We start from the raw sequence: 109,112 nt of genomic DNA, 5'->3' as shown, positions 1-109,112 counted from the left end.
TAACCCTAACCCTAACCCTAACCCTAACCCTAACCCTAACCCTAACCCTAACCCTAACCCTAACCCTAACCCTAACCCTAACCCTAACCCTAACCCTAACCCTAACCCTAACCCTAACCCTAACCCTAACCCTAACCCTAACCCTAACCCAGCAACACACCGGTTTTTCCTCTCTTTAGGTTTTGCCGCGCGTATATGTGTAGTTTAAGTAGCCCATAACCACCTCTTGCTCGCTGCCGTTGTGGGCACGACTAAGCACCTTCAAGGTTGAGACGCGTTGAAAATACAATTCAATTTAATTCAATTCTAGCCTTCTAGTCGCCTTCGCGGATCCTGGCACAGTCGTTACAGTCTTCAGTATCCCCTGTCAGTACGCCTGATTTTTTATGCAACCTTTCTAGATTTTTAAACTATGCACTTCCTTCCTGCGCCGCTCTGCTGCTCAGCCAAGACTGACCCTAATATAAAACCGTGGCACAGAACATCACGTTGTAGCAGAGCGTTGCATAGGTGTCCGTGCGGTCAAGTTTATATATATAGCATATTGGCTTTCCATTATCTTAGTAACAACCTCATCTTTCTCGTGTCACCTCTAATGCTCGTCACTCTACCTTCCCATTGTCCTCCAATGCATCCACTTGTTCGAAATTCTTGCTCTTCATTTGCTGATTATGAAGCCACCTCTCCTGGTTTTTGTCAGTCTCTCAATCCTATGCAATGCTCTGGCTGCAAAGAAATGCTACTATCCAAATGGCCGTGAGACGGACGATGCGGCCTGTGGCCCAAATGCTGAACATAGCGCATGTTGCTGGACCAATACTTTTGCATATGCATGTTTATCCAACGGGCTTTGCCTGACACCCTCTGGTAGAATCACTCGCGGATCTTGCACCGATCGAGACTGGAAGTCAAGAGCATGCGCAAGTTACTGCACACGTCAGTCCAACTTGCTCTTGATCAGCTTCTTGTGGTGGTTAGCTGGTACACTAACTGGAAAATTAGACGCTCGTGATACTGGCCTGGAGCTCATCTCGTGCTCCAATGTAACAAACCGCGATAATTCAAACTGTTGCCGAGGACTGCCTTACTGCTGTGATCAGGGAGTTGGACGTTTTGAGGCTGAATCTCTTCCGATCTTCACTTGGGCCACCTTCGACAGCTGACTCAGAACCTATAGTGTCGTTACCCCGCGTGATCAGGCAACTATCCTTTCTCCGGTCAAGACGACAGCAACAGCAGTAACGACAGGAGAAAAGCCCGTAGGCATAGACGACAAAGCTGGGTCGTTAGAAACGGGGCAACTACAGCTGGACAACAAAGAGGGAATGACAATGCGACCAATGGGAGAACATCCACTCTGTCTACCTCAGAACAGGTGGGAGTTGGAGTTGGCGTTGGGGTTGGATCTTAATTGCTGCTGTTGCATACCTTTGGTGGAAGTTAAACTGCACTCAAAAACTGCTCAAGAAAACCATAACAAATGATACAGGGCTAAACGACACTCTGACTCCAAGCTTAGCGACAACTGCTGCGTCTATGGCTGGCATGTCAACATTATTCACTCCATATTGCTATCCGCAAGAACCTGGATACAAGTACTTCCCTGCGCAGGAGGCCGAAACAATTCAACCCAAATATGAACTTCAGGGACTAAAAGGAGACAAGTACGAGCTGCAGGGCCAAGAGAGGTTCGGTCATGGAGAAACCTTTCGAGCTGCAGAGCTGTCGCCTCAACTTCATTTTACGTCTGAGACTCCAAGGAGAAGACAAGATTGATACAAACATAGCACAAAGAGTAATGAAGCAGGAACATGGCGCTTAGACTAAGCATGGGCTTAATCTGGGTCATAGAGATGTTACCAAAGACTTAGCTTCCAAACTCCGATAGATACAAATACCAGAAATTTTACACAGCTTTTAACCTCGTAAGAATCGTCGCCATGCAACAAGATGATCACCAGGGTGTGCGCTGTATTTGGTATGGGCAACCCTAACCCGACAATTCCCAGGCTTCAACAGCCGACGGAAAACGGCATCCACTTTCTGACCCCGAAGTCAACGCCCCGATAATGGTGAGCGGCGATGTTAAAATGACTCCGACGCATTAGTCCTGAATTTGGCCTAGCGTGTATAACATCGTTCCCAGGTTTGCGGGGAAAACTCGCCTTCTGGTACATTCCCCGCATTTCAAGTAACCGCAACGCACAGGACTCCCTCTAATGATGCAGCATGCCTTCGGCAAATACCTCAAAATGACTGGAGTTATGACGGTCCGCCCCGTTACGCGCGGAGGCTAACGTTCTGCCACACTCCGAAGTTATCACTAGGACTGCCGGCATGGATGGAGGCATGAGTCCTGAACGGCATCGGCCAACCTGCTAGGTTGTGCGGGACGGAGAGAGACTTAGAGGTTCTTTGGGCCGAAGTGGCGGCGTCAACAAATACAATGTGGGGACGACAGCCCCAAACAATACATCAGTATATATGTTGGATCGCCTTCTTGAAGTAGTTTTCAACGCTTGCCTTGTTGAATCCTCAAGCTTCATCCCCCGATTGTCATCCTGTCATCTGCTTTAACTCCTGAGTCTATCTCTTGTGATCACTCATTGCAGACAGACCACACATCTTAGGAAATTCTCGCTTCATCCAACCCTCATCATGTCTGCCACCAAGACTGGTATCAAAGTAATCATCGTTGGTGCCGGATTTGCTGGCCTCACAGCAGCGATTGAGTGCCATCGCCAAGGTCATGACGTCGAGATCTACGAAAATTTTCCAGAGCTCAAGACGCTTGGCGACATCATCTCCTTCGGCGCCAATGCTGGCCGCATTTTTCACCGATGGAACAACGGTGAGGTGGTGAAGCGGATGAAAGCCCTCTGCATCGACTTGTCAGATTATGGCTTCCGCATTCACAAATGGGACACCGGCGAGGTCGTCTACCACCAGCCCCCTCATCAAGACAAGCCAGATGCTCCCGTGTTGAATGGACACCGGGGAGAGTTGCATGAGATTGTGTTTCACTATGCGAAGGATGAGCTGGGAATTCCGATTCATTTGGGTCATCGCGTTGAGGAGTACTTCGAAGATGAGAGCAAAGCAGGCATCATCCTGAAAAATGGCGAGAGAGTCTATGCTGATGTCGTCATTGGTGCTGATGGTGTCCGGTCTAAAGCCAGGGAACGGGTTCTTGGCTATGTCGACAAGCCCAAGAGCAGCGGTTATGCCGTTTGGCGTGCTTGGTTCTCAAACACAGACATGATCAAAGACCCCCGCACTCGCGAGTTCTGCGCCAACGGCGACACTTTCAATGGCTGGATCGGTCCCGACTGCCATTTCCTCTTCAGCACGCTAAAAGGGGGCAAAGATTGTTGTTGGGTGCTGACTCACCCGGACGAACATGACATTGATGAGTCATGGTCATTCCCTGGGAAGCTGGAAGATGTTTACAAGGTTCTCGAGGGCTGGGATCCTGTTTGCAAAGCCATCGTCGAGAAGACGCCCAGCTTGGTGGATTGGAAGTTGGTGTACCGTGACCCACTGCCAACTTGGGTCAGCAGGCACGCGAGGATCCTTCTCATTGGCGATGCGGCGCACCCCTTCTTGCCGACCAGCGCTCAAGGGGCCACTCAAGCCATGGAGGACGGCGTGACGATCGCGGTTTGCCTCAAGCGCGCCGGTAAGGCCAACGTCCAAGCTGCTGTCCGCGTTTACCAGGAAATCCGGTATGACCGTGTGCGGGCCGTTCAGAAGACAGGAGAGTCAACCCGTGACAAGTGGCATAAGACAGACTGGGATAAGGTCAAGGCAGATCCCAAGAGCATCGAGTTCCCTCGGGAAGACTGGATCCACGGACACGATGCTGAGAAGCATGCCGAAAAGGTGTTTGATGAGGTCTTTAAGAAGGTGACACAACCGGAGTTGTTTGATAATGTCAGGTTGCTCCCTGTTGGGCCCATTGCAGTTACGGTATAGGAAAGCAGAGAAGACAATGGCCTGTGATGATAGTGGACATGGGTTCCTAAATCTTCATTGCTGTTCATAGTACTTTGCTAGTGAGAGAGAACTGCATGTTCGAAACAATCAAATTAATTTGCAACAATTAGGATATTCAGTGAGTCGCATACAGCGATTGTGGCCATTATATGCAACGAATATGAGTAATATTTGTCCAAGCTGTTCTCCAATTACAGCTCTGATCTTGGTAAGATACGTTTATTTCTGTATCGGTCATGATATCAAGTTGGCGATGATACCAATGGATAAGACTGCAACCAAGAGATGAGGATTTGATGGAGGATGCAATGTGTGAGTAAAGTATGCAGCTGTTGAATTGAATAGAGTTGCATTTTGACCCGTCTCACCCTTGAAAGTGCTTGGTCGTGCCCACGATGGCGGCGTCGGGCAAGAGTTCATTATGGGCTGCTTAGACTACACTATATATTATGCGGGAAAAAATCTAAAAGTAAAATAACAGTATGTTGCTGTGAGGGGATATCATGAAGGAGAATGGGGAATGGGGTTAGGTGCGGAGAATACCAGAAATGTGAATATCCAAACCAACTGATAGTTCTGGATCTGATCATGAGTCACTAGAGGGTGAAGGTTTTGGGGGTGTAGCACCAAGCGAGGAAGGAGTCGGGGGGCGTAGGGGAATAGTTCGCCCCGTCTGTTCATCTTGGGCGGAGCCGTAAAGCTCGAGTTGTGTGAGTGCCAAAAGGCTTGGGGTCCAGTCGTTGGCTGGTAACAAAAGCATGCACTCAGCATGCCAAGTGGATACCAGCGAGCTGAGCGGTGCTGCTTTGCCTAGCATGGATAGTATTACCCGCAAGCCTGGCCCCACCGGCCCGGGTGGTGCTAAACAGCAGGTCCCGCAGTGGAGGCGGAACAAGCTCGCAATCCATAGCCCCTGAACCGTGAATGGCGATCATAACTCGACTTCCAGTTGATTGTGCGTCTCCATCCGAATCCACAAATAGAGAGACAGATAGGATCCTGGTACCTGATAAATATCATTAGAGAGCAGTATATGCGTTGTGCTTTGTCAACGTCCACAACATGCTGCTCCTCATTGCAAGGCAAAATTAACCACCTACATTTTGGAACTATGTCAATATGGAAACATGGCTTCGAGAATTTTAAAAGAAATGGATAAGGGCAATGGTTTTCCTGGACTAAACCATTCATGAAGAGCTACTGCAGGAAAGCTGCAAGACCGTCCCTGGGTGGATACTCACAATGGGCATGAGAAAACATGGATCCAATCCGCAATGAAGTTCCATATGCTAATTCCACGTGGAAGACAAGGGGACCGCATGAGGCTCATGCATTTCAGGTTTTTAAACCTGGAAAGATGACCGAAGGTTTGCAGCCGGTGCATGCAGGCACGAGTTTTCTGCAACATTGTCTTTGCGATCCACAGCAACTTTCGGAACACGAGGTGCAAACTTGGAGATTCTGAGCTCGCACTAGAAATCTTTGTTTGGCTGAACAAATACGTAGCACATCAACAGTGATGATAAGCATGCTGCCGTTTGCCACTACCTTCAGTTCTACGTTATACCTATCTCTCCACAATGCTTTGCAGCATCCTGTGAACTACACTACGCTAGGTTACAACAGGGCTCACTGAGTGCTGGGATCTGACTTTGATGGGTCCTCTGGATCCATTGCTCCCCTGTTCCTCCAACCACATCCGTGATCCCTGTCTATCCCCTATGCCCCTAACCTCCTTGGCAATGACACGCGCAGAGGGCGGGTTTGTTCTCGCTTACAAACCCTCTGGTGAGTCCCGACTGTCCGAACACCGATAATCTCTCATCGTGACCCAGTGGCAGGTAATCCCTCAGACCCTGCATATTTAAAGTGGTTGAGATCGACGCTTGACAGTTAGCTCTCAAGCCAGAGACCTCCTCGAACTCCTCTCCAAGTTGAAGCACTCACGAACCAATTGCCAAAGTCAGCACATCGCGGCAAGACACCCACTCAAGTAATTCGACGAGCTTCCTGGTTTCGCCCCCCATTACCTTTCCTCATCAGACATGGCTGTTGGCAACATAAAAGCGCAAAAAGGCACGATTGCTATCGAGGAGGCGGTGATTAACCCAACCGGACTCTCTTGGCTGGCAGATTCAGCAGCTCTCTTTGGGCAGGAGGCCAGCACCGAAAGCCATACCACACTCACTGAGCGCCTTCTCGACATCCACCATGACCGGCTCAAGCAAATGGATACCCATGGAGTCGAGTACATGCTGCTATCTCTGACCTCTCCTGGCCCACAAGGGGAACCAAATCCTGCGAAGGCGCGCGCACTAGCAACAGAAGCAAATGACTGGCTGGCTGCGCAAGTTGCTCTTAACCCTCAGAGGTTCGGCGCTCTGGCAAGCGTGTCGATGCATAATGTGGAAGACGCTGTTGCCGAGGCTGTTCGGGCAGTCAAGGAGTTGGGCATGTTTGGCGTTGTGCTGAACGACTATCAAGTGGTCAATGAGGGAGGTGATGTGGAGGGCAAAAAGTATTACGACACGCCCGAATTTCGTCCGTTCTGGAAGGCAGTTGAGGAGCTCGGGGTCCCAGTCTACATGCATCCGCGGTTCCCTCCAGCAAAAGATCTCCAGCCCGGTACTCGGTACGGTGACAGGAAGCAGATTCTCGGTGGCGCTGTGCAATTCCATCTCGATCTCAGCCTGCACATCTATGCGCTCTGCTCCAGTGGCGTTTTTGACGAGTTCCCTGGCCTTCAGGTTGTTGTGGGAAATCTAGGTGAAGGGTTAGTTTGCCAGGTTGACTGAACCTCTAAATCATGAGATTGTTCAGTTTGCTAACTCCCTGTGTCGTCGGTGAACAGCATTCCATTCAGCCTCTGGAGAGCAGATCACTGGTACAATAAGCCAGGAAAGTTGAAGACTCGACCATCCAAGCATGACTTTACCTACTATTTCACGAAGAATATTTGGATTACAACTGCAGGTAACTTTAATACGCCTGGTCTCAAGTTCTGTGTCGATCAAGTTGGCCCAGAGCGCTGTCTCTTTGCTATTGGTAAGTTGCCGTCTTCGCTGTTGCCAATTTACTGCTAACACAATGCTCACTGTTTCTAGATTATCCCTTTGACTCCATAGCTGAAGCACAATACTGGTGGCTTACCGTCGACCTTCCAGAAGACCAAAAGCAGCTCATTGCGAGAGAAAATGCCATAAAGTTGTTCAAGTTACCTCTTGAACTGTGAAGGGGAGGATTGTTTGGAGTCAGAGACTGGGAGCGAGGTGTGTGATGACTTCTTTTCTTGGATGTGTTCACTAAGATTGTCAGCATTATATATGGGTCACAATTTGTTTGCTTATACCCTTTGTTGCTGGCACGGAGGGCAATTAGGCATAACACTCCAGTTTCTGTAAATGAAAAATTTCTCTCTTGCAATTAATGCGATAGAATTGAATTGAATTGAATTGCATTTCCGACCCGTATCACCCATGAGGATGCTCGGTCGTGCCCACGACGCCGGTGGGCAAAAGGTACATATGCACTCGCTAGTCTAAGCTATATACACGCGGGAAAATACCCGAGAAAGAAAAACCGGTGCGTATCCGTGGGATAGATGAGTGGTGTTGGAAAGGGAGAGATGTAGGAAAAGAAAAAAAAAGTAAAAGGAAAATGGGTTAGGAGGGATGAGTGTGAAATATGTGGATGTCCGAACTAGCCCGTTCCGATCTGATTCTTCGTTGTTAGGGGTATGCATCGATCGAGATTGTGAGTTCATGTAACGGGTTACTTGGTCTGGTGCAGACAGGGATCGACAATGGGTCAAATAGGTTAGATGATGGCCACTGACGATGTTGGGTGCACAGCGAAGTCAATTGCTACATGTAATAATCTTTCTTGGTTTTCAGTGTCCTTGTGTTGGGGAGAGGAAAGCCCAAGAGAAATCCTCCGTCGTGCCCAAGTAGCTACCCTTATAAAATCCCTTTGCCTTTGTGAGTACCTCGCTGTCTCCTGCAATCTTCAGGGTATCTCCTCAATGTGGCAGGGTTATCTAACTCATTCTTGCCACCCCCTCATATTTTCCGAGCTCTACCAATCAGATATGCCTTTGCCCTTCTCAGTTCTTGTGTCACTGGCGTTCTATATGTCGACTGTCAAGGATATTTATTCTCCTTGAACTGCCGTGTCCATGTGACAGGTCATGCGTGAAGGAGAGTAGGGAGGGCGTTGAGGAGGGATGGCTTGTCCCGTTTGATGGTCCCCGGCTGAGCCGGAAGGTTTGAGTCGTGATTTTCTATTCTCGAACAGTTGATATGAGTTTCAAAATGTTCTGCAATCTAGGCGGCCAGCAAGAGGATTGTCAAGGGAGGAGAGTGGGCACTGGAGGAAGGGGCCTTCGGATACCGTCTCGCTGCAAGACCAGGGGTCTGAATCTTTGGATACCTGGAGCGTCTCAGACCACCATGGAGTGCTCTTTGTGTGTGAGCCAGGGGGGACAGCGAAACGGCCAACTACTCCTTCTAAGGCGTCATAGACTACCCAAGCATAATCCTCCAGGTCTTGTAAGGTGATGATTTGCCTCGGTTGGGCAGAAAGACCTCTAGGAGAGCGGAGGCTTCGTCAAGCAGGCTTCTTGGTAGCAATTTTCGGGGAGGGAGGGGTATCGTGCGGGCTCTGTCCAATGGCACCAGCCGGGTTCTGTGATCTGAAGTCCAGTGGGCAAACTCGGCGAAGGCTGTCTCCGGCCCCAGGGCTAGATCTAGTACTCCGCCAGCCCGATGTGTAGGGCCGAGAGGGTTTAGGACGTGAATTAATGTGATGGGTCTTGCTGACATAAGAGATGATATTCCGTATCAGGTGTGCTGGCCTATTGATGAAGTGATTGGTAATAGCCGAGCACGCGCATACAAGCTTGTTCGTGGATCAATTTGGGTTAACAAAAGTGCATTTATCCCCGGGCCAAGCTTTTCGCACCGGCTATTTAGTTGACCATTCAAGCTAGGTTGTGCTGTGAAATACAGCAAGTGTTTGGGAGAATCATACGACGATTAAACTAGTTGCAATCAGCCCGGAGAGTCATCTGAGCCTAATGTTTTATAAAACCATGGCGTTACAAGTCTGGAGTTGGACTTTTGGACAATCAGGCACATTGACCGACCCCTATAGAGTTGTTACCGGGACAATGATGTTTTCCTTCATTCGTGCTTTGACCCTATTGACCTTCATATCAAATCTTTTGCTCTCCTCAGCAAGGGAGCTTAAGGCTGGAAAAATCTTCCTCAATGGCCGAGATGTTGAACCGGAGTATGACTATATCGTTGTTGGGGGAGGGACTGCCGGTCTCACAGTAGCAGACCGGTTAAGTGAAGATGATAAAACAACCGTACTTGTGATCGAGTATGGTGAACTGCGTATGTGACTCATCAAGGTTTCCATTAGTTGTTCTTGCATTGAAGAGAAGAAGCTAACAGAGCGGATTTGGCAGTGAACTCCTCTGCCATCACAACAGTACGAGGAGGATTCAGTGCAATGTCCGACCCACGGTTGATGTTCGACATAACCTCAGTTCCGCAGCGGAATCTAAATAATCGTACTATTGCTGTTCTCGCGGGTAAAGTGGTTGGAGGAAGCTCTGCGGTTAATGCCATGATGACGATCCGAGGTACTGCTGAGGATTATGATCGTTGGGGCTCTTTCTTTGGAAAAAATTCACATTGGACCTGGGAAGACCTGCTTCCTTACTTCAAGAAGGCGCTTCATTTTGTTCCGCCGGATCCGGACGTTGCCCAGTCCTCCAACATCACCTACGACATAACCTTCTGGGGAAATACTTCTGGTGTCTACGCAGGATGGCCCTCCTATCAATACCCAGCCACAAGTGCGCAAGTCGAAGCTTGGAAAGGAATCCCAGGAGTTCCCTTCGCCAAAGATAGCGGCTCCGGGGAGACGGGGGTGTACTGGTATCCAACTTTCATGGATCCAACCAAAGTAGAACGTTCATATTCTAGAACTGGGCATTGGGACGGAAAGAACCGGAGCAATTACCATCTGGCAACAGGATCCAGGGTAACTAAAATCCTCTTCAATGGGACGGTGGCGACAGGAGTTAGTTTCATCGAAGCAGGTACCGACCGGTCTACCACTAACTCAACACAATTAAAAAAAGTCATTGCCAAGAAAGAAGTCATCTTAGCAGCCGGAGCCATACACAGTCCGCAACTACTCCAGCTTAGCGGCATAGGTCCTAGAGAACTTCTATCAGCTGCGAATATTACTACGGTTGTTGATCTGAAGGGAGTGGGTGCAAACTTTCAGGATCATCCGGCAAGTAACCCTTGTCAAAGAGGAATCAAGATCGTTGTAACTGAGGAGCCTCGTCTAACCTAGCAATGATAGATGCTTCAGCCGTCATACACATGTGGGTAGTTTGTATACAGCAACATATGGGTAAGACTGACTCCACGACCAGATCGCAATTTCTCCGTTCGTCCGTCAGGTGATGACTTGTATTCCAACCGAAGCTTTTCATCCTGGGCGTCAACTGTTTGGGCTTCCAATAGGACTGGGCCTTATTCCATTGCGACTGGAAACGTGGCAGCGTGGCTATCATTCCCGGTCATCTCGGATCGTTGGGAACTGATCGCTTCAGAATTGGAGTCTCAAAACCATTCTGAATATCTTCCTCTTGGAACACACCCTACCGTCGCAGCTGGATACCGAGCGCAGATGCTTTCTTATGCGTCAGCTCTTCGGGGAAATCGCACGGCTTTTTACAATCATGTGCTCTCTGGCTCCTCAACATCAGGCATTGTTGTCGACCTACATCCACTCAGCCGAGGAACGGTAACCATCGATCTTACGGATCCCTATAACCGACCCCCAATGGTCGATTATCGTGCACTCAGTAATCCTCTTGATGCAAAGATCATGGCGGACATCCTCAGATTCACAAGGAGATATTACCTCAACAACACCCTGACTGCAGCCTACAGTCCTCAAGAGAGCCGACCCGGACTGCGAGTCAACACTGACGAAGAATTTATCAGCTTCATTAAGGATGCAATGTCTCCCACTGAGTTTCACCCAGCCGGGACATGTGCAATGCTTCCGAGAGAGCTAGGTGGTGTTGTTGATGAAGAGCTTAGGGTTTATGGGGTTACCGGGTTAAGGGTAGTGGATGCCAGCATCATGCCTACTCTCCCAGGGGCCAACACGTGCCAAACTGTTTATGCCATTGCAGAGAAGGTAAGAGCTTCTCTAGATCAAGTATCACAGCATGTTAAAGGCTTCTAACTTATTTGCAGGCTGCCGATTTGATTCGGTTTGGCCCCCAAAGGTTAGCGCAGAACCGAGAGCTGTAGTATCCTGGAAGAGACCAAGCGACTTTTCGAGATGTAGAACAGCCGCTCATAAGAGGATTTGATTCGTGGCCGCGGGCTTTTCAAGATTCATGATCAAACAAGTTGTCTAGGATACCGAAACTCTTGCTGCTATTGCCGAGGAAATATTCGGGGGAAAAATGGTGCAGTGTGTTGCTCCTTACCGTCCCGTTTATGAAGAAGGTGTAGGCGACTTATTTGGTAGTAATGGATTGGAGAAAGTACCAAAGCTCTTACGTTATCAAGTAAATATGCAACCAATCCCAAGATACAATACACTTTAGCTCATGCTCTTACACGCTTTCACAACGGGCCTAGATCTTCACGGTGTAAGCTCTAAATCACCGAACCAGGTTTCAACGGTACATCATCAACAACCATGAACCACCCAACTATTGATAACATGTCCAAGGTCTCGTCGCCTCGGCGGCATGTTATCAATACACTGTTACGTGGCTATTCCAGTCTTTCGGCACCAGTACTTATCCAGCCACTGTCGGATGCATTTTCTCACGCGGTTCTACCTGCCCGGCTCGGTATGCCTCGTCGTGACAAAGCTCAGTTTGCTCAACATGCCGATGAAGTATTCCGAATCTTTCGAGAGTTTCATATGACTCCACTGAACATCTACGAGGACACTGCCCGGAACACTGTCATCATCCATGCTGAGATGAAGGGAAAACTGAAACAGAGTGGACGTCCAGACACCGAACACCACCACGAGTGTATGTTGATCATCAAGTTGTCGGAAGATGGGAAGAAGATCGTGGAGATGCAGGAGTTTTGCGACTCAGAACTTGCCCGTCACATGGTGAAGCGGTTTGGTGCCAAGGTTTCGTCCACCAAAAGGACTGGCGCTTGGTTCCGATCCTCAATCCTCATCAGTCTTGTGGCGGTTAGTGTACTGGTGGGAGTAAGAAAGTTCTTGCTATTAAAACATTCAGCTTGACAGAAACTTGAAGAGTCCAATTGGAATGGTATGATTGTTGAGGGATCAGAAACATGCAAGATCACATCCGATAGACACTTTATCACCTGCTAGCGATCGCAGAAGACATACAGCGTGAATCAATGTTGAAATCCTAATTTTAATTACACTCAGAAAAAGTTAAGGTTAATTGTAGTGTCAGTGGCCGTTCTTATGATGACAAAATGAGCTCCAACCCATCTACAAGGGAATCAAAGGTGGCGAAGAGCTTCCCACATGGCGGCCGAGCCTGCAATCAAAGGCATTGCCAACCTCAAAAGATTCAGTCTTGCCCACCTCTTCGCAAACTCCTCTGCCTTCACCTCCTCTTTCTGGTCCCCTTGCTTGTGGTATGCTGCGAGCTCCATGATTTTTCTATTCAGGGGCTGCATATTCAAGGCTGAGTGTATGACAGTAACAAGGTGGCAGCCAGCAGCCAGAGCAAAGACTTTCCAGTCAGCAGCACCAAGGAGACCGCCACTTTGAGAGCCCGAAGCACGGCTAACTAGCCAGCTGACGTAGCCGTACCCGGCAATGCCAAGGGTGCTAATTGGCCGGAAGAAGATGTTGCCGACGCGAAAGTAAACAGTCCATTGACGAGCAAGACGGCGAACTGCCTTCGGGTGCTCAGGGTCGGATGGAGGGGGCAGGTCTAAAATGAGGGCGGGAATGCCCATGTAAGACTGGGTGATAGCGTTTCCTATTCAATGCGAAGTACGCACTGTTAGTTAAGGCACTGCAAGCATCAAAAGTGAGCAGTTGAAGCTCCGAAAAAACATTACCTAGCAGAATGAATGAGCAGGCAACCGTCGAGCCGAGAATTGTCTGGGCTGAAACTGCTGGCATCGTGTCCAGATCAGTGACTTTGCACGGGTGGCTGCACGGGTAGATAGGTATGGATATCAGATCCTGAAAGGATAACGTCTTTGGAAAGACCTTAATCAGTAGCTTGAGCAATGATCCAGGGCAGTGGATGCGAGATGAAATGCTTGTGATGGCTCTGTGAAGGCGAGATGAATGATGGTGTCAACAGCGCAAGGTTGGTGTTGGCATTACAGCAAGAACTGAAGTGTCGGTGTTGCATGTGTGTTATGCAGACCCTTCCATCCACTCCTTCCAGTTGTCCGACCTCAGAGTGCGGATATCCCCACCTAGCATTGCGGTTAGCGGGTTACTACAATCTTGCCTTACAGTAACTACAGTTCCTTTCGAAGAAGACGGTCGGAGTTATCTAGTGAGGGAAAGAAGCGCCCTGCTACCTGAGGATATATATATTCTAACGTTCGACAGGCCTCACCCCTTAAGGTATTGGATCGTCCCCACGACGCCAGCGGGCAAGATTTGCCTAAATTGACTAAATACAGGTAACATCAGGAAAAATCCGCAAAGGGTAAAATTGACGTGGGTTAGATGGAATTTTAGTGTATTGTGTACAGGGGAATATTCTCAAAACCGACCGGTTCCAGGCATGTGCCTGGTTGGGACCTATTCTAGTTCTCCAGGCTCGGGGTCTGGATGATCGGCACGTTAGGCTTGGGCACGGCCCCGCAGGGGGGAGAGAGGAGTTCGTGGTATCGGGATAGGGTGTCCTGTGGCAGCGTCCCAGGCCTGCCCCCAGAGTTCGACCTTGCAGGCCCTGGACTTGAACAGTTGGAAGACCAGAAGGCCCCGGGGTCTAGCTTGCCAGCAAGTGGGTTATTGAAGGTGAAGTGGCAGGGAAAAAAAAGTGGCCTCTGGACACCACACCGCTGCAGGGGCACTCTTTAATGAGCTTCAGGAGGTGGTTGAACCGCACGTGGTACTCCAGGAAGTCGCCGTGGCCCCAGGTCTCTGCCAGCCACCGGGAAAGGCACTCTTGGGAGAGTCTCTCGAGGAAAGTTTGGCCAAGTGCTTGCTCCATCGAGTCAAGGAGGGTCTGCGGCCTGCCACCATCCGTGCATGTCCAAGGGGGCATGTGACGTTTCGTGGGAAAGGAGGGAGGTAGGCCAAGCCACTCCCTGAAGCCCGCGCGTTTGGGCTCCCACTGGGGCCTAGCCCTATATCTGAAGATATAGTACTGAGGAAGAAACCAACCAGACGCCATGCGTGCACCTGCGACATGGCCAGTTTTTACCTCCAGTCCTTAGGAATTCCTAGTGGAAGAAAGAGTTTGAATTTGAATTTGAATTGCATTTCCGACCCGTATCACCCATGAGGATGCTCGGTCGTGCCCATGACACCGGCGGGCAAAAGGTACATATGCACTCGCTAGTCTAAGCTACATACATGGGGAAAAAACCAAGAGGAAAAACCGGTGCGTATCTGTGCGATAGATGAGATGCGGAACAAAGATCGGTGCAGCCTTAGCATTGAAGCATCCTCCTTCTAGCTACCTTAGACAGCTCATGGTCTGTATTTCAGTCTTGTCAAAGAGGTGATGCAGATCCGCAATAGGATGTTAACATGCTTGAATAAACCTGTGGCAATTTACTTTTTACTCGAAAAAAAAAACGACTTGCATTATTTGTGGTTAAACATTAGCGCCCCTTGATTACAGTGTGAGTAAGATCCCGTCGTGTGCCCTAATTGGACATGTCTTGACATAGCTACTATAAGTACTGCCAGGTCAAACGACGTCTGGGCATTACTTACGTATCCTCCAGTCGAACCTTTCGTTCCTTTAAATCTCGGCGATTAGCGGACTCCCAGATCCGCAGGGCCTCAAGTCGGCGGGCTTGACTACGGGGGGTGAAGGCCATCTGAAACGGATCGGGCTTGACGATAAGCAGAGAGTTACACTTATTGTCTGGAACGGGGAAGACCTCGCCCGTCAAAGGATGAGCCTTGCATTCCAAGTGAAAAGCCCAGGCGAGAGCACCGCAGGCAACCACCATCTCGTCCTGGGTAAGAGACATGCCCAGACACTGACGCTGTCCCCAACCAAATGTAGTCATTCCTCTGATGGTGGGAAACTGTGTCAGGGGCTCCCGATAAGTTGGCCAGCCCGGCTCGAGCCAGCGCTCGGGCCGGAAAGACTCCGGATCAGGGAACTTTATAGGGTTGCGGAGGAACGCACTGAGGAAAGCGTTAGCCAATCTGCACAATAAAATGAAGGGTACATGTCTCAGCAAATGAGGGACTCACTAGTCAAGGGGCAAGATACGAGTACCCTTGGTAATGACGCACCCGTCCCACTCTTGGTCTACCTCAGCCTCGTGAGCAACTCCTGAATGATCAAGCGTCAGCATCGAGATACCATCGAGAAGAGATGTATAGTTTGGGAAGAACATACCTGTGGGAACGTTGGGTCTCCATCGCATCGTTTCCTTGATGCACGCCCGCAAGATAGGCAGACGTGGGATATCTTCCAGGGTGGGGAGGGAACCCTGACAGACTGTATCGACCTCCCTCTGAACAGCACGCTGCCACTCGGGAAAGTTTACCATGGCAACAAGCCAGTAGTTGAGCGGGCCGGCCACGGTAAAGATGCCAACGAGGGCCAGCATGCCCAAGACGCAAGCAGCCTCATAGTCACAACTCAAGGTCATCTTGCGATCAAGCTTGGCAGCGGCTGTCATCTCGAAATAATCGCATGTCCAGCATTGGCGGAGCTCCCCTTTCTTCCACTTTTCCTTAGAGTCCTTTAATCTTTCCAACCACCAAGCAATCTGCTCGTCGTGACGCTTGCGTTCGGCCTGTTTCCATGGATTGATGATATATGGAAGTTTCCACAGCTGCGGGATCACATTCGTGATGGGGCCAGCAGGGGACATCTGGCGAAGCAGAGCCCAGGCACTTCTGATGAGTGTTTCACTTTGATTGGGATCGTCCCATGTGAGCGCGCACATGACCTTGGAGGCCATGTCTTCAAGACTCCATTGGAAGGCATCCGGATTGCGCATAAGTCGAGCAATCCAACGCTTGCTTTCATGGTACAAGATGCCCCTGTAATGGGTTGAGTTGCCGTCAGAGAGAAAAAAGTGCGTTAATTTCCGCTGCCGAGACCAAAAATCTGCCAATCAGGTCTAGTCAGTCTCTAATTCATGGTTATGGGAGTGTTCACATGCGCAAACATACCGTTGTGCCCCATGAGAGGTAGGTATTCCATGGAACCGTTAGCGCTTTTGGAATCCACGATCGAAGGAACGGCAGGGCGATCCGAATTTGTTTTCGCTCTCTTGACTAACAGCTCATAAGCGATCTTTTCATCGGTAATAACAAAAAACCGAGTGTCTAGCAAGTCCACACGATAATATCCTCGGGCAGCATATCGATCTCCCCATTCCTTCAACTTGAACCACGTATGCTGGAGAGGCAGGTCGTGGACGCGGCCAAGACCCGGTAAAAGAGTTGGGCCGGGGCCTCGTTTGCGGTCGTTTCTCCGACGGAACTCAACAATAAACCAGAATAGGGTGCTGATGAGGAAGCAAATTAGGACCTGAAGTGCCAAGTCGACCAAGCGCATGGTGAATATTATAAGTGTGGCATGTGCTGGAGCTTGAAGGTTGCTAGCACGGGGGGAGAGAGAAGTGATAGCTCTTCGTGGTCGCAGAAATCTTGTAATCAGACTCGGGATCGCAGGGTATGTGGGTGGCGGATGACTTGAACACATGTCAGTATGTTTAACTGCGTCACATGTTCCAGAGGCGTGTGAAGTATCCCGGAATTTAGCAGTAGGACTAAGGTTCTAGCTCAATGGCCATATGTACCTGGGGTGGTTTGGTGCAGAGGCTCACAGTATCCAACAAGATGTTTAGTAACGAAGTAGAGCTGTACAAGCGGGATGGATATGGATTATCAGGACGCTGGTAACGCTGAGGATATTTATCAAGCTGGCGATACTCAAGACGAAGACACTGTAGTGATGAAGACGCTGGTCACGCTATGTTGACAACGCTGGTCACGCTATGTTGACAACGCTGATCATGAAATAAACGTAGGTTATGTCATGGCGACGAGGAGGGTCGAGGGCGGAATAAAAGATTCGGTGCCTCCGATATTTAATTCCTCAGTCCGCCAGGAAGGATTCGTCAGAGGAAAGTTAAGTATGCCGAGCACGCCTTCCCGTGGAAGTCTTCAGGAGAACAACATCCTGACGAACTGTGCGAGAGTCACGGAGCGTCATACCCATAACTCATGAGTGACGAAAGCAGATTGCAACTTGAGAACCTTACGTCCATCGTGGAAGCTTCATTCAGGATGTCTGGTATCCTGGATCTCAAGCATGATATATTGAGAAAGAAACCAAGGCCCGACGCTACGGAACCAAAGACGCAGTTTATTTCCGAAAAGCAAGCAAGATATGCATCCAATGAAGCTAGCATTTAGCCGAGTTCACGATGATGGAAGAGCGGTTGCGAACGAGCGCGTGCGTGACCGACATTGCGTGCCATGGAGTGGATTGGATTGGATTATATATTTTTACTGGCTTCACCCCTGCGGACGCTGGGTCGTGCTCACGACGACAGCGAGAAATAGCTACACTACTATATATAATATATACACTGGGAAAACCCCGGAAGGGGAAAACCTGTACAGGAAAAGGCAGCGACCAGTGCGTGCCATCGAGTTGAAGCTGATGTCCTTTGAATGTACAGTGGGACCTCGCGTCCGGTCTTGGCACATATGCTGCAGATTCATGTACTGTATCCCTCCACCGTTTGTGTAGCAACTTGTCAGGTGCCTTGCATCGTAGGAGCTGCTTGCACTAGAAAGATGCTGGGGTCAGCGAAATGCATTAGAAGGCCGCTCTTAGTTGGGACTATGGGGAAGCGTTGGTGCATTGATAAGCGAAACCTTTATAACAAATCTTGTCAATGCATGTCTTGAGAGGTCGGGGAGCGCCCAAGTCCAGCAAACATTATTTTCATAGGCACATCGGTAGCAGCCCAAGTCTATCAAAAAAAACCCCCCGTGCTGCCGCAGTCTGCATTCGCAGTGTTCCTTGCTGGATAACCTCGATGACAAGAGGATTGTGTGCCATCGTCCTTCCATAGTTGCGTTGACCTCAAGTCTTGAATCAGCTGTATTGCATTCTCAGCGGCTCTTTACTCACTAACCAATCTCCTCGAGAGTATTTGGAAACAACGTTCTCAAGCGTAATGTCATCCTTCCGTTCAGTGCCTCCCCAGGTCAAACTCTGGGGGCAAGCCTGGGACGCTGCCACAGCGCACCCTATCCCGTTACCACGCCTCCCTCGCTCTCCCACCCGCGAGCCCAACATGCCGATCATCCAGACCGGAGTAGGTCCCAGCCAGGCACATACCTGGGGTTGGCCGGTTTCAAGAACCTTCCTCTGCACATAATACACTACACACCCTCTAACCCACGCCGGTTTTACCCTATGCAGCTTTTCCCGTCGTTACGTGTATTTAGCCCAACTTAGGTAACTCTTGCCCGCCGGCGTCGTGGGCATGACCGAGCACCCCCAGTGGTGAAACCGGTCGAAAAAAATAGAATAAATAAATAAGTAAATGCCATCCTTACATCTCGGATCCCACATCCTCTAGTCCGCGGATAACTGGACTGCATTGCGGGCCTCGGCTGATTGCAGGCGTCTTCTACAAGATGGGAATCCAAACAAGCCAGCCAACTCTTACCCATGGTACATGTTGCAAGCAATAGCACTAGCCGCTAGCGGCAGCCATATATTACCCGATGACATTGCTGAACAGTAAAGGCGGTTATCACCTTCCAAGTTTCCATCCTCCAATACATCTCTTAAGAGACTCTGACTTTCTCCTCGCTGCTTCTCTTACATTCCTTTCCACATGACGCATCTAAATTGTCGGGGATGCCATGAGCTGTGCCGTCTCTCGGTCATGATCTGTCACTGTCGAACTTACTCCGACCTCTCAACTTTTTGAATCCGTTTCAGACGTAGGGAAGGACCAAGCCAGCAGTCATCAGAGATGTGGATGTCGTTTTCAAGTCCTATGCATACTCTCCTCGGACTTCTGACACCTCTTAACCCAAAGCATCAAACTTCCAGATCCCAACATACTGATATTCTCAGAAAGCTCCATCATTGACTTTGCATTATACCGCAACATTGTTTCTTTACGGCTGTTATCAAATCCTCAAAATGACTCGTTCTTACGATGGCACGCCCAAGCCAGTTGGTTCTTATCCCGATAATGGGATCAACGTCCTGATTGTCGGAACTGGTCTTGCCGGCCTCACTGCCGCCTTGGAATGCGTCAGAAAAGGGTGCCGGGTACAAGTCCTTGAGAGATATGATGACATCAATACAGCAGGTGGGTTTGAATTATCCTCACCTGCGGTACTTACCATGGACTTTGCATCCACTGGCTAACACATAGAGCCAAGGTGATATGTACTTCATGGGTCTTTCGGCGACAAAGTTTTTTAAACATTGGCCTGAAATGGCTGAGCAGTACAAGAAGATCTCGATGGCCAACATGTGGATCGAGACATACACCCACGATGGCAAACTGATGGTCCCCCCCCAGCTTGCCCGTGACCGTCTACGTGATGAAGACGTTGACCCAAGCATGCCTCCTGGAGTTTTCCAACTCCGGCCCCTGGTTTACAGGATGTATGTGGACCAGATCAAGAAGCTAGGAGTGCCGATTCATTTCGGCAATCGTGTTGTGGACTATTACGAGAATGAGTCTAAGGGTGTTGGCGGGGTCATCACCGACAAGGGCAAAAAGTTCGAGGCCGATATTGTCATAGCCGCCGATGGTATTGGCTCCAAAAGTCAGCGGCTTCTCGGTGGTCAGGTCAGAGCTGTGTCCACAGAACGCGCAATGTGGCGAGCTGCGTTTCCTGTGAGCTACCTGAACAAGAACCCCGAGGTTAAGGAATTCTTCAGGATGCATGAGACTGAAGATGGCCGTCGTGAACCAATCATTCGGACATGGCTTGGGTAAAAGAACCATAACATTCCCTAAGCCTTGGCGACTGCTGATCTGTTTTACGCACTCAGTCCGGGTACCTACGCTCTCACTTTGACGCGTCACGACGTCATGATTTGGGTGGTCAACTGTCAGGTGGGGACATGCTTTTCAGCTTCAAATGGCGCATAATGAAGCTAACAATGAAGTAGTCGAACGAGAATTCACAGGAAGAATGGTCAAACAAGGCGAACTCCGAAGAGGTTGTTGAGATCATCAACCGGCATGTGGGCGAAGTGAAGTGGGCTCCGATCTTCAAGGAGCTAATCAGGCTGACACCTGCTGATTGCATCATCAACTTCAAGCTCTTCTGGCGGGACCCCCAGCCAAAATGGGCCTCTCCGGGAGGGCGCGTTGTCAATATTGGCGACGCGGCCCATACCTTTCTTCCTGCTTCAAGCAATGGGGCAACGCAAGCCATCGAAGATGCCGTCTCGCTGGCCAGCTGCCTTCAGATAGCCGGTCGAGACAACATTCGTGAGGCCGTGCATGCTCATGTCCGCATGCGCTTTATCCGCACAGCTTGTGCCCAGCGCCTTGGCTTCTACAATGCTCATCGCTTGCAAGAGACCCAGTGGGGGAAAGTCAAGAATGAACCCAAGCTGGCACAGCCTAAACTTCCTCGGTGGGTGTGGGAACATGATCCCGAGGAATACACATATCGGGTCTATGATCGCATCGTCCAAAGCATGCGTCAGGGTGTGCCGCTTGAGGAGGACGACAGCATTCCCCCGAACTATCCTCCGGGCTACAAGTACAAACCTTGGTCATTGGCAGATGCGGTGCCCACCATGGGCCGCGGTGAGAACATTGATCTTGGAGGGGGGAACTGGGACTAAGTCGAGCTAAGAACTTTCCGCGGCACAAAGATATGGTGTGGTGAATGCTGACAAGCTGGCTAGCGACTCAGCGAATGAGCGTGATCAGACGAGCAGCGTGAGCTGTAGCTACTGTAGGTAGATTATTATGAAGATAATCAGTTCCTTTAAAGCCTGGTCCATCAGTATTTGCCCTTATTGTTCATGATAGTCCATGCTCATAGAGTCTTGGTCAACAACTTGATTGGCGGTGAAATGCGGTTGAAAGTTTGCCGTGACTATTCGTCAATAGTTGCTGTAGACAAGATGTGATATGCAAGAGTCGAAGGTGAAATGCTGCCGAGCACATCCCGTTACTAGCAAGACAAGGCCCTTATCCGCTGTGCACCTGTTCACCCAGTCCTTGGACTATCAGCACCGCGGAGAACTAGAGCACGGGACAGCATTTGGATTTTTAGAGATTGCGGATAGCATGATAGCTTGTCTAGTGCTATAGAGATATGTCCCTCGAGCTCTTGGGGGGGGGTTCCGGAACAAACGTTCCTGGAAAGCCGAATAATTTGCGCGTTTTTTTGGCGTATGAGCGGTACCACCCCGCAAGGTCGCACTATCATTCTGGTCCTTGGCATGACCGGTGAGTCTTGGTAGCGATACCTTCATGGTTAAGCATACACTCTGCTGGTGTCAGCTCACCGTTGCGGGGGTAAGGCTGCCAATAACGGTAACACTGCCAACCCGTCCATCAGTCCTTTCCGCTATCTGTGCTTATGAACCGGTCAAGCGCACTTTTCAAGCGTCCAGGGGTAGGGAGCCCTGGGTGGCCTGACTCTTCTCCTTGGCTTTGTGCTATCACCAAATTCTCCGTTCTCAGCCGTATGGACCCTGGCGGCTTCATCTCCTTTCACACATGGTCTTTTTGCACCAAACCACTCCTGTCTATGTCATTCCCTTTACTCAGCACCGACCACAAGTGGCTATCACTGCTGTGCCCCGAGAACCAGGCTCGTTGGCCGTTCTAATGAGACCTTCATGTTGGAACGTGGCCACATGTTCTCCGCTTGTAACCGGAATGTTGTTTACCGCGCAGTTAGCTTCGAATCATGGCGACATCTCACCATCAGCCTTTTAGCCCTTCCCAACATGTCAGTAGATTGTGATTCGTGGTTCCTAATTTTCATAATATAAAATGGGCAGTCGTGGAAGGTCACTCCCAATGAAAGCAGGCTCTCTCCCGTGCGCTCAGTAGCCTCAACCAACAAGACTCAATCACCGGCATCAGCGTCCTAAGTTTTATCATCAATAAGCTCTGACATGTTTCAACAACTCGCAGATATGGCTTCTACGTCGGGGACCGGTGTTAATGTCCGGCGATACTTCTGTGGCATAACTATGAGAAACACAGTTATGCGCTTTCCTATCATCACACTTCCGGTAACCGTTTCTTCAGAGCTCCACTGAATATGTCTGCGTCCTACCACTGACATGAAGAGGAACTACACAGCCTCCTAGGGTGATGTGTCCGATCTGTCTTGAGCGGGGCCTTGAAGTCTGGGTCACTCCTGGCCTTGAGTGTCCGGTCTGTCGGAACCCAGCCCCATCGGAGAGTGACAGCCTTCATTATGGAAGCGATGAAGAAGGCAAGTGAGAACTCACCAAAGTTCTGGCTTTCCTTGCAATTTGCCACGCTTGCAGACGACAGCCAAGCGGCAATGGCTTGCATTCGCTTCATGTCCGATTATATCCTGTTTCTCGCTACTAGAAGTCTCAAAGTCTTAGATAACCAATTTTTGAGAGACTGCGGAGCTACGAGGATCGGCCTATTGTCAAGACAACGCAGAACGAGACATAGTATGCTGCTAAGTTGAAGCGAGATGTTTGAAGGCGCTGTACCATACTCGTTTCTGGAGTCTCTTCGAGAGTTGTCAAACTCTGGATGTAAAGCATGCAGGCAGTTTCCTCTGCTGTTGACACAAGATCGCTTAGGCTGAGATAATGATTCTTAAGGGGAGAGGCCATGGAGTTGGTTAGACACTCGCTCGATAACCAAAATTGCCCTCTGGACAATAGAAACATTCACAGTTCTTCAATTCATCCAAACTGATTGGTTACAGAGTCAGAGCTTCATGTGATGGCTTTTGAAATACGCTGAACCTTATCAAATTACACCGTGAACTCTCTAGTTTGCAAGTATTTGATATTACAAACGGACAAAGAAACGCACTAGCGCTTTTATGCGTCTCATAACTTATACATAATTTAGGTCGGTAAGCGAACTGTCATTTCCTCAAACCTTACCGGAACGCTTCCAAGATGCTATCCATGCTTTCTCATTATTGCGACACTTTCTCATATTGCGAATGGAGTAATTGTATACTTGCTCTTCATGAGTCAAAGATAGAGACAAATGGTGTTAGACCGGTAATCTGCTAGTCGCCGTTCAGTGGAAGGACTGCCTTGTCCTCCAAATATCGCCATTGACACTCCCATGCGCTTATTTGAAAATTGAAAGAAGGTCAAAAGAAGTTTGCAATAGCCACAAATCGGCAATGAGCCTGTGCTCCAACATTATGTTACATATTCGCGGCAATCTAGAGGATTACTTTCCGATAAGCTAGGTCAATTATCTCTGGAGTCTGTCACATATTAGAAGAGTTTAATAACGCAACATTCCGAACACACTTGGTACTTGATCCAGTCGGGAATTGTCACTCCCCTGACCTCAGCCTGCTGATGATACCAACTTGTTGCTGCAAACGAAGGAGGTTACGGATTAGTTAAAGTTCACCTGGTCAATACGTTGGAAGACATCGCATTAAGCTTTTCTTTTTTCTTTTACATTCTCACGCTGAGAACTGGCAGGCGTTTGTATTCAACTCAAACACTCCAAATTGCAACATTAGCAGTCTTGTTGGTCACTTTATCTTATCACTGAGACAAGGAGCTGTTGCCCAATTTGCATCGGCAGCCATGATGAGGTTCCAATGTTCGCAACATGTCATCGAGCGTTTTGTTCCACCGGTGAATCCTGGCGTTCTACAAACACCACATATGCACTGGATTGTGGGAGGAAATTCCTTCAACGCAACGATGCTACCAGTGACGTATGATCCGGCCCAGCGGTCAACGTGCCTAGCGTGTTTCCTTCAGCGAAGACTTCTCAAACTACTAGACAGCGTCAATGTTTTACCGGGCAAAGAATGGCAGCTACAAGCGCGTGCCACAGATGGTGAATCTGAGTTTACGAACGAAGGGTGGCATCACAGTCTACTACATTCTTTCATACGATGGGAAGGCTAGGATCACAGCGTTCAAGCCTATGTGTGTCTCCTTATTTTGGCTTTTGGCTCTCAATTCCAGGAGCTATGCCAAATTCGTTGACGGGGCTTCCGTATGTTGACGGGATATCCCATTCTGCGCAGTGTCGAGGGTACTTAATGGCATGTTTGCCACCATTGCTACCAAAACCTTGAGCAAAACCCATTCGGCGGCCCCCCTTGCACCGGAGAGGATAGAGTAACATTTTCCGTCAAAGCCCTATTCAGGTGGTATCCGGACCACAATCACATGCCTAAGGGAAGCGTGCTTTCTTGTCTCGGCATGTGGTGCTGACACGGCACAGATGCTGGCATGGAGTAAATCTCGACAGCCTAGATCAAAAGAGTCGCTTATCCAAGTAGTGGAAACTTCGAAATCACGGGGCTGCATGCAGCAAGTTACCCCGTCCGGCTTCTTCAGATGATGTACGAAGTGATGTGGGATATGCGTGAATTCAACGATCCGTCACTGTGACCTGAAGAGGGGCAGCCTTTCGTCTACTCGAAGGGTGATCTGTAAGTGACATGGAGCATAACTTTGTCATGGGTCTCGCTAATTGTACAACAGCACCGGATTCGGTCAGCATGGCGATTATGGCTGAAAATGTCCTTCAGAGGGCTATGGATGCTCGTTGTATGGGTGACAGATGCTCTGCGCTCAAGACACAGTCGGTCTAAGAGGCCACATCATGCCAAAAACAACAAACCATCGAGGAAAAAACGGAAGGTTGTAAGCCCACAACTCCCGCCCTCAAGCCTTACAACAGCTTTCTAACTGTCATGAAAGGGCTCGATGCACTCTCCGGTGGAGTTCCGGTGACATGGAAGTAATCATATGCAAGATTGTTGCGAGAGGTTGTAACAGAAAGCCAAAGAATCCCTGGTTCGAATGAGTTCTTCCCATGAGATGTGAGAGGAAAGTTGGGAGAACAATCAGAACGTTGTTGAAGTCGAGTCAAAATGTTAGGTTACTAAGATTGCTAAGACTTTGCTATGGTGCTGGATGATGTTCATTTCTGTTCTGCCCATCCTAGGCTTTGTAGGTCATAGGATGTCTGTGGAATGCTTGCTTTTTCAGAGTGCAAACGTTTCCCTGGAGATGTGGGGAGAAGAGGAAGGGGGCATAGATAGCAAACAGCTACAAATTTCCTTGATCATGGTTGGTTGGTAACAAGCAGGTGTAACCTAAAAAGTGCTCCTGGCCTCTCATCACAAAGATGCTCAGTCTCATTGGTGTTTGTTAACCCGACGTGATAGACTCTATGGCTCTTGTTTTGCAGGTAGCAGTTAGCGACATGATCCAATACTGAGCACTATGGATGACCAACGCCTCAAGTTTGAAGACATTTCGGAATGTCATCGGAGCTTTGTCGGAGACTAGGCACGAAGCCAAGGTCTCTGTCTCGGATCCTCGTTCCCTGTTTCAGGTCTCCTCTCGTGATTGTTGGGATATCTCTAAGCCGTTTCCAGTATGGAAAAGACGAGAAATGGATGATTAAATTCTATTTCCGACCGTTTTACCACTAGAGGTGCTAAGTCGTCTCCACGACACCAGTGGGCAAAGGCTATCTAACTTATATCAATCATAGGTAACGCCGGAGGAAAACCCGCGTGGGAGAAAAACCGACGTGAAATATTGAACGGCTGTCAAGTCACACGGATGGAGGGAGGAAGAGTAATTCCGGGGGTCGTGCCCGGCCCTTGGGTTCACAGGGGAGGTTCTGGGAGTAAAGGATGAAGGTAGGAAGAGGGAGAGCCGTCACTGGGCGGGTTCGCAGGCCGCCCCCAGGGCTCGGCCCGGGAGATTTTGGACTTGAAGAGTTGGAAGGAGAATCAGAATACTATAGGGTCCATTCTTCCTGCGAGTTGTTCGTCGAGGGAGACCCGAGGATAGGAGAAGTGTCCCCTGGAAACTCCCGCCCACAGGGACACTTTTGATACCCTCCGGAGAGCCCTTGAAGCGCATATAGTATTCTAAGTCACTGTGGCCTGAAGCTTCAGCCAGCCAGCGCGAAAGGCACTAGCGGGAGAACCTCTCAAGGAATGGTTTGGCACCATGCCCAGCCCAGCGGGCCGGGGGAGTTAGTGCACCACCAACTACGCAAATCCGGGGGGGGGGTGGGGAAGGGTGACCGGTACAGGCTCCGGCCCTAGGCCATTCTGGTCGGGACCTAAGATCCCCTCGGATCTTAGATCCAAACCAGTCGCCCCACCCTCGGACGAAGCAACGGTTGTCACCCTGTCAAAGCCAGGTCGAAACCCTCACTCCTATAAGGGATGGAGACCAATCACTCTTCTGTCAGTCTGGCAAAGAAATAGAGAAGCTTATAGCCAGGAGAATGACGGCGGCTGCAGTCCTTTCAGTTGTGGTTCCCTCGGATACCGCGGAGCTATCTCGTCAAGATCGGCTCTGGACATCGTGCAAGCTCTCATCAACGACGCTGAGACGAAGGCACGCCAAGGCTACCATAACCTCTTCGTCACTTTAGACGTGGACTCAGCTTATCCGTCGGTCCAACCCCACCTGCTTAAAGAGGTGCTCCCAGACTAAGGATGGCCCCTCAACATCTGCAAGGAGGCGATGGTCTTCTGCGTAGGACGTCGTCTCTCCTTCGGATGGGTACAGTCCGTGTTCCGTTCGAACACAGGCCTCCCACAAGGATCCCCTTAGTCGCCAATCCTGTTCATCCTCTACTCTTTGTCCATAATCACTCTTTCACAACAAGGATCGTCGTTCATGACATAGCAACATGGTGGCTGTCGAACAAGCTTCAGTCCAGCCTGTGGGATGGCCCCTCAGCTAAACCCTTCCTCTCTCTCTTCGACAGAAAGTGTCTGGCTAGATGGGTCGCGGGGGCATCAGGACACGGGGACTTCCTGGAGTACTATCTCAGGTTCAACAACCCCCAAGAGCTATTAAAACCTGCCCTTGTGGTTCGATAGCCTCCAGAGGTCATTTCCTGAGATGTCCCTCGCGTCCTTCAATAATAACCCTATTGCACGGCGTCTGGACCCCCGAGCCTTTTGGCACTCACATCAACTTTTTGAGAACAGGAGAGTACAACTCGAGCTTCACGGCTCCGCGCGAGATGAACAGACGGGCAAACTCTTCCTAACCTACGCCGCCCTTTCTCCTCTCTTCGGTTGATACAACACCCCTAAAACCGTCACCCCCCCAACGACTCACAATCAGATTCAGAACTGTCTAGCTTGGATACTCACATCCCCGGAATTTTCTCCACTTAGCCCATTCCCCATTCTCATTTATGATATCCTCTCACAGCAACACACCGTTTTTTTTTCCCTTTTTGGGTTTTCTTGCGTGTATATAGTGTAGTTCAGGCAGCCCATAATTACATCTTGCCCGCCGCCGTCGTGGGCACGACCAAGCACTTTTAAAGGGGGGACAGGTCGAAAATACAATTCAATATATTGACTTAGTTTTGGGAACCAGACTATCTCTGTCAGTATCGACACTGGGTCAAGTGACACATGGGTGGTTCAAAAGCCATATATGTGTGTCTCATACTGGGTTGAGTACTTTGGAGCCGTAAGTTGAACTTAATCCTGTCACTTTCAACTCTTTGTAATAGGTTCACAACTTACTTCTCTCCATACACCAAACTGTGGTCTTAGACCTGGGTTTCAAGGCCCCTCATCGGGAGGTGTTCAAGATATCTCACTATTTGTCCGGTCCTGTGTTGACAAAACCGTCATAAGCGGCTACTATGGTCTCGAGGACGTCACCATCGCTGGAATCACAACACACAAGCAAAGTGTGGCAATCGTCAACTGTACATACTAGCGTGGAGATGACGGGATATCAAGCCTTTTGGGTTTAGGTTATCCCTACTAACTAGCTTGAATGGGCCAACACAGAACCAGCCTGCCTAGGGTCCCGTGTTCACAACCTTGTGGAAGAGCGGTGCGATCCGCCCACTGTTTAGCATTGTGCTTTCTTGGAATGAAGGTAAAAGGGGAGGTCCCGCTCAAGAGGCAAACTTGGCGCTGGGGGACTCTCTTTGGTCGAAACAGACGAAACCACCTGGGCTAAAGCACCCATTTAAGCCATGTCTGCCATCGCAGAGTGGGGCCTTGACACGGAAGAGCTTGGGATGTACATTGTGACTCCTGAGGCGTCTGTGTTAGAGAAGCCAGGGGCAGAGATGGTCCGGACAACAAGATATCAGTCTTTGTGGACGTGGGAGCGACTTTCAGTGTCCTCCTACGAGGTGAACCTCGTTCTTTGTTTGTTTATATGCTATGGCCAGTGGTGATTGACGTAATAATAAGTGTGGTTGATCAACTTTTTGCCTCCTTTTATCCGATGGCTCAGTATGTACGCACCACAGGGCTATATTTCGCTCCTTGTAATGCCACAACACCTCGGTTTGGTCTTAGGCTAAGCGGTCAAGCATTTTACTTCGCACCACAGGACTTGCTGCGGCAGACGGTTCGAGACCATACGGGCACACTTTGTCGGATCGGTGTCACTGATGCTTTTTCTCCCTTGTTCGTGTTGGGAGTACCTTTGTTGTCGAACGTTCTAGCTGTTTTTGATGTTGGCAACCTTGGGATGCGTCTTGCTGTGAGGAGTACTAATATTTGAAGAGCATAAAGTTCAAAAAGTAACGAAATGGCTTAAGTACAATAGAGGCAAACATGCTTACTTCTCACATCAATCTCTGGTACTCGACAGCTATTGGCAGCTGGCGAAAGTGCCACATCAGAGGCGATTTGGTTCCTCCCTTGCATTCGGACATGCAAATGTCAGAAGCCTTGGCGCCAGTCTGTCTACCTAAGCCAGGGAGAGGAATCTCTGAGAGGAAGCGGCTGACAGCGACAGAAGCGAAATATGGCGGCTTTTTTTTCGATGACTTGAGACCCGTTTTCTATGACGTTGTAACGGGTGACTTGGTCTGGTGCAGGCAGGGATCGACGATGGGTCAAATGGGTTAGATGATAGCCACTGACGATGTGGATTGTACAACGAAGTCAATTGATACGTGTAATAATCTTTCTTGACCCTCAGTGTCCTTGTGTTAGGAGAGAAAAACCAAGAGAAGTCCTTCATCGTGTCCGGACAGCTTCCTTTATGGAATCTTTTGCCCTTGTAAGTGCCTCGGCCTTCTAGGCTTTTCAAAGACCCCATCCTCGTGCCTCGGCCATCTGGCTCATTCGGTCGTGTGGCTCCATATATCTTTCTGGATCAACCACGTATTTGTGTCGTTCACAATCATTCTATCACTGCTGTCCCTTGTGTTGGCGGTTGGGATACCTCTTTCCTTGGACTGCTGTTTGTATGACAGACGTACCACCGGTGTATCTATCGTGAGAGTCAATATAAGACACAACATGTCTGTGTATTGTATAATTTGTGGTCTTGAGACCAACGGTGTATCTGGAATACCGTGGACATCTCATGTCGGATGTCGTAAGTCCTCGTCTTGTGGATGTCACATGCCATTGTTGATCTTTCAGCAATTGCTTGCAAGCAAAAATCTGATCCTATACAGTTCGGGTTACATCTGATAAGCCGTATCAAGTGATGTTATCTCCCACTTTTACCGGTTACCGCTTTGGAGACTTGGTGTCTATCGACATTCCCATTGCCAGTTCAATGACAGTGGTCAATCCTGACAAGCCAATTCACGCTGCAGTTTGGCTCATGCGGAACATCTTCGACAGACCGCCGGGAATCGTCGGTCTCTTTGAACCCGGAATCGTTAAATATGCTTGGGGATATCCTTTTCACGCTTCATTCTGGGCCATATTTGTGAAGACATGTTCATCCGAGATTCCCCCGGTTCAAACTTCTCTTCAAACTCTGTCGTTGCTTTCCTATCCAAGGAGGCGCCATACACTGGGGTCATATTTATGACGGAATAGTACAGTACGCTGATTCCTAAGAAAAACTCGTGCCGAGAAATGTTCCATCGTTCTTAGTATAATGCTCGGATCTCTTACCATAATGGCCCTTCCGAATGAGGATTCCCTGAGAACCCGGACCTCAGCTCTGTCGTTGAAATATTGATGCTGTTGATGATACTCCATATGTTAGCACCACAGCGTTGGTCCATCATGCGAATGACCGTAAATCCGGTACAAAAGATGTATTCTCTCTCCTTTCTTCTGCCATTTTTACGGACAATCGCCAAATTACTACCTTTGCCGGATCTGAGAACGCTGGGACCGGCATCCTGTGCTTTTATAAAGCTGTCTGTTGCAAAAGAGATACGGAAGTTTCCATCCTATACTCCATTCAGTGCCCTTGGACCCCAAGCTCAGCCCTGCGACCCAAGCAGCCGCGAGGGCGGCGGCGACAGCATCGGTGGTGGGGCTGGTCAAGCGCTTATCCAACACGAGGCTCCGGGGCTTTCCCCCCTCGGCCGGCCCCAAGATCTTCGACGCGGTCGTCACCCCTTCCCTTCTGTATGGCATAGTCCAACTCGATACCGGCCCAACTAGGGCCGCGGTTGACGGCCGCTTAGTCCCATCTAGATTTACGCCGGTGTGGTCGTCTCTCACCAAGGTCGCGAACGCGGCACTCAGAGTGATCCTTCCGGTGTGGCGGACGATCCCGACCGCGCGGCTCTGGTGGCTAGCTGGCCTCTACCAAGAGTACCTGCTGGACAGAGAGCGAGCAAGGTGGAGAGCTCGCGTAGAGATGCTGCCGGCCAACAACTCTCTGTGGATCAGGCTTGCCCGACCACCTTACCGGGGCTGGTCTCTCCTGCACCAAGCGGCCCGCGGGCTCAGGGTTAAGCCCTTATGGGAGCCAAAGCACCTAGGGATCAGGGCGCGGCTCGGCCTCCCCCCTGTCCCTCCCAAGAAACGAGGGCCTTCCCCCGGACATGTGTAGCTGGTGGCGTACTAACATACCCCCCTCGGCCTGCTGGGCTGGGCACAGTGCTAACCCATTCCTTGAGAGGTTCTTCCGTCAATACCTCTCGCGTTGGTTGGCGGAAGCCTCGGGCCACGGCGACTTCTTAGAATATCACACGCGCTTCAACCATATGCCAGAGGCTGTCAAAAAGTGCCCCTGCGCGGCGGTGGTTTCCAGGGGACGCTTTTCCTCCTACCCTCTTGTTTCCCTTGACACCCACTCGCGGGAAGGATGGACCCTAGGGCTTTCTGGTCCTCCTTCCAACTCTTAAATATAGAGTCTCCGGAGCCGAACCCTGGGGGCAGCCTGTGAGCCCTGCCCAGTGACGGCTCTCCCTCTCTCCACACTTATCCTCTTCCCCAAACCCCCCTTCGAACCCCAGGGCCGGAAACAGCCCCCTGAACTACTCTCCCCGCCCTCAACCATGTGACATAGCAGCCCCTAAATACTTCACGTTGGTTTTTCTCCCACGCGGGCTTTTCCTCCAGCGTCACCTGTAATTAATATATTTTAGATAGCTCTTGCCCGCCGGCGCCGTGGGCACGACTTAGCACCTCCCCCTCGGTGGTGAAACGGTCGAAAAATCAAATCAAATCAAATCAGTGCCCTTGAACTAGTCGATAATGCGCATGAACTGAAGCCAATACGACGGACACTTTCCCATCTCCCTTTCGGCATTTTGGCCCACGATCGCCATGTTACTCCCGTCGGCGGATGTGAGAGCATTGCGGTGACCTCACGTACTTTGGACAATTGCCTCTTACAGAACAGTTGTGGAAGTCTCGGTTTCGCAAAGGCCTTGTGATGGAGCACATTTTTGAGACTTGGGACAAGATGGTCCCAGGCTCACGAATTTGGAAACAGCACAGTCTACTTGGAGAGAAAGAAAACCCTTCAGTACCAAAACTAAAGAGTAGGTAACGAATATGGAAATCACTAAGGGTATAGAATGTCTGGCACCTTTTATGGAGAAAGTTACTTGCCCAGGTACTCCAACTTACCACCATGAAATTGTATTGGAATTGGATTGCATTTCGGACCCGTATCGCCCATGAGGACACTCAATCGTGCCTGCAACGCCGGCGGGCAAAAGGTATATATGCACTGACTACTTTAACCTATGTACGTGCGGGGGAAACCCAAGAATATAGCATAAAGTGGCTAGCCACTAAAAGTACGACCATACCCATTGAGAATATCTTCAGCAGTGGGTGTCAATGCTGGAAGAATGGCAAGTGCGCTTCGACTGTGAAATAAAGGCCATTTCCGTCTCAATAATTGATTTCTTTGGCAGAAGGTATGTCTCTAGGTTGCACCCGTAACAGGCAGACGGCACGTATCTAAATTTGGGATACTGCTACCCTGATACCGAGATGCTGTTAGTCACACCCAACGGACCAAACTATCTATTCCAGAAATCCCTGATGCTCGTCTTGAGATGTCTGAACATCATTTCAGCAACCACCAATCCGGTTGGCGACCGCTCTCAGAGGTATTCTTCGCAACACCGGAAGGCCAGGGCCTGGATTAGAAGGCTCGTCAGCAGCGTACGAGTTTCCCAAGCTGGCCAAATGGAAGCAATGGAGAAGTACGACCTCGATATCTCTCGAGGCGAAGGAGAACGTATAAAAAAAGTTTGACACATTGCTCACTTTGCTCACCAAGAGCGACTTTCGTTGTGGATATGAGGTACAGAACCAGCCAGATCTGAGAACCACTCCGTTTTCGACTTTTATCAACCACGGAGAAAAAGGCATTGAACTAATAGCAAACTGTTGCTGACGGTGCATCTTAGAGCAAAGGTTACAATAAGCCACGGATAGGCGGCGGTCATTCCCCGAGATGTCAAGATCAGCAAACGTTTTTGGATGCCTAACAACGCTATTGTTATAGGGGCATAGGTTGCTCTGGTGAGTCGACGAGGGCCCGTTATAGTCGGCACTCCTACTAATACACCAATGTGTGAGTGCAATCTTGAAACGGCTTTGAGCAGTTGGGTGCTATCTATACCCGGTAGGCTCGTCACCACAAGAAGCCATGTCTTTAATTGGGTGGCGAGGGGGATAGACGGCTGTTCATAATCTGAGGTTTACACTGTGTGCCAAAGTCCGATATACACCTGGTGTCGGCTTGAGTGTTTGTGCTGAACCAGATATTTATTATTGTAGATGGCGACTTTTAATTTGGGCGAACAGTTGCATTTCACCATAGTACGATTAAAATTCGAGCTTCGTCTCTACTGTTCTTCGAAATCTAGTATTAGATGATGTTGCGGAGATCTTGGCCAGCTAGGAACCGCCTCAAGTTGTACACGATCAGCTCCTCGCTATCTTGCGGCCTTCCGCCAGCGGCATGAGGGGACAGAATCAGGTTTGGAGCCTTGTACAACTTGTCACCTTCCGGTAGAGGCTCCGTCTCGAACACATCGAGAGCGGCGCCGCCAATCTCACCCTTCTCAAGTGCTTCGAACAGCGCGTCTTCATCCACTGACGTCCCACGTCCCACATTGACCACCCAGGCATGCTTAGGCAACAAGGCCAAGCGCTCTTTGTTCAATGCATGTCTTGTCGAGGGATCACCCGGCAAAATCATGACCAATGCGTCTGTCTCTGGCAGCAAGTCGGGTAACTTATCCTCGGTAAATACCTCGACCCCAGCCCTGACACCTGCCCGTCTCGCGACGCCACGCACTCGAGCCCCCAGTGCAGTCAGCAGCGGAGTCAGGCACTTGGCGATATTTCCGAAACCCCAAACCAACACATTCGCATCTCGCAGCGTCCGGAAGGTCCCTTTCTCGCGGTCGGGCTGTGGGCCGCCCAGATGACCAGGCCACTTGCCCTGCAGCTGGTAATCGCGCATTTCGTAGAAGCGACGGGCGGCGTTGAGAAGCAGGCCGAGAGTATGCTCGGCGACGGTGCGATCGTGTAGGCCAGAGCCTGTCGTGACGGTAATGCGGGAGCGGTCGAAGCCGGCGTTCAGGACATCGTTGGGACCTGCGGCCAGGGACTGGATCCAGCGCAGGTTGGGCATGTTTTGCGCGGCAAACTTCAAATTCGCAGGAGAGTTGGCCCAGGTAACGAGGATTTCAGCGTCAAGAAGCTCATCGGGGATGGTCGGTGCTCTGGCGTCATACAGATGCAAAGTCACAGTGGGAAAGCCTGCGATGGCTGAGGGATCGAGCTTCAGCGTGTTCGGGTAGAGAAGCTTCATGTTGACAATGAGGTTGTGATGCCGGTTGTTATAGAGGTGGCGGAAACGGTCTGGAAACGACGAGACTATTGAAGGAATGTTTTGGGCTCCCGATTGCTGTATATGTGTCTGCTGCTCGAATTTGCAAGGCTCAGACGCTAGGGCTCAGTATGCCATGAAAGGAGGGCGAATGTCTCGGCGTGGACGATTGGCGGAGAAAGAAAGCTGTGCCATAAGTGGGGCACAGAATCTCTATGGAAGAACTGTTGGTACTGCGCCGGAAAGTTGGGAAAGCGCTCCCCGTTGCCAGGTCAGCACTCGGTGAGCCATTCTTGCTGCCGCAAAAGGTGCGTAATGGGCAGTTCGAAAATGCAGTGACAGCCTAGCTAGCTGTTGACGTGCTACAGTCGGGCGAAGGGTCGCGATGTACCACATCCATCAAATCCATACCAGTTGGTGCTAGGGTTAAGCAGAGGGGCAACTCCCTACCATGGTGCAAAGTGCAGACAAGGGACACTTGTACCGTCATGATGATCATAACATGGCGAATATTATCGAGGGAAACTGATTAAAATAACCAATTACGCTTACTGCTAACCTGTTCTGTTACGCTGTTCATCCGATCTCATATCTCAAATTGAAAACCGACACCCAAAATCTCCATCTTCGATGTCAACACGATTCGCCCCATGTTCATCCAGGGTCTTGGGTGTGTCGTGGGCCAGATTAAGTGGGGTATCATACCAAGGTACGTACCCTCCACGTGCCGATGTCGCGTTGCTTGCTCCTGTTTGCCAATGCCCCTTGCTCATTTTTTTGTGATAATTGACCGCGACACAAACACCTCGACCGCGCTGAGCAATTTTGCATACCATACCATAACCTACATTGACAAAGATTTTTTTTTTATATTTTCCATATTTTCTAACGTCTGCAGCCGGCCTCCCCCATTCAGCGCTCGCAGTCGGCCCCTCTTCTGCTGCCTCTCCTCAACAACCTCCCGCTTTTGACTGTCTCCTGTGGCCGCCATCGTCTCCCATGACAATGACCACAGCAACCCTCACCAGCATCCCCCTTTCATCCCTCCCCAAGGTCTCCCAGGGAAAAGTTCGGTAGGTATCTGGCAGCCGCAGCGAGCCATTTCCCGTTGGCTCGTACACAGTGCGGCTTGGTGTGCCGATTGGCAATCACTCATTCCCCTTCGGCACGGTTTTAACAACATGAGCTCGGACAAATGCTAATTTCATTTGTCCAGAGACCTTTTCTCTCTCCCAGACGGTGAGAAGCCGAGACTTCTCTTTGTCACATCAGGCATGCTGCACCTAAATATTACCTGTAATTCTCAATTGGACGCGTAGCTAACTTACCGTGTGTAGACCGCATCAGCGCCTATGACGTCATTCTCAAGGTGCGAAACTGCACGACTTTTGTCCAGTTCTTTGGTGACATTCTCTGATAAAGACATTGATAGAATGGCATTCCGACCAAGGGGATTATCTTGACTCTATTGTCGGCGAAGTGGTTCGAGATTCTCTCGTCTCGTGTGCCAGGCCTCAAGCACCACTTCCTGCACCTTGGCCCCCCTTCTGAGTCCGGTGTTGTCTCCCCCGAGGAGGCGCAGATGCTCCGTGGCCGGTCCATGACCGTTCGGTACGATTCAACATCTGCAGTTGCAGCGAGCGCTGGCTTTGCGAAACATGTACTGACTGATGTTTTGCAGTCGCCTCAAGGTCTTTCCTATCGAGGCCATCGGCAAGTCTCACTCTTCATTCGCCCCATGCTAATTCACTCCACCAATAATGGGCGCTAACACTTTGCTTATCCTCTAGTCCGTGGCTACGTGACCGGGAGCGCCTGGGCGGAGTACTCGAAGACGCAGACCATTCACGGTCTCCCTGCCCCCGTCGGCCTCAAGCGCTGCGAAAAGCTGCCGCAGCCCATCTACACACCCTCCACCAAGGCCGAGCTTGGTGAAAAGGACATCAACATCTCACCGGAGCAGGCCTGCAAGATCATTGGCGAGAAGTATGCTTCTCGCATCGAGCAGTTGGCCCTGGCTTGCTACAAGGCTGGTGCCGCGTATGCGGAGGAAAGAGGCATCATTATCGTATGTTGCATCGTGGAGATAGTAGCTTTGTGTGTTCTGCTAACTTCTGTCCCTAAGGCCGACACCAAGTTCGAGTTCGGTCTGGATGAGGAGACCGATGAGATTTACCTTGTCGATGAGGTTCTCACGTACGTGTTTCACAAGCTCACACAGTAGACAGTTCACATGGAGCTGACAAAGATTTAGTCCTGACTCCTCTCGCTTCTGGAGCAAGGAGGATTATGAAGGTATGTCAGCCACACACAAATACCAAGCACACCAAACAATGCTAACAGCAAACAGTTGGGCGGGAGCAGGATTCATGTATGTCACCCTGTACTTGGACCCCCATCAACATGTATTAACACTCAAACTAGTTGACAAGCAGGTCCTCCGGAATTGGTTGACGGATAATGGCCTGGTAAGACTCCTTACAGCCATAATTTTTACCCGTTACTAACACTTGGCCCCAGAAAGGCAAACCCGATGTTGAGATGCCTTCGGAAGTTGTCGAGAAGACCAAGGGCCGCTATACCGAAGTCTTCGAGAGACTCACCGGTACAAGCCTTGAAGATGCGTTGAAGGCTTTGGGTAACTGATTAGGGGTGGAGGGAATGTCAAGTAGATGCAGACAATATGAGAACATGGAATTGAGAGCAAAAATCTATCATTCTTTTGTGCAAAGAAATCCTAGTTCCCACTTTCAGTCTCCATAAAACCCTTTTCGCCCCCATCGGCTAAATGCGCCACAAAAATCCCATGTATCTATACCGTCATTCATCACATCCCAGGAATTGTTGTCATCATTCATAGAGTAGATCATATCATGAAATATCAACCCACAGTTTGATCTTTTTGGGGATCTATCTTGTGTGGTCAGGTCAATTAAGCAAGGCCAGCCAGCTTCACTGCGTTGGGGTGATTGGCGAAGAGAGCTTGATTGGCGTTGAACAGCAGGGCAACAATCTTGCGGACATTGTCGCGAGCCTCATCGGAGAGCTGGTCCTCAGGCGGGTTGAGGACAGACTCGAGAACAGGCACCAACTTAGGAGCCAGCTGCTGGATGGTGGGTTCCTGCGCCTCGACTGTCAAAGGCAATTAGTCTTATCGTCATTACTAGCGTGCTAGATCAAGGAAACTTACGGAGTTTGAAAAGACAGGCGTAGACAGGGGTGTTCTCTTCATAATCCTCCTTAAGAGGAAGGAGGCTGACAAGAACAGGAAGAATTTCGCCTAGGGGAAGAACAGTTGGCTGAGCCATGATCATGCGGGAGATGCAGCCGGCGGCATTGTCCTTAATGCGAGCACCTTCTAGCTGGAGCATGGGCTCAAGCTTCCCAAGGATGGTGCTGAAGTGGGGAAGGTAGGTGTTGCTGTCAGTTGAGTTGAAGATAAGCTGACCAGTGGCATAAGCAGCGTTGCTCCTGGTCTCCAGGTCGGTGTCAGACAAACGCTTAAGCAGGATCTTGAGCAGCTTCTCGGTGTACGGAGTCACGGCAGCCTTCATGTTGGCCGTGCACTCAGCGATGACACCAACGGCAGTAGAGCGCTCGATGTTCTCTGACTCGGAAGAGGCGAACTTGAGGAGCGGTTTCTCGAATATCTTCCACAGCTCTGAGAAGCCAGGACCGAGGGCCACAGCAAGGCCGATGATAACGTCAAGGGCAGTATCAATGACGAGCCAATCGTACTCCGACGTACCCTCAACGGTCTGCTCCTCTTCCTCATCGCCCAGATCCTGCTGGCAAGGGTGAGCGCGGGTGATCATAGTTGTGACAGCAGTGATCGACTCCTTCAGCATATCACTCTGAGCGAGGATTGCCGGGCCGCAGGCTTTAAGGGTGGCTGCAATGTTGCGGTTGATCTCAGTGACGACAGAACTTGCATCAGTTAGCATATGGCTTTCGAAGACGGATGAATGTAAAAGAAATAAAACAGATAAGAGACCAATCAGAAAGTGATAATTGCGTGTCCTCAGCATCCGCGAAGTTGCGTCTGAGTGAGCTGGGTAATAGCGCATGATGCTCATCATGTTGGACGTGGGTTGAAGTGGAACATTGAAAGCGGACGAACTTACCGATCGGTTTCTTCATGCCACAGGGACAGCGTCGCCTTAGAGACAATCTCGCCGAGCTTGACAAGAGTGACAGTTGGGGTCTGCTTCAGGGGGAGACCAGGCTCCCAGCTGGTGCCGGTCTCCTGCTCCATGAGCTGCCAAACACGCGCGTACGAGCGCCATAGGGTCGCAATGGCAGCCTTGCGGCAGCCCTCGTAGCTGTGATCAACGAGGTTGGAGACGCTCTCGACCGCCTTTTCGAGATAGCGCGCGATATCGTCCGGACCGCAGGCGTAGGTGATGATGTCACCCAGGATTTCGATAGCAACCTCCTTTTCAAGTGCCTCAGCAGAAATACCGAAATCCTCGTAGTCGTCGTCATCGCTATCGTCATCCATCCAGTCTTCCTCATCAGCAACAGCATTCTTGATTTTCAGCTTCTTGCCACCGGTAATAACCTCCTCCTCGGTGCCGACGATGCCCTTCTCATCTTCGCTGAGGGTGAGCTTGATCTCCTCCTCCTCGAGCTCAAGGCTCTGGAAGAGACCGGTGAAGACACCCTCGAGGAAAGGGGCAAACTCCTTCTCGTAGACCTTGGCAAGAGAGCTCCAGAGAATGAAGCTGCTCTCCCTCAGCCTAGTGTTATCCAGGTGAAGAGCCTCCTCGCTGGAGCGCATGAGGTCCACAACGTAGGGCTGGAAAGCTTGAGGACCAACTGCGGCAGCGATGCGGCCAATGGAATCGCACACGCCACTACGCAGCGCCAGATCCTCCTCGGTCTCCTTTACTGCAAGGTAGGGACCTAAAGCACGCATGGTCTCTTCGAAGTACGGCTTGAAGTCCTCGCCAAGGGCCTCAGCAATGGCACCGATGGCGCCAGAAGCGGCAACCTTGACCTTGTAGTCCTCATGGCTGATCAGCGAGCCAATATTGCTCACAAGCTCATGGGAATACTTCTTCAGGAACTCGGAGTCAAAGCCATCAGACATGGCGTCGAGAGCACCACAAACAGACCGTATGATCTCAATGTTCTTCTTAGCTAGTTTCGGGTCAACGGTCGGCTCAGTAGCAGCCTGGAGATTTTTCACGAGGGCAGCCATCACGGGCTCGTTGTACTCGGAAATCTCCTCGGCAAGATCCTCGGACAGGCGAGCAATGCCAATGAGGGCGGTGTGACGGACACCAATGTCAGCGTCATTGAGAAGATTGAGGGCCACGGGCATGATACCCTTGATCTGGGAGGAGATGAACTCCGGAGCACCCTCGCAGACGGTACCAAGGGCAAGAATGCCAGCCTTCCGGTAGCCTGCCTCGCTGGAGGTAGCAAACTTGGGGAGGGCGTCAAGAAGAGGGACAATGACCTGACGAGGGGGAAGATCGGTGGCCAGCTGGTCGAGCAGGGCCAGGGCTGCCCGAGCAGGGCTCATGTCATCCTCGTCCTCAACGTCACCAATCTCGGTGAGGATAAGCAAGCTCTTGAGAGTAAGTTCCTTGCCCATGTCTTTCATGCCCTGTATCTTTATGCGCCTGTACCTGACAGTTTGTGCAAGGAAGGAAAGCGCCTGGCTCCTGACGTCATCCTCAGCCTGGGTATTTGCAGCTAGGTCAATCATGAACTGAACAAGGTCCTTCAGGTATTTGCCGAGAAGGGCAGACTCATAGGCGAGGAATTGTTGGAAAACCTCAAAGGCTTGGTTCGTCTTCTCATCGTCGCCACCCTGAACGGCGTCCTTAAGGACTTCGACCATCGAAGGGATGAGTGATTGAAGCGCCTTAACCTGCTCCTCCTCCTCCAGCGGCTCAAAGAGCATGAGCATAGAGCCAATTGACATCATGGAGTTGATACGAACGTCAGCGCTCTGTGGATCGCGCAGGGTGTGGCTAAATAGCTCAAGGAGTTGGGCAATATGATCGCCGAAAGCGACGGGGTTCTCCTCCAGGATACTGTAGATAATGTATGAGCCAACCTCACGCTGAGCAACCTCGTTGCTTGTGGCCAGGTTGAAGAGAGCTGGGATCAGGTCGGCCCATTCCCCTTCCTCGAGGTCAATGGTAGCGATTGAAGCCAGCAAGCGCGCATTTGCATGTCGGGTGCGAAGGGTCTGCTCATTCATCGTGGCCTGAACGAGATGCTGACGCACAGCATTCTTCTGCTCCTTGGGGATCCTCTCCCAGTGCTTAACGGCCAAGCGAGCGGCCTGCACAGCGGCCTGATGCCTTACATTGAGATCTTCATGGGTTGCGACGATCTCGATGAGGAGAAGCAGAGATTCAGGGTGGGAGTAGTAGTTCTTCTGCAACTCCGACGTGACAGCCTTGAGGTTTTTGGTGTTGGCTAACGCAGCACATCGAGTTAGCCATTGTGAGGACGTGAAAGAGTACTGCATGCGACTGCTGAGTGGACGCAAAGGTGTGGGACGGATTTGACTCACGAACTTGCGACTCCTGAAGGAGCGCGGCCAACCTCTGCTTATCCATCTTCTTTCTAATTGGTATCTTCACAATAGAGGGGGTATCAAATATAAGAAATGAAGACGAGGAGAGGAAGAGGTACGGGGAAGCTGTAGAGCAGAATAAAAAACTGTTGTTCGGGGTCCGAGACACGGGTAACAAAGAGGGGACCCGACAGCCAAATTTTTTTCGACCAAAATTGTGGATGTGGAACTGATAAGATGTCGCGTTGCGTGCGTTCCTACGGTGACATGTGGTGTGGGGCAACGAAGAGGGGCAGCCCAGAGTTCCTAGTTTGCTCACCGCCTGCCATTAGAGGATTCTCTCCCACCGCCCAGAGCAGCGGCTGATGGGTGGAAGGGGTCAAGCAAACAACAGAACAGAGACATCACGACGACTCGTCTAGAATTTTAATTAGACAGAATCAGGATCAAATTACCTTGATACTGTATATATTTCATATACTGAAGATAGAAGTGATGGCGTGGGAAAACTACAAGCGCAATATTGCTAAACTGATTCTGTAAGGGTTACCTGGTACCGATTACTTGCATAAGCATCTCTGTCCTGACGAACAAGGGGTATCAGGAGAATGAAAGCCAAGAGTCTCTAGCGAAGAACGACCTTTGGTAGTATGAAAAAGGACGGATCTTCTGTGCATAAGGTAGATAGATTCCGCGCGAGAGAAGCGGAGGAAGAACTCCTCAATTAGCAATGCAAACGGGCGTGCAAAAACCGGCGACCCCAGTACTTTCTGAATCTGTGTGAACACTCCTGTTTCTCATATCCATAAGCCTTGAACCATATCCGAATCCATCTCTGGAAGGCTAGCTGGATCACCGTAATCTCGGCGTCGACCAAAGGTGTGCTGCCTAAACGTTTCCTACAATATATTTTTAGTAGTCTGGGATTCTCTTAAGCACTCTGTCGGCCTTTTCAAGCTTTGATGATTGAAGAATCGAGACAAAGGTCGATCCGTCGGCGACCATTTGGCTAAGTAGAGCCTTCCAGCAGTGTGTTCTTCAGTTCCATCGTGGAAGACCATCTGTCAGCTGTCTTTTTTGGTGACTGGGGCGAGCGTCCCCCTTGAGAAAAGATCCAAAGATGTCTACCGTGCAATATATACATGCATTCAGAATCTAAGTCAACTGTGACGAATCCACAACCTCCTGAGATGGGTCCGACGATAGTGGCAAATTGTTAAAACGTGAGGGACTGGGGGTCCTTACATAATAGTTACTGTGGCTTACTGTGGCCAGCAGTTGCTGGTTGACAACTGTTTCCATTGTTGACTGAGCAGTCGTCGTCATGCCTCAGGGGAATGGGCCATTCTATATACATGTTTACATTCGAAGTCGTTGGTATACCTGCTTTGTTTACCATTGCTTGAGCCTTCATGATTGTTTTTCTTGCAGTTATCGCAGTGAGGGAATTGCGACACTTGCGCTCCTCCTTCTGATTGGTACTCCTCCTGACTGCACTCGGGGTCTTCCCACTGGTCTTCTGCTACGCCGTCTATGGGGCAGCTACGAAGCCCCACTACAAACCGTAACATTAACCTTGCCCCCAATGGGTGAGGCATTGCCAACTTCACAACAAAGGTTTGCTATCTATCGACAGATAGTAAAGTGGAATGAGACGTCTAAAGAAACTTGGTACGCCCAAACGACTAACACCTATTCTACTCTTCGCTGTACGCAAGGTACCACATCCTTATGTCTTTGTTTATCGATCAAATATGGCCAGAATAGGCTCTAAGCATCAGCAATTGTTTTAAAGGCACACAAACCGGCGCTGCAAGTGCTGGCAAAAAATGGCAAAACTATCGTGGACGAGCTGGGAATCGAACCCAGTACCTCTCGCATACATTCGAGCATGCTAAGCGAGCGCTCTACCAAATGAGCTACACGCCCTTGAAATATTCGCTGTCACTAGCTGGAACTCCACACCTTTAGCAGGTGCCGGAGGGCCCCAACGGTCCATGATATCGTCGCCCTGCCTTTTCCCAGAGACTAGTACACCGGAAAGTTTTCGACCAAAAATGAAACAGCGTAATCTGGATTGGAACATAGGCTTCGCTTTACTCTTCAACATAGCCTGCCGCGATCGCTTGGATGACAGGTACCTTGTGTGTCTGGAATTTTGGCTGCTTGGGTGATGTTTTGAACAGACAGCGAGTGGGCTGATGATTTTCCGTCCGACTCAATGCACTGGAAGCACGTTAGTTCTTGCTAGACTCTATGACAGACAAACATAGCATCAAGAATTTTCATCGAAACGCGAGACTTGTTGCCCCACAACTCTCACAAGATTAAGGATACCTCGGCGTCGTAAACTACAAGAGCAGCTCGTGATGATATGCCCTACCCGGGAGTTGCCCGGGAGAGCTCAAAACCTGTTGACACAGCCTCGTGTTGAGATTTCTAAGACACAACCCGCAAGCGATGATTGATTGGCCGGCGGTCGATCTCCTCGACCCATATACCCGCAACCCCATAAAGCACGTCAGAGTTCCTAACACGACAGCGCAACTTGAAACCATGGCATCACAACGCCAGGGCCTTCGTGTCGACTGCATTTGAAACTTACCATTCGATGGCCCCAACTACCAGCTTGCCAGCACGTGGGACGATGGCTAGTTTCAGACAGGGCCGAAAAACAACGCTTCTGCCGGGTACTTGTCCCAGCTCAGAAATCCGCCCCAGAAACCAAAGAAGCTTGAATGGCTCAAGGTTGACGCCTTTCTAATTTTTACCATAACCCCTGGAGACGTCCCCCTGTATTATGACGACGTCGACATGTGGATTGCAGAGTTCCTATTGACATTCAACAGGGGATGGTGACAACCCTGATGGCTTAAGACGCAATGCCAGGTCGTCGTATAAGTCATTGAACTGCAGTGGTTCCTCGCTTCTCCTACGGCCGCCCTATGCCTCCATCTTGCCACACCCTCTGGTAATCTTCAGTTTTGTTTCGAGTGCCCTGGAGGCCCTACTTCTTTGTCTATTGTTTTATCTCGATCCACACAAAGTGTGGAGTCTTCCGATGTTTATTCAGTTGTGCCCAGTTTCCGGCAGGTCCGGTGGTCAATGCCCTGCCGCATCAGCTGCTAGCCACAGCAGATCGAGCAGCATCATAGGCCCTCGTGGCTGCTCTTTCTTCGGCTACTGTCAACTGGAAGATATCCATACGGCCTTCGGTGTATGTGTCCAGTCCTCTTCCCCCATGTGAGTCAACGTAGCTGACGCTGCCGACCACTTTAGATCCCCGGTGGTGTTGATACGGAAGAATGACTGCGGGGGTATGGAAACACATCTGATCCCTCTAAAAAGCGTTCTGCTGATTACGAATCAGAGAACGCAAGTCCATTAACGAGATCCTCTACCGCGACTTCCCACCCGAGCGAGCTCACCTCCGCGAAAAATGTCGATCACTTGAACGCCGACGACCATGATCTCCTCTTTCTGGCACTTGGAGCACCCGCACGCCAGGTTACGATTAGGGCAGAGGAAATTGGCCCACGTACTGGTTGGAAGGATGGCTACCTCAGCGCTGAGCATGGCTTTTGTCCTGCGATTACGAAGAGGCCCCTGCAGCTCTCGCATATTCCCCCGGTCGTATTTGGTCTTACCTCTGCGAGCGCATGCCGGGTATTGTTGCCAGGGGTACGGTCAGGAAAACCATGCAGCGCTGCCTCTTGTGGAGGGTACGGAGGACGTCATTCCCGACCAGGCACTCTGGGCCGCCGTTGTTGCCTTGGGCATGCTCTGCCATATTTATTCGTACGAAGATAAAACGACGATCACGAGGGCGTCACAGTCAACAACACGAAGTATCGGCCGGATTGTGAGATGGGCGACGATCTAGGGGAGGAATCGGCGGGCATTCCTCGTTGCATCGCTCTCCCATACTTGCAGATTTCGAGGCGTCTTGGCCGTGCCATTCCTTTCTTGAGCTTTTGTGATCAATCCTCCCTCGACATGAAGATCAAGGGTTCCAACTCTACCTACCCGTACGTTGGCCAGTTCGACAATATGAGATGCGTTGGCCCATATTCGGTGAGAGAACGGAGATGGCCTTCCAGAAGGGTTGTGCAGAGACTTCAGCCTCTTTTCAGTACGGCCCTGACGCTATCGCTGCTTGCCAGGAATGCGGGATGAACAAGGATGTTGAAGGCCTCTTGCGGGAGCTGATCCGACTGAAGGATATCCTTGAGCGCATGCCCACGGCCTTTGCAAGCATCAATACGAACCTTAGCAGCGGCGAAAAATACGTTGCTGGTCACCAATGGATCTGGTGGGGCAAGTTTTCGGCACCGCTTAGCCGGCGTTGCCCAGCCGCGTCCGGCTTGCAGTTCCCTCCATTCCTCCTTATGGATGCCTTACTTCAGCGTAAGCGCTACGACTCGTTTCTCGGGAGGGAAGGTCTTCATCTGCATGCCTGGCTGCCGACAAATCTTCGGGCCTTATCGCTGCAGTTGAGAATTACCACAGCATTCCCGACTTCAATAAGCAGACAGGAGACTCCAGGCTCCTGGGCGTTTGGGAAGGAAACTTGGAAACGTACACGGGTGAAAGGGTTCTTGGGCGCTCATCGTTACAAGGTCTTTGGAATTCTCGGGATTGCCAGCAAGACTGGCCGTACCGAGACGAATGGTCTGTCAGGAGCCCCTGATAAGAATGCCAGGCCGTGGGAGGTGACTCACAAGCAGTTCTCCGAAGCGATAAAGGAACGACTTGAACCATACCGTGGTGAAATGACGATCGAGCCACACGAGATTCGAGGAACGTTTGAGGAATGCCGGTACCGCTCACGGATCCTTAGCCGCTCCTTGTCGACAAAAATCCCAACAGGTCTATCGCCATGGTCACGCTCGACCTAACCAACACAGGCATTACATAGCAGCCTGGCGATCGACTTGCCGTCATGCCTCTGAACAGTTGGGGAGAGTGTGCAAAGGTCACTGCCGCCCTGGGTCTTGCTGACTATTTGGACACTCCTGTGGCCCTGAACAAGCAATGGAAGCGATTCGTCCGACATTTGAGTGCTGTGCGCCAACCCTCCACAACTCCCCAGCTCACGGTCAGAGATATCCTCCGACGGGGGTATCTTGCTCCTATCACGAAGGAACTCGCTCTCAAAATCCACGACATGCTCTGAGCCTCTTCAAAAACGGTCCTCCAGGTCCCAGCCACGACGGAGTGGCCAGTTCGTGGCACACTTGGTGATCTTTTGCAAGCAGCTGTTGCAGAGACCGATTCCCGCGTCTGGAACCGCGCCTTTGATCTCATTGGTGATCTTTCTTGGCTTACAGAGCTCATCTCCGTGGAGATACCCGGGACATACTCCATATCGAACTACTCGTAGGAACTGTTGCCCTCAACCGTTGACTTGACTATCTCCCGCGCAAAGTGTAAGCTGCGCTCAACCTTTGCCGGTGATGCAGATGTGACCTGCGCGGGTGTTGGCAGCGGGCAGCTACATCACCGCCCGTCGACACCAATACCATGGCCACACACGAGAACATGGCTGCCGTTCGCGCCATGTCAAACTTCATTTGATACAAACATGCGGTCCATCCGTCGGCTGAGCAAGCTGCCGTCGATGCAGCTCTCGTTCGTGCAGCTGCAGGAGAAGTTTGCCGCGGCAAGTCATCCGGGTGCTGATCGAAGGCCGCCTACGCCGCCCTCCAGCTCGGGTTCGCGAGAAGAATAGCGACAAGGCCTACCACGACAGATGCCTTGTGCGCACCGACGCTGGAAAGGGTGTCAAAACTTTCAAGGTCTAATTCTGTCGCTGGGAATTCTTCAGGCACACCATCCCATGGTACGAAAGCTTGTCTCAGTTCACGTTCCCCGCCCACTCCTCCACCCGGACTCCCCATTTCAATCGATCCCACAACCGCCATGAACGCTATGATGAGCAAGCTCAATGTTCGCTCCCGCTTCTACACGTCGCCTCCATCCTCCACAAGAGGAAGCTCCGTCCCGACGTTAGCGGCAGCGGCAGCGTTACACTCATGGATGGATTCAAGTTTGAGCACTTCCAGCGGCAGTGGCGGCCGATCAGCGGTGGAAGTCTTGGATGGGTGAGCGTGAAGCATGTGCCTGTACTTGCGCCACACTCGGGTAGTAGTACTGTTGGTGATGAACGCGGGGGCAAAGCACAGGCACATAGAACGGTATTGAGTACGGGGCCGTTGAAGGCATTTAAGTTGGGGATGGGCGTTAATATAGTGTCGGGGAATGTGAACAAGGGGATCCTCTCCCTGAGCGACGTTAAGGGAGGGGTCAAGAGGTGAGCAAGATTGCGCCAACGTATTGAGAGGGGTTTGTATGATAAAATTTTGATTTTAGCCTATTTCGTTTTGGGCGGTTGCCGTTTTTGAACAAGTTTGCTTCTTGGGGAAGATCTTTAGTTGTCGCGTTCTAGGATGCATGTGATAAGCATAATTCAAAAAGTCTTCGATACCTATTTTACAAGCACTCCACAACAACAGCATTGACATGAAGCCACATCAATTTGTCTATCTCAGGAATACCTCTGGATGTCGAATTTCTTTATCTTCAACCAGTCTTATCTCCAGCTTTTCCGCAGATTATCTTCAGTCCATGTTGCATCGTTGTGCAATCTCCCACATCACAATCACAACAATCAAACGCCCCGAGACGTGGGGACTAGCGCCTAGACTAAGACTTCTTGCGAAGGCTCCCGTGTAATTGGGGACTGCCACCGCGGAACGGTGAGGCCCTGCATGCATCCAGCATAATGACTTGTATTTGCGGCATGGATCGTGGCACGGCATATGCAGCTCGGATCCTTCAGGGGCATCGTGCTGTTGGTGTAGGACACCAATATTGATCCTAAACTGCAGGTAAACGGACACTGAGATGGAAGGATGCGGCCATAGGCCGCGGCATCGAAGACCTGGCCCAAAATGGCATCGGGAGTTGCCCAAGATATTGGCCTTCATGTTACTTCCCTACGGATATATCTTTCCTTCAACCTCCATGGATTTATGATAACTCTCTTCCCATGTGATTTCCCATTGATATCCTGCATGTCCAGGGCTGTCAATACCTTGGCCGTCTGGATAGAAGAGGTGTTTGGCCTCGGCTCAGGAGACAATATTGTGGGATACACTGGCATTAACGACATCAGGTATCCCACCGTGATTCTGGCTTTGCTAAAGCTGGGCTACAAGATAAACACACAATCCCATGGGCTGATGAATGAAGCCACATCTAGGGATCAACACTGGGTGCAGAGCTTCTTGATCTCTCCAAGGAACTCCCGGGAGGAGACAAGCATTCTGCTGAACTCCGCACGATGCAACAAGTTTATGTTCAGCCCAGAGTACAAGGACCTTGCCTAAGATCTCACCGCCAACCTGCCACTCCTTAAGGTTGCCCAGGTTCTGGATGGACAATCCTTTCCTCTCAAAACACAAAGCATGTGTCACCAATTAGAGTTACTGAACTAGATGATAACAAAACAGTCGTTATCCTCCACTCCAGCGGTACAACTGGCGTCCCGAAACCCATTCACATAAAGGCTGGTGTGTTCCGAGCTTGCTCCGAAATGATATCCCTCCCAACCCCTCCTGGACGCCGACACTACCATGATGGTTTTCGAAATTGGCCTTATCCTGGTCACGGTGCCCTTCTTCCATGTCTTTGGACTGCTGTTTCTCTTAAGGACAATCTACTACCGAAAGCCACTGGCTCTTTACCTCCCATGGAAGCCCCCTACCGCTAAGGGGTTACTACAGACCATACTGGGGGTGAAACCAAGCTGTGTTGCATGTGCTCCTTCTATTTTGGAGGATGTGTGCGATCTGCGTAATGGCCTTGACGTTCTTTTTGAAGTCCAAAGCATCATCTATGGGGGAGAACCCCTTGCAAAGTCATGCGGAAACAAGATAAGGCGACGACGTTCATTAATGCCACAGGGAGCACCGAGGCCCTCAACATTTCCACCCTGCTATTGACTGACTCGCAAGATTGGAGTATTTAAAGTGGAGTCCTCATGCTGGCATTGTCATGGAGCCTTGAATGGAATCACTCCGTGGCAGAGCTTGTGATCCAAAAGATTCAAGGATCGACTTACCGGCATGTGTTTCAGAACTTTCCTGACCTTGATTAGTGGCAGTCCAAAGACCTCTATCAGTAACCTCCCACAAAACCCAGGCTTTAGAGGCATTTGGGACGGATTGATAACCTCATTATGCTCAGCAATGGCGAGAAGTCCAAACCGGTACCCCTTGAGAAAGTCGTGGAGGGACACTTCTGGGTCAAAGGAGCTCTAATGGCGGGAGCTGGGCGGTTTCAGGCAAGATTAATCCTAGAATCACAACCGCAGAATGCCTAACTCGACTTTGGGAGGTTCATCGACCGCATTTGGACATATATCGAGGACACTAACCAACTGCTGCCCCTCTCACAGCAAGGTCTGGCGGTCCATGGTTGCTGTCGCCAACCCAGACAAGCCTTTCAAGCGCTCCCCTAAGGGTAGAATTATGAGACAGGTGATATATCAGCTATATCATGAGGAGATCTCAAGTTTGTAGCACAAGCTCAATCTTTCTGCCAACACTTCTGTCGGAAACACAAACAGATGGCTCAACCCCCAAGATGCCAAGAAGCACAAGAGGAACTTGACGGGGTTCATATCATTGTCCGCAAGGCTCTCTACAAGGTGCTTGGACCAGAAGAAGAAAAACTCGGAGATTTCACCAACGTCTTGAAATATGGACCAGACTCGCTTCAAGTTCTGCAGCTGTTAAAGTTGCTCAATAGGTCAGGACTCACATGCACTACGATTAAGAACTTTGTGGAAGTAATCAGCTCAAAGGAAGACAGTTCCAAGATGTCACCGTCTCCTCTGTCTCATGAGGAAAGAATGTCCGCCATGTTCCATCGATATTCTCATTTTGAAGCCAAGCCCTTGAACTGTGTGCTGGTGATAGGCTCTGCGGGAGGTCTGGGGACACATCTCCTGCACCAATTGATGCTGGATACCGATGCTAACGGTAATCATTGTATCAACCGGTCTGTTGATGCACCTCATCGGTAGATGTAGAGCTTCTTGGGTTATGGCCGGAACCATGTCAATTTACACGCATCCCAAGGTGCGGTTTCTCACAGGGGATATCTCCCAGTCCCAGTTTAGCCTCACGCCGCTTGAGTTTGCCGACATCATGCTGCATGTAAACACGATTATTCTCAATGCCTGGCTGGTCAATGTCAACAGTGGGTTGGAAAACTTCAAAAGAGTGATGTTGGGAATAAAGTGGTGCGCTGATTTGCTGTAGCGTTGCCCTGCCGACCGAGGATTGTCTTTATCTCGTTTATTGCAAGCATCCTGAACTACCCTGTTGTGCGTGGTGGCGAGGGTCAGGAGAGGGTTGAGGCTCCAGAGGAGTTTGATCTGAACAACAGTCTGCCGGCACTACAAGGATAAGGGGAGTCAAAGCATGTCGCGAGTTGCATCTTGGAGAAGGGGTTAGGAATGCAGGATTGATGTTGCTACTTCGAGGTTGTGGAAGCTGGCAGGGACGGCTGAAGGGAAGACTGGAACTAACAGGGGTCATTTCCACGAGCTGACTCAATCAATACATTATTATCCTGATATTGTGTACCCCGAAGACGACAGCACCTCGCCTGGCTCCATCGTCTCCTGCTTCCTGGCCCCTTCTGATCTTCTCTCCTTTGTGACCGTTACATTCACCTGTCCTACATGTAGTAGAACTGCCACATTCTGGTCTCTCTCATCTCGCAGGCACCGGATACATGAATCTCTGCTTAACATTATCTACAATCCAGTGACCTTACCAGCCCCCACCACCACTAATACCTCCTTATCCTCCGTCTGCTCCACCTCCTCCCCATCCTCCAACACCGCCCTCATTTCTGCACCCGAAGGGCGCTGCATCATCTACCCGCCCATAGCTGGCGCTCCCAGATCCATCGACCCCTCTCATCCCGTGAACTGAGCGCAAAGAACCGGTACCGAAACAGGTGAGGGAGATCCAACAACGTTTCTTCCGCTCTGTAGTGATTGATGCTGAAGATGATGCGTTTGACTGTTTGGTCTTACTGAATAAAGCGCGCAGTCGACCTTCACGTTTTGGAGGAGGGGCGGAGTCGGCCATTGTGAATTGTCCTGTTTTGTTTGGGTTGGGACAAGTTGAAATTCTCTTATTTGCTGATGTCATTAACTAGACAAAGGCGTGTGAGAAGGAACTGATAAAAAAGCTCAAGGATCGTTTTTTCATGATGAAAGGTTGAGCTGCCGTCATATACCCAATGCTCAATTGGGATCTCTAGGTCTTCTAAACACGACGTCCTATTCAGGTTCGACCATGAAAGCATCCAAGGCGGACAGGTTAAAGTTAGCAAGGCTTCAGTCCAGATCTGCCTGACGTGATTGTTTGGCTCGCCCTACATCGCTGTGAAGCATAGGGTTTTCTGATAGCAAAGATTCAGGATCCAATGATGAGCAGCCGTTTAAATGCAACCCCGAGTGAACTCTTTGCACAGCCACATCTATAGGCGATAATGACCGAGAGAGCCGATTAGTTGCTTACTTTTCTGAGGTATCCCAAAGAAACACATAGCTTACGAAGTCCATTACGTCCTAGTGAATTACTCAGAGATGCTGATAGTGTCTACTTCTTGAGGGAAAGTGCTTGTTTCCACTAGGGAGCCTGCTGGCACATCCAGAATTATGTGAACAGACTCAAAGTCGGAGTCTTCATATTGAGAGCTGGCTTGGGTCAGACTATGAATGCAACGGTGGAAGTCTGGTGATGTGTGTTCGACAAATGCGCGATAGTCTTCTTGAATAGGAATTTTCTCTTTGTGAGCTTCAAGCATCTTCCCGATATAGGTGGGAAGGCTATAGAGGTACAAAGCTGAGTTTACTGGTGAAAATGCAGACTTGACGAGCATAAGAGGTGACTAATCACAAGACAAACTAAGATAAAGGACCTAGATTATTGAAGGGATTTACCTCCCATCAACTGGGACTCTAAAGGAATTTGGTTGAATAAGTTTGAATTCAATCTGGCTTTGTGATGAAGTCGAGCCTTCACGGTGTGACGCGGTCTGCGAGAACACTCGCTGCGTGGGTGCGGTCGGACCGCAAAGAGATCCGTACGCAGGAGAATAAAGATAACGTTATGTAGTCTTGACACCCTGAGGGGGCTACATTGGAACATCTCTGAAGCTAATGGAGAGGGTGATTATCAGGCTTCACACGTTTCAATGTTCAATTGAGGATTGATCGTCACAAAATTCCCATGACCACCAATGCGCAACTTCTGAGATATCAGTTGAGTCATCCGTCAAAGAGTGATCATGCAACCGCTGGATCCCTCAGTGATGGGTACCAACAATGCCAGAGTTCCCGGACGTCATCAACATTGAAGGTGGCCCTTACACCAACTTGATGCCTTAGTTCCCTATTTTCCAGTGATAATTATACCAAACTGCTTTGGCAGGTACGCAAAGAAGGCAGCAGCTACGGAGTCGAGCCACGAACCCGGGTGTGCGGAGCGCCGGACAAGCAACGCTGCAACGGAAGTGGGGTGGAAGTGACGCTGGCAGTCATGATATCATAGCTCGTTTTAATCCCTGGCCCGTCTCTGGGAAGCTCGATTACACACGATGACAGGGCTCAAGTTTGTAAAAGCACTTGATCAACAACTTAATCCAAGTCGATTTCCAACCGAGTTTTCCAGGGTCATCGCTTGGATATCGAACTCAAAGCTCTATCTTGCTCCAAGTCCCAACAAAACTTCAACGCAGAACTTATCGCCAAAATGAGACTTTTAACCTCCCTCCCCCGAGTAACCTCATGCTTACGTCCGTTCCCCAAACAACAAATTCGCTCCTATCCCACAACAGGAGGCGACGCCGGCCCCGAATTTTCCAAACCCGGCCGAGGGATGGCAGGCGACCTTACCATGGGACGCGTAACCCGGGAGTTCAACAAGGATGGGACGGATCCGACACCTAGGCGATGGGCGTACGTCTTATTTCCCTCCTTCTATCCCTTGATCCCTTCCTCGCCGTCACCATAAGACCGTTGATATTGACATAAACTGACGGTGACGATATCAGACTATACAGCATGGGTGCGGTTGGACTGGGAGGTGCGTACTTGATGATGAGGCCAAGGAGGTTGCCTAAGCGGGAGGTTATCCGGCAGATGAGGGAACACTAGACTAGCAACTTGATCCATCGGTATCATTGTTTTGACAAGGCTTCAATTTCATGGCTGTCTGAGGAGCGCATCGTGATATAGTCGAGACAAGGGATGGAGACAAGATTGCTCAGAGAAGGAGAATGTAGTAGATTAGAGTGGTTACAACTTGTATCGTTTATGTCCTGTGAAATTTTTTTTGAATCCTCGTTTTTAAAACCGTTCCCTAAGCCACGCAGACCAGAAAATACTATTAGACAAATCATTCGTTCGAAAGCAAACCAACCCAACCGGACCCAGATTCCTTTTGCGTTCCCTTGTAAGTCGCGCTCCCAAAGAATACAACAAAATGGGAAATTTTATAAACCTAAACAACCGATCCAGCCGTGCTGTTGTGCCGTCATCCCAGCGTTTCCAGCAACCAAGGAAACCGCAAAGATGCAGGACAAGATTACCCTTCCAGCGGCGGAAGTGGCACACCCTTCATAGAATCCCTCTCCCCCTTCACTTTGGCACACAACTCCTCCACTCCGCACTTCAACCGACAATGCGTCCCATCCGAGCAACGATGAGCCACCTGTTTAGGCAATGTTTCAATCAACTCGACCACGTTGTTCACACTGAGCGTCTCAAACGGCAGCAAGGAGGGCCAGATATCGACACCCTGGAGGACACCCAGGTATTCTGACATGCCGCGGGGGCAACGGCTCTGCAGGAGGGGTTCCGAGGCAGCAGGAGAATTGGGACTGTTCGGTGAAGAGCAAACGACACAGTTGGTGTTTTGGCAGCGCTTCATGTGGCGCTCGCGACGGAGGTCCTCGGCTACACGGAGGACGAGGAGGCGCAGGGAGCGGAGGGTCGTGTTTACTTGGGTGAGGAGGCCCTCTGCAGGCGAAATGTTAGCATATGGTCGACCTAAGTGTAAGTAGGAAAACAGGAGACATACCCCATACAGTCTCAGGTAACCTCCCCAATACCTCCTCCTTCGCCCAGGTATCCACAAAATCCGGCGGGAGATCCTTCACATAAAAGGCAGATATCCTCTCAAAGTTGGGCGACCGAAACAGGTATGCAGCGAGCAGGGCATACCCCATATCCCTTGTCTTCTCCTTCTTGTCGATGGGGAAGCAATTCGGGTTGCACCAGGCATTAATCCACGGCAGAAGGGCATGCGCACAGTCATACTTGTCTACTTGGAGAGCAATGGCAACGATGTCCCTCGCAGTAAGGGTAACGGTCATGATGCGCGATGTGTCGGTGTGAATGACACTCAGAATAAAGTCCATGGCGTCGACGTCATCTTCATCGAGGGTCACGGTTGCCGGCTCGTCCTTGTTGGGCTCAGACCGCAGACGCTGGCCCTCGGAGAAATTGGGGCCGAGCATTGTGCAGAAGACTCGCGACGCTTGAGCAAGCTTGGAGGAGCTGGTGAGGAAGTGGCGGGTTGTGGACTTAGAGGGGTCGCGGACGACAAGGATGAGGTCACCATCGGAATCTAAGGAGATGAGCTCTGCTTGTGGTTGGGGCTCAGGCTCCTGTGGTTGTTGTTGTTGCTGTTGCTCTGGCTTCTCTTGTTGCTCTTGTTGCCGAAGCTTGTCCGGGTGTTCTTGAGGAGTGAGGAGCTCGAAGGCCGCCTCTGTTGGCGGCCTGTCGAAGGGATGTTGTGTCGGCATCGAAAGGTAGGACAGCATTATGTTTGTGGGAGGGAAGGAGATTGAGAGAGAATTGATGATGTCAACGAGAACAATTGACAAAGCGATGTTGAGCGTTAACTTGTATGTGTAGTAAAGCTCAGGGGTAAGGAGGGTCAGAGGACGAGAGCCGCGTGATGTCACTAGAGTGAGTTTGGAGAATGGTGACGGGGAACCGAGAGGTCTGACGATGTCTGGGGCAGCGCCTTATAAGTGTGGACAATAGACAAGGACTTTTTGATTGGACAAATGAGTCAAGATGCAGGAGAAAACAAAACAGCAAGAAAACGAGAAACTGGCGTGCTCGAGCCTTGCGGTCTAGAATTGTACCATGTACATAGTCCAGATACGTATCTATCGCCAACACCAACCATAAGATGCCAGCCCAGCCCAAAATACGGGCCGTCGCCATCCTCGGCAGCTGGACCTAGACCCTTCTGACGCACGGCCAGAATGGCGTGTGCCGCCGGGGGTAATGCCGGCAGCGGTGAGGCGGCGCTGGCAGCACTGGAGCCGGACCGAGCGGGGCCTCGTGTCACGGGACACCAGACAGGCACCGGACAGGATGGATCCGCTGCCCCGCCGTTGCTGGTTGTTCTCCTTGTATTATTTTTGGCTGGTTTTGGCTGCATTTTTCTGCCCTTGTGATAGGTTTTGAGCCCTGTTCCTGGTGATAGATGGCCCGCTGGCTTCTCAGGGACAAACATGTAGCGGGCCGGTCAGGGATGGAAGACACTAGCACAGCATTGTGATGGAGTCTTAGGCCTTGTTCTCGATGCACCGCCGCCGTTGTTCTTGGTGTTGTTAGGAATTGCGGGGACGAAGGCGTGACACACGCAATTTTTTTCGTCGTCACCCTCCTGCAGGCTCTGGAACGTCCCGACTGGCTGTATCTCTTCACCCTGGCTAGTTGTCGTGGATCTTGGCTGATCTTGACATGCCGATTCAGATGCTGAGCCGTCACTCAGCAGTCGTGGCCCGGAAGAGCGGTGCACATGTGGTGCTGCCGTGGCTCTCAGTGGCTCGCGTCAGTGGCTCTTGGCTGTTTTCAGTGACATCCTTGCTGGCCCAATGGTCACCCGTTGCCTTGCCATCCTCTGACTGGCTGCCCAGCGGGGCAGCTTGGAGCCTAGCAGAGCACATGTGGGCCCATGCCCCCCAGAACTGGGGAGAACTTCTCCAGATTTTCCCCAGCGCCAGCGTCTTGGCAGCAGCAGTGGGGCCGTTGCGAAACTGGGCAGGTGCAGATGCGACCCAGATGACCTGGACTGGGCGTGCCCTGTTCTTGCCTCTGCCAAAACTCGGAGAAGTTTGTGGAAACGTAAGTGCGATGTTTGCTCATGACGTCCTGCAAAAAAAGTTGCAGATTGTTAAAGCTTGGAGTTTCGAGCGTTCACGGCCCCGGCCGACAGGAGACCAGCTGGCGGCTGTTACATGCCATTGCATGCGGTGACCATCGAGAGGCCCATCGTCGATGACGGAATAAAAAAATTTTCATTCGGGTTTCGCAAAAGGAAATCGATGACTGTTGAGAATCGAGACGACAGGGCTTTTTGCAGGACTTTTGCGACCAGGCGGCCACCAGGGGTCAGACCATCAGGGTGCCTGCTTGGTACCTGCCCTCAGCACTGCAGGTGTTTGATTGGACCCGAAGTTGACGCCGTTTGCAGCACATTTAACACTGAGCAAAATCTTGTAGATGATGCGGAAACTTTTCCATTGTTGAGCTTTGCTGCAAGACACAGAAGTCTGCTTTCAGTGTTGTCGCGGCCAATTGCAGTGTTCAGGCCATAATCACGACAATGTGCGACAGGTGTCAGGTTGACGGAAAGCATTCTGTTTGAAGACTCCAACAACCCAGATTCTCTCTCCGACAATATTCAATGCCGTGACAGTTGAGCAAAAACATGCCAACAGCCAGGAGTTTCCTTTGTTTATTCTCGATCCCGTTACATCACTTCATCGTTGCTAGCGACTTCCTGAGCTCCAGCCCTCTTTTAGCAAACTGCGAGCAATCCACAGCAGGAGCATCGCAAGTCGCCACTGCCACTTGATGAGTCGTGGACCTGGAGTTGAGCTCCATTCATTGGCTCTCTTAGCGTCGGGCAGGCCTGCATTACATCTCCTGTGCAATTGAGTGCCAAATTTTTCTCCAAGCCCCAGTTGTAAGCTCTGCAAAGTTCTGGGTCGATTCTCGCGTCATTTCAGTAGGGTCAAGCTTCTGCCTCAGCCGGTGCCCCATTCATCGAGTCCCGCCCGGCAACAGCTGACAGCTTCGCAACCAAGCTTTGCTCGGTGCCGATCCTCAGTGCGGAGCCCACCGCTGCTTGGCCCAGCCCGACCCCCGAGATCCCGCCGCCTAGCTCTCGGCAGTGGCCCGGCCGTGCAGCCAGGCGCAGAACCGTGCGCAGCATGGCGCTCTCCGGGGGCCCGAAGCTTACCACGGGTCCGACCCTGTTTGGGTTGCCCATGAAGCAAGCTTCCTTGCTCACTGTACGCTTTGGTGGCTTCAGGCTGGCAGTCGAGAATTGCACGCTGAAGGAGTCATTGCTAACGTGATGTCGGCAGCTGACGTTCCAGAACTCGGCGCTCATCCTGGTGTGTCATACTATTTCCCCGAATCCCGGTCCGCTGATCACTCCCCCAGTAGCACATGAGCTAATCACGACAGATCCTCCACTACTCCCGGGTGATGAGACCCCCGGGTGATCATCGCTACTTTGCTTCGACTGCTGTATTGTTGAATGAAGTGCTCAAGTTGGCTATTTCGTTGACATTTGCCATCTACGATGCTTCAAGGAGTTTGGCGCCCCAGACGCCTGCTACCGTGCTGTTTGAGCAGCTGTTTCATTCTGTCTTTTCCGGAGACAGCTGGAAGCTGGCCATACCCGCGGTGCTGTACACGTTCGAGAATACCCTGCAATATGTGGCGCTCGGGAATCTGGAGGTTGTGCACTTTCAGGTACTGTCCCAGTTGAAGGTATGTTTTTTTTCTCTTAGGGCCATGCACTAGGCTAACTCTTCTAGATCCTCACCACAGCACTCTTCATGGTCCTTCTCCTTGGCCGCTCCTTGGGCATCCGCCGCTGGCTCTCCCTTATCTTCCTCACACTCGGCATCTCCATCGTCACGCTCTCCTCCTCATCCAATTCCCGCAATCTCTCTTTCGAAATCTTTGACCTCAGCGACCACTTCTTCCCCCGCTCAGTGCACGAGCTGGGCCAAATTGCAGATGACACCGTCGTTCCAGCTCCAGGGGACCTCAGTAGCCCTCTCACTAGGCGCTCAGCCACATACGAAGGAATCCTCGAGGATCAGGAGCTCGTTCCCCGCATGAACTACTCCCTCGGTGTGACTGCCGTGCTGGTCGCTGCCATCGTGTCGGGTCTAACGGGAGTTTACTTTGAGAAATTGCTTAAAGAGCCGACGAAGACAGTCTCCATCTGGACCCGGAACGTTCAGTTGGCTTTTTACAGTCTCTTTCCTGCGTTGATTGTTGGGGTGATCATCACGGATGGGAAGGAGATTTCCAAGCATGGGTTCTTCGATGGGTACAATTGGGTTGTGTGGACGGCGATTGTGCTGCAGGCTGTGGGAGGGTTGCTGACATCGTTATGCATCAATTATGCTGACAATATCGCAAAGAATTTCGCCACGAGTATCAGTATTGTTATTGGATTTATCGCCAGCGTTGGGGTGTTTGGGGTGAGGGTTACATCAGGGGTAGATTTCCTTTCTCTATGATCTTTTCACTTTGTCTTTGAAGAAGTGGATACCTCGGCTAACTTGAACAGTTCCTCTTTGGCACAGCACTCGTCATCACCTCAACGTATGCCTATGCCCTGCCTGAACGAAAACGATCCCGACCTCCGCCCATCCACATCGCTACGTACGAGAAGACTACCATCGTTGAGGGGGGTGGCACTCCTCGCATACGCTACTACCCTTACCAGCTCGATTTTCAGCCTGAGTGGGATAAATTGAGCGTTGAGGCGCCGGTTGACTCGGCGCTGAGCGCTGTTAGTAGCTCCATGGGAATGGCGATGGCTTCCTCGACGTCGAGGCCAGCTTCTCCTTTGACGTTTTTAGGAAGGAGTCCGACTGTCAGGAGGGGGATGGAACATCACAAAGGGAGAAGTGAGCCATGTGAGAGCCATTATGGCCTTCATTCTCACGCATACGAGGTCTAACGAGGCATCGCAATCCGCAACTCGATGATTCCCCTTTCTGTATTACCCGTGTTCTCACCTATTCTCTATCCGCTGTTCGGCATTCAGCATGGGCTTGGGTTATGGGTAGGCTTTTGTGCCGTTGAAATTTAGGCAGGGAGGACAAACTGTTGGATTATACCGGGTCCATGTCTTGTACCTGAGCAAAGTGCTGGTGCCGAACCGAACCTCTTACTCTGGGTAGACTGAGTGCATATCATGTCGGCAGAGGCAGTTGACTCGGACTAGCCCGTTTGCTACTTATGCTACTGGCATCTATAGAAAAGAAGCGATGAATTTAATGTGTTTTACCTCTGTCCGACTTACTTGCCTGGATACGTGTGTGTGATGGGCAGTGTAATGGTACAATGGTAGTAATGCAAGAACATATATCTCATCGTTTGCTGCATACATGTTCGAGGGGTTGCTAGCGAGAGTTGCCAATTGAGTTGTAAACGATGATGAGGGAATTGCCTCTGAGTTCATGCTGTATCCGGCTGCTTGTCTGGAAGCTGAGAGCTGATGCTCCTCATAGTCGGGCTGCAAGTGATATTGACCGGTCTGGTAATGGATCCTGGTATCCTCGTACCCTCAGGCTGACAGCTCTTGATAACCCCGAATGCAAGTAGGATTGGATAGATCTGTTTATGGATCTTGCTCGGACTAGTGCCATAGTAAGAGATGAATTTTGGTCCTCTTACATGGTAAACAGGGACACCAGGATCCGATCCCGAGATTATAGCATGAAGTCGTACATTGTTGACATGCAGGGCAAGACAGCAGGTGTCTCGACTCGTCTTATCAACTGCCGGTTTATGATGGATGATCTGCCACGCCTACACTGAACCTGCGCTTCCTCGTTGAGAAGCTGCAAAGGGACACAAAATTGACGTCGAGAGGGTGGTCAGCAGCGTTGGACTTTAAGTTTCGCTCTGATAGCTTGTTCAGACCTTTTCCCACAGATGTAAACAGTTGGTACCGAGCCTACCCCCGGACTCGTGACTATGAAACCAAAAACCAAAGCATAAAGCTTTAAAACGTTGACGGTTACAATATCGGCCTCAGTTGCCGTCAAGTATTACAATGACCACGTACGCGCCGTTCCCACGATTGTAGGTACGCAACTTAGATCATGATATAGTGTGGTTGCATAACATGCGCTTGTGAAACGATGCTTCGTTTGGTCGAAACGACGATTTTGGTCTCGGGAAACTGGATAGAGTGTGTGTACAGTGATAATAATTGATGCTTACGGACAGGAGGTGCTAGTTTACGAAATGCGCACACTACATAGCCTGGTGCTCTGCTGCGACCGGTCTGCGGGAGAGTTGTCTGTATGTCGGCAGGTAACGAAGAAGACATGGGTTCATCACAGAGCAAAGTCGTGTTGATCTGGGCTAGGACAACGTCAAACTGGTTGAGAAGGGGCTTGTAGACTCGACCTACCGCAGACCGGAGCCGGTAGCCTAACAATAGGCTCTCATCTAACAGGCGAGGCGATTATCTCGCACTACCTAGAGCCCCTCATTAAATTCAAGCCAAACGCAAACCATCTCCAGACACGTCTCACTGGCGTGGTTACATTCGGAGATATTTAACTGTCCATCCGTCTTGAAAATCGGGGTAACATCGTGGGGTGCCGAGCTTGCCATTGCTAGAGGGAATGGAAGGTCGAGCGATTGGCCGATATCTGTTCCCTGGAGAATTGCAGGCCTTTGCTCACAAGTGAGCGGTTGTCAATGAACAAAGAGACGGAAAGCTTCGTCAATGATGCCCTGAAATGCGACACATAGAAATCACGTTTGCATCTTCGCGGCTTCAAGTTGATGACTTGGGGACTGAGGAATTTGCGATGCAAGTCATCCCGTGAATGTGGAAGCGTGCCCAGAGAGCGGGGTCGCTGGCGCAGGGACCGTGCACCCCAAGTGGCCGCAGCGGACGGGCTGCAGCTAATGTAGGCTCGAATTGACGGCTTTGGTTGCCAGTGAGGGAAGGTTACTTGAGCGTTTCGGTCTTGGGATGCATGCAGGACACAGATCGAGGGGTTGATGAGAGGTCTGATCGCAATGATAGGGGAGGGTGTGGTTATCAAAATCGTCTCTCCCTCGTTGAGGCTACATTTATGTCGATTTTCGAGGTCCTTAACCAAGTGATACAGCCGGTCCCTGGATTCAACAAAGTACTCCGGAAAGGATCTACTTTGATCCGGACCCGGCCTTACTGTATCGGGCGTAAAAGACCCGGGAAAAAAACTGTGTATTCGGCTCCACCGAACCAAGAAGCAAACGAAAGGCTCCGCATCCCGCGGCTGAGTCTAGCAGCGGCAGCAGCCACTGATGATCCTGCAGATGCAGGCCGCTTCTTTGCACAGAGCCGACATTTGACATGAGCCCTTGCATGTTCTTCACCAGAGTTAACGGCAAAAAAAGGAACTTTGAGGATCCAGCAGTTCGGATGAAGAGGACGATCGCAACACAGTCAGTTCCCCAGTGATGGCGATCGCCGTGGCTGAGCCAGAGACGATCTCAACAGCCTCGGAGGATCCGAGAAAACTCGCCTGTCTCGGCTCTCCGCAGCGGGTAGCCTTGGCAATGTGTGGGCAAAAAAAGAGACACGGGAGATGATCGCAGTAGCCATCACGTGTTGACTTCCCACTTCGTTCAATTCCGGGTCGACGATGATCTCTGTTTGGATTGCGATCTGGCGACGATAAACGTGATGGAACGGGCAGCAGAAACGGTTTTGTTTCATTTTGCCCACACCGTTCGTCCTTTTTTATAGTTCCGGCAGACCGACGATGAACAATTGGAACTCGACATTAACAACGAAAGAAAATTTCCGCCTCACGGGCCGCGTGATGGCTTGCTTTTACTTGCATGGCGTGCAGGCAATGCAAACACGACAGGGCTGATATTCCTAGCTGCTTGTTCGCAGAAGTTCAGGGACCCAGTTGCGCTGCGATCTCCAGCATCGCAGGCCAAAGCAGTGGTTGATTGAATCAGCGAAGGATAGCCGGACGGACGCCATTCGCTGGAGTGAGGCTGGTGCTGATCCGGGGCCTAAGGAGCAAAGACACCTTCAGGTATACCTGTACGTACAAGTATACAACCGTATGTAGCATCTGACGGCCGTAATGCACAGCGCTAGGTGTCTATTTCCGCTCTGGGCGGGCGCAATGTGACGCTGGATGACGAGACAGCGCTCCGACAGAAAAGTTGCGTTGATCGAGTGGTCGAGTGAGAACGGTGAGATTATCTGTCCAAAGTTCAGGTCCAATCGCAGCGGGGTGTCCCACTGGTCCCCTGAAAACGAGCCAGCGGAGGGCCCGGCCAGGGCCAGGCACCAGGGTCACTTATTGCCGATACAGGCTCTGCAGGAGCCCAGGTTTTCCCCGTCGTGGTGCGTGGCCCGTAGCCAGCCCCGGACTTTTTCATTTTGGACTCTTGTCTTCGGCCCTGGCGTCCCGTTTCCAAAGATAACCGGGACAACCAAAAGCAAAAAGCAAGAAAAAAGCTGGGAAGGTGAAAGGCGTAGTTGAAGCCATATCAGCTCGACAATTCCCAACATCCCGCGTCCTTGAGTGCTAGGCTGGGCAACGCGTTCCAGGCCGCTCCCTGCTCGGGAAATGATCAATATCTCCGCCGTTGCCCTGCGACTGGGAATACTCGCCGACATTCTGTCTTAAGGGCGTCGCTATTTGACAACGGCGTCGGCTGTTGCGATCCAGGCTCGAGGTCGCCGATTGGGAGTGAGTTTGAGTTGCGACCGCTCCACTGCACATTGCGATTGACAAGTCCTAAGAATTGAGGTGCGCGTGGTTCTTGACAATACTGGATGTGTTGACCCTTTTGATCTCTACATTACGCGCCTTACTGCATGCTGAATTCCACCAACACTCGCAAACGATAGTCGACCAAAACGACCAGTTAACTGGCGATCCAAACTCTATTCGATCCGACCGAGCCGCCCCCATGGGCCAGCCATCCAAGTTCCCCTTCTCGCTTCCCGGCCGGAAGCACAAGACGGCCGGCTTGACCTCCCCGCCGCCCATCTCTGCGCCGTTGACCAAAGTCCAGAAGATCCTCGGTACCGCTGCGATCAACATTGATTCGCCCACGCTGCTCAATCCAAACCGCGCGCCGTGGGACGCGCAGCCAAGTCCTGGTCTTGGGGTTGTTGAATTGGGAGGAGAAGATCAGAGCCAGAGGCATGGACATAGGGGAAGATGGGATGATACGTCTGCTGCATCGATTGACCGGCCGGAGACGTCGAACTCGCGACATCATGCCATAGAGTCACCCGGATTAACAAGACGTCAATCGAGTTCTACAATTACCTCACATCATGAGAATCGCTCTGCTTCCGCAGCTGCCAGCGGGCTGCCATCTAAGGCGCAGGCGCTGCTTGATATTGACGGGACCTATACCAATAACGTCCCTCCCCCATTAAACAACGATTCGCACGACAGGGATATGCGCAAGGCGCGCAAAAAGCCCTCGAAATTAGACCTCTCTGCCCTCCTACCTGGACACAAATCCTCCAAAAACCGCGACCGTGACCGCGATCATCGCGCTGACTCCAGCCGAGGCCATTATCCCGACAACGATGCCACTGACTCACGATCCTCTACGCCCCCGCCCATCCTACAACGCGCAGATCGCAAAATCCGCAAGATCCTCACCAAAGAATCCCTCCGCGACCGCGATCGCGACAAACAAACCACCCCCGTCCCGACTTCAGCTCCCCCCGCCGGTCCTAACAGGCAATACTCTGCTAATAACGAGCTACACAACCTGTACGATCACTACGAGCAACGGACGTTTGCTGACGCAATGGATCGGCAGTTACAGGGTTTGTCTGCGGAGTATAGTATTGGTAGTCTGGATAGTGTGCCGGAATGGCGGTCTACGACTGAGACAACTGCTACGACGGCTACGACAGCAACGTCGGCGTCGACTTCAAGCCTGCCACCGACAACAGCTAACAATGCTTCTTCTGGAAAGGCTTTCTTGTCACCCTTCCCTCAGCCAGTGAATGTGAATGTTGCTGCGTCTGCTAGAGCCAAGATGCAGCAGCCAGTCATACCGTCAAGCCCCATCATGCCCGACTGCGCGAGCGTCTCCAGCCGGCACACGCGGACGTCACGCGCATCTAAACGCACGGAAAGGAGTCTGAACGAGATTGATTTGTTGCAGAACAGTGTGCTTGCGCTGTCGTCTGACTCAGAAGATGACTTTGGTGGGACTTCCCCAAGGGATTCATTCTCCAACACAGGAGACTGCATCGGTCCCAAAACTGGGGCAGGGCTCCCTGTGACGGGGATAGAGGCTGGCTTTGCCAGACCAGCAAAGAGGACCAGCTTCTTGACCAGCACGCAGTATCTACCTTCAAGTCATCCAAGCGAAGTGAGTGCTACTCCGACAGGGCCAAAGATTTTACCTCGCTCGAGCTCGCTGGCGGCAAAGAAGTTGATGGCGAAGCAGTTGGCTGGGTTAGTGGTGACGGATAATTCACGACTATCAGTTGGAACTGCATCTACAGACAAGACAGAAAGAATAGTGGTCCCAGAGAAGGACAGGAAACCGAAGAAAATTCCGAGTGAATCGGACTTTAACCAGTTCAACTTCCCTACGCCACCAACAACAGGAAGTATGAATTTGCCTACTAGGGGGAGGAGGTCCGTTTCTGTCTCGAGGGCGTTGGATCACCATGTTTCGCAGCTGCTGAGCCCTGGCATGGTGGTGGATATGTACCTACAGAGTCCGTACTCTCCTCCTCCCGAGACTGACGGGCCGCGGAGTGCAACGAGCTTGGGGATTCGTCGCGGCAGTGAGAGCAGCAGTATCAATGATGAGGGAGCTATTTCATCAAATGGAAGGTTTATGGCCGTTACGAGGCAAGAAGAAATGTTATTGTCGGCTCTGCGTATGAAAAGGGCGAGGATGAGGGAGGATATTATTGCTGAGTTGGAGGAGGACGCTGCTGCTGCGGCCTCCGAAAAGCATGACTCTGTCTCTTCGAACGGGAATGGGAATGGAAATGGAGGACAGTTGAGAAGACAGATTACGAACGAGAGCATCGCCACCAGTATGATGTCAAGGCAAAGTTCGTGGAGCACCATGCGCGCTGCTGAGACTGTACTCTCTGCTAGGCCGAGGCAAGGCAGCACAGGACGGATCGTCCTTGAAAGGAGAGACACGTCAGGATCGAGGTCAGGTGCTTCGTCCATTGTTGAGGGTGATGAGCCTACCCTGGGAGAACATGAACGGCGGGGTAGCAAATCGTCTACAACATCTTCCCGCAGGAACCAGTCCATCAGCTCTACTCGTCCGGCTCGCGATGGAAGTTTAAGCCGTCTTGGCTCTGATCAGACGAGCACACGAGGTCAGCAGAAGGGATATATCTCTGGCAGAATTCCAGAAGAGCCTGTTGAAGAAGAAGTTGGCGTACCGAGGCCAGATTCGCCTATCTCGCCATCGCCGGCGGATTTCCCTGTTCCTAACATGACGGGTTCTAGAGGCACGGGGAATGGCATGAAGGGAAATAAACAGGTTAGGTTGAGCGCGGTGGGATATTAATGAGTTCCTAATGAAACGGGGCGGTAGGTTAGGATAGAAGATTTTTGTTAAATCTCAGTCATTATGAAGATCACGGTGTTGGATAGGTGTATGGATGATGATACGTTCAAGTTTTGGATGGATCGATGGATACTCCTTTCAGTTTAGTTAGACGCGGTATAAGCACGGAAGGGGTTTGGATCTGGATGGAGATGGGGATTGGTAATCGAGGATGATGACTTGGATCTAATGATGGACCTACACTGAAGGACTACCGGAGGGCTCAGCGGATGGTATTTCGGTTCTGGACTGGCACTGGTGGCCTCTTTGCTGGCTTTGCCTGCGAGTATTTAAATTTGTAATTGCTGAGTCTTATGAGGAGCATAAAATGCTAAAATACCGATCTATGAAGATGTCTTCGGGTTCGCACTCTGAGCCAACAAGAGTGTTCGATACAAAAGATCGTATCAGCCCAACTGGGTCAGTAGGGCCTCTCTAAAGACATGGCTTAGATCAGACCACGGGTCCTCGGGTTTATTTCACCCGAGCTCCTGCGGTGACTCAACCCACAGCTGCAGCTCAACATGCTGCCAAATTGTCAAGACTTCCAAAACGGAAAACGGCGACCAGACATGGAACTTGGCGAGGGAAGAAGCCAGGCAGTCAGCCAGAACGCCACTCCGCCCCCTGGATTGCACCCAGGGTTGTGAACATCATGCATGAAAACGTCTCAAAAAGGAACAAACAGAACGAAACCCTCAGTTACTGCGCTAGCATACCAGAAACTTCCAACTTATCAGAGAAGGCCAAACCAAGCGACGCCAAGGCCTAACCCAAGAAGCAGCTCCCAACTCACTCCCTTCCCACTAGCACTATCCTTTCCGTAGTACCCCTCTGGTACAATAAACTGCCGATCCCTTCCAGGAAGCTTATACAAAACATAAATCTCGCCCGTGGAGTCAGACGCAAACCATAGCCTGCCGTTACTATCCCATGCCATGCCGACTGGCCGGAAGCAGTTCTCTGGACACTTGGATAGGTCAAGGTTAAAAATAGGCCTGATATCACTTATGACCTCCCCGCTATTGGCCGGCAAGACGGGCTCCCCCGTAGTGGTATCAAACAGCACGCGAACAATCTCGTAGCCGTAACCCTTGCCGCCCTCGACTACATGGTGTCAGCATCAAACTGAGATTTGATAGCGAAGGAAATGAAAACTTACAGCTCCCACGGAAAGACACATACGCCGCGGATCCGTCCCCTTCAAACTTGATATCCATTGGCGAGTTATGCGCCGGGAAGGTTAGCCGTGGCGGCTCGTATTTTTCAGCACACGTCTCGTCCGTGAGCTCCTCAGTCTCCCGCTCGGCAAACTGCATCCCAATGTCGAGCCCCTCATTCTCAGGAATCTCATCCTTATACCACACTGCAAAGCAGTTCGGATAGCCGAAGTTCTTTCCCGTCCCTGTACCGTTGAGGTAGCCCAAGAAATTGAGCTCATCTCCCGGATTGTACTCGTGCACTGCCACCCCGTTTCTCGTGACGCGATCCACACTGTTCTCTACCGCCCAAATGCCCCCTGTGAGGGGATGCTCGCCGACACCAACACTATTTCTCAATCCCCAGCCTAGGACAGTTCCGTCCTTGACAAAGTCGTACGTCGCATCTGTCCCGCGGTCCTTAAGCTCGTCTAGATCGAACGCTTTGATCTGGTTGAAGCCATTCTCGACCTTCTCGGCGAGCGCAATATTATCTTCGGGCCCGCCCCGAGACACAATCAGTATGTTGGGCCGCGAGCGCGACATGAGCAGCGTGCGAGTGACCAAATCACTGTTGCTCATATTGGCGATGATGATGCGCGAGCGGCCGGTTACGCGGCCTCTGCGGGCGTCATAGGGCCAGGAGAGGACGCTGTCAGGTGTTGAGGCGTAGATTGTGTCGCCTGAGGCGGAGAGGGCCAGGCCGTGGTTAAGCTGGGCCGGTCTAATTAACAGCTGTATACATGTCGTGATGGGGATTTCGAAGATGAGAGACCTACACGCGGCAATTCGACAAGCATATGCGAGTGATTCGGCATGAGACACGTCCCCCCAAGGTCTGTAAACTGATGTCTGCTGATACCCTTGCCGGACTCGACAACCAGCAAAGCGCCGGTGCTGTCAAAAGCGAGACTGCGCGGCTTCGTCAGGCCGGCAGCGACGACTTGGCCCTGCCATCCCGGGCCCGTGATGGGCGGGTACCAGGTGTTGGGGATCAGAATGGTAGGGCAAGAGGTTTCAGCGGCTACGGAGGCCAGTGCTGGAAGGAGGGAGAGTGCTAGGCGTGTCTTCATCTTTGAGGTGTGGTAACGGTGTCACCGCGAGAGATAGCCTGGCTCTGAGCTAAGCTCTTACCGAGTACTGAGGGGAAGACTCGGTGATATTTGAAGATATAAGATCCCAAATCAGATTATCAAATTCACAAGCCCGGACCCGAGAAGATGTGGCCTGCAGAGCGAACACACTTCCTGGTTACGGCCCGTTTTCCAGAGTGACATCCTCAGTAATATCTACGGTAACCGCGATGTTGAGTTGCTACTCAGCCATGCGAGGTGAATCTCGACACCAACTACCGAGCTTATCCTAATCTGCCTCGCCGCCTGCAGCTATGGTGTACATGATCGCATTTACTACTTGTTAGCATGCAACATGGCAAGCGTGTTATTGATAAAAAACGCACAGCGTAGACGCTAACATGAGAAACATTTTCTTGTCCTTAATAAAGTCCCAACCGGATGCCCATTTACACTCTCGTATCGCCCTCGTTCATCATGACCATCATGACGGCACCATTGATTAGTGCATGCATCATCCCGCTTCCCCGCACAACCAGCTCACCATTCTTTCTCAATGAACCAATCATCCGTTTTTCGAGCAAGCACGATTTGGGTCACCCTTCTTCTCGGAGTTCAGGATGGGTGGCAGCGAGCAGCCACTGGATGCATACCCCGCCATCCTTGACTGCCGGCATACTACGCTACTTACATACAGAAAAGCAACAGGCAACCAGAGTCTCTCGGGTTACTAGATGGATTCTCCCGTATGACTGGATGTCCCGCGTCCCGGCTTTATATGTGCCGAAATGCAGATAGGTGCATGAATGCATCGCGGGGGCGGGGTAGGTATAAGGATTCTTGGGTAGGGGTGAGTGACTGTGACATCAAGTTGCCAGTGGGAGCCAAGACTGCCTGATGCTTGGTCAGCATGAGGTGAGTGAGTTTAGAGCGGGATGGTGATGTCAAATAGCTCATTCAGCTAAGTTGATGGTTGTGGTGCAGCTTACATAGGTACTTTGTTTCCAGCCACCTACCTGAGCGGAAACTTAAGCTTGTTCGCAATCTTTGGGAAGTCGGTTCGGGAAGTCGACATTTCATCAATTACGTTGTTTTGCTCAAAAACTGCCAAGTCTTGTTCCGTTTCTAGGCAACAATAGGGAATCGGAGTCAAATTTCGGATCTCCTCTGACTTGGACTCGGACCTCCAGGAGGAACTCAGACAGTCTTTAAAATACTGTTATTAAGACATAATGCGCCGGCAACGTCTCTCATTCTTGCTTTTCTTCCTTATACAACGGTCTATCTCTTTTCCTCAAGCAGGCATCACCGTTCCAGAAGCCCCTCTCCCCTGGATAACAGTCAACCCCGCCGGTGCAGCCTCAACCGTTTCCCCCAAGGTCATCACGACAGAAGGACACCGCACAACACTCAATGCGCCGCCAGCAAGTCTACTCTCTACATCGGCATGGACCCTTTCTCTCGGCTCAAGCATCACCATATATACTGGCCTTTCCCCAGTAGCCGGATCGACGAGTCATGACGAGGATGGTGCGGCCTTTCTGGCGTGTTCATCAAATGTCGGATTGTACGAACCGTTTTGCTTGCCTAGGGCAGGGAGTGTGCTTTATCCAGGACGAACATACTACAGTGCGTCCCCGGTTTGACCCCTGGGAATAACCTATGCTAATGTGCAAAGTAACTTGGTCACCCTCCTACTTCCAGCCTCCCTCTCTACAGGTCTCCCTTTCAGCCCTCTACACCCCTTCTGGATCAAATTTCAGCACTAAAACAGGCTTCACAACTCCCCTGTTTCGCGCTGACACGGGCTTCTACGCTTGGTCCATTCCTCCAGACTTCTTCACTCTGCATCACCCAGACTTACCCTCCAATGTGCCCCTGAATGTGACCTTCCTCCTCACCTATGAAGACACCACTACCTCTGACATCTCCACCGACCATCATGTACGTGTCGGTCCGTCGGTGTGGCTTTTGCCTGTGCCGGACACTGCCGTGCCCAAAAAGAGCGGGGTGAATCCGCTGGTAATTGCCCTCCCATTGTCCATTGTTGTAGTCACCATGTTGGGTTTGGGTATGTGTCTACTTTGTTACAGGAGGAATGGTACAGTACCTATCATTGGAGCGGTAATAAGGAGTTATACGGGAGGGGGCTATGGAGTTAAGCAAAGCCGAGCAGAGAGAACGGGAGAGACGTGGCAGCAGCAGGGTCTGTGGATGGCTTCTGGCACTGGAGGAAAGGATGAGGAAAAGAATAAGAGTGAGACCAGTGCCGGAGTTGAGTTGACTGAGCGGGAGAGTTGGGGATCGTCGAAGAAGGAGAGGAATGTGTTTAGGGAGGAGATTGCTAGGCAGGAGAGAGAAAGACCATAGTGCAGCAGATGATGATTGATCGCGTTTGGACTGTTTATCAGAAAGGAGGGTTAGTGCTATGGTTCAATTAACGCAGTCGGACTGATCTCTAAATATCTAACTGCGGGAAATTAAGCTATCGATTACACTCTACAGAGTTCGAGGAGCTGTGAACAAGCACTTTGTCGAGGTACATCACTAACACCAACTTCGACCAGAATTAGCGAGCAGGGAACAAACCCCTAAGGCGAAGTCGAACTTCCCCTCTATTTGCGTCACTGCTTCTACGATAGGGTTCTAACCCTGCAACCACATGGTTCTTCTCTACTACCTCCCTATATAGTCAAGCAGGCAGTACAGAGTTAGATCGAGTAAGGACATTATCAAGCATGTTCCCCCTTCGGCCTTAACTCACTCGCCAGCCCTTTAATAGCCCTTTTCGCTCCCTCACTGAGCACAATCCCAAAATACTTCTCCAGCGCCCCGATTCTATCATCCTCCGTCTTGAAAGTCTCAACAATCTCCGACTTATCTCCTACACGTCTCTTCAAGTAATCCCTATGCAAAATCACCCATCCCACAGGTTCTGTCTTCTCCTCATTCAATATTGTTTTGATACACATCACATTCTGAACAAAAAAGCTCTGTGGAGTGGTCATCGTCTTTAGGTTCATAACTTCAAAGTCACCAGGAAAGAACTCAATCTCTACGAAGCAGTACATATCCCTCCACAGGGCATCGGCATGCTCCTGCACTGAGTAGACCCACACCCGCTGGTCGGGATCGCTGTGCTCTATGAGAGAGCGGTACATGAGTTTGCCACGGGCCGGGGCAATAGTGGTGAAATTGTATCCATGCTCGAGAGGAATTGGTTTTGTGGGCCCATTGGAGCCGAAGCCAACGTCGACAACATAACGTTGGTTGTTGATCTTGACCAGGTTTGTCATGTGGTCCCTAGTATAAGTGTCGGTTAACATTCTTCGGCATCCTTAAACGTGCAGACATACCAGCCCTTATACGTCCCATCCGGCCTCGCCACTCTCCCTCCTACACTGATAAGCTTGAACCCAAGGCTCCGCAGAACGGTGGCGAAGAAAGCGTTCACCTCCATGCAGTAGCCGCCGCAGCCCTTGTTGACAATTTTGTCAAACAGATCCTCGAGATCGAGGGAAAGGAGTCGCGATTGTGAGTAATGAAGAGACAGACTCTCGAAAGGAACACGGGCCATGTGAAGGAGTTGCAGCTGTGTAAGGAGTTGCAGAGGGTTATCGGCGGCTAGCTGGTAAACATTGTCGGGGTGGCGGAAGCCGATGTGCTCGAGGTATTTGGAAATTTGGGCTGAGGTATATATTGACATACTGGTGAATGCGTCAATTCTAATACTGCCTTGAATGGTCGTCTGGGAATTGTTGGATGAGCTTGGAGTATTTGTAAGTATTACAAGGACCATTTCTGTAGCTTCCGCTTGTACAGGAATGGAACCTTCAAGCCCTTGCATTCTCGTAGCTCCGTCGGAAAACGGAGACCGTAAGTAAAATCCCAAGACGGTCGCGGCTAAACTGGCGTGTCTCCACAACAATCATGAGTAAGCGACAGCTTATTATGAAGTATTGATCAAACTCAGCCCGTCTTACCTTACAATTGATTGTAGGAAGGAATGTAATAAGTAGCGCTTACAACATAGACAAGTGAATTTTCGCTATCAGGCCCATCTACACCGTCATGTCCTGTCTTGAAATGACACCGGTCAACTTTTTGCTCAACCAGGTTACTAATTTATGCCATCGTCTGGAAGCAAAACGCTTGGGTAGCGGCAATTCCCATACCGTGTTTTCAGGCCACTTGACACATCCTTTCTGTCGCGTCTAGAACTTTTAGTCCTCACTTTCGTCGCCAAAATTTCGCCAAAGCTCGCTTTGAACTTGTATACTCTGATGGTACCTCTGAGTATTTATCATCGCCAGTATTCACTTCAAAGGAATGGCGTACTGGTTTTCATTCTGGCGCAGTAGGAATATGAGGCGTCGAGTCGTGGAAACGTACAGCGTGATTGACAGATTGAATTAAACACCGATATATCTGGCGAGAGATGAGAAGCAGGTGTAAAAGCATTGTTAGTTACTACTTGTTCTGAGGAAACGGTCACTTTAGCTGATATATAGATCAAGGAATACATGTAACTTTGTTTAATCAAGCAAACACTATGAGTCCATGCGGGATAATGGACTGAAGATTACTCCTTAGATATTTCTTCCCCTAAGACCATTGGTCTTTGACATACTTATATAGTTGTTATTGGAGTGTGTAATATCAACTCAATGTGCACACATCGGGAAAGGATCAAAGGTATTTGGCTGTGCATACCTGTCAAATCTTCTAGCACAACCCCTTTCAACTTCAAAATCCATGTTCGCGGTTATCCCAGTGTCCACCGGACCCATCAACATGAAGGCTGTCTCCACACGGAATGGAGTTCCTTTAAGCTGCTTTGTAATCAATTAACTGTAAGTGCAGCCCGATTCTTCCAACTCCCTCAGTCATTATCAACTATCATCCCTAACCTCATTCCATCCCTGAAATTCTCTTGTAACACCAACTGGTCAAACAATGGCAGGAATCGCACTTATTGGAGCAGGTATTTTTGCTCGGCAGCGTAAGTGACTCATCTTGCAGAGTCTATGCAGCGCGATCCAAGTTCCCTCTATGTTTCACCGGAAGCATCTTGACTAACATGGACCCACTGGACCAGAGCACCTGCCTGCTATCGAGTCCTGTGCCGGTCTTGCCCTCAAGGCTGTCTATTCCCGGTCGCAGCGCTCCGCTGAGGCTCTCGCTGCTGCATCCAAGGACGCTAGCTCCGTTGCCATCTACTTCGATGTTCCCGCGGTCAAAGGAAAGTCTCTTGACGATCTGCTACAGCGGGAAGACATCGTTGCTGTTGACATTGTCTTGCCGATTCCTCACCAACCGAGTGTGATCAGAAAGGCGCTCGCGACAGGAAAGCATGTCCTCTCCGAAAAGCCGATCGCCGGAAACGTTGTTGATGGTCAGGAGCTGTTCGAATGGTACTTGGGATTGGGTGAAAGGAAGCCGGTTTGGGGTGTAGCAGAGAACTTCCGCTTCCTGGAATCGCTAGCGTATGCGGCTCAAAAGGTCAAGGAAATTGGTGGGTTGTTGAGGACCTTCCGCCTGGAAAAGTACGGCTTTGTCGGGGAGGATAATAAGTACTTCAATACCGAGTGTATGTGCATCGACCGTCGAATAGCCCCAGGGTAGTTTGCCCGCTTTCCCAGACCATTTCCGGGACAGGTCAGGGAGGACCTCCACTGACATGTTTGTCAGGGCGCAGAGTTCCACAATATCAAGGCGGCTTTTTGCTCGACGGCGGAGTGCACTTCGTCGCCGCACTTCGCTTCTTGTTGGGAGCCGCCGGGCATGAACTTGACAAAGTCGCTGCCTTCACTTCCCTCCTGGAACCGAGACTGCTTCCCGCAGACACCGTCCACGCTGTCGCATTCACGAAGGGAGGAAAGAGCGGTACGATTAATATTACATTCGGTACTGAGTTCAAGGACGTGCTGGAAGTAGAAGTTGTCACAACCAACGGTGCCGTGACTTGGACTCCAAACGCTGTGACGACCGTGAACAGGAAAGGAGACTGTTTGGCAGATAAGGCTGTGAAGACAAAGGAGTTCCCCTATTGCTCGGGTGTCCTAGCCGAAGTGGCATCGTTTGCTCAGGCTCTCGAGTCCGGCAGGCTGGATCTTCGGCAGATGCCTGCCGAAGGGCTAAAAGACCTTGAGGTGGTACAGCGGATGTTGGAATCGGGGGAAGATCATGGGGTTTTGAAGACAGTTGGTTTGTAAATCGACACCTGCTCGATTGTATTAATGTTCCTTAGAGACAATCATGCCACGCATGCAATATTTGCTTGGCTCACATACCCAGAACAGGCTATGTGGCCTAGTTACATGAATATACTTACTTACCTACTTGATCGATCTAACATTTGTCGTTACTTGGGAGGTTGGCCTGGACAGTTCGTCTCGATTCTGCCCCTGAAACCAACGGCTGGCAGTTAGGGGTCCCGTTTGTTGCCTTGGCAACAAACAGCAAACAAGCATCACCCGAGAGCAACAACACAAGATTCGCGCCCATAGCACAAAGAAGGAGGAGGTTGCTTATGTAGACACGGAATGGCAGGCTCAACAATAGTTTTTGGCCTCTCGGGCAAGAAGCACGGACTCTACCTGATCGATAAACATTGAATTCTCTGTGGACACATCCATTGGGGAAGCTGCTCCACAGCTCTGTCACGCTCTTTGTTCATCTACTCCTCTCCTTGATCATGTTGAGTCATTGAAACCTCTGATGTGTGCTTGAACAAAGCGGCATTAGCAGGATGGCGCAACTGGAGTGCATTACGCCTGGAAAAAATCCTGCTGTGGCCCGGTAGGTCGTCGGTTAGAGTGTGGCTCCCTCCGCTTCGCACTCCCCTGGTCTTTGACCAGCTCAACACCGACTTCCCCGCTTGGACCAGCTCATCCAGCGGGCACAAACTACGCACGACCTTTTCCCAGGGAAGAAAAGGGCTCCCTGTGTGGGACCCTCGCCAACAAGGCCGAAGAGGCTGGATACACAATCGAACCCGAGACGGTTACCTATGCGCACTTGGTTGAGAACGTTCCCGGATACATCCTGGCCTACGACGGTAACCGCCATCCAACCGACCCCGCTATGGACAACGAGGTCATCTCTGTCACCAAACGGAAAGGAGGTGAGCGTTCATGTAGTCAAAGACTCGCCTGGCACCTACCTGGTTATCCTACACCACAAGGTCTCTCCCTTCAGGCTATTCGACTCGGACTCAGCGATCCTCCTCAAAAGGAAGGTGCGCATCTACACATGCAAGCGATACTTCGGCTTCTACTACAAGGATAAGTGTCGCTCTAGCTCCCGCTGCACAGTGTACGGCGCTTCCCTCCACAGCCACAAGAAACACCTCGCAAATCCCGCAATGCCTGCATTGTCTGGGCCAATATAAACCCGGGCACAACAACAGCCACGCGAGGCCAAAGGTCTGGCAGGGGAGAATACTCAAACTCACCGAGGACTAACGCAAGGTGGTCAGGAAAGCAGGCAGCGCCGCATACTGGGCAACTAAGAATGCGGCGTCCGACCGCTAAGCAAATCCCTCACACTCTCCCCCAAACCCTCCTTCCAACCCCTTGACTACGCCCAACCCAGCTAGGCTGGAAGCTGAGGACACGGTTATCCCGGACGCACCACCGGTACATCCCACGACCCCCGAGGCTTCGGCTCACCCCCCGGAGGACACCGCGCTACCTGTCACATGGACACGGCAGTCCAAGGAAAGGGATGTCCCCGACTGCCAACACAAGGGACACCAGAGACAGGATGATTGTGAGCGGCACAAATACGTGGTTGATCGCGGAAGATGTCTAGAGCCGAATGACCGAAGAGACTGAGTCATATGGCTGAGACATGATGAAGATTCTATAAAGGAAGCTGCCCGGTCATGATAGACTTCCCTTAATTCCTCCTCTCCCTGACACAAGGGCACTGAGGACCAAGAAAGATTATTACACGTAGTAATTCGCTGTGCACCCCACATCGTCAGTGGCCATCCTCTAACCCACTTGACCTATTGTCGATCCCTGCCTGCACCATACCAAGTCACCCGTTACACTACCGGATCCCCGGCCGACGGCCCCAATCCGGGTCACGACAGCACCCCCGACAGACAACACCCTCAATGTTCTTTACCCTCCGGTCAGCGCCTCCTAAGGTAGAGGCACGGGATTCCTGCGGCTCCGCGCTCCCACGACCGAGGCACATCCAGCCCAACCCGGCAGGCCCACCCCCGCCCAGAGGAGCGCCTTGTCGGACCTAGTTGGACCGATTTAAAGTTGCATAGTGGTATATACCGACCATGGTATGCACCATTAGAATCATATCAGCTAATGCTCAACGCTCCAACGCCAACCTAGACGGTGTTCTTCAAAGGGCGGTCCAACACCGTTACTAGGTGGTATGCATCCAAGAGCCGCCGGTCCTTTTTGGCAAGGTCAGACGGCACCCCGGCTTCACCTTATACGCCATCGACAACTCAACCATGGCTGCAATCTACATTGACTGCCAGTTGACAGCATCGGCCACAAGCGCTCCTAAGCCCGCTCGGTCCCAGTGACCAAGAACGGCCTAACGATTACCAATGTTTACTTACACCCGACTTTCAACTTAGCTATCGACACTTGGCACCAGCTTTGCTCCCACGGGGACTAACCGTGGTAGTCGGGGACTCAAATACCCACCACCCCGACTGGGACCCAAGGGCCCGAGCCAACCCAAGGGGAGACATGGTTAAACCGTGAATCGCCTCTCAGGGCTTGCACATACTGAATCTCCCAGGCTCTACACACAGAGCCGGCAGGGTCATCGGCCTCGTTCTGGCCTGATGGCACACCTGGATAGAGAGAACTAGAAGACTCAAGAAAGTGGGTTATCGCTACAAATCCGAACTCGTTTGGAATACTATAGAGTGACAGATTTGCAAAAGATATCTGTACCCCTGAAAGCGTAGAGTTGAATCCAAATATATCCAGCAAGCAGCAGACATTCAATTGGATCCAGATAAGCCACTTATCACGGTTGATGAAAATTGAAGTGCTATGCAAGACAGCTGGAAAAAGGAAAAGGATGAACTATGGGATTGTATATACATCTCTAATTTCTGTCATGGAGGGGAAGCGAAGAGGTGGCCGTTCAGTCTTGCCATAAGAGAAACATAGCGCGGCGCCTTGATATCATGTGAATTTAAGATCATTTGATGTAGTTCAACAACCTTGTATAATATTGATAGGCTAGATAACTATAAGATCTCATGATTGATCCACTTCTATAGGTGCGCAATTCGTACTACTTTCCCTTGCGCATTTACTCGAAACATTAAAATGAGGTCCTCCACGCCAAAAATAATCTCTACTTCCCCCAAGCAATCGTCCCCGCCCTTGGATTCTCCTGCCACAACGTCCCATACCTACTCCTCACAATAACCCCCCTCTTCGTCGCAATCCAGCTATGATCGCTCCCGCTGTTCCACATTGCAGCCCGTAAATCCTTCCCCTCGCCCGCCATTACCATCAAGGTAACCGTCTTTGCCCCAATTAACCCCGCAATCCCATGCGCCTTGAGATAGATACTCAAGAAATCCTCCGACTTCACATTTTTGAACGTCCCCGCCGGGATTTTGACGGCAGTCTTCTTGAACGCTTCAGTGACCGCCATGGCAGCTTTGACGCCTTGTGCCCCTGACACAATGACTTTTCTCACGGCCAACAAGGTCTGGAAAATGTCCCGGATGGAAGTGATTTTGGCAGGGAGCTCGCCGAGCGCAGTACAAGTCTTGAATTGCTGTAAGGCGGCGGCTATGACGGTTATGTTAGTGATGGCGTCAACGATGGCCCAGTCTGGGCTGAGGTAGGCTAAGACGTAGATATCCTCAGAGGTGGCGTTGGCGATATGGATGCTGTGCTTGTTGCCCATGTTAGGGTATTGTCAAGGGGGGCTGGTTTCTTGAACAAGTGTCAAAGATATCTTGAGGCCTGTACCGAAATGCCTGATCTTTTTTCGGCAGCTTCCTGGCTTTTATTCCAGAATTTGAATCTCAGCGCGTCTTAGATGTGTTAAACCATGGACGAATGACACGCAGTATTGTTTGCAAGGCTGAAAGCATGCTCATATCATGCCACAATCAAAGGAGCCTGTCCAACCCGGCGTTGCAAAGTGTTCAACGCCCAATCAACGTATGACGTGGCTGCCCAGCAGCCATACAGATCTCTGCCAAGACCTGCCTAAAAAGTTAGAGATCTAGACGCTCTGGAGGAGAAAAGGGCTGCTCTATTCGTTGAGTGTTAAGAAAATCTTGTGGTTGAAGCCTTGCTCGCATATTGTATTACAGAGTCGAGGGATTGTATCCAGGGGAGCTGGAGTTCGTGGTGCTTTGTGACTGAAATTTGAGTGGGAGACGCGAAACCACGCTGTATTGCTGTTACGCGGCCTTGTGAAAACCTTGACGCGCAATTGCTCTGTTTAGGAGTCGGATAGCCCTGTATTTTGTCCCTAATAGCACTGAAAGCAACTCTCCTCTCTCTCATACAATAATCTGATCCTATTTTTGATGATGGGCTCTCTACCGTTTCCAGTAACATACGCTGAGTGCGAGATGGTAATACTCCACCCTACTTGCGAACTTGCCGAATCAAGATCTGAGGTCAGATGAAGTAATAGATCTTCTTGCAAGAATGAGTAAGTCCAGGCATGTTGGCACCATTACCCTTATTATCCTTATAACCCCTAAAGTCACGGTAGCCATTGGATCCGGAACTAGAATACCGCTGCCGTTAGTGAACTGATATCCTTTCATTGCATTGCTCCTAAGTCGAACACATACCCAACGTGTGAATAATCCCGGAATGCCTGCGCATTTGGAATGATACCCCACTTGAAGGTGACGCCTGTGGGAAATCTACAAGACTGCTCACCTCCCTCCCATCTGTGGAAGTCCCCTTCGGTGTAAGAGGTTTTCATGATGCAGACATCGTTGTAGTCGGGGGAGTAGTTGAGGCGGCTACAGTCGGCGTCGTTGGGGCAGTACTGAGGAAGATTTAGGACATGTTGGTTGTAGACAACATCAGAGTCATGTTGCTTACGAAAACAGCTGATACCCAAGTCCATTTGCGGGTTGGGTCGGCGCCGCCCATAATAGGGTTGCAGTTCATTAGATGAATGCCTTCGCCAGATTGACGGGGCAAGAGTTCGAGTTCGGTGGTGTTGAGGGATGGGATGCGCCCAGGGGCAGAGACAGGGACCAGCTCTGCGATGGGGGCAGCGAAGGTAATGCCATGGAGCAAGGTGATGGCCGCGAGGGTGACGACGTTGAGGATTGACTTTAACATTATAGTTGGAAGATGACGCGAGAACGTGATGTGTTCCTCCGAGTAGCTCCTGGGTAGTGATGGTGATGTTGGGGGACGAGAAAATGGATCGGAGGACTCATTTATACCTGGACATTGACGTCGGCCTCTGAGTGAGGGCGGGCCTCCTGCCATTCGACACGCCCTGGAGTTGATAATCTTCCCCACAAACAAGTCACATCGATGGCTATCCTGCTACGTGCGGCATTTACAGACGCATGCGGTGAGATCGCTTGTTGTTGAGGCAGCAGGACGCCAGAAAAACTATTGGACTTGCCGGATACGGAGATTCCTTGTTGGGATCAACTATAGTTCCCAACACTCAGTGCTGAGTAACATAGCTGAGTAAGCGTAGAGCTGAAACTCTAATATACCCCACTAAGTGTGGTCAGGAGCCCACTTGAACAACGGACGCCTATCCACTGGCTACTGGAACCCAGCTTTCCCTCGTCTTAGAACCAACAAGGTTGCTCTTTTCCCTTTGAATAAAAAACCTGCATGGCAGTACATGTTAGATATAGTTTGAGACATATCTTATTCATGTCTAGTGAAACATAAGCGATAAGGTTGCTGCCAGACGCAGGGCGCTTACGCGATGATTTAGCCGGAAGTAACCCTAACGACCATATTCCTTGCTCAAATGCGCGAGAAATATCGGATATGATGTCTATGACGCTTACGAGAACCTTGATATTCCCTTGGATCGGAGGTGAGATGACACTGTTCTCGAGTTGTCGAACCGTTGACGGGAGACATCGGGGTTAGGGTTGGGTGCCACACGGACACGGCAGGCCAAGGAAAAAGAGATATCCTGACTGCCAACACAAGGGACACCACAGATGGAATGATTGTGAGCAGCACAAACCAATGGTTGACCCCAGGAGATATTTGGAGTTGAATGACCGAAAGAATGAACCAGATGGCTAGGAGGATTGTATAAAGGATGCTTGCCGGACACGATGAACTTCTCTTGGTTTCCCTTTCCTTGACACAAGGCCATTGAGGAGCAAAGATTATTACATGTATCAATTGACTTCGTTGCGCGCCCATATCGTCAGTGGCTATCATCTAACCCAATTGACCCGTTGTCGATCCCTGCCTGCACCAGACCAAGTCCCCCATCACAAGAAGAAATGTTCCCTGGAAACTACAGCCCCGCAGGGACACTCTTGACAGCCCCCGGAGGGCGGTTGAAGCGCACATGGTAGTCTAAGAAGTCTCCGTATGTAACGGGTGACTTATTTTGGTGCAAGCAGGGTCAAATGGATTGGATGGTCACTGACGATGTGGAGTGCACAACGAAGTCAATTGCTACGTGTAATAATCTTTCTTGGTCCTCAATGTCCTTGTGTTGGGGAGAAAAAAAACCAAGAAAATCCTTCGTGTCTAAGTAGCTCCCTTTATAAAATCCCTTTGCCCCTGTGAGTATCTCGCGGTCTCCTGGGATCTTCAGGGGTTTTCCTTATCGTGGCAAAGTTATCTAACTCATTCTGGCACCTCCTTGTATATCCTGGGCTCTATCGATTAAATATGCCTTTGCCCTTCTCAGCTCTTGTTTCACCGGTGCTCCATATGTTGGCTGTCAAGGATATATCTTCTCCCTGGACTGCCGTGTCCATGTGACACTGCATGAAAATATCAACTGCTGTAAGGGACAGCAAGTTGTAGTAAGAGTCAGAGAAGTTGTGGGAGGACGAAAGATCAAGGACAAAATGACGGTAAAGACGTGCATGTGCGATATGTGATGCTGGCTGTCGCCGATAATGGAGGACACAGTAATCACTACATGCGCGGACGAGCACCTCACTCCATCTACCAAGTCGAGGAGCACGGTAGTTGACGCGCGTTGGCTCTCCACTCACCGAGGTGACCTCACGGGACAGCCGGGGAATGTCGTGTCGTCCAAGCCGTAGCATACTCCCGTGAGTCTCGCAGCATGTTCTGGTTGGTGATTGGAGCGATGGCAACGGTAACCATTCGGGAGCAAACGGCGCGCAGCGATCTAACAACACAAACATCACTGCCGCCCGCGGATCTCCGCAGTGTCGGTAAGCTTCAATAAAACAGTCCGGCTTCATCAGGGAGCCAGGCACTAGAACGAAAAGGATATTATTATATAGTCACGTCTAGAGTCTTGTAAGAAACAGCGTGCTAAGTCAATGCATCCAAATACCATCTTTGCAACCGTAACATGTTTCACGCACCACATATTCTCTATTCCTTCTTTTGCTTACTCTCCTGTCTTACAAGTTCCCAAATGTCCCCCTAGGCCTTTACCCCCAACTTCTTAAGCAAGCCTCCAATCCTCAACATCAACCTCCTCTTCAACGCAGCTATCCCAACAACAGGCCCCTCATCGGCAGCCACAAACCGCCGCACCAGAATGTTGAACACGCCACCAAAGGCGAGGGCAATGGCGGTTGAAGTAAAGATTATGACGTTGTATGGCATGGAGAAGTCTGGTGTGGGCAGGGAACAGAGGAGTGTCGTGGTTCTTAGAGAGTAACGCGGTTGGAGGTTGGAGTCGGGAGAGGGAGCAGAGGGATCTGAGGAGTCATCAGGCAAAACGGTAATAATTGCTGCGGGGACATCAAAGCCCCGGTTCGCGTCTGGAGGGTACTCAGTATACCGTAGGATGGTCTTATCAAATGTGTAGGTGAGCTGAACCGTAGACAGAGGAGGAACGGTGAGATGGAGTTCCAGATGAGACGGCCTTGCGCGGTCGAGAGCAGGGCGGTAGTTAATCTTCTTTATGAGATCGACACTCTCCTTGACCTTAATATCTTTTGGGGGGGAAGTGGTCGAATTATTTGGAATAAGCCTCGCCGTCAACGTATGTAGATAAATCCGCATAAACCAAGGAAGTGTCTCGAAGTAGATGAACGAGACATGTTCTGCCTTCGAAGGGTTGTGCAGCAGTGCCTGCACGCCACCGCGTTCTTGGCCGTAGCCGGTGAAGCTTCTTTCTGCGTAAAGAGGTGGCGGAGTCGGGGGCACGACCAAATCCAACTCGTCTGCGTCGGGTAACTCTGGAGGAGGCAGGACGAGGTTGAACTCTTCTTCTGGAGAAAGATGGTAGCACCGAATGTTTTCCCTCTCGTTTTCTTGTTCGGCCGCTACGCCAGCAAAAAATACCTTGCGAGAAGAGGGAACGTGGAGACAGATGGGCGGAATGGAGGGATTGGATAAAGGACAGGCGCCTTTCAGGGGACGGCCGAAGACCTGGGTGAGGGACCAGTCCCGGTTGCGAGTGTGATCGAGGGGAAAGCAGGTGTCGTGAGAGTGGTATGGTTTGCTTGTGTCGCAAGGGAGGAAGTGAGATGGGAGAGGACGGGGAATGGGATTCTCTGCAATGGTATGTTAGCTGTACTAGCCTGGACAGTGAGGGGAGAAAAACTTTACCTCTAGGCCTCTTCGCGCGATCCACATCTAGTACCATATCAATGGTCTGCTCGATCTGCAACACACACTCGTCCTCTCCAACACAAATCGGCCTGACATCAATCGCCATACTTTGCCAGCTCGCATCAAATAGTTTATGCCCATCCAACAGAGACGCAATCCCCGCCTTCCCCTTGCACGGCAACAGTTTCAAAAACGGCGTCAAGTTCTCTGTGCATACCACCTCGTGCGGTAGCACGCCATGTAGCAGGTGCATCTTTCCCGGGTCAACATCGTTATGATTCCCCTCCGGTCGGAAACTCATCACCGGTCTCGTCGTGCGGGTCGAGTCGATAAAATTCAACGACGCACAAAACAGCCCCGACAAAGCATTCGTCAACACAACCCACTTCCTCTCCGCCTCAGCCTCACTATCCGCCACGAGCCACGCCCACAATTCCACCCCTGTCCCTCCTTCGCGAGCGCCATTCCAAGGGCGCGAGCCCCACGACTCAGCGTCCCATCGGCCGAGGTTAAAGCGCAGATGCAGTTCCCGGGTGTTGGCATAGGAGAGGATTTGCCCGAGGGAGCGGGGGAAGAGTCGGAAGTTGCGGGAGGTAAACTCGCTGAATGTAGTGTTGGAGCGGAAGGAGAAGGAAGCGAGAAGGGCGGCGCGAGGGAGGGGACGGAGATGCAGTTGTTCTTGGTAGTCAGTTTCAGCGTGGATGTAGTCCTGGGGGGCTTGAGAGTCGGAGTCGGGGGTTGTGAGGGAGAGGGAGAGGGGGAGGGAGAGGAAGGAGAAGAAGAACAAAAAGAGAGTGCTAAGTGGTTGACGCATTTTGTGTGTTGGACCGCGCCCGGTCCATTGGCGCGTTGAATCGTCGCGGTCCGTAGAGTTGACGTTGGTTGACCCAGAGCTAGAGTTGGGCGAAAGATGGCCGGCACAGTGACAGGGGCTCGATAAGATAGGCCGACAAGGGTTTTGATAAGATAATGGGCGCCAAGTGGATCTGCGGGTCGCCATTGCACGCGTTCCACTCAGCCTTGAGCGTTCCAGACTTCGAGCTCCATTGCGATCTTCGTCCTGTCGCCGGCAACATTCAGCGAACCTACCGACATCCATTCTTTTCTTCCTCTGCCTCCATCATCGCAGCCAGTGCACCATTTAATTTCTAATCCTCTCATTATATTCTAGCCAACACCTTAGCAAGATGGCCGCAGAGCAAAGGAAGCTTCTAGGTAAGTCCATCTTTCGTCCCTCCCGTCATCGGTTGTTTGCTCAATGTTAACTGTCGACAGAACAACTCATGGGCGGCGGTCTGGCCGCCCGCACCGCACAACTCCCCCTCACCGACCCCAAAGTATGCCGCTCGTACATCGTCGGCACCTGTCCACACGACCTCTTCACCAATACTAAAGCCGACCTGGGACCCTGCCCGCGCGTGCACTCCGAGCCGCTGAAAAACGAGTACGAAGCGCTCTCGGAAGCCGAAAAAAAGAAGCTAGGCTTCGAGTGGGATTATATGCGGGATCTGCAGAACCGGATTGAGGCATGCAATCGGAATATCGAGACACTGCAGAGGAGGTTGGAGAAGACTCCTGATGAGGTTAGGCAGACGAATGCGCTGCTTAAAGCAATTTCCGACCTCAGCGCAACCATTACGAATGGGCTGTTGGAAGTGGAAATTCTAGGCGAGATGGGCGAAGTTGCGCGAGCATACGACGAGTACTACAAAGTCCGCCAGGCAATGGTAGCGAAGGCAGAACGCGAGAAGGAGCTGAAGGCGCTCAGCGAAACCTCTGGTCCATCCGGTCACCAGAAACTACAAGTCTGCGACGTCTGCGGCGCATACCTCAGTCGGCTCGACAACGATCGCCGGCTGGCGGACCACTTCTTTGGCAAGATGCATTTGGGCTTCGCGCAGATGCGCAAGGCGTATGAGGCCTTCCCCAAGGAGATGAGGCAGCGGGCTGGTAGGGGAGGGCCGCCGCCGGTGCATCATGACGAGGACGGTCCATCTGGCGGCTATGATAGTTGGGGGAAGGGGGGCAGAGGACGCAGGGGAGAGGGGTATGGGCGGCGGTCGAGGAGGGGTTGGTGATGGATCGTTGAGAGCCTTTATCATCGGGGTTCTTCGCGCGGCGTTTGGCGTTTGTGGGAGTATAATAAAAAGCTGGGACGGAAGAACAAAGACTTGGTTTTCTTGATTGTAACCGTGGCAAACTGGCATCTCTATCCAACTGTCATTCCTCACCTTCACGGGCTTATTCATTCCAGAATCTCAGAGCTCTCTCGCTGGCTGTCCCATCCGGACTCCTAGGTCCCAGAATAAACCTCCGCAGCAGCAGCGACCTCATCATCCCACTTCCCAACCGGCGGCGACAGCGGGATATCCGCCATACTCGTCGCTTTCCCTGGGCTTGGTTTCGCAGGCCACGTCACCTCAAGTTTCTTAGGTACTCCTGAGGTCGATGGCAAAGCAGGGAAGTCTTCCGGCTTAAGTTCGGGGTTCTTATCCTTCTGATCCATCTTCTGGTCAGCAGCACTCTCGCACTGGGTTTGCCCCCGGTCGCGCCAGTGCCGCCTTTCTTCCCTCTCACGTTCTCGTTCAGGGTATGCTTCAAAGAGGGTGCGACCGCCGCGACCCCCTCCGCGGCCACGCCCTCCCCTTCCTCGGCCTGACATCCCTCCTCGGCCAAAGCTATCTCCGTCTTCTTGATCATTAGACTCCGCAGCAAATCTGCTTGCTCCCATCCCTTTATACCCCTTTACCCCCCCAGCCGCGCTCCTAAATCCCCTATCCGGCTCGTCGTGACTCTCCCCCGTCCAACCTCCCCTCTCCTTCAAAACCCTCAATTTCCTCTCCCTGTTGCGTTCTCTTTCCTCCTCAAGTCTCTTCCTCTCCTCTTCTTCCCTCTTCCTCCTCTCTTCAGCAGCCTTCCTTCTCTTGAGATCCTCTTCAATACTCTTCGCGATCGCAGCCTGGTGCTCACTCTCATCACGCTGCGCCTGCTCGAAGCGGCGCTCCTTCTCGGCAGCAAGGAGACGCATTTTTTCAATGCGGGCTGTGAGCTCGGCTTCGGTGAGTTTGGGACGGGGATTCGCGCCGGAGGTGAGTCGCGTTGAGCTAGAAACGGAGGAGGTGTTTTGGCCTGTGCTGGAGCGCTTTGGTTTTGGGGTGGATGAAGATGGAGTCGGTGTTGTTGAGGAATCGGTGGTTGAATTGCCATTGTCTGTGTTGTTATTGTGAGTAGATTTGTGGCTTTTGTTGTTGTGCTTGGAGTGGTTGGTCGAACGAGGAGGCTTCTCTGCCCCTCCTCCTCTTCCACGGGGGTTATGTCGCGAGTGGGCTAACGACTTTGCCGGCGCTGCCGGTTTCTCTTCCTGCGCCATTGCAGCTTGCTTTTCTGTCTGCTCGTTCGTCTGCGCATCCCGAGCCGGCGTCACTGCAGGCGCTGGACTTGGAGTGTCGCTGATAACAACTGGCACGGCAAGCGCCTCGTCGACGGGCTCGATGTCGTCGGCGAACAGGTCGTCGTCGGTTCGGCCGCCGAATTGGTCGTCCATTATGTAACACTTGAAACAATAAGTATATAGTTAAAATTTTTGTTGGAAAAAATAAAAGGCAAGGCGAAAGTCTAAGTAGAAGAAACTGGTGAGATGAAGGTGTCCCGTCGAGGTCAAGCCGGCTGATGAGAGGTGTTGAGCTCAACAGATGTGCTACCCCGCCCCCAATTGGTTGCGCTGCGGGGCAATTGCACAGGCAACCGCGGCTGTGGGGGCGCATAAGAGGTGGGGTAGTATGGCAGCTGGGTACTAAGGTGCAGTTGATAACAGTTGTCTGACAGCTGGCTGATGTCATTCGGGGGCAACAAAGCAGTGAAAAGGGGGTTTGTAAAAACTAGTTTTCTTAAGGTTTGTCAACATTGTAATGTTCATCTTCACATGTAGCGTAAGACCTGTTCTGTGATGCAATCGAATGACCACATGCTCTCTTCTTCACACTCGATATGCTTTCATGAACTTTGAACAATGACAGCTTAGGTAAAGTGATGGTGTTTTAGAGGCATTTCTTGGCCGACAACGACGAGGTTACATTCCAAGTGTCGGGCTGCCTTGGGGCTGACTTGTGCCCGCATTATGCCTTGTTGCTGTCTTTGTTACTCGAGCCTCTGATAGAGGCTTCTTAGATCATACAGCACTAAATGATCTGTTTCCAAGAAAAATCTTTGCTCTCTAGTTATCCTCTACAATTACTATCATTCTGTAACAGTTCGACTCCCTGAAAACTGTTCTATTACTGAGGTGAAAATTACATATGAGCTCTGATGGTAATTCATCTCCTTCGTTCCACACCATGAGCGGCCCCAACAATATCTCAGAGATATCCATCAGACGCCTCGTAACCCCTATCAATTTCACCTCTGACAGATTTTAAGCGAGACTGAGCACACTTTCCACATGCGAACTGTCAATGTTGAAAACTTTCATCCTGCCAATACCTACTTGCCAGGATTTATTGAACAAGAGGACTAGTTGAAAGATGGATATGACCGCTGCTATGGACATCTTCTCAACGATGACATAGGCTCAAATTTTAGTGCCGTGGTGTCATGTGTTACAATAGGAACTTGAGTTCTCTGGGCAAACAATGCGGATACATGGCTAATTATCTATGATCTCGTACTATTTGCAGGGGTGATGTGTATGCCTGGAAGCCACATGACAGTTCCCTCTAAACACCCAAAAGAAGACATTCTCCCTTTGTTCCTAATTTCCGATCAAATCGTCCACCTAAGTCCTCGGTTTGAAAGTGTGCAACCAACTGTCTGTCCTAGGCGCATCAGCCCAGGAAACTTCCTTATTGTTTTGCGGCGTTAGCTTGGGATCGGGGAACAAGAATTCTGTTTTAATTAACCAAGCCTCAGAGCAGTTACGAGATGTTGAAGCTATCCCCGTACTGATCTGGCCGTCAATGGTAAACCACCAATGATATGCCAGCATCCCTGGTGGCCAGGTTTTGGCTGCTTATGTGCCTCTCTGCCGTTGGATGCAGAGAGCCAATTGCCGGTTGAGGGCATTCATTCTCATGACAGGTTAGACTGCACAGAATTCCACAAGTAATCTACTCTGCAATAAAAGCTAGCTACAGCCTTTCACATTCATGCACTGAACATGTCTGTACTCTTGACTGGTGTCTAAGTTGCATTCTTCACATCCTAGTTTCCTTTAGCGATTATATCGGGTCAGGAGGGAAATGATGCCTCTCGTGACCATGGAACTGAGGTTTCAGTGCCGCGCCTCAGCTGGTCTAATGTAAATCCTGTTTGTTTCGGCAAATGAGCTAATACTTCTTTGTTGCTTTGTCCACATACTGGTCCCAATTTAGTCAAAATCCAGTTTGTGTCCATCAGCAGAACCTTCTTACTAAGATCTCCTCCGCACCATCCAGCTCTTCCAGCTAATCAACCATATTTTCCTTGATCATGCATGTATTGCTTCATGTCAAGTAACTTCAGCCATTAGCAAAGCCACTTTTTGTCTCTTTGTCACAGTCAGTGCATATGGGTATGATTGACCAGATGCCCAACTTAGAGTTACATCCCCCATTCTCCTCACTCACGCAATCTTGTCTCGTTCCCTTTTATTAGCTTCGACCATCAAGAATTTCATAGGATTTAAGTTTCCCATTCACTGGTCTACCAAATCTTCTATCTACACTGCGACTATACGTCGGCAAGTTATCACATGATGGGCGATGGGATTTCATGCTGATTTCTCCGGTTTGTTGGTACTTGTCAAGACATTAGAAATGACAATATTTTAGCCCTCTAATTGCCGCAAAGATTGAGGAGGGCCACACTCGGATCATGGTCCGAAACCACATCATCATACGCAGCCCAGGCATTAACATGGACATGTTCGAACTTGACCGATCTGGTCTTAGCAATGGCCGGGCTGACATACATGTGGTCGAGGGCCTGGGCGTTCATGTCGTATGCGCTGTTCCTCTGTTAGCAGGTGATTACTGAGAGGGCGGAGTTGAGAAAACTCACTAAGTGTATCTCTCATTGGCAGGGATGCCAGCAACCTCGTCAAGGTCAACCATCTTTGAGACAGATGAGAATCTCTTCATAGGCTGGACAAAAGCAAACTCGTTGAAATCGCCAGCAGCGATGACATTTGCAGAGGGGTCGAGAGCCAAGATCTTGGAGATGAATGTCTACCTCGCGTCAGATATCGTACATAGCACAACCCAGTGGGATATACTCACCCCTGTAACATTAGCCTGCGTAATCCTAACATTAAGCGCCCCATTGATCGGCGGCCGAATGTCCCCATGCAACGAGGTGCCACCGCCTTTGCTGCTCCAGTGCACATTCACCGTGTAGAAAGGCTTCTTGGCCTTCTTCGCAGTCCAGGCGGCAGCGAGCGGCTTCCGGCTACCCTTCCAAGCATCACTTGCAGGCTCAATCCGGCCGGGATTGAACGACAGCGACGGGCCGGTCACTGTAGAACCTTTGCTCTTGGTCGCGGGAACGACCTGCGTTGCGTCGTTGGCGCCGCCTTGGTTGGGCTTGTACAAGCTGATTACATCCGGTCGGTAGAGGTATGCCTGGCGGATGTTGCCGCCTGGCTGACCGCCGTCGAGGTTACCAGGCGCAGGATCAACGCTGGCGAAGGAGTACTTGACCTTGCTGAGCTCGTAGATCGCATTAGTCAGGGCAGTGAGGGTGGCATTGGCAGACACGACACCATCATCGGTCGGTCCACTGTCGTCTTGCACTTCCTGGATGAAGATGAGGTCCGGTGTGTGCAGGTAGTTGACCAGATGAGCTGCGACTTTGGGCAGATGTGCAGACGTCGGGGCAAGGTTCTGAACGTTGTAGCTGCCGACGGTGATGGCGTTACATTGGCCGCGGCTGCGAAGGGAGGTAGGCGATGCGGCGACGGAGGCATTGACCTTGACCTTGACGGCGGTGAGGGGGAGGATGGAGTAGAATCCGTAGGCCTGCTGCACTACGCCAATGATGTCTTCTAGCTGGTCGCCCATTTTCGAGGTGGTGGGGTTTTTTGTGCCATCGAGGGGCGAACCAATGATGATAGCCTCTGGATTGGAGTCTGCTGCTGTTAGCCAGGACGTTATTGAAACAAGGACTCTTTTTCTCACCTTTATTGGTCATAGTCAAGCCTCCATGGGAGTTCTTGCCAGATACGACCCAGTCACCGTAAACCCAAGTGTCGCCGTACTTGTTCGGGGTCTTGATGACCTTCGGCTTCCTAACGGTGACCAGCTCGCCGCTCAAGCTCTCCCAGAAGTCCAAGCCATACTTGGACGGCTGGAGGACAGGATTGACTTCGGAGATGTTGGCTACAGCATTAGGAACGCTGTAGATGTCGCCCCTGTCGAGACTGCTGTACTGGACGGTTGGAGGGGAGAATGTGTCCTTCCCAATGATCAATGGCTTGACGGTGTTGTTAGAGGACAACACCTGAACGTTTTTAGGCGAAGTGATCTCAGTCAAGTAAATGTAGCTCTCGCTAGAGCGATACTCAGACACTTTGCCGTCCATAGATATGATATCGCCGACAGACAACTTGGCACCGACACTACTGCTGTAGACATAGATGGCCTCTGACGTGGCAGGGTCTCGGTCCGGTGTCGTCGAGCGAATCCAGATGCCGCTGGGCCCTTTGGCAATTAGCAGGCCGGTCACATTGGTGACTGTCTGTCCAGCGTAGGGAGAGATGAACCTGTTGCCGTTGATCTCGGCGATCGTCAGAGCAACGGCCAGTGACTGCAGGCTGGCAAGGGCCCAGACGAGCGCCCTCATTGTTGGCTTCATGACGGCTGTCTAAATGCGCTGAACGGGATGATGCAACGTAACGGTTCCTGAGCGACGTCCATTACTGCAGCGCGGAACGGCGATATGTATAAGAGCAAGTATAACGCAAGGTAGCCAGGAATTTCCCCACATGCAATGGCAAGCGCCAACATACAGTCAACTCCATGCCTCATCAATAGGCCTCTCATCAAACATGCTGATCCTACCTCTGGGTGGGCGGAGGGCAAATGGTGCCCGGACATTGCATCTGTTATCTTAAACAGGCGAGCAGGCGGCCGAACAGAGAAACCAGGGGCGCGTTTTCAGGGTAAGCACTCTGACTGGCTGAGTATGAGCGTTTACAAGAAAGACCTGCCTTTAACAGACAGGTGGGGCAGGGCCAAGTTCACCACAGCATTGCGCCGGCGGGTACCGCGTCGCCTGCCTGCCGTTTCGATGCAAGGCGCGCATCCACTGCTGCGGGGTGATGCAAAGGCGATGTGTGCGACGTTGTCACTGCTGCGACGTCAAAGATAAAGTCACGTTCCTAGAGGCTCATCGTCGATTGGCATGCGTAATGCATGGATACGATCCCGCATTGTCGACGGAAATGACGTCCTGATAACTCGGCACTCGACAGTCGGCACGACAAAAAATCAGGATATGTCAGGATTCGCCCATGTATATATGGGCCAGCGACGACGGTGATTCTGGTGATGTTTACTGATGGTTCAAGCCTGACCCTGCATGCATGGATGATCTTCGTCGCGGTCTCTCGGAAATGTCATGCCCACTCCGGACCCACATTACAACTCGCCGATGACCGACATCCTTCGTCACGACACCGAGATCGAGAGCAACTCTGTGTATGCTGAGGGGCACTCTAACACCAACAGAACTCCGTTACTGCCAGGGGCAATGGTTCACTGGCAGTTGACCAATTCCCTCAATCCATGGCCCTGTGATCTTCAAGGACATGTCTGCGTTCATTGGCACCTGATGGGATGTCGTCCAGCAAGACGGGTTTGCCGAAGTTCAGCATGGTGTCTGTTACGTCAAGGAGTTGACTGGATAAGAATGGTGGATGAAGAGATTCTTGCTCGAGTTTGACGGAAAGAGGGGAAGGAGTAGTTGCCGGAATTGCCATCGGTAGGCTGTTGTCTGCCTGGACGGTCAGGTACCAGTAGTCTTTCCGCTCTCAACTCAGATGGAAGGCACAAATGTGGCCTCGATGCAGTTCATCGTCGGACAGTCAAGATTATGTGGCATCCGGCCTCTGCCTCGGATGCTTGTGGACCTATAAACAGATCTTTCCAGCTTTTGTGTCGTGTCTTGTCTCGCAGCAGAGCCCCCGAGCGCCCTTGGTTTACTCATACACCAACCATGGACGGTATCTACGATAACGGGCTCGATGACTTCGGTAAGCCACCCTCTGCTGGTGTTTATCCATCCAAACTCCCGCTTACTTGACGAAGACCGCGATCTCCTTGGTCATAACGCACTGCAGCTGCCCCATCGGATCCAACACTTCAACCATCTCCCAAACCAGCAAAACCCCATCAATTACTTCCCTTCACCGAGAGCTCCCAATTCATGCGAGCTAACGGACGGATACGGCATCAACTACGAGAATGTTCTGCTTCCATATCCTCTTCCTCATTCCCAACCTGTTTACCAGCATGTCTTCCCAGCCTCCCCTCAGCTGACTGCGCACAGGGGGCAAAATAGATACGTGGAGGACAGAAGGCAGAGTTTCAGCTACCCCGTTCCACAAGCAGCCTTCCAACAAACACCTCCAAGCTCAAGTCACTTCACAAGAACTGAAACTGCCCAACACCGCGGCCTGCTGACTGGCTCAGATGTATACGAACCAGGTCCAAGAAGCAGTTCTGCTCTGTCATCCAACTTTCAGTTACCGGCAAGCTCCAGTCCAACCACAAGAATAAGTCCTAAGAAGAAGCTCTCTGTTCCTGCGACAAGCAAATCCAAGCCCTTGGAGTCATCAGCCACCTTTCCATCCTGTCAGGCTCAAGGCAGCTCCCTGTCCAATACACCTGTCATTCATGGCATTCCCCTTGTCAGTTTGCGTCAGGCTCTGCCAGAGAAGTTCCGAGCCATCTTTCCTTTCGAACTATTTAATGCCGTCCAGTCGAAGTGCTTCAGCGCAGTCTACGAGACCAATGACAACGTCGTAATCGCTGCCCCAACAGGTAGTGGCAAGACTGCCATCCTGGAGTTGGCTATCTGCAAGCTCGCGCTTGACCGAGGCTCACAAAATTTCAAAATTGTCTACCAAGCTCCAACCAAAGCCCTCTGTTCTGAGAAAGCGCGCGACTGGGAGAAGAAGTTTGCCCATATGAACTTGAAGTGCGCCGAGCTGACCGGGGACACGTCCCATGCCGAGATGAAGCGAGTGAGTGATGCTTCCATCATCGTGACCACTCCAGAGAAATGGGATTCTGTCACTCGGAAGTGGCAAGACCACCAGAAGCTCCTCCAGATGGTGGAGTTGTTTCTGATCGACGAAGTCCACATCCTCAAGGACGTTCGTGGGGCAACCCTTGAAGCCGTCGTCTCACGGATGAAGACAATCGGAGCGAACGTCCGCTTTATTGCTCTCAGCGCTACCGTCCCCAACTCTGAGGACATCGCCCAGTGGCTTGGCCGAAACAACACCAACCAGCAGCTTCCCGCCCATAGAGAGGTCTTTAGGGAAGAGTTTCGCCCCGTGAAGCTGCAGAAGTTCGTATACGGATTTGACCACAACGGAAACGATTTCACCTTTGACAAATTTCTGGACCAGAAGCTTCCTAGTCTGCTTTCCCGCCATTCTCAGCGGAAGCCCATCCTCATCTTTTGCTTTACCAGAAAGTCTTGCGAAACTACGGCTACCATGCTCGCTGACTACGCAGCCAGCAGATCTGACAGCACTCCAGTGTGGCCCATACCGAATCAGAGAATTCCGGTCATCAGCAAAGAGCTCCAGGAGATCATTCACTTGGGAGTAGCATTTCATCATGCTGGCTTGGACTCTCAGGATCGGACAATTATCGAGAAGAATTTCCTAAAGGGTCAGATCGGGGTTATTTGTTGCACATCTACCCTGGCAGTTGGTATCAACCTTCCTTGCCACACCGTCGTGTTGAAGGGCACTGTGTGCTTTGCCGATGAAAAGCTGGAGGAGTATTCGGACTTGGAGGTCATGCAGATGCTCGGACGAGCTGGTCGTCCTCAGTTTGATGATAGTGCCACAGCTATCATCCTCACACGGAATACCAACAGGCAGCGCTACGAAAAGATGGTCTCGGGCCATGAGATCCTCGAGAGCACACTACACCTGCATCTTATCGAGCACCTAAACTCCGAGATTTGCCTTGGCACCATCAACAGCCTCGAATCCGCCAAAATCTGGCTTTCCGGTACCTTTCTGAGCGTTAGACTGAGGAAGAACCCCAAGTACTATCAGCTCACAGGCAGCACCACGAGTCCTTCTCAGATCGATGAAAATCTCGAGAAGATTTGTGAAAGGGACATCAGGCAACTTCAGGATGCCAAAATGGTTACTGATGGCGACATCTTCTGGTGCACTGAATATGGCCGTGCCATGTCCAAGTATATGGTCGAGTTCAACACCATGAAACTGCTGTTACAGATCCCTCGTGCGGCCAGCATGGAAGTGTTGGTAAGTGCGCCAGTGCATGCTGCAAAGACCCTGAAGACTAATTGAGCAGATCACTGTTCTTTCCCAGGCCACGGAGTTCAAAGACTTCCGCTTCAAGCCAAACGAACGGGCACTATTCCGCGAGGTCAATCAGTCTCCCCTCATCCTGTACCCAATCAAAGAGAACGTGACCCAGCTCTGGCACAAGATCTCGCTCATGCTCCAAGCTCACCTCGGATGCGTTCAATATCCTGACTCCGTAGAGTTTTCTAAAATCAGACGCCAGCTCCATGCTGAAAGGCGGGCCGTGTTTGAGAGGCTGGGTCGCCTTGTTCGCGCCGTTATCGACTGCAAGGGTTATGATCGCGATGCTATCGGAACGAGAAATGCCCTTGAGCTCGCCAGAGCCCTGGCTGCTGAGTCCTGGGAGGGACGAGCTACCCAATTAATTCAGGTTCCCCAAATTGGGCCCGTCGGCATGCGCAAGCTGGCAAGCAGGGGCATCCGCAGCGTCCTGGAACTTGCTGACAAGGATTACGACGAGATTGAGCGCCTGATGTCTCGTCAACCACCGTTCGGCAAGGACATGAAGGCCCACCTTGACAAGTTCCCCCGTCTTGACATGGACCTTGAGGTCGTTGACCGCAAAGTTGTCTCCAATGATCAGGAACCCGTCTTGATCGAGGTCAAAGCCACCCTTCGCTATCTCAATCGCAAGGGGCCTCCCACCTGGTTAAACCGATGGCCAGCGCTAACCTTTTTCGTTGAAGCTGGCAAAGGAGTGTTGGCTTTCTTCTGGCGCGGGAGCATGAAAAAACTCAACCCACAGAGCGGTCATGAGCTGCGGTTTGCTGTCGGGCTTCATGAGCCACAAGATCGCGTCATCTGCTACTTTACCTGTGAGGAGATCGTTGGCACGATTGTGTCCAAGACTCTCCAACATAATGTCCCGGCTTCAGTATTCCCGACACGTCTATCCCGATACGACACGACCCCACGCCGACGCAGTTATGTCGATGAGATAGATGATCCAGACAATGATGGTCTCGATGATGCTGACCTGATAATGGCTGAGGAGAGGGCAATGGCTTTGGTGTCAAAGAGACAACCACCCGAGCAGGGTTGTGAGTCTGTGGAAGAAGAGTATCCCCCTGTTGAGAAGGTCCTCAACCGTTCAAGCAGCCGCAACCAGCCAATTACGAGAGTGCTCGATGATCACTGGTCTTATCCCCACGACACCGACGAGGACAAGGACAACATGACCGTAGAATATCGGGAGCCCGTGAAATTGCCTAACGGCAAGTGGCAGTGCAATCATCCTTGCAGTGGAGGTACTTACACAAAGTCTGGAAGACCTTGCACTCATAAGTGTTGTAAGGAGGGACTGGACAAACCACGGCGGCGTCCGTTTCAGCACTCAAAGAGAAAAAGATCAGATTCTAACACCAAAAAGTCTGCTCCTGTTGACTCCAATGAGTCTCCGCTTTCTCAACTCTGCATCAAGCAGGCATTCGAGCGTGCCCTGTCCACAACTGAGGATTTCCAGGCCAAACGGGTCAAGGCGAACTACCTGGCTCCATCAAACCTGGCCAAACCATTTCCCCCGCAGTTCTTTACATGGACCATTGCGAACTGCAGGTCATTTAACGAGAAAGAATTCAAAAAATCGGAAGCGGATTGCATCGACCTTTCCTGGACCGACGATGAAGATGATCTGCTCGCCATTGCCATTGGCAATGGATTGCACACGCCGACGGAAACCAAAACGATGACCTCAGCCGCAAGCAACGCCCATCGAGCAGCAGATGTTGTTAACCAGAAGACTGGAAAGAATCCAGTAGATAAACGGACCAAGGATGTATCATCTGTTGAGCTGGATCCAGATTGGTTTGATGATGACCTCGAGTCGCTTTTCGGTGACGAAGTTTCCCGCTTTGAGGGGCTCAGGTCAACCGGAAGCGCACTCACCTCAAAGACAAAGGCCGATTTCACACTGCATGACAAAATCACCTGCAATACGACTGAGAGGCACGGGGGCTTTCCCTCTGTTCCCCAGGGGTGCTCCAAGACAGACTTGCTGCCTGGTAGTCACACGCAGGGAGCCTCGCATCCTCAAGCACGTAGCATCCCCTCCGAGGAAACGAGCGACGAAATCAAAGTCGGCAGCTTCATTTTTTGTCAGGCATCTCTGGAGCAAGATTCTCTTGAGCAGCAGATCGCTCCAGCCACGAGTGATGAGCCAGCCTGGTTAGCTGAGTTTGATCCTGAGCTTGTGGACATGTTTAGGGGGTATGTGACATTTGTGGATTAGTTGCATGTCATGTGCTATTTGCATCTTGCATTCGAGCAAACTAGCTATGCTATAATTGCTATCTGAGTGCATAAGATTGAGAAATGGAGGACAGGACACAATTTGCCGTGAGATCTGGACTCTCGATGCTACTTCATTTCATGTTTTATGTTTTGGAGCCAGATGAGACTTTGTCGGCGATGTGAATGTTAAGTGAGCTCTGTGGCCAATGGAAGCTTGGGCATTGGCGTTTGATGAAGGGTAAGGGCACGCAGTCAGTGTCTGAGGACAAAACTCCAGCCTGTAGCTCGAGGTTGGTAATGGCTCGGCGGCTGCCCCACAGAGAATGAAGTGACCAATAGGAAGGTTCAAAGTGGGTCGATAGGCGGACCGATGGAAAAGCGCAATTATCGAAGTCGGAGAACTGTGACGCACTGCGGCAGCTGTGAGAAACTCCTCAACAAAACCCAAACAGGTAAATGGCAGAAGGAGAGGCGGACTGACAGCTTCGCATATAAATATGTATACAAAATCACCCATCTTCAGAGCCATGACGAGGACTCTCCAACTAGCAATAAAACCAGTTGTCAACCAACGACTGGTGACCGCAGTCAATCCCATACCCTACTGTGTGAAGACCCCAGTCCCTCAGGTTTTTCAACCTGGCCACTACCTCCGAAACCATCTCAGGAGGTTGTGGAATCGTCACACTGTTCGTGTTAGACATCGCCCAGAGCAGAACCGCTTCAGCTGGATACTGTGTCATTACACGAAACCCTCACTGGGAGTCCACATCGTGATCTAGACTCAAAAAGTTCTCTCCTAATTCAGACAAGACTGTAATAGTGCATATTCTCCTTGAAGTTCACCGATAAGTCTAAGTGACGTGCGCTTTTTGCTGTTCGCAGGATCTCACTGCCAATTTGGTCGTTGGAAAGCTCCCAATTATAACTTATTGGGCTCCTAATGCACAACCCTCATATATAACTAAAGACTCTGCCGTAGCTCTGGGTACAAGTTCACGTCAGCTATCTTATGCCCCTTTTCCAGCCTCCTCAGGGAACCTTCACAAAGAGCTATGCAGTCACCATTATGCACACTGTGCATCTAAAACCACTCCTTTTGAAGGCTATCGCTTCTCGTACTTACTCCTCTCGCTCTTTCCTCCTTCTCTTGTTCCTGCCTGAGTCCTTATCCTTATTCTTAGACACCGCGACGTAGCTATACCGAGTCCTGCTACCACTTCCACTGACAAAGGCGTGATTCGGGGATTAACCGAATTTACAAGTTGTCGTCTGGGTTCGGATTGTCCGTGATCTACTCCTATTTTCTGCCTTTGTCGGAGTGGGACAGTTCAGTTGGGTGTAAGTGTTCGGCGTGTGAAATTGTGGGTGTTTATGTGAGAGAACGTGAGAAGTGAGAATATGTGGAAGTTAGTGATATCGCAGACCGGTGGTATTCCAAAAGTGATTGAAGGAATGGCGACTAAGTGCAGTGATGGCAACTTAGTTATTTTGGGTGATGAGAGTAGCTACATTCGTAAATGGTAGAGGAATTGACTGTGTGGACAAAGGTGTTTGCTGATATTACATGACCTGTTGAGTCTTCTTATATCTGTTCATAAAGTTGAGAAGAGATGAAGTATGATAACAGGCTCAGTTGGCAGATCTTGTGGATGCAGCTCAACATGGTCGAGGAAACTAGACAAAACTCTTGCATTTGGCTCGCCAATGCCGTTATATACACCCATTTGCTACTGTTGGTCTTTGATACTTTCAACTGGCATGTCCGGTTCTGATGTCAAGGAGATGCTGGACAAATGATTGTGAGTTACGAAAGATGGGTGGTAAAGTTCAATTAAGCATTTGCATAACAAATAAAACCTCTCTACATGAATCTATTATATTTTGCAGCTAGAAGGAATGATCATACCAGGTTTTAACTGTACGGTCTTCGTAGGCCGATTAAGGATTCGGATGGCAATACACCTGTCACATGAACACGGCAGTCCAAGAAGAAATAACCTTGACAGCCAACATATAGAACACTGATGACACAAGAGCCAAAAAGGGCAAAGGCATATTTGATTAGTAGAGCTCGGAAAATATAAGGGGTAGCAAGGATGAGTTAGATAACCTTGCCACGATAAGAAAAACCCCTGAAGGTCCCAGGAGACCGCGAGGTACTCACTAGGGCAAAGGGATTCTATAAAGGGAGCTATTGGGCACGATGAAGAGTTTCTCTTGGTTTTCCTCTCCCCAACACAAGGACACTGAGGACCAAGAAAGATTATTACACGTAGTAATTGACTTCGCTGTACGCCCCACATCGTCGGTGGCCATCATCTAACCCATCTGACCCATTGTCAATCCCTGCCTGCACCAGACCAAGTCACCCGTTACAACACCCGAGGATAGCCCGCTTACTCTCGGCCAACTACCACCATCCAAATTTGCTATTCTACTCGGTACCAAATTTTATCAAAGCGGCTATGTGTGCGTTGCCTACTTTCGATGCTAGTCGCACGTGATAAATTCTACCCTCCCTTCTACTTACAGCGTGTATAGCTCAGTTCCTAACATAGCATCTTGATTATCAAACTCCCAAAGAGGAAAGCATAGCTGGAGACCCAGAGATTGACCGTTACTCTTCTAGTCACAGGGTTCGGTCTCAATATCTCCAGGCTTACCTTCCTATGGGTTCAATGTGGGTAACATAGCTTTACAGAGAATCAGTTTGGGGGTCTTTTACAACATACCGCCCAGACTTATCTGCAACTAATACGGGGTAAGTCTCACAGCAGTCTGGAAGTGACGGTGACAGCTCTAGAGGGTTGCGAAGCTTAGACTATCTTCACTGGCATGCATGACGGATTTCTCATTTACAATTGTTCCAGTTCTTCTCGTTGTTCTGTCACTTGATTGTACTAATAGTATTATCAATGCATAATTCCCTTTTGAAGCTCAGTTCACATGGCTACAGTTTTGCATCTCTCAGGTTGTAACCCTTTTTAAGCATCTGTCAAGTAGTACAAGGAGAAAGATCATGACAGGCGCCTGGCGCCCCTCCTAGGGCTAATACGGTCTTTTACACAGAGCGCAACCTATCTAGCGCTCTGAATTTGTCTAAATTAGTTTCTGCTGTGGCGTTACCCCAGATGCGGTGTCAGATGCAGGTCATGGGGGGGTTGGGAGCGGTTCTAATAGGCAAGAAAAGCAAGGCTTTGGGAGAATGAAGTGCACACACCTTCCTGGGCGACTGATATTGGGCTTACATGCTCGTTTTCACATTTCGTCCTTTATGGGGCAACTTAGCCGATTAGGTTAAGCACATTCGGCAAAAAGCGACATGCAAGCAGCTGAGCCGTAGCCCCCTCGTCCATTCAGCCTCATGCGCCCTAACAAACTATCCTAGCTAACTTGACCTATCGTAGCATTTTGCCACATTCGTGCCTCAGGCTCAATAACCATGTCGTGCTAGAGTCATCCTTGGCTCATAGGCTGACATGAACCATGTAAAGAAAGATAAAGAAGGAGCAATGCTTTTGGTAATTGTCCCCTATGTGCTGAAAGATTGTCACTAAGAGGTCCAATAAAATTGTCGATAAGAGTACTAGGGTGCGACCAGCATGATCAGTAAGCTAGCGATATCATAAGCTGCTCTCTATATTTATTGAATGCTCCTCACTCCTTTCTTTCCTATCACTCTCCCCTACTACCTCTTGAATGACAACAATCGCTTTGACAACACTGTATGTCGTACTTTATTGCAAAGCCCTGTTGTACCAAGCAACTCGATCGTCATGTGGTTTCCTTCTATCGATATCTGCAAACGGCAGTACGAAAGCCAGCTGAATTGTACTATTGTTTGGTCCCACTATTTGACTGAAATCACTGCAGTTGGCAACATCACTCGTGGTAACTTTGAAGGACTAGTAGACATTGCGGGTATTGGAGTAAGTTCTGATCTTCCCCCGCATCATCCGCGATCAACCCTGACTTCCCCGCTTGGGCCAGCGGGTACAAGCTACTCAACTGGGCTTCGACCAGCTCAACCTCCCATCTCCCCCCTTGGACCAGCTGGACCAGCGGGTACAAGCTACGCGCGGGTTTTTCCCAAAAAAAAGGGTTTTCCCCGCGCAATGTACTTAGCAACCTCTTGCCCTCCGTCGCCGTGGGCACGACCCGAGTACCTAGATATGGTAGATAGTGGTCGAAAAAAATACACATATATACATTCCCCCGCATCAATGAAAACGTCCAAAATAATGCATATTTATCTACCCCTCCCAAGCAGTTTCTGCAGTTAACATGTTTCATACTTAGGCGCTCACATCATTCTTTGGAATTACTGCAATATGTATTTTCCTCACCGCACTTCGAGTGCTTGAAAAGGGCATTCACTGGACTGACCTATCCAGTGAAGAAGCTGAACTTGTACATGTGAGGTGTTGCTCCAAATGCCGATATGTCATGTTATCTAGATAGACGTATGGTTAAAGTTGACAACTTTAGATTTACACCTCCATTACACGAACATGTCAGGAAGAGTTTGGCCGAACTTTTCCCAATTAGAACTGATGGTACATCCCCTCCTAACGCTGACAAGATAGCCATTACGCGGCCTCTTGTGCGAGTGATCCTAAGCTGTAGCGAGCAACAGCTGTTTTTTTGGGATAGGCCTTGCGATTACTCTCACTACATCCTCTGGATGCACTATCTCCGCATATCATCACAGCATGCTTCTCGACCTCCTTGGTGTTACGATTGCAACTCACATCATGGCACTTCTTGCTACTGATGAATACCTCAATAATTCTTTTCAATAATTCTTTGATCGCTATTCCTAGATTACGAGCGGCGACCTTCCTCGTCGTGGGTCTCCACAGAACTTTTAAGCAATTAGTTAACATCTGACATCATTTTCAGAGATCCTGCGTTTATGACACTTCCAACTATTTGTTTCTTTGCAGAAAAAAACTATACTGACTTGCTGGGCCCCGATGTAAAGTCCAATTTGGAGATACGTGATTCATCGAAACTTGATTCCATCTTTATCCTCTACACATTGGCGCAAGGGTCTCACTCCATTCGAGAAAGAAATCCTCGTATCTGGTGGATTACAGAAGTTCCATTGTACATCTACGTAGCTGTTGTCTTATTTTCCCATTTCAGGTGTCCTCCGTTCCATCGCAACAACGCCGAGTCTCGTTCGAAGCTTAAGACCGGCCCTCTCGACTGGTGTTATCTAGGTTGCACGGGACCCACTCTTCCAGATAGAGCACTTGCGACACTTTAATGGTACCTTATTGTAATTAGCACCGATGAGATACATTGCACGAGATCTAGCAGAAATGGTAATCGGAACATAAACTTAAATTGGTTCAGTCTTTAACAGCATCATTTCTTACCAAGTGCTAGAAGCGAAGCTCCAGAGGCCTTGCATATTGCATTATAAACTCCAAGTCATCATACTTACAGCGAGTTAAGGTGCTATAAGCCTCCAAAAGATTTTCCTGCGAAAGTGGCCTAGGTACCCCTCAATTACTCACACCCGGTCTCACAAGTTACCCCTCCTTTTGGCTATGCAAAACCGTTTCAGCTTTGCCGCCCAGCCTTCCGCCCACCCCTGCTACCCTATGTTTTTGGGGCTGAGCTGAAACCAGCCGGACGAATCAGCTTTAAAGGAAGTTAGGCTGCCTGGTGAACAAGATCCAGGCGAGAAGACGAAGATAACATTATCATTTTGGGGGCTAAGAATTATAAGGCTGGACCAAGCCATCGCCCCGTGGGATTGGGCCAGAAGTATCGTGTGATGTGTGATACGTGCCTTTGGGGGTCGGGCCAGAACGCTCGATGTAGTCAGCATGCCATCCAGATGAGATGCTAGATCAGGCCTCCACTTCCGAACGCATGATTGTATGATAATAGGGGAGAACAGTCTTGACTATAAGAATTGATGTTGCACCTATAATAACGAACTTTTAACTACATCATGGTGTGTTTTGCCTCGTTTCTTGACCGTGCTTTATGAGCTTACATACTGATCCTTGGTCTATCAAGCATCTTGTGTAAAAGCTGATCCGCTGCCAGAGTGAAATCCCTCCAATTTGAACCACCACCGGACAGCCTGGCAATGACATCTTGAGGATGTCGTCCAGCAAGACCATCTTCCCAAAGATCGAATGGGGTCGCCGATGGTTCCCTTCCCTTGATACTTGTCGCACCCACTATGGAGTCACTCCCGACTGCACAGTTGTTTGGAACGACAATGCCACGAAAATAATCGCCGTCGGTGACAATCACCTAGGACAGTTCGAGGGCGAGGCGGATATAGCCGGTGTTGGTGTAAGTCTTAATGAGACAACATTCCATCAGGGGACATGCTAGACCCTATAGCTGTGCAGAATTAATCCTTGGTCACATCATAGGTTATCTATGCCTTCATCTTCATCACCGGTGTTTCACTCAGTGCTACGTTCATCCGTAATCTTGAGATGGGCTTCCTATTATTCAAGCAGCTAGTGATCAAGGCATACAAGTACACCCTGGCATGTCGTTTGTTCGGCGGCAAGTGTCTAAAGCATCGAAAAGATAGGCATCTGAGGGATGAGGAGACACGGTGAGTACCATAACTATCCAGGGAATAGAGACATTTCCCAAGCTGACCGCTTATGACGACATTCCCAGGTTCAAAAATTGGTGCCTACATGCAGGCTGGTTCCCCGCGCTCAACACCAAACTCAACCTTAAAGAATCCCAAGATCCCAGCAATGACATCACCCTACCCCTAGAACCCGTCATCTTCAGCTGCAGCGCGCAACAAATCCTCCTCGGCCTGGCCTACCTCTTCGTGACCATCGGTCCCCAAAGTTGCACCATCTCCGCTTACCATTATAATCTGATTAACGACCTTCTCTCCGTCAGTACGGCCACACATTTGTTAGCCCTCCTCTTGACAAGACAATACCTGAAGGAGAACGCCCTAGCTTTCGTGCGCCTGTTGGTCTCAACGTTCATTATCACAGTGCAAATGATATTCCTCCCACGACGAGGCGCAATCTTTGGGGTTATGAAATTTCCGACAGACATCACGCGCCACCCAGACTATGCTGTCATGTTTCGCGACAAGAACTTCATGATGGTGCCGCAGATATGTCTTCTCGAAGGCAGTAACTTGGACCGTTTCGGTCCAGGTTTTGATGCCAACTTGAAGCAGTACATCCAGTACATCAACGTCACCAACCCCAGCCTGCTGGACACCCCGAGTTGGTGGGATAACAGTGTGGATGGCTGGGAAATTGCGCAGACAGTAGCGTATTTCATTGCGGCCATTGTGACAGTGGTGTTGCTGGCATGGAGGTTGCTGGCGAGATGGGAATGGTTCAGCGAGAAAGTGCTGAATGTAGACCCACATACGAGCAGCAGGAGAAGACGGACGGCGTCGGAGTTGTTTAGGGAGGCTAAAGCATATGACTTACCGCTGGCGTGGATGTTTGGGAAGTTCTGGCCCACGCAGTACTTTCCGGATATTTGTATCCTGATTTCGGCGGTTGTGCTCTGGTTGGACATCAGGGCGATTGATAGAAAAAGAGATTGGGTTCAAGGCAGTGGCTGGTAAGTGTCTTGGAACCTAGATACTCAATGAGCGAAAGGCTGGTCCTCGATGTTGTCCTTTGCCTGTCTCTGCTAACAAATATCGCCAGGCTTTCTAAAGATGACAACGGACGGAGCGATGAGGACAATTTCATGACATTCGGCCAGGTCCCACCCATTATATTCACCGTCTTCACCGGCATAGAAGTTCTCGTCGCTCTGAAAGGTGAGTAAATGATCCTCCGTTATCGTTAACTGCTGAGATATCCTCAAGTTGACTTTGACTCTCACAGAGTGTTGGAAACGGTGGCGCCGTCATAAGCGTGGAAGTGAGTCTTCTGATGAGGATAACGCCGAGGAGCAGCTGCCCTTCGCCAGCCCTAATCCTACCCATAGCGAGTGTCGAGAGTATCCGGAGGGATACCACCCGATCGGACATATGAAGAGTTTGAGCTTTACCACGACGGAGTCTATACCATTGCAGATACGACATGATCGTCGGAATAGGCCCTAAAGCGCCTGAGATACCTACTTTTGAGTTTTGAAGTTACGGAGGGTTCCAAGGGGAAATGTTTGGACTGCAAGTAGTGCAGGGGAGATCCTGAAGAACTTGGCTTATCGCGTAGCCAGAGGAGGACAGTTGTATCGTTATATGTGCTCATCAGCTGGTATATAGGAATGCTGTAAAACTATGGATGGCTCGTTTGTACCCAAAAAGCGGCAGCTCACGGATATCACGTGATCAAGGATCGGTGATAACCCTAACCCTTGCTTTCCCGCCCGACCAAGACCAGCCACTGGAGCATGGGCGGGATGAACACAGCTGCAAGGCAGCCAGCAGACTCCTGGCTGAGTTCTTCCCCTTCTAATCCTCGATCTTGACTGTCAGACTCTAGAATCATAGAAATCTGTCCAGACCGCCATCTTGATCGCCATCCCACCTCGGGGGCCATTAACTCCAAAGATGACCGACTTGATCCACTCTCTCCGCCAACATAATGCCCAAATCATTCTCTCTCCCTTCCGACTCCAATTTACGGGCAAAGTCTCTCTCTTTTTAGCAGGCACAACCTCCTCCTCGCTGAACTGGCGCAACGTGTTAACCACCCTCCTCGCCCCCCTCCCAATAACAATCCTAAACCCCCACCGAAGCGACTGGGACTCCTCCTGGACCGAAGACCCTTCCTTCCAACCCTTTGCAGAACAAGTGGCCTGGGAGCAGGACATGCAATCTGTTTCCGACCTAATTATCGTGTACTTTGGAAGCAAGACAGATGCGCCAGTGAGTTTGATGGAGTTTGGCATGGCGGTCAGAAGGGGGAAGAAGATGATAGTTGGGATAGAGAAAGGATATCGAAAGAGTGGTTATGTGATGGCTGTTTGCCAGAGGGAGGGGGTTGAGTGGGCTAATGTTGATGCCGGGGAGGACGGCGTGAAGGCATTTGCTGCGGTGGTGAAGGAACGGGTTGAAGAGGTATTGCAAGAGAGGGGTGTTGGACTAGCGTGAAAGCTTAAGGTTCACCTGTCGAAGGCGATTTTCAGAACGATGAGGCCAACAACAACCTTTGGTAGGAATCAAATAGTTGGATGGCTAACTTCGAAGGCGAGGCACCGATGCCACCATCTGAACTTTCGTTTGGGCTTTCATTGATCTTGTCGGCTGGGCAGAGGTTCGGCGTTGTCTTGCTCGTGCGGTAGCTGATGCAAGCTCCTAACTCTGCTACCCAGAGTAGCTCGTAAAGGACGATGTCGATCTTCTTTTACTTCGCTTGAGGCTTTCAGTAAACCACACTGGAGTGACAATTTAATGCCTTCTGCGTCCTTTGTTCAAGGACCAGAGCGCTCCTCCAAACACTTGGCCGTTGATCTGATTTGCATCGGTGACACGGCAATTGATAGCGCATGATTTGGCTCTTGGCAAATGGTTCACTGCCCTGGTGCCGAATCACGTCAGTAACATTGGCTGGAGACTTGGCATCAAGTGTCACTCAAACACCTGCAGGTCGTAAGGTTCGGCAACCCTCTCTCTCAAAATTCCCTGGCCGGGAACGATCTGCCTTGGTCATCAATGGCTGTAGACCCAGCATGGAGGTGTACCAGAGGCAAGCACATTGACGAGTGCCTCGGTCCTTCTGTCAAAGGACATCCGAATGACAACTGAAGCCTCCTCTTCTGCATAAGAAGCCCTAGTGGCCAGCCACTCAGACAGGCGGAGGCTGGGGATTATTCCCTACAGTTTTGTACAAATCGCGCAATTCAAACGACTCGAGCATCCCCTCGGGAACCTCGCCAATGACGCGGGCAGGCTGCCCAGCAACAATGCTGAAACTCGGGATCACCATGTTAGGCGGGATGACGGCCCCATCGAGAACGCGGACATAGTCCTTGATGATGGCAAACTCGCCGACAACAACCTTAGCACCGATGTGCACATGGCTGCCGATCGATGCGGCCTGGATGACGGCACCAGGGCCGACATATACATGGTCACCCATGCGGAGGGGCATGTAAGTAAAGGCTCTGGAAATGGTGCGTGGTCAGTTTCAGTTACGTTGATGGGTTGCGGGAGCGTCGGATTGACGAGCTTACCCCTTGTACGGGCGGCCAGGCGGGCGCAGACAGCATCCCTTACTTAAGAAGCAGTATCGTCCTATCGACACGGCCGTGTTGTTTGGGGGTGCGCCGCTCGCCGGGGCAGGAGCTTGAATCGTTCGGACCAAGTCGCCGCGAATCATGGCTTCGGGCTGGATGACTGTCTTGCCGCCAAGCATGATGTTTTGGGTGCCGACAAGAGTAGCCTTCCGGGCGACTTTGTTACCTGTATCCTAGAAGGTATCGATGAGCCATTAGCACAAATTATGTCGATATGGGAGGTGGTTGCATACAGTCTCAATATACTCTCCTCTTGGCACCCGTCTAGAAGACATGGTTGCAGTAATGACAGGATCTGATGCCGGAGAATTCTGGATTAACACAGCAAGGTAAAGAAAAGGCCGATCCTGGAACTGTAAAGGGATAGTGGCAGACAGGACAGTGGCGGGCGCGTTGTCGATGTTTAGATGCGCAGTTGGCGGAGCAGCGGGCAATAGAAGCTCTCTGTCAAAGTTGCCAAGCGCCCAGAAAAGCCGGCCAATCCGTAACCGTAACGACCGAAAAGATCAAACCGGGGTGTGAAGCGAGGTGTGCGATTGCCCATGGGTCAGAGCTGGGGCAGTGGAGCCTGTGGACCGTGCCGAGGAAGACAAAGGACAAGGATTCCTTCGAAAAATCTGGACGCTGTCGCAACAGCAGTATACAGGCAGAGCCAAAGCGCCCAGCGAACTCGAGGACGGCGTGGGCATAATCAATCTTCAATTCCATCTCTTCTCGCCAACACTCTCGCGTTCCTGTCATCCTCGAGCACTTCGCTCCTTATGATTCGCCCGCGCTAGCTCTTCCCTGCAAGGGAGTTGAACCTACCGGCATTTTTTTGGATTTAATTCTGCTGTTTCTTTCTTTTTCTGCTTCACCACATTCTTTTGATACCCCCTTCCACCAAAGCGGACCCTGCCCCCCTGAGCTTACGACGTCATGGGAATCTGCTCTTCTTGTTTGGGGCGCCGCCGCGCCGATGAATACATCGAAGTATGTCAATGTCCAGCTTTGCAATGTATTTTCGTTGGCTCTGACCAGGTTATAATGGTTGTTGTGCCGTTTAGCCGACGCTGACGCCGCATCGCGCAGGATGACGAAGCCCAGCACCTATTCGACGACCCCAACACCGTGAATTATGGCAGTTTTGAGCAGCAACACGTGATGGCGCAGGAGGACCCTCAAGAGGTCCAGCGCGAGATCGAGGCGCTACAGCGAGTCGTGGCGCGGACATCAGAGTACGTCGCAGCCGCAGCCGATCGCCGATCTCCTCCCAGCACAGATAGCCTCCCGTTTTCAGTGTCAGTGGAGGAGGAGGAAGAGGGCGAAGAAGAGGAGGAGAGGGGCAGGAACACCCAGCTGACCGCACAACCCCAACAGCAATATGGTCGACATCTACGACATCATCCCAGCAAGCAACGACAAAGCCACCACCGCCGTCCTCCAACCCGGCACGTTCGCGTTCCACGGCCAGGACCCAACCGCCGCCCGCTTCCAAACCTTACTGGCCAAGCTCTCTTCCCACGAAGACCTCGCCTCCGCCGCCCGAATCGACTGGGGCACGCCCGACGACGATCACTTTGAGATGCAGCAGGGCGCGCCGCCGATTAAGGTCGCCGGGGGCGAACCACTTCTTGGGAACTTTGCCGATGCCGCTGCTGCTATGCGATGAGGGCCTTGGGGCAGCATGCATTTAGCTTGCCAGTGCTTTGCAGTCGTGTCTGGAATGGTTGTGTGTCACTGATGTTGGGCGGCAAGATTTGAGATTTAAGTCGCTTGATCACTCGAGCATATGGTTTAGGGAAGGAAAGGTGTCGAAAAAAGCTGGGTTGTTCAGAAAAAAGGAAAAAAAATTGTGAAAACGGATACCCCAAAGGCAAAGTTTGCCTCACTACCGAAGGTATTAAAGAAGGGTTTGGTTGTGCAGTTGGCTCTCCGGCACCATAGGGTCCAATTGAGATGGGAGACTGCACTCTGCGTTCCATAGACAGTCGTACACAGACATCACGCATCAATTGAAGTTTCTTTTTGTTTCTCGGATGGCTCAATGTTTGGCGGCCAATCATACTCAGTCTCACATAACACGCTGTTGGATGTCCATATTCCCAGTGGCCGACTGGCAAGGGTTTATGCTAACTGCGAGGATCAACAAACATACACTACAAATTCTAAAGCCCTTGACTGAACTCCAAAGTCTTTGGGCTCACTTGCCAGCCAATTAGCTCAGAATTAAAACACCCCCACACTCTATGCCTCCGAGCCACACGTCAGCCTTCGTCAAAGTCTCTCTGTCGCGCGTGGAGACTGAATCAGAATCATCTCAGTACTGTGCCAACACCCCTTTGAGACAGAACAGACTCCC

At 50.8% G+C, this 109,112-nt stretch overlaps 26 protein-coding genes and 1 non-coding gene across 27 annotated transcripts; 13 read left to right on the top strand and 14 right to left on the bottom strand.

Annotated features, from left to right (window-relative positions):
* Nucleotides 1-2,658: 2,658 nt before the first annotated feature.
* On the top strand, nt 2,659-3,975 carry CTHT_0064570 (uncharacterized protein; the record flags this gene model as incomplete). Its single annotated transcript, XM_006696698.1, has 1 exon — nt 2,659-3,975. One exon carries the CDS (start codon nt 2,659-2,661, stop codon nt 3,973-3,975), a length of 1,317 nt encoding a protein of 438 aa, XP_006696761.1.
* Nucleotides 3,976-6,041: 2,066 nt separating this feature from the next.
* Nucleotides 6,042-7,228, top strand: CTHT_0064560 (uncharacterized protein; the record flags this gene model as incomplete). The annotated part of the gene is made up of 3 exons (XM_006696697.1): nt 6,042-6,769; nt 6,848-7,041; nt 7,101-7,228. 3 exons carry the CDS (start codon nt 6,042-6,044, stop codon nt 7,226-7,228), a joined length of 1,050 nt encoding a protein of 349 aa, XP_006696760.1.
* A 5,311-nt stretch (nt 7,229-12,539) lies between these two features.
* CTHT_0064550 (uncharacterized protein) lies at nt 12,540-13,173 on the bottom strand (the record flags this gene model as incomplete). The annotated part of the gene is made up of 2 exons (XM_006696696.1): nt 12,540-13,027; nt 13,110-13,173. The coding sequence occupies 2 exons, from the start codon at nt 13,171-13,173 to the stop codon at nt 12,540-12,542; spliced, it is 552 nt and encodes a 183-aa protein (XP_006696759.1).
* Nucleotides 13,174-14,954: 1,781 nt separating this feature from the next.
* Nucleotides 14,955-16,771, bottom strand: CTHT_0064540 (uncharacterized protein; the record flags this gene model as incomplete). The annotated part of the gene is made up of 4 exons (XM_006696695.1): nt 14,955-15,381; nt 15,451-15,532; nt 15,599-16,251; nt 16,494-16,771. The coding sequence occupies 4 exons, from the start codon at nt 16,769-16,771 to the stop codon at nt 14,955-14,957; spliced, it is 1,440 nt and encodes a 479-aa protein (XP_006696758.1).
* Nucleotides 16,772-19,390: 2,619 nt separating this feature from the next.
* CTHT_0064530 (uncharacterized protein) lies at nt 19,391-21,064 on the top strand (the record flags this gene model as incomplete). The annotated part of the gene is made up of 4 exons (XM_006696694.1): nt 19,391-19,562; nt 19,636-20,197; nt 20,258-20,321; nt 20,378-21,064. 4 exons carry the CDS (start codon nt 19,391-19,393, stop codon nt 21,062-21,064), a joined length of 1,485 nt encoding a protein of 494 aa, XP_006696757.1.
* A 12,438-nt stretch (nt 21,065-33,502) lies between these two features.
* Nucleotides 33,503-34,453, bottom strand: CTHT_0064520 (uncharacterized protein; the record flags this gene model as incomplete). Its single annotated transcript, XM_006696693.1, has 1 exon — nt 33,503-34,453. The coding sequence occupies one exon, from the start codon at nt 34,451-34,453 to the stop codon at nt 33,503-33,505; it is 951 nt and encodes a 316-aa protein (XP_006696756.1).
* Nucleotides 34,454-35,476: 1,023 nt separating this feature from the next.
* On the top strand, nt 35,477-37,117 carry CTHT_0064510 (phosphoribosylaminoimidazole-succinocarboxamide synthase-like protein; the record flags this gene model as incomplete). Its single annotated transcript, XM_006696692.1, has 11 exons — nt 35,477-35,544; nt 35,688-35,710; nt 35,809-35,840; nt 35,904-36,082; nt 36,163-36,188; nt 36,262-36,539; nt 36,597-36,667; nt 36,726-36,766; nt 36,822-36,842; nt 36,896-36,939; nt 36,992-37,117. 11 exons carry the CDS (start codon nt 35,477-35,479, stop codon nt 37,115-37,117), a joined length of 909 nt encoding a protein of 302 aa, XP_006696755.1.
* A 286-nt stretch (nt 37,118-37,403) lies between these two features.
* Nucleotides 37,404-41,052, bottom strand: CTHT_0064500 (importin beta-4 subunit-like protein; the record flags this gene model as incomplete). The annotated part of the gene is made up of 4 exons (XM_006696691.1): nt 37,404-37,603; nt 37,662-38,398; nt 38,596-40,909; nt 41,007-41,052. 4 exons carry the CDS (start codon nt 41,050-41,052, stop codon nt 37,404-37,406), a joined length of 3,297 nt encoding a protein of 1,098 aa, XP_006696754.1.
* A 1,801-nt stretch (nt 41,053-42,853) lies between these two features.
* On the bottom strand, nt 42,854-42,938 carry CTHT_0064490. Its single transcript is given in 2 exon segments — nt 42,854-42,889; nt 42,902-42,938. It is a non-coding gene; the product is annotated as a tRNA-Ala (tRNA).
* A 2,067-nt stretch (nt 42,939-45,005) lies between these two features.
* Nucleotides 45,006-46,185, top strand: CTHT_0064480 (uncharacterized protein; the record flags this gene model as incomplete). Its single annotated transcript, XM_006696690.1, has 3 exons — nt 45,006-45,037; nt 45,091-45,721; nt 45,928-46,185. The coding sequence occupies 3 exons, from the start codon at nt 45,006-45,008 to the stop codon at nt 46,183-46,185; spliced, it is 921 nt and encodes a 306-aa protein (XP_006696753.1).
* A 6,664-nt stretch (nt 46,186-52,849) lies between these two features.
* Nucleotides 52,850-53,253, top strand: CTHT_0064470 (uncharacterized protein; the record flags this gene model as incomplete). The annotated part of the gene is made up of 2 exons (XM_006696689.1): nt 52,850-53,055; nt 53,151-53,253. 2 exons carry the CDS (start codon nt 52,850-52,852, stop codon nt 53,251-53,253), a joined length of 309 nt encoding a protein of 102 aa, XP_006696752.1.
* A 430-nt stretch (nt 53,254-53,683) lies between these two features.
* On the bottom strand, nt 53,684-54,923 carry CTHT_0064460 (uncharacterized protein; the record flags this gene model as incomplete). Its single annotated transcript, XM_006696688.1, has 2 exons — nt 53,684-54,117; nt 54,179-54,923. 2 exons carry the CDS (start codon nt 54,921-54,923, stop codon nt 53,684-53,686), a joined length of 1,179 nt encoding a protein of 392 aa, XP_006696751.1.
* A 453-nt stretch (nt 54,924-55,376) lies between these two features.
* On the top strand, nt 55,377-59,113 carry CTHT_0064450 (uncharacterized protein; the record flags this gene model as incomplete). Its single annotated transcript, XM_006696687.1, has 7 exons — nt 55,377-55,526; nt 55,873-56,244; nt 57,135-57,416; nt 57,492-57,521; nt 57,595-57,903; nt 57,951-58,628; nt 58,718-59,113. The coding sequence occupies 7 exons, from the start codon at nt 55,377-55,379 to the stop codon at nt 59,111-59,113; spliced, it is 2,217 nt and encodes a 738-aa protein (XP_006696750.1).
* A 3,989-nt stretch (nt 59,114-63,102) lies between these two features.
* CTHT_0064440 (uncharacterized protein) lies at nt 63,103-65,709 on the top strand (the record flags this gene model as incomplete). Its single annotated transcript, XM_006696686.1, has 1 exon — nt 63,103-65,709. The coding sequence occupies one exon, from the start codon at nt 63,103-63,105 to the stop codon at nt 65,707-65,709; it is 2,607 nt and encodes an 868-aa protein (XP_006696749.1).
* A 518-nt stretch (nt 65,710-66,227) lies between these two features.
* Nucleotides 66,228-68,020, bottom strand: CTHT_0064430 (uncharacterized protein; the record flags this gene model as incomplete). Its single annotated transcript, XM_006696685.1, has 4 exons — nt 66,228-66,275; nt 66,545-66,855; nt 66,911-67,661; nt 67,727-68,020. The coding sequence occupies 4 exons, from the start codon at nt 68,018-68,020 to the stop codon at nt 66,228-66,230; spliced, it is 1,404 nt and encodes a 467-aa protein (XP_006696748.1).
* A 2,732-nt stretch (nt 68,021-70,752) lies between these two features.
* On the bottom strand, nt 70,753-71,726 carry CTHT_0064420 (acetyltransferase-like protein; the record flags this gene model as incomplete). Its single annotated transcript, XM_006696684.1, has 2 exons — nt 70,753-71,323; nt 71,377-71,726. 2 exons carry the CDS (start codon nt 71,724-71,726, stop codon nt 70,753-70,755), a joined length of 921 nt encoding a protein of 306 aa, XP_006696747.1.
* A 1,250-nt stretch (nt 71,727-72,976) lies between these two features.
* Nucleotides 72,977-75,858, top strand: CTHT_0064410 (uncharacterized protein; the record flags this gene model as incomplete). Its single annotated transcript, XM_006696683.1, has 5 exons — nt 72,977-73,022; nt 73,119-73,610; nt 73,712-74,227; nt 74,910-75,146; nt 75,617-75,858. The coding sequence occupies 5 exons, from the start codon at nt 72,977-72,979 to the stop codon at nt 75,856-75,858; spliced, it is 1,533 nt and encodes a 510-aa protein (XP_006696746.1).
* Nucleotides 75,859-77,371: 1,513 nt separating this feature from the next.
* Nucleotides 77,372-77,935, bottom strand: CTHT_0064400 (uncharacterized protein; the record flags this gene model as incomplete). Its single annotated transcript, XM_006696682.1, has 1 exon — nt 77,372-77,935. The coding sequence occupies one exon, from the start codon at nt 77,933-77,935 to the stop codon at nt 77,372-77,374; it is 564 nt and encodes a 187-aa protein (XP_006696745.1).
* Nucleotides 77,936-78,663: 728 nt separating this feature from the next.
* Nucleotides 78,664-79,347, bottom strand: CTHT_0064390 (uncharacterized protein; the record flags this gene model as incomplete). Its single annotated transcript, XM_006696681.1, has 3 exons — nt 78,664-78,775; nt 78,843-79,045; nt 79,102-79,347. The coding sequence occupies 3 exons, from the start codon at nt 79,345-79,347 to the stop codon at nt 78,664-78,666; spliced, it is 561 nt and encodes a 186-aa protein (XP_006696744.1).
* Nucleotides 79,348-81,630: 2,283 nt separating this feature from the next.
* Nucleotides 81,631-83,584, bottom strand: CTHT_0064380 (uncharacterized protein; the record flags this gene model as incomplete). Its single annotated transcript, XM_006696680.1, has 2 exons — nt 81,631-82,712; nt 82,768-83,584. The coding sequence occupies 2 exons, from the start codon at nt 83,582-83,584 to the stop codon at nt 81,631-81,633; spliced, it is 1,899 nt and encodes a 632-aa protein (XP_006696743.1).
* Nucleotides 83,585-83,957: 373 nt separating this feature from the next.
* On the top strand, nt 83,958-84,848 carry CTHT_0064370 (uncharacterized protein; the record flags this gene model as incomplete). The annotated part of the gene is made up of 2 exons (XM_006696679.1): nt 83,958-83,985; nt 84,046-84,848. 2 exons carry the CDS (start codon nt 83,958-83,960, stop codon nt 84,846-84,848), a joined length of 831 nt encoding a protein of 276 aa, XP_006696742.1.
* Nucleotides 84,849-85,063: 215 nt separating this feature from the next.
* On the bottom strand, nt 85,064-86,314 carry CTHT_0064360 (uncharacterized protein; the record flags this gene model as incomplete). The annotated part of the gene is made up of 1 exon (XM_006696678.1): nt 85,064-86,314. The coding sequence occupies one exon, from the start codon at nt 86,312-86,314 to the stop codon at nt 85,064-85,066; it is 1,251 nt and encodes a 416-aa protein (XP_006696741.1).
* A 2,264-nt stretch (nt 86,315-88,578) lies between these two features.
* CTHT_0064350 (uncharacterized protein) lies at nt 88,579-90,594 on the bottom strand (the record flags this gene model as incomplete). The annotated part of the gene is made up of 4 exons (XM_006696677.1): nt 88,579-88,750; nt 88,804-88,970; nt 89,022-89,857; nt 89,919-90,594. 4 exons carry the CDS (start codon nt 90,592-90,594, stop codon nt 88,579-88,581), a joined length of 1,851 nt encoding a protein of 616 aa, XP_006696740.1.
* Nucleotides 90,595-91,956: 1,362 nt separating this feature from the next.
* CTHT_0064340 (DNA helicase-like protein) lies at nt 91,957-96,545 on the top strand (the record flags this gene model as incomplete). Its single annotated transcript, XM_006696676.1, has 4 exons — nt 91,957-91,993; nt 92,448-94,255; nt 94,323-95,565; nt 95,671-96,545. 4 exons carry the CDS (start codon nt 91,957-91,959, stop codon nt 96,543-96,545), a joined length of 3,963 nt encoding a protein of 1,320 aa, XP_006696739.1.
* Nucleotides 96,546-102,673: 6,128 nt separating this feature from the next.
* CTHT_0064330 (uncharacterized protein) lies at nt 102,674-104,633 on the top strand (the record flags this gene model as incomplete). The annotated part of the gene is made up of 5 exons (XM_006696675.1): nt 102,674-102,871; nt 102,955-103,145; nt 103,214-104,140; nt 104,230-104,345; nt 104,413-104,633. 5 exons carry the CDS (start codon nt 102,674-102,676, stop codon nt 104,631-104,633), a joined length of 1,653 nt encoding a protein of 550 aa, XP_006696738.1.
* A 1,687-nt stretch (nt 104,634-106,320) lies between these two features.
* Nucleotides 106,321-107,046, bottom strand: CTHT_0064320 (dynactin arp1 p25 subunit-like protein; the record flags this gene model as incomplete). The annotated part of the gene is made up of 3 exons (XM_006696674.1): nt 106,321-106,639; nt 106,709-106,944; nt 107,005-107,046. The coding sequence occupies 3 exons, from the start codon at nt 107,044-107,046 to the stop codon at nt 106,321-106,323; spliced, it is 597 nt and encodes a 198-aa protein (XP_006696737.1).
* Nucleotides 107,047-107,689: 643 nt separating this feature from the next.
* On the top strand, nt 107,690-108,422 carry CTHT_0064310 (uncharacterized protein; the record flags this gene model as incomplete). The annotated part of the gene is made up of 3 exons (XM_006696673.1): nt 107,690-107,743; nt 107,843-107,988; nt 108,131-108,422. The coding sequence occupies 3 exons, from the start codon at nt 107,690-107,692 to the stop codon at nt 108,420-108,422; spliced, it is 492 nt and encodes a 163-aa protein (XP_006696736.1).
* Between the last annotated feature and the right edge of the window lie 690 nt (nt 108,423-109,112).

This window comes from Thermochaetoides thermophila, assembly GCF_000221225.1.
Source record: "Thermochaetoides thermophila DSM 1495 unplaced genomic scaffold scf7180000011821, whole genome shotgun sequence".
NCBI classification, from domain to species: Eukaryota; Fungi; Ascomycota; class Sordariomycetes; order Sordariales; family Chaetomiaceae; genus Thermochaetoides; species Thermochaetoides thermophila.
The sequence above is the reverse complement of the archived record's forward strand: the minus strand, read 5'-3'. Positions and strand labels throughout refer to the sequence as shown.